This window comes from Labrus mixtus, chromosome 1, assembly GCF_963584025.1.
Source record: "Labrus mixtus chromosome 1, fLabMix1.1, whole genome shotgun sequence".
Taxonomy (NCBI): domain Eukaryota; kingdom Metazoa; phylum Chordata; class Actinopteri; order Labriformes; family Labridae; genus Labrus; species Labrus mixtus.
The window spans coordinates 18,975,735-19,119,913 of record NC_083612.1 but is presented as its reverse complement, the minus strand read 5'-3'; the positions used below and the strand labels follow the sequence as shown (position 1 = coordinate 19,119,913).

The 144,179-nt window shown below is 38.7% G+C and overlaps 6 protein-coding genes and 1 long non-coding RNA gene across 8 annotated transcripts in view; 4 read left to right on the top strand and 3 right to left on the bottom strand.

Moving 5' to 3' along the window:
* gas2b (growth arrest-specific 2b) overlaps positions 1–11,352 on the top strand; it is a 15,804-nt gene extending 4,452 nt beyond the window's left edge. The window contains exons 3-8 of the mRNA XM_061036922.1: positions 709–818; positions 1,632–1,773; positions 3,139–3,202; positions 3,799–4,357; positions 4,458–4,565; positions 10,229–11,352. Of these exons, the coding sequence (XP_060892905.1) occupies positions 709–818; positions 1,632–1,773; positions 3,139–3,202; positions 3,799–4,357; positions 4,458–4,565; positions 10,229–10,438 (1,193 nt within the window). The 3' untranslated portion in view covers positions 10,439–11,352. The remainder of the gene's footprint in view (positions 1–708; positions 819–1,631; positions 1,774–3,138; positions 3,203–3,798; positions 4,358–4,457; positions 4,566–10,228) is intronic.
* Positions 11,353–11,445: 93 nt separating this feature from the next.
* Positions 11,446–23,367, bottom strand: tmem276b (transmembrane protein 276b). The gene is made up of 5 exons (XM_061036936.1): positions 22,700–23,367; positions 18,314–18,427; positions 15,788–15,925; positions 13,652–15,581; positions 11,446–13,569 (listed from the first exon to the last, which is right to left on the bottom strand). Exons 1-4 carry the CDS (start codon positions 23,094–23,096, stop codon positions 15,334–15,336), a joined length of 897 nt encoding a protein of 298 aa, XP_060892919.1. The 5' UTR covers positions 23,097–23,367; the 3' UTR covers positions 11,446–13,569; positions 13,652–15,333.
* Positions 23,368–26,064: 2,697 nt separating this feature from the next.
* On the bottom strand, positions 26,065–44,554 carry slc39a13 (solute carrier family 39 member 13). Its single transcript, XM_061036907.1, has 10 exons — positions 44,334–44,554; positions 42,954–43,319; positions 40,493–40,610; positions 39,173–39,311; positions 35,210–35,326; positions 33,898–33,987; positions 28,094–28,144; positions 27,837–27,969; positions 27,633–27,732; positions 26,065–26,905 (listed from the first exon to the last, which is right to left on the bottom strand). The coding sequence occupies exons 2-10, from the start codon at positions 43,279–43,281 to the stop codon at positions 26,824–26,826; spliced, it is 1,158 nt and encodes a 385-aa protein (XP_060892890.1). The 5' UTR covers positions 43,282–43,319; positions 44,334–44,554; the 3' UTR covers positions 26,065–26,823.
* Positions 44,555–53,920: 9,366 nt separating this feature from the next.
* On the top strand, positions 53,921–56,463 carry LOC132973431 (uncharacterized). Its single transcript, XR_009673001.1, has 2 exons — positions 53,921–54,160; positions 54,745–56,463. It is a non-coding gene; the product is annotated as an uncharacterized LOC132973431 (long non-coding RNA).
* Positions 56,464–62,096: 5,633 nt separating this feature from the next.
* spi1b (Spi-1 proto-oncogene b) lies at positions 62,097–69,591 on the top strand. 2 transcript variants are annotated; one of them, XM_061036882.1, is made up of 5 exons: positions 62,097–62,518; positions 62,958–63,048; positions 64,182–64,411; positions 66,226–66,373; positions 67,798–69,591. In XM_061036882.1, the coding sequence occupies exons 1-5, from the start codon at positions 62,477–62,479 to the stop codon at positions 68,109–68,111; spliced, it is 825 nt and encodes a 274-aa protein (XP_060892865.1). In that variant the 5' UTR covers positions 62,097–62,476; the 3' UTR covers positions 68,112–69,591. The 2 variants fall into 2 exon arrangements, with proteins under 2 accessions (XP_060892865.1, XP_060892872.1); XM_061036889.1 differs by having other exon boundaries at positions 62,122–62,518; positions 64,215–64,411.
* Positions 69,592–72,299: 2,708 nt separating this feature from the next.
* On the top strand, positions 72,300–103,518 carry mybpc3 (myosin binding protein C3). Its single transcript, XM_061036872.1, has 31 exons — positions 72,300–72,395; positions 75,639–75,908; positions 77,426–77,563; positions 78,108–78,185; positions 78,366–78,514; positions 79,029–79,146; positions 79,273–79,321; positions 82,653–82,712; positions 83,847–83,873; positions 84,832–84,995; positions 85,100–85,232; positions 85,399–85,401; positions 85,555–85,679; positions 85,780–85,885; positions 87,532–87,698; positions 89,827–89,992; positions 90,081–90,187; positions 90,277–90,306; positions 90,392–90,531; positions 92,620–92,779; positions 92,886–92,990; positions 93,120–93,308; positions 97,491–97,625; positions 97,748–97,915; positions 98,103–98,191; positions 99,074–99,269; positions 99,408–99,547; positions 100,610–100,769; positions 100,922–101,058; positions 101,197–101,383; positions 103,011–103,518. The coding sequence occupies exons 1-31, from the start codon at positions 72,371–72,373 to the stop codon at positions 103,049–103,051; spliced, it is 3,762 nt and encodes a 1,253-aa protein (XP_060892855.1). The 5' UTR covers positions 72,300–72,370; the 3' UTR covers positions 103,052–103,518.
* Positions 103,519–105,135: 1,617 nt separating this feature from the next.
* On the bottom strand, positions 105,136–134,416 carry lgr4 (leucine-rich repeat containing G protein-coupled receptor 4). The gene is made up of 18 exons (XM_061036856.1): positions 133,669–134,416; positions 123,935–124,006; positions 119,751–119,822; positions 118,675–118,746; positions 116,112–116,327; positions 114,568–114,639; positions 113,263–113,331; positions 112,543–112,614; positions 112,235–112,306; positions 112,081–112,149; positions 111,920–111,991; positions 111,422–111,487; positions 111,200–111,271; positions 110,988–111,059; positions 110,738–110,863; positions 109,989–110,086; positions 109,377–109,430; positions 105,136–109,230 (listed from the first exon to the last, which is right to left on the bottom strand). The coding sequence occupies exons 1-18, from the start codon at positions 133,845–133,847 to the stop codon at positions 107,834–107,836; spliced, it is 2,922 nt and encodes a 973-aa protein (XP_060892839.1). The 5' UTR covers positions 133,848–134,416; the 3' UTR covers positions 105,136–107,833.
* Between the last annotated feature and the right edge of the window lie 9,763 nt (positions 134,417–144,179).

Genomic DNA, 144,179 nt, shown 5'->3' with positions numbered 1-144,179 from the left:
GTTATTTCTCCCAATTATCTACTGAGTAAACATTGATAGCTGAAAAGCCCCCTGATACGCAGGGGCTTTCGTTTTATAAAAAGAGTCAAAAAGCTGCTGTCACATTAAACACGGAGGCACATTAACCTACTTATTATCGGAAATCCTTGAAATAACTCTCTGTGAGGAGAGCTAGGGCTGGGACTCCAGGGAAAGAGATGTCGTTTTTAACTTTACTGCTTTGTAGAAAGCTCTGTGCTTGCTGCAACATGTTGAAAGATGTCTGGAAGTGAAGTGACAAATACTTCTGCAGGAATGTAAATGATTATCAGCATATAAAACACAGATTTACTCTTTCAAGATGACTCGATACAGTAGTACGGCAATGAGGCTATTTATTATCCGATATCTGAAAATTGGATTAAACAATGCTTGGAAAATATGGGCGTAAGCTGCCAGTGCTGCTTTACAATGCTAATCTGTGTTATTCTTTCCTCACCTTAACAATCTGTTTTTACAGAAAACCGCATTGGGCAGTGTGTCTCTTACTTATTCTGTAAAGAGCTATTTGGGTTATTGGGGTATTTAATTTGTTTTAAGATAACTTCTAAAGTAGACCTTAAAAAGATCTAGTTCTTTGTTCAATATATATTAAAAAAAACATGAAACAAACTTGTAGTAGTAACTATGAATAAGTGTGAATTATTCAGTGTTTGTTTGTGTCTTTAGGTGTGGACCTCACAGCCGACAGTCTGATGGAGAGGTTGGATAACGGCGTTTTCCTCTGTCAGCTGGCACAGCTGCTGCAGGAGCAAATGCGCCACACCAACAATGGCAAGGTGCCACAAAGTCATGCACACAAACAAACACAGACACACACAGAAGAAAGGATTTTCACAGTCACAAAAAACACAATGCAGGCACTTTTTTTTATATATTTTTATTTTTTAAGTTACTTGATGCAACAAACTGACTTTACACATCAGGAGTGTTTCTGAACTTACTCATTTGCCTTCAATGATCACCTCAAGTCTAGATGAGGATCTCCAACTTAAAGCCCACAGAGGCTTAAATCAGCCAAACCGGATCTGGTCGGAATTTGGCAATGTCAGTATATGGTGGTGCATTCAGACGTTGTCCATGTCTGTTCATGTTTCGGATTAGGTAGCCTTACCTTGATGAAGATGGCGCACCTGATTGGTTTTACACACGAAACATTTTATTTAAGACACAAGCAAGAGGAAGTCACCTCTGTCTCTTCACATGCTGTAATATCAAAGGTATAACCATGAACAAACATTGAGTATATTCATTTACTAGGGACAATGTAGTCTATTATAGTTTCAATACAGAGCATGAAACCAATGTGCTGCACAGAGAGTTTATTATTTATTTATTGCTAATTTCTAACTCTTGCCACTAGTTGGGCCTTTAAGTAAACAAAAAAATACATATAAAACAATATGATAATACAAAATTCTATAAACTAAATAAAATTACATATTTAAGATAGAATTTAAAAACCATGAACACATTGATTTTTTCAGTTTTTGCTAAATGTTTCCACTTCAATCTCAATGCCAGTATGTGTATTTTTGTGTGCACTAATATGTGTGTGTGTGTCTGTGTGTGTGTGTTGAAAATAATCATAGCCCTTCATGAGGAGAGTGATCCACTGGCGAGCCGATGCAACCTCAGGATCGTTTTTCGCCCGAGACAACGTCGCCAACTTTCTCTACTGGTGTCGAAAGATCGGGGTTGATGAAGCTTATCTCTTTGAGTCAGAGGATTTGGGTGAGTTAAGACCGGAGATTGCACTTTACATTATGGAGTAAAAAAACCCTCTCCTTTCATTAATCAATAAAGGGCCTTATGTGAACATATAAAGCATCTCTTGTACAATGTGATTAGAGTAATGACATTTTTGAGAGCTTGCTCTAATGAGGTCAAACTAAAAGAAAAAGCTGTGACAACCTTTTTCAGACAGTGTGAGAACATCATGTCCCTTTTATTTCCACTTCACTCTTTCCATTCCTCCTCAGTCTCTTCAGTACTGTCGTGTTGGTGACAAGCCTTTTCACCCTCTAGCTATGTTTGAATGGTTGAAATTAGTCAAACTCATCATGATATGTCTTTTATGTGTCCAAAGAAATTACATTTTCATCTTTTTTTTATTTCACAAAATAAAATAGTGTATCCTTTTTTATTTGCTTGGACCATTACAAAAAAATGTAAATAGTCGTCGTAATTAGAAGCTGCCTTTGTTGCACAACTCCCCCCCCCAAAAAAAACATGAACATGTATCAGTCAAAAGAAAAACAAAAGGAAATATGGGAAGTTCTGATTTCAAGATGCTTCATTTTCAGGGGAGTCTAAAGATGTTTGAGACTCCCTGTATTATTTCTAACACACACCCCTGAATGTTAAAGGCAGATCAACATGCTAACAATGTTTGCAATCATTAAAAGTACACTTTCTTTGATTTGCACTTCTGTGTCAGGCATGTCTACGCAAGAAAGCTTTTGCATGAGAATGACAATGTGCAGGCAAATCCCCTCTAACACTTAGCCCCCTTTCACAGGCAGACTAATCTACTTCACTTTTACTAATCGAGCGATGGGGAGAGTGAACTTACTCCACTTACTTACACGCTTCAGCTTTCTGCCTCACTGACATGAAGACACAGATGACAGTTCTTTTTCTTTCTCTCTTCTCCTTTTCCTGCTGCAGACATGATGTGATGGTGGATGTCAAATACAGGTGAATGACATACAGTTTGATTTATTTTCATGCATGCTCAACAGCGTCTGAAAACATGTACTGATTCATAGATCTACAGTGCTGATTTTTTTTTTTTTTCTGATACAAATTGAGTGCACTAACCCTCTATTTCATGTATTGAAAGAGTAGTGGAGGTATGAGGGTGACTTTGCTTTTTGCCCTCATGCCCTCATGCCCTCACCTGCACATCCAGAGCCCACACGAATTCCTGCTCAGCTTTGAAAACAGAGATGCACAATGGCGTGCCCTCTCTGTTCAGCCTGCCGCACCTCTAGACCTCTGACGACTGTATCTCAAGAAGCATCTTTATTTACAGATGAGTAACTTCTTTATTTCTGCCCCTCCACCCTCTTTGTGTATGACTTGTGCTGTCTGAAGTCCTCCACAAGCAGCCTCGGGAGGTGTGCCTGTGCCTGATGGAGCTGGGACGGATTGCAGCCAGGTAACTAGAAAACAAGATAGCAATTAGCTAGCTTTATTTACCAATTACCTTATTTACTTTTTGACCATTTCCACTTTTAGCTCACCATTGTATGCATTAGCAACATTTAGTTAACTTAGGTGAGAATGTATCCTCAACTAACTAATTGTACTGTTTATCTACATGACCATTAATTACCTACCTTTATTTTGGACGATTTCAACATGACTTTTAGCTCACTCTTTAAACATTTATAACTTTTAGCAACCTAAGCTAGCTGCTTTTACTGCTTATATATAACTTAACGGAATAACGGATAAAGGATATATTCTTCTTCTTATAGCTACCTATATTAGCTCATTCTTTTACGATAATTATTTAAACCATTTGTCCATTACTTTGACAACATATTTCACAACTACTTCCACTACTTTAAGCCAATTATTCAACCCCTTCATCCATTGGTGTTATCTAACTGTTTAAAATAATCTGTACTTTTTTATTTCTGTTTTTACTGTTTACAAATTAGCTACCTCGTTGAGCCATTTAATTCACATTTTTTATGTCTTTATTATTTTTACTCTAGCTTTATCTATTTTTTAAAACCTCTCTTTCAGATATGGAATTGAGCCTCCAGGGTTGGTAAAGTTGGAGAGAGAGATAGAAAGGGAGGAGGCTGGGTGTCTATCTCCGTCATCCCCTCTGCCCTTCTCCTTCTTTCCTCCTACATCATTGTATTCACCGTCACAGTCATCCCTGCCCGAAGCCCCCTCTCCTCCCCCTCCTTCTCCCCCTCCTCCCCCTCCTCCCCCTCCTCCACCTGCGCCCCTCACTCCAAGCACAACCTGTGTGTCTGAAACCCTACTTGGCTGCCTCGCGTCTGATCTTCCATCAGCCACAACAAACCAAGCACCTCCATGTTTACCCCCTCCTCTGTCCTCTAACCCGTGTACAACCACAGCCTCAACACAAACACCTTTGTTCTCTTTATCCTGCACCAACAACACATCTGTTCCAACTTCACCGTCAGTGCCCTCACCAGGCCAGACACTGAACCATCACACTCCAACAGCTAAAATCCCCATCGCCTCCCCACCTGCAACCAAGACTCCTCGCTCCTCCAGCAAATCTTCGAGGTGGAAGAGCACGGGAACCCCCGACATTTTGGACGATATTGTGCGTATTTTACTATCAGTCAAATTGAATGTATTTGATCTTACAGATGTTAAAAGTGTATTTTGTATGTTTATACTGGATTTTCTCTCCCTCTGTCCAGGTGAGAAACATTATTGAGAATCCCCCCTGCAGCTGTCCCACCAGGTTCCTTGTTCAGAAGCAACCTAAAGGCTGCTATCGTGTTGGAGACAAAGTTCTGTATATACGGGTGAGTGGTTGAGGAGACCCTATCCAGCCAATAAGTTAATATGGTACTCATTTGCAACAGGCATGCACCAAGGTGACAAGATGTTGTATTTGTTTGCTTCATTTATTGCAACCAAAGCATGGTTAAGCTTTATGATTTTCTGATGATTTTTAGGCACTTATACACTTGAGTAAGATTGGACAAATGTGCAAGCCTTCAATTTATATAAAAGGGCCAGACTCAAAGTGCAAGACAGGCTGTGTGTACTTAACTTTAACCTGTCCTTCCCAGCATTATCCAAAATTCTTCAGTTGACTTACATCACAACACACAGGAGTCAGGTTGTAAACCACATTCTCCTGTGCCGGAGCCCTGTAATTTGTACGTCCATAATCCCACCTGACCTAGTTCCAATGGGTGCATTCCAAAAAAAGAAGTGTAACAATATGTAAATAAAAAATCAAGTGCTTTCTATGCTTGTTTAAACCTTGCTACTACACACAATCCATTCAACAAGTTAGTTTCATATCAAAATGCAACTTGTAAAATAATCAAACTTATTTTAAAGAACACAAGCCTTGGTCACGCCCACTCCCTCCTCTGGTTTATGCTGTTTTATGTGGTATGAAGGTAGTGAAACAGAACACATGAAAGCTACAAATACAAAACATGTACTTTATCAACCAAATCTAATGACCCAATGAAGATGCGTCATTGAAGGTAACACATAATAAAATGTGAGGTGTGAAGGCAGTCTGGTTATTAATCAATAGCTGAATCAGCAAGTGCAGAATGTCAGAGGGACCGGTTTGCAATCATTTGCGATGGAGACGTAGGAGCCTTTCAGCCTCCCGGAGTCGTGCACCACCCGTGTGTGTCTGTACAAAGGCTTGAGAATGGCCTTCTGGGAGGTAGGGTTGCTTGGCAACCAATGGTCAGGATAAGCTCAGGCTGACAATGATTTTATTCAGTACATAGACCTTCAGCAAAGAGTTTGAACCTGAGGGAGAAACATGTTTCTTTCAGCAGGATTTTGTAGATAAGACCCGTGGTGTGCAGTTCAAATGGCAGCCCACTCGGGAGTCCTGGTGCACTTATGTGGGAAGGGTTTGAACACAAAGAAAGTTTTCTATCCATATAAATGAATATAATAACAGCTTCAGTGTAGATTTAATGCACACTGTAAGAAGTATGTTGTTTAAAAAAATACATTATACATGCAGTAGGTTTATCCATTTGTACGTTCAGACTGTAAATAAATAAATGAAAATAATTTATTTTCTAATTCCATCCTATTGGTAGTCTGGAGCTTCAAAGAGCCAACATATCACAATGTATATCTCTATGGTTTAACAGAGGCACACTGAGGTGTGTCACAGCTTTAGTGGCTAATTAGGAACTTGTTAAAATCCATTTATTGTTCGTTAATCGTATTGACCATGCACTCTCTAAACGTGTACTCAATCATCTGTCAGTTTGCTTACAGCAGAATTGCAGCTCCATTTTGACGTGCTGACAGAAACGTATTTTTACTGACCATTTAGAAGATAATACTCGCCCTCAGCCATAGAACAGCTGTCTCTCCGCAACAGTCCTGTCAATCACACAGGAGCACACGTTTGAAAAGCACATCAAAGAAAGGCAGTAAAGATGAAATAACCAAAGCTGGTGGTTAAGTTATGCTCGGTCACAAGAGAGAAAAGATAGAATACCTTTATTGTCATTGCACAGTGTACAAGGAAATGTGTTGAGCATCACCTAAAACTTGAATAATGTTTAATACATGTATGACCATGTATTCAACCACACACACATACACTTATATTGCAGTCGTAAAAAAAATAGATTGAAAGTAGTAATAAAACAGCGCATCCTGTTCAGTCTATATGGCTTTTTTTTTTCTTTCTTTTTTACATTATTTCACATTATAAACATGTTATTGCACATTCAATGTTATTAGGTCATTGAATGTTGAGACATAACTGCACTTTTTGTTATTGTGTAAAAAGTTTGAACTCTTGTCAGGCATATTCTTAAGACAATAAATTGTAGAAAGAATGAAGGTTCTTTTTTTTTTTTTTACTTTCTTGACCGTTAACCTTTTTTGCTCATCTTGTCTGTACAACCTTGCAGAGACTATTCCTCACCATAACTCTGTGTCCATTTGTCAGTTTGAAATCATAATTACTAGTTTTTAGACTTGCACTGCCGCCTTCCCTTTTCACCCCTTTCTGACAAGAAGCTGTATGAGCAGGGAGCTGCAGCCCGTTGACCCTGACTCCATCCATTACCTTAAAGCACACAGCTACCTACACGTGTGCAGGGGAACGTGCTGTAATCCTCAATTACCATATACCATGATAACCTCTGTGCAGCTCCTAGGAGAGCATGCCATTCAGTGTGTACAGACCTTTTTAAAGAGCAGATAGTATTGATTACTGAGACAGAGTCATTAGTGAGGGGTTTAATCAGACAGCTTGTTAATGAGCGACTGAGCATGACCGCCCCTCCGCTCGTGTAAACCCCCCCCCCCCCCCCCCCCCCCCCTTCTATTCCCTCTGGAGGCTATTCAAACACACCGGCCCTGGAGTGCTCTGCCATTCTTTGGTGTTAAAAAAGAGGATGGCTTTTCTTTCTTCTCTACGTCCAATTAGGCTCTCCTCCAGCTTTGTGGCAGGGACGCTGTCTGACTGTGTGAATGGAAGGAAAAGACATTCAAACACCTCACTATATCATGCTGCATTTATCCTGTGTTTATTATGCTTTCTGAATGAAAGATGAGCCTGAAAAGAAAATGAAAGCATCTTATTTTGAAAGTGAGTGATAGCTGAGCAAAATCAGGACCAAGATGAGGATGATAAAAAAAAAACTTTTTCAAGTGTCGTTAAACAAAACCTTGACTCCAGAGGCTCCAGGCTTTTTGTTCTGTTAGTAACCCAGACCTTTGACCTCACAAAAACATAGGAAACTGGGAAAATTAGAAGAATGGTTATAACGCTTACACATAAATGCTCATTAGTTTATCATGTTTACCACTTTCCCCCCTGTCTTAGTGAGGTGAACACATGCTAAGTCATGCTAATTGGCACTGAGCATATATTATAGCTAGATCTGCAATGCATGTTTTCAGGCTTGCAGGTATTTTTTGTGACTTGAGATCATTTTCTAAACTGTTACTTTACATCTGAAAAAGGAATATGATCTCTGCTCATGATAACATGCCATTCTAAATGTGTGAACCTGCTAATGGCGCTGCTGAAGGAAAAGTCAGCAGCTCAACAAGGTGTAAAGGATGTAATTTCTGAAAACCAGGAATATCTGCACCAATTTCTTTACCACTCCATCCAATAGTTTCAGAGAAATATGTAAACCCTGTGAATAACAAAAAGATGTATGAGGACAAAAGTGGTGCACTGCTTGACCAACATGGCCACATCGTCTCCTCTGCATTTTCTCACGTCAATCATCTACACTGTCCAAAAATCAAAACAAAACAAATAACCCAGGGATCATTTACCACTGTAGACTCTTTTGATTGACTACAGCCTGATCTTTTTATTGTCTCAAACATAAATAATCTAGGATTTATAAAGAAACAGAAGCCATACCAGAATAAACACATGCTCCTGCATCAGCTCATACACTGTAGTGCTGCTTGGTGTAAATCTGTACTGTACATTTAGGGAGGACCGACTGTACTCCCAAACTAACATCAAAAGCAGAGGATGTGGCTCAAGCCTGCCTCCTACTGGCAGGTGTTTGAATGACACCTCCTCTCTGACTGAGTATGCTCATGCATCTTTCAACAGGAAGGAAAAGATGGAATCAATGGAGCTGCCAGGGAGGACACAGGGGAATCTAGACGCTGGTTTATGTGCTCCAGACATAGCACACTTTGTACAGAGAGACCAGGGGGGTGTAGAGACAGAAATAAAGCAGTCTGCCTGACAATGAGGGCTTGTATTGAACAGTACAGAACAGAAAGAGAAGCCGACTATGTTAAATCATCAGTTTAGTGTATTGGTTTGTACCACGCTGTATGTCCCTCTTTAGAATAAATATGATTTATAACATTCAATGAGAAAAAATAGAAGTACAATCAGTGTATTAGATTTGTTTGAAGTCAAACACAAAAGCAAAATAACCAGTGATCAAGTGACACAGAGGATTCATAAAACTATTGTACGACTAATACAGGCGCTCATATCTCCCATTCTAATAGCTCATTTAAGAGCTGCATACAATTAAGTATTAACACCATAAGCATGGTATAGATAGGAGAAATGAAGTACATGCGTTCATCTAATATAGATAGAAAAAATAATGTTCATAAAAATGTTTAAATGATGGATAAAGAAGGCAAGATAAGATAGGCGTTATTGATACCCAAAGGGGAAATTCACTTGTTAAAGTAGCACATAAAAGAGAAAATAACAAGCGACCAAATGGAAACATGCAGGGGTCAACAAGGATTAAAAAATATAAATATAACTAGTGTACACACCAATCAACACTGTTACTTAAACTGCCCAATGTTGCTGGACTTACTTATACTTTATTTCTTTAGAAAAAAGATTATTGATGCCGAGTAATTCTTTGAGAAATGAATACAGAATTGCATTCCCTCTGTGTCTGACAGGAAAGTGGTTTATTCAGGATGTCAGACTTGACCTCTGTCAGCCTTGACATTTTAATCTGCAGCATGACAGCTGAGGTGGACCACGTCTGGGCTTTCCCTTTATCGCTGGCTGTGTGTAAACCTGCCTGTGTGTGCGCCTGTGTCTGTGCATGTACCATTGATTTTCTCATCCCACACATGTGACACACACCTCCCCACACAAAAAAAAGAGGGGATCTGCTTGTATTATCACACCCTTAATGGCTTCGTAATGAAGGGTTTTTTGGCGATAAGGCAAGAGGGGGGCGGGGCTGGTGCTGACAGGACAACGGATGGCTTTGCAAGGCCTCCTGGGAATTTTAATGTCTGCTGGGAGTTGAGGGTCTGAGGGCTGAACTCATCTCAATTTCTCCTTTCATTTTTTTTTTTTCTCATCCAGGATTTATATTGTGCTTGTTGTTGCCATGGCAGCCGTTGGAGGGCTGTCAGTGAAGGATGTGTTGATTCAGACAGAACTGACCTCTGCAAAGAAACACATAGAGCCACTATGACGAGTTGATGATTTAAAATAAACTGTTTATTAGGTGTTTTGTTTTGCAGATCTGTGTGGGTGTGCCTTTGTGCGTCAATGCATGTGTATGTGTTAATGCTCACATGTGTAGTAGTCCTGTGTGTGTGTGTGTGTGTGTGTGTGTGTGTGTGTGTGTGTGTGTGTGTGTGTGTGTGTGTGTGCTCAGCTGGTACCACGAGGTGTTGTTTCATTTGGTTTAATGAGATTTTGACAAAGCTATCCGAGAGATCATTTGCCTTTCATAGCCAGACCTACACATGCTGGAGAAGCTTGTGAATATTAGATTGGTGCTTGTGTGTGTGCTTGTGTGTGTGTGTGTGTGTGTGTGTGTGTGTGTGTGTGTGTGTGTATGTGTATGCGTGTGTAGGGGGGGTGAGGGAAGCTGCTTTTCATGTAATTGAGAATTCATAAACATCCAGGCAATATATCAACCATAAAATACATGCACACTTTATTTCCCAGCATCCTCATCTTGACTGTACTCTTTGTGTGCAGATGCTGAACGAGCGTCATGTTATGGTGCGTGTAGGCGGCGGCTGGGAGACCTTCATCAGTTACCTGCACAAACACGACCCCTGCAGGGGAGGAGCAGCAGGTGGGCGATCTGAGGTCAGGGTCTGCAGGAACAAAGTGAAGCCGCCCAGTCCGAACATGTCACCTGACAGCTACATGGTAGTGGGTGCCCATTACCGCAGCAAGAAGTAGAGTCTGACAACGGCTCGTTTTTTTTCTTCTTACAAGTGAACATTTCACTTAATCAGACCAAACTGTACAAGGTACAGGCTTTCATGCAGTATTTTCAACTCTACTTTAAGATCTCTGACCTGATTGTGATCTGTATGAAAGCTCCAACCTACTCTGAATATGTTTCATGACTGTATATATTCAACATTTAGTGACTCGATGACGTAACATTTCTTGCTTTTGTAAAATAAAACAAGCATCATGAATACAATAATAGGAACTAAAAGGAACTATTACAGGAATATGTAATTATTTTCTGACTTTTTTTTTACAGACTATAAATGCTTTCCTTAAGCATAATGAAATAACATTTTCTAGGAAGATTCTGTGTGGTATAGATTTCAATAAAGTAGCTTAATTTGTTCTTATATATATATCTTATGTATGGATGTATCTTTGTGTATTCAAACTGATCAAACTGTCATGTTTTCATGGAGAGTAAAGTAGTTCAAAAAGGTTTGGTGAATGCAGTTTTATAGACTTATACTAGAGGAAAGTGTTGTTGTTTTTTTACATTATAATTTCATGAAATAATTGGATCATATTTGATCATTTATTAAATGATGGATGCAAAAACCTCCTGTGTGTTTCTTGTTTTTCCTGTACTTTTACATTACAGGCCTGTAGCCGAGATTTCATCACCTTATCCTTAAAAAGGTGAAGCCACCAAACATGGAGTCCTCCCTCTAGATGGCACCATGTCCTCAGTGACCAAAGGCCTACTTCTCCATGCTTGATTGGAGGAGGGGGCTGTCAACAATTATCATATATGATTGTGTCTTTACACACATTCATCTTTTAGTTTGACCCTTTGAATTCCATAAACCTGAAACCAACAAGAGCACAAAACACAAAGCTGTCTCCATGTGTTGCTGAGTGACATTTTAAACATATTTAGGATAAGTGCTTCTTTTTCCATATTTGGAGAGGAAGAACTCACATCTGGTAACACTAAAAGCAACAAGACATTAGTAATTACGTATTTTTATTTCATTAAAATAAATAAATTAAAAATGGACACAAGTTTTTATATATTGAAAGAAACTAACTGTAATGAGATCATGCAAGACAGTAATGTCTTTATAGTCCCCACATAACATCTGCAGTGGATTGAACCAGTATAAATGACTTGTAGAAAATAATAGCTGTGCTACTGAAACATGTGCCACTTGAAATGGTGGCATTTTTTCACTGGGCACCTCTCATTGCACAGGGTACATTTCTAAGCTCCTCGTGTAACACGGGAAGTCGCCACTTGTGGGGGATTTTACAGCAATTGAAAATACATGGTTACACTGTGTTGACCTCAGTTGATTTGTAAAATACATTATTCTTAACGGTCTGTAAATCCTGCTACTGTGTGCTACTGTGCTTCTCTAGTGGAACTCAATTCAATCAATCAATAACAAATCTTAGTTCAGAATTCTTCTCCTGTTGTTGGTTTGGAGTATTTGAGATATGGGGTTGGAAATATGTGCTTTTTAAATTTTTGCTTGTAATACTTTCCGTGGTGGCACAACAGTACTGGAAAAAGTCAGACTTTCCCTCCTATGATACACAAAACACTTGTAATAGTTGTGTAGAATTGTGCCCCCAGTCCTAACAACAAAGAATATTTGCACCATGTACTTACACATTACAGCTTCCTGCATCAGTAGTACTTATATTACTGTGCATCAGTTTGGGTTTTAAACTTAAAACTTCATCAAACTAAAACACCACACAGCATTCTGTGATTCTCAGGACATCAGAGAACACATCGACTCAGAGTCTGTGAACTAACCATAGATATAAATAATATTATATTTATGGTATGTCCTTGATCCTGGCATAAATATTTTCACAAAATGAGCCGAGGCCGACTTTCCCTAAACACACAACATAGTATTGACCCAAACCGTTTGTAAAAGACACAACTGGGTGCTTATTACATGCTCTGGTCATCTTTTGCTCCCCTTTAGTGACCTTACAAACGTAAAATGTAAAACTTCACCTGCTCAAACTTCAGGTTCACAGACTTTTATGAGACCCAGCAAAGTGCAAAGATTCAACAAGACACTGAAGATACAGTTTTCAATCATGCCTCAGGTATTTTCCTCGACTTCTGTAAAGTGGTAAACCTCCTGAGGAGGTCGATGGTGATGGTGAAAAGACTGAACATCACACACAGTGTTGTCAATACATATTATAACACCTTTTTTTTTGTAAAGAAATTATACGACGTAGCTGATAGAATATCTCATGACTCATCTCCAGCATTGACATTTATAAAAACGTTTTTTTCACACATGGCTGTTATATTCTTTGATCATGAAATTGTAGTTAGCTTTAAAATTGAAAAACTAAATGTATTGATGAGTGGGAGGAACTAACAGAAAATTGGCTGATGCAAGTTATTTTCATCCTTAAGTGTAACCACATGAATCATTTCTCTTTTTCTATCAATTAAACCACTGTCATACCAGCTACACTCTGATTGGACACGACCCATTCGGACACAACAACTTATGTTTCTACACATTTCAAGGAGTGTTTCACACATGGATCCAGCGCTGATTTAAAATTGAGCTTCTAATTTTATATCACAAATGTACTTCTGAGAAATAAGTAGTGTATTTTAATTCACTATTTTGTTGTTTCTCAAAATATAAATGCAATAATGTTTGCACATTACTGTCCAACACAGGTTAGATCCTACTGAAGTAAACTTTCCATTGTCACTCCCCTCATATTAACACACGACAATCAAAGTCAAAGGGAAATGGAAAATGCCCTTTTTTAACCCTTTAAGATCACATCATATTGTGCAGGTTTTCCACATTGAAAGGCCAAATCTATCCCAAAAAAATGCATTTCTTTGTAATCTCAAATCAAAATCCATCATGTATTCTTCTTCTTTTACAGCAAACAAATGTGTGCTTACTGAATCTTAAACCACCTAATTTCCACCTTCGATATCATGACATCCACTGATCAGTCAGAGCTCAAAATAATTAGTTTGCAAGTTAGCGATAGCACAGGTTGCCAAGAAGTCCTCAGGGAATTTGACCAACTTTATAGTAAAATGTAAATCCTCTCAACATTTAGGCTGCCTTCTATGCTGTGACAGATATATGTCAAGATACGGAAGCTAGAAATTAATTAAATATAATTTCATCTCGACTTCAAAGACACAAATTTTTAATACACTGTTTTCAAGAACCTCTCAAAACAACTATTTGTGCTTGTTCCACATCAGATTTTGAGGTATTTTTAATCATATGATTGAATAAGAGAAAATTTGAATAATTCCCATGGTCCTATCTCATAATACTCCCTATTCCTCTATGTGGGAATTAAGTAACCAGTACTTAACTACTGGTCAAGAGATGACACAACATCTGTTGCACACGTCAATGAAACTGTGGATTTGGGATGCCACATTCTTAATATTCAACTTTTAAATCAAGAATGTTAAATGTTTTCAGCTCATTTTTAACTTTTTAACAATTTTGCACCATTACACAAACATCCATCTTCATTTGAAACACTCATAAGAGAGAAAGGCTTCTCGACATACATTGAAGGACAATGATCTCAATGATGTAAATCATCCCCCAAATTCTGCCACTTTTATTTTGTCAGTAGCTCTCTAATCCAGATTTAAATTGAGACCTCATGACCCTTTGGTCGTTGTTCCTTTTCTGCAGATGAGGATTTGGACCTCAGCTTGTGCTTTTCTTTTCAGTGAGGTTGCTTTTTTCTTTTCTTTTAAAAATTGCTTAACCCGCTTCTTTTCAGAATATTACACTAAAAAAGGCAGACCCCATAAGGATAAAAAGGGAGCAAATGAAATCCTTCTCCACAGTTTGATTTGTGCTATTTCGCTCTTGTCAGATTATGATTTAGTTGTCAGCAAACACCCGCATCAGCTCTATCAGATTGGTGCCACAAAATACCTTCATGTTGCTGAACCCAGTAATGGATTCATGCTGCTAGCATCATCCTATAACTATTTCCTCTCCACACTTTCAGCCATCCTCACCTCTGAACAAACAGAAAACAAACATTCTTATTCAAAATCTACTTCACACAAACAATGATCTGGATCTACACAGAGATGCATTTATACATATAGAATCTTTAAAGAAGGTTTTGCTTTTCAATGCAAATTGACTTTGTATTTTATCGTATACTGACCACGCTGCTTGATGCACTTGGTGCTCTGCAGAGGTTGCAGACGATCCCCCCGGGGCTCATATTTCACATCAGTTAGTGTGCTACACACAAGATAGCAACGGGCTGTCAATGCCAGATTTTTTTTTTCATCAGGAACAATAACACAGCACACATCACTTGACTGAAAGAGGAATGCTGACAAGATGCTCTGGCCTGATGTTTTGTGTGTTTGCTTCTTTTGGAGGATTGCTCCCATGATTCATTCAGAGTAATTGAGCATGTCTGGAAAAGCATTTGCTAGTGTGTGTGTTTGTGTGTGTGTTTTTGTGTGTGTGTTTAAGAGAGCACCATTTTAAGACAAATTCTCTTCAGAGAAAACAGTCACATCAAGATCGCCATAAAGTCAGCCTGTCAAACATCTGAACCCCACCCCCCAAAAAAGTCTTATTTGTGCTATAAGAGCATTACTGCAGGTGTCACTCTATGTGTTCCCGAAGGTCCAAGATCAGGTGTGTGAAGTTTGTTGTTGCTCTGTTGCTCTTCTCCTCCTCAGGCACACTGAACACTGAAGGGGGGATGGCGATGTCTAGGGTAATGTGAAGTGGTGATCAGACATAAAACTGTTTCAAAGTCAAACATCAAGGTTGGAAGGGTGTGCTTTGTGCGTTCTGTGGGTCAGTCGCTTCCCCACGCCTCTGTCACACGGTTCCATTCTCCTGCCTGGGCTTGTGGGTTGTCGTGCGAGCAGGTGTGCTCAAAGAGGGCGCCAAGGTGCAGAGGAAGCCGGCCAGCAACGTGAGGCCCAGGCCTCCCCAGGCACAAAACATGGACCAGCCATAGCCATGGCTAATGTCCTCAGGTAGGCCATACATGTAGCGGGGGTAGCGCGATAACTCAAAGTTGATTCCTGCCACACATGTGCACAGGGAGATGATGCAGCATGTTCCTGTGTGAACGGAGGAGACAAACAGTGACTTAAAATGATAAATTTATGAAGTTCCAATATGTAATGTGTGTCTTGCAGGACAGGAATCTACTACTCTCATGCCAAAACGAAGATGCTCTTAGTTGTTACCAAATGAACACAGAGATTTTATAAAATTGGCTGATGTCTGCATGTTTGTGTGTGCATGTGTCCTGCTCTCACAGTACCTCCCATGAGAAAGAGTAGCCCAGCTACATATTGCATGAGGTCATGCTGCTGGCAGCATCCCAGCACTCCGATGATCCAGCCGAAGAGAATGATGGACACGGCCATTCCCACGAAGCCGGCCGTCATTCTTCTTAGATCTGCAGGCAGAGACAAAATCCTCACCAAGTAAAATGTACCCCATATCAACAGAACATGACTGTTGTGTTAATTGTTTTTTTTAACATTAAAAATGTAACAATTATTTAAGAATGAGGTAAAGCCAGAATCTGCATCTCCATTATCCACCATGCATACTGTAGATGTTCTTGACTAACAAGTCAATCTTAAGTGTTTCATATTTTTTTTGTCTTGTCAAAGAGAAGCCACGTAATCCAACCAAGCAGCAACCTCCGGTCTTCAAAAATGAAGCCAATGCAGGACTTCAAAACCCTGTAGTTTGTCAGGTGTCCGCCTAAGGCTGGATCCAGGATTCACATACACACAACAGGCAAAAAGACAGTTTTTACAGCATGAATTAAAATGTTTACAGCCTGGTACAAAAAACGTAATAGGTCTGATTAGTTATTGTCATCATGGGGCACACACTGTACATTTTTTAAACGGCTCTGTTTTGATTTTATGAACAATACGTGTTATCCATAGTTAGGTGCGTAGCTGACATGAATGACAGGCGGGTGCAGCATAATGGTTTGTCATAAGGCTTAAAACCCGCCTCAGCTCCAGCTCTCAGCCTGTCATTAGGTTGACTGAAAGTAAGGCTGAGACAACATTTCCAACATGGCAGCTGCTGCCGATGAGCCTCCGGAGCCCCCTGCAGTAACAGATGGCTGACTTCACTCAGGCTTTGTCCATTAATATTTACAGTCTATGGATCCAACAAAGTAACCAATTACCCAACTTAAGACATTTTCATACTTTTGAACTCTTCTGAAAGGGAAAGGCAAAGGAAAATAGAAAGATTTATAGGAACATATCTTAACCAAAACCTTCACTTAAACCCAAATATTTGTAAGTTATTTTACTATGAAGCTTATTATTTTTATTATAATACAAATGTACATATATTAGTCAGTAAGTTGATAACAGATGTTACTCTGTTTTTCCACAGTTAGCATAATTCCATAGTTCTTTCACAGAAACATCCTTACATTTTTAAGAAAAAAACCTCCTCTAATAAAACCGTAAAATATAACGATATATATTATGATATGATATAATGACTAGTTATAGCATAAACAGATCTAGAACTGAAGAGAAATCAAGATTATATGTTAGAGGTGTGGATAAATAATAACAATAGCATTTACATTCATCTTACAGCCTGTCTTAAACAGAAAATATCAGCAGATTCACAACAACACTTTATTTACGAATAAAAAGGAAGTTCAGAAACTGATCATCACTTCTGATGCAATCTAAGGTCAAACAACGCCTTCATTCTATCTTTTTTAATCTGTCTAAGCAAGGACATAGAGTAAGAAATACAAGTCTGACCTAATGTGCCCAGTTAAGCTCATCTAAAGCCAGCGGCTCCCTAATAGTGATGACCTGATGAAAACCTCTCCTCACGAGTTTAGACGGAGGAGAGAGGGGCTTATGAGGTCAGTGATAAATTCAGGCGCGACAGGCAGATGTGCCTTAAAAATGCTAAGTGCATTCTTTCAAGAAATTTAGACACTTACATGCAGTCATTATGGTAAAATGCACCAGTGTGGAAAAACTGTAGATCAAGTACTGACTTAGAGATGATGAATGAAATGGAACTTTTGTTTTTTAGCTATACCTAAATTTCCAAGAGGACTATAGAATGCCTGGGATAGTTATGTTTCTGAATAATATGACCAGGAAGAAAAACACAATGGAAATAAGATAGGACCTAAAACAGTGCCCTGGGGATTGCCAAACCTCACACTTACGTTTAGATCAAGTAAACAGAGTTTGACAAAGCTTCTCTAATTCAAAATGTTGACTGAACAAGGTGAATTCAGTATTGACATTAATCAGATGGTATATCATTTATTTTTCAAACTAAAAGTCTGTTTATTATGTTATTATTTATAGCTTAAGGCTGCTGTTAGGAACCTTCGGTTTGTGTCGTTTATGGCAACCCCTGTGAAAAAAGCTTCAGTCTTATCTCACTGCTGATTTTGTCTGAAAATGTTAGTTATGTTTTTAAGAAAAAATGTCATCCTTCTGTCTTTTAACAGTCAAATGTATCACTCCCTTTGAATATTCTCTGTAGAAAATGTAATAAAAAGGCCTTTTCAGCAGCATTCAGTTAATCACTTGGTTTTCTTTATTCTGATTGTCGTTTGCTTTTGAAGGTCATAAAAATGCATCAGTATTAATTTAAGTCTATTTCATAACCAGCTAGAACTGTGAACAGCAGCTTTTAATTGTTTAAATAAGTAGCACATTGAGCGAAAATAAAAGTGGATGAACACAACAGAAGCAAGCGACAGATACTCAGTGACAAACCAACAAGTTCAATCAACTCTAAGAAGACAGAAACACTTGAAACTTACGGAGTGCGTGCCACTCATCCTGTCGTATGGTCTTTGTGATGTTGACGGGTAAATTTTTCGGTAGGATGGAGGAAGAGTAGTGGTACTTGACTGGGGTACATCTTTGAATGATACCTGGCAGGAAAAATAGAGACGGAGAAAATTACAAGAGGTATTAAATAAGAAATGTAGGTGAGCCATTGACCCACTCTTGAGCTTATAAAACAATATACATTGTAGAAAAGTTTCATATTCATTTCACATCCTAACTGAGTTCTATTTGCTGAGATGACCTTATTAACCTCATGTTTCCAACCACTTCTACAGTGTTATTAAGAGGGATTAGAAAATGATATGTAATATGGATTTTTCTACCAAAGGCTAAGCAAACAGCACTAATCTCCTATTAAAAGTAAATCCCTTCATATTAACGTGATGGTCAGTGCAATACAACTACATTAAAAATGTGTTTCCTGTCCAATACGGCAAGAGTTTAACAACTTTGGGAGCACAAACAGGCAGGCAATAAACTCTGACTTCATGTCACAGCAAGTAAATCATCATTGTACTTATCTCATATTTTAGGGAGCTGGGCTTTTTCTACAGTACTTCATATTTGTAACAAAATGCTACAATCATGGCACACATTTCTCTTTGTTATCTGAGTTCAGTGGTTTGATAATATGATTATCAAACTTTTGTCGGATTTGTTAAACACTGATTTTCAGACTCATTCTCTTTGAGAGCAGGGTTTGTGATCTTTAAAGCTTTGATCTGAATGCGCTTTGTGGAAGCGTCCATTGCAATTAAAGAAGAAAGATGTTTATAGCTGAGTGCCATTTCAGACCAAATATTTCATGTTTTCAAGACGGACTTATTAATAAAGCATTGCTGATTTAATAGGAGGTTTTTTTCCCCAAACAAAGCTGTTTTGAACACAAAACAAGCTGAAAGTAGAACAACTTTTTTATTACTTAAGCTGACAAAATGCTGGCTATCTAGCAGTAGATCTTATACTCGCTACAGGTTTGGTAGATCCAGATTCTAGGTTATTATCTCTGCGAAGGAGGTCATGTTCTTAGAAGTATTTATTTATCTTCAGGTTAAGTAATTTTCAAACTTGGTGGAAGGTATAAACATGTGCCAAGAAAGAACCCATTATATGTTTGATCAGACTCCACTCAAACTAGCTCTAAGCTTGACAATATTATAACACCAGAGTCTAAACAATAGCTCATTCCCACTGACAAGTATTCCTTTCTTTCTAATGACACACACAATTTCAAAAATGTAAATGGTTTTCACTTGATGCAATTGATACATTAATGTACAAATTTGTTTTTGGTTTTGACAAATGCGTGTTAAGTACAACGGCATGGTGCAGCTCTATCACTGCACAGAAACCAGGTTCCTGCCCCGGCTGCAGTCTAAAGAAACAAACTTAGGTAGTGTCATGTAGTGTCATCCAGGTGATTGATCCGTGATTAAATGACAACCATCCTCTGCCAAATCTGCTTCGGTCCCCTGCGACCCTCTAAGAGTGAACAGTTTAGATGATGGATGGATGTTATAGTGAAATATTTCTAGAAGAAGGGACCTACAGGATATATTCAAAGAAGAGATGATGACGCTCCAGCAAAGTGAACGCATGTTTTGACAGAATTCTTGAAATTTTGTAAATAAATCCAGATGTAGGCTACGCTATCAGCCTTGGCCTGAGTCCAGCTTTACAAGTGTCCTTTAATTACTTCTAAGTACAATAAGTATGGCGAGTTTAAATCATCCCCAGTATATATCCCCTCCCCTTTTAATGTAAGCAGAGGTCTAATCAACCAAAAAAAGTGAAACCCCTATGTGGCTTTGAAAATATACATTTAAATATCAGATTTTCGGTGCTTACCTGCATGGTGTATTATTATGTTTTTAGGAACACATGATGCCAAAACTATCATGTGAAAAATGTGAACATTTTACAACACATTGTAAAAAGCTATTTATAGATCATCATTTAGTGAAACTTGCTGTGTATATCTGGAGCATGTGATCAAAACTCTGAATTGGACACATCAACTCAGAATTGGTATCACATATTTTTATCGATTCCAGGATTTCCGATACCTTCACAACAATTACTGACATACTGTTAGAGTAAAAAACAACCCAAAACATCCTGTCAGCGATTGACTTTTGGTCTCTCTCATGTTGCAAAACGTGATCACCCTGCTTCAATACTCAAGACTCACTCACAATCACTTCAGTAGCCAACAATGGGCATGCACCATTACAGCTCTGATATAAGCTTTTTCACTACTGCTATGCTGCCCAATTGGGTCCATTTTAGTTTGTATAAGATGTCCCCCTCACTTTGGAAAGTACCCAGCTCAAGTTATGTGCAATTTTTATCTTCTATATACCTCATTTGATATGACAGAAGACAGCACAAGACAAAAACAGTTCTAGGTCCATTTTCCCAAGCTGATAAACTATTACAATGTTTTTGTAATAATAATCAAAGTCCTTTCCAAAAACACGTCTTTAAGACAAGTTTTCTTTTAAACTATATGTGCATGTGACATAAACAAATGATATCAAATTGCTGTGATACAAACAAAAATATTGCACCTAAACTTAACTGTCAAATGGAATAAATATGAACTTAAAAGTCAGACAAGCCACTTTCAGGTCACTTCAAATTCTGCAAAATGTAATGGCAAATAAATGCAATTATACTTAAAGGCAGGGTTGGTAACTTTGGTAACTTTCGATAACTAGCATGATTTTGAAAAGTAGCATTCCCTCAGTGCTCTGTCAACAACCACCCCCCTCCCCTCTGGGTGCTCATTCAGCGTTTCAAGTAAACATTACACTTTATCATAATACAAGTTTCTTTTTAAAAACGTGACTATTTTACTACTGAGAACGTCCAATGACAAACTCCCAGTATAAACTCTGTCATCAGTGACGAGCTTTGAGTGTGGGCAAATCCATGAAAGGGGTAGAGAACGAGCAGTGAAACAGGGAGGCATGATTGGTTCATCAAATTGGTCCCTCGTGGCAGACATTGGTCCAAGTTTTTACATGTTTACAACTGCTACAGATGACAGATTTTCTTAATTCCTTTTTCAGAGCACATGAGTTTTGAATTTCTGTCAGGACCTAAAGACAATTTCAACCAAAATCTTAAAAAGGGTATCTGGAGAAAATGACCAACCCTGCCTATAAATGAGCCCATATTCAAAGTCTGCACCTTTTGACTATTCAGAGCTCATTATGATGGAGTGGAAAAAGCACAACACACTCTGACAGTAGTTAAAAACATGTTGGTCATATGACCATAATATTATTCTAGAGACATCTATCCATGTAAAGGCTTGAGTACAAGGTGTGGATAAGCACACACATGAAGCATGTTCCACATGTTTACATGAGACAATGCCAAGTGATGCTAAGAAAACATAAAGCTCATAAAGCTGTTGCAGAGGCATTACATTGTGTTCAAATCTGGAAGTCTAGTCAAAAACACAACCCTGTTGTCGTTCTGCCTACTGTCAGTGTGAACATTAACAGATTTTTATACGTCTGTACACTGTTTGATATTTGAAAAGCAGAAATGAAACATTTGTACTGTTGCTTACTGTTGGAGAGTAGACCTTTGTTTATTTCAAATAGATATCGCCCAGTAGTTGCTGATTTCAGAGGTTGAACTTAAAAAAGTAGCACCATTCATTATTCTAGCTGTATTCAGAGCAGGTGTAGGGCAGAGAAAAATGTCAAACACTGGCCTTTGTTTTTCCCAGCTACACTGGTGTATAATAAGGCTCATCTTATTCTACTTTGACATTAAATAAACAACTCGATAAACCAGTGTTTTGTGCACAGGGTGTTTCCCCTCTTTGTGTATGTGCTCAGTTTTAGGACCTCAGTGTGGACCAGGTGATGCATAAATGAGTGAGGCCTGGAATATGGCTTCTCCTTGTTGTTGAAAGAGCAGCCCCTTCCATGGGGCTTGGCCCAAAAATAAATCCAACTATATCTATCGGGTCTGCATGTTGAGAAAAATGAAATAATTCCATAAGACACGAATCATTTCCAGATGTTGTTAAAACTGTTATAGCCTGGAGTGGATACAAAAGCAGACCGGCCATTATCTCAGAGAGGGACTCAGAAGAGATTGATTCAGGACCATGGACAGCAAAACCCATAAAACCCATAAGCACTAAGCGTGTAAAACGCATCTCGATCTCGTGACAAAACCTTAAAATATAAAACGCAAATCAGTATGAGACTGTGGCCCTGTGTGTGTGTGTTTTTTTTTGTTTTTTTTTTGTCAGGATAGGTGTGAGCTCATCGATGAGCATCACGGCCTGCTGCACACAACAAGGCGTCAGACAGACTGCTCGTGGTTACCTTTATAAATAAGGTCCTCGGTCTCCAGGTCGAAGCCCTCTCGGTGACATTTCCTCCACAGCCCGGAGATGGTGGAGTTAAACTGTCGGTTGCAGTGAGACTCCATGGCGGACGCTGCAGCCAGGAAGTGCCGCTTCCCCCGGATGAGAGCCACAGCATCTGGGCCGTTACCTTTCCTCTCCAGGCTCTTTGGAGGCATCTGGAGGGGCAGGTTGTGGTTCGAAATGTATATGTAACCCGGGTCGTTCCGCTTGTTGGCATAGTTTTTACATCTCTCTCGGTGCCTCCTCGCGTCGGTCTCGTACCAATAATCGGTGCAAATCGCCATGGCGAGCAGCCCCAGAGCACAGAACGCCAAGCAGAGCCCTGTGCCTGTTAATATTTTCATAGCGGCCATCTTCCCCCGCTCGATGGAGAGCCCAAACAGTCGCAAGAAGGTTCCTCCGTGGCCGTGGTGTTGGTGGTACCGCGTGAAATGAATCACGACGGCACTCAATGCCGCGCGCAGTCCTGCACGAGGAGCATGATGGTACAAGGCCAGGGGTGTCCGGACTGGATGCTGTGGTCTATTGTTGTGGTGCCCGGTGGATGCTATGTTGTTCTCACCATCTGTTATGGTACAGGAGGAGAGGGGATGGATGGCGACCAACGCTGTGAGGAGGAGGAGGAGGAGGAGGAGGAGGAGGAGGAGGGGAAGAGGCAGGGATGTAGTTGCGCGCTCTCTCCTCCAGGTTGTTTTAGGATGGAGAGGACCAGAATGTGCTGCCCTGTGCGGATTTGTTCTGCTTGAATGGCCAAAATTTGGGTTTGGTAAACACGAAAAACAATGGTGCACCAGAGGGAGAAACGTATTCAATTCAACTATTAAATCGATTTTTATTTTTTACTTTACTTTGAAATCTGAGGAAAAAGCTTTTCAGTTGTTCTGATATCACAGGTAAGACTATATTGCAGATTCTATGACTTAAAGCTCCCGTGATGAGTTTGAGGTTGGTAAATGAAATATAGACGAAATTTCTAAAAAAAAAAAAAAAAAAAAAGTGACCAACCTAAGCGAGAGAAAAAAAAGACCAGGAGCAACAAGATTCATTTTTAAAGCTTTCAACCACTGCTGTAGGTCTCAGAGAGTTTATCACTGCACACTGCAGAAACACTCTGTTGGCATTTCCAACAGCAAAGATTCAGTGAGTGATAAATTGTTACAAGAAATTACTAAAAAATAAAATAAAAAAATGTTTAAGAAAACACATTTGCTCATGTAGAGGACCAGATCAATAAAGAGATAAGAGGTAGCGCTTTGTCCACAAGGGGCGCCACATTTGTCACACTGAAATATGGAAGCTTCCTCACTGAAGCTGGAAATCTATGACACATTTGTTAAATGTGTTCAAAAATCATTTTAGGTATTAAATAAATTACTCATGTAATGCAAAATCTGAATACAAACATATTCTAACCTTTTGCAAGTTAAAAATTGTTCATCTACTTTTTCATAAAGGGGGCACTTAACCCTTTGACTTCCACACTAAGAAATGACATTTGCAAAAAAAAAAATTGTTGGTAAAATTGTGTTCCTGCCTCTTCATTAAGCAACATTTCAGGTTTTATTTTTCAGATTACCCAATCAGGAAGCAGATATGCAGGTCAACCAGCTGGTTGACTTGCCTGTTTAGGGTTACTTTGGGCATGAATGGATTTCTTTAATTTCTGCCACAAAATGTTTAGTTTTTTCATATATAAACATCACAGAGAGTAGAACTTGTTAAAATAACCTGTAATTTATTTAACAAACTGAATGAGTAGCAATGGTTAGAAATTTAAAAAAAAATGCAAAAAATAAGAAATTAGCGACTTGAGCCAGGCCGTTTGCGTACACTGGCAACTCAACCGAGCGGTTGACCATGTTTTCTGAGGAATCGTAGATATATATTTTATTTCCTTCAACTAAAATATGATTGTTAGAGGGTCTATAAATGATATGTGAAAAGATTTTTTTTTTTATTAACCTTTTTATTATTATTGAGAATCACATCAATAAAGTAAATCTAATGTTACTAGGCTTATTTTTCACAAACACGTTTACCTTAAATTCCCTCTGTTCTAATGGATTCACACCTAAAAGGAACTCAGCTACTGTGAATGATAGACCATCTGTTACCAAGAATATTGGAACCGTTTCCTGATGGCCCCGGACCATTTCACAACACAAAACACTGATACGACCTGATTCTTTTCCTGAGATTATAACTAGTGGAGTCAAGTTTGAGACCGTCATTTTCACATGTGTAGCCCTGCTTTGAATTTGGCTTCAGCATTGGAAGAAAAAAAGAAGAAGCAAATTACAAAATTTTAGGATCATCAGGATGCTATCATCTAGCGGGCAGGGTTTATATTTTTCATCATAAAGTATGAAGTTTTGGATTGTCAGCTGAGTATCAATGAAATAGTTATCACTCCACCACAGTGCACATAGTGGTTGTTTGTTGTCCTTCTGTGCTGTGACTGAGGAAGGCTCCCACAGACAATAGGCGGCTCACAGGCTGATGACTAAGGAAGGCAACCCGCGGTGGAGTCGTTATGGCAACAGAAGCTTGCCAACAGACTGTGTTGAAAAGTGAGAGCCTACAATCAATACACCAACCCAACCTACTTCCACCTCCTCCCCCACTACCATATGACATTTAAGGCATCGGATCTTTGCAGTAAAAAAAATGGTCACAATGGAAATATTATGGTGCAGGGAGGGCAGTTATAGAGTATGTACTGAGCAGTCTCAGGCCTTAAACACAGCTCTCCCAATCAATCCCAGGTCATCTTAAACCCACTGAGATTATAATAATGTTAGTGTTAGAACTCTACTTTTGCCTTTTTGTCATAAAGTTGATAAGGAAACTAAAGCTGCAATGATTACTGAATAAGTGTATTAGTCAATTCAAAGAACATTGCTAACCATTTTGATTGTACGCTGATAATTTATATCGAAGAAAGTAGGTCAAAATTTTTTTGGTTTCTTAAATGCAAGAACTTCTACTTATCTTCGTCTTTTATTTAATTTTATTTAATAAAAAATCTTTGGCTTGTAGGTTGGAAAAAAGCAGCTGAAGATGTGACATTAGCATGCAGAATATGGTAATGACCAATTTTGACATTTTACAAACTAAAGATTAATCCTGAATATAATCTGCTAATTCATCTTTAATGTCCGTTATCAATTTATTTTTTATTAAGATGGCTGAAGAGTTTTTATTTATTTCCTCGGGTTGGGAAACTTTAAGAAAAGAGATGAATCAACATAACAGTGACGTGAATAGTTATTGTCTCTCCCTAATCTCACAAAACTCTTGGTAAGTAAGTATAACTCCATATTAATAGTATCAATCTCTTTCAATTTATTAGAAACACTTTAAAACACTTAGTCAGGCTGACTTCTTTGTGAGCACCAACTTGGAAAAGGTGCAGACTGTTCTGTGTGAATACGATACAAACAAACAAAAAGTACTTTGGTTTAGTCCTGACACTCGTGTAACAGACCATCCTGACTTCCTCTTAACAAGACAAAAGGATGAAGTGTTGGTGAAGGGCGCTGATAAAGCTGTATCTCGCTTGTCTAACTTTAAATAAATATGCAGCATCTACAAGGGAAACAGAAGACAACAGTAACAATACATACAATGGTTAAAGAATTTAGGATTAAACACTTTAAAGAGGAGGTTCTTTGAAGGGGTCCTATAATACCTTTGTGTAGATCAGGTACATCAGGCGAACCTGTGTAAATGTATGTGCAAAATAACATGATTGTCCAACCAACAATTTAAGACAATTTGGTAACAGAAATCCATACAAACCCTCTGAATCCCCTCGGTTGTTTATGTATGGCACATCTTAAAGTGTTCACACAAATGTCCCGTCAGCAGATCACTCATCCATCCATAAAGTGCGGGTCTTTTGTCCCATGTTTGCTCTGTTGTGACATGATGGCAATGATGTCACACAGGTGTCTGATCGCTGAAGCAAGACACATTTTTCTGAATGAGAGGGACCAGGTTTGCAGGGGAAGAACAGGATTTCATCTCATGCTGGGTACAAGTATTTGCTAAGGCGAGAGAGTTTTTGGTGCTGTTCCTCTATGTGCAGTCAACGATGGCAGAGAGCAGAGCCATGACAGCCACACCACAGAAGATGAGCAGGATCTGCAGGAGGGAGTGCCTGCATAGGAGAGGTAACAGGATCAAACAGGTTCAAGGGTGTTAGAGAAATCTTTTTTTTTTGCCATCCACCAAACTATTTTGATCAGCTCCAAAAAGTATTTAATCAGGAACTTCAAAGTTCTGTCTCCAGTAGAGCATCTTCTTACATTTTTTAAGTGGTTTTAACTCATTTAAAGAACAGCTAAATGTGCTATGTGAGGTGTTTGTCCACGATTAATAATAATAAAAAAGTGTAATAAAATGTCAAACAGCAGGTCTTTGGTTACTGCTGTTATCAAGTGAGAAAAAGAGTTGTGCGTAATCTGCATAAAAAGAGCTGAGTACAGCAACTCCATTAGGTAGCATGTAAACAAACAAACATAAATACATGGGAGTGAAGGAGTGACTCTGGAGTAACTTAAGTTGTGCTATGAATCTGTATTGTAGAAGTGCTGCTGGTTTCATTCCATCCAAGCTGATGGTATTAACATATTCTTGCAAAGCGGTGCATCAACAGAGGCAGATATTAAGAAAATAGCAAGACAGTAAAAAAGAGAAGTACTCATTAAAGGGAAGTTGAAAGGAGTTTAAAAAAAGTTTTTCAAAGTCTCATGAGGAATGACAATAATTAAACATGTCATGTATAACATGAGAAATGTGTATAATAAATAACACATTTTTGAAAAAACAAATACCTCCACAGGACATCACTAACATCATATGTATGAACAACCTCCAAAACCTACTTCAAACTGGACTCCTCCAGCAGGTCTGGCACCACGTTCACCAAGGCGATGTAGAGGAAACCTCCAGAAGTGAAAGGTAATATCCACGCGGTGGCGTTTTCTAGAAACAGTAAGAGAGACTCATGACTTATTCTTGCAATCTTAAAACAGTCTTCAGTTAACAATGGTGTGTTTTATGTACACTGAGAATCTGTCTTCTCTAACCTGTGCCTTGTGGTGACTGAGCACACAGAGCAAAGCAAGCTCCCAGGACCCCGACCAGGGCTGTGGCCAGCTGCATGCGAGCAGCACTCCAGCGGTCAAACCCGGCCCTCAGCAGAATGGCAAAGTCTCCCACCTGCAAACAATCATGTTTGTCACAGTCGCTGTAACAGTTTGATTCTTCCCACGGCTTTGTTAACTTCTAAACAAACATTTAGAGACTATATTGTACAGTTTAACCAAGAATTCTGTTATCTCACCTCGTGGGGGATTTCATGGAGCAGGATGGCAAATGTTGTGAGGAATCCAACCTGTGAGAGAAGTCTCATTAGCACTTTGTTTTACTCAGTGAATAAATGTGTGTTGTACTTCCAAATGGAAAATGTGCCACACATTTGCCTTTGGAGGGTCAAAAGCAACAAGAAACACTCTATATGTTAATCAATGCATTGCATACACTATGAAGTCATCTAAAGAGTTAAGTAAAAACTTAAAAAGCTGCTTATAGAACAATACATCTTAAAGGGTTAATCTGGTATTTCCAAATCTGGGCTCTATTTTTATCTATATATATATATTATCGGGTCTTAATGATAGAGATTTTCCAGTCCCATTTTTTCCTTCCTTGTACTGATTCCAGTTCCTACACTTGAATAATTTCTGGTACCAAGTGGCCCTCTGACACTAATACAATCAAACACGTATACTCTGCTCCCTGACTTTTTTTTAACCTGCTTGAATTTAGTTCACCTTCAATTTAAAAAAAGATCAAGCCATCAGACGAGTGATTTTACTTAATTCAAAACAGAACTTGTTTGCTATTGTCACGTGATCATTTGGTGTGCACCTGGGTGTCTTTGGCAGCCATAGTAAATATTATTGCTCTCCTATGTAAGGATGGCGCCGGAGACACCGCGGAAAGCGAGCAGGAGCGCTCGTCAAACTGAGGCAGCGGGGATTACGCAGTGCACTCCCGTCAATTCACTTGGCGGATGTCCGCTCTAGCTAAAACGGACGAGATGCTGCTCCTAAACACAAGGAACTTGGACTTTTGCAGATCCGCCGCCGTATGTTTCACTAAAACCTGGCTCAGTGAACACGTCCCGGACAGCTCTCTACACCTCCCGGACTTTCAGCTCCTCAGGGCGGACCGCGTAAAGGAGCTTACTGGGAAGACGCGGGGAGGCGGAATATGCTTCTACATTAACAAAGGTTGGTGTACAGATGTCACAGTGTTGAAGAAGTCGTGCAGCCCTAATCTGGAGAGTTTTTTCCTAAACTGTAAACCTTTTTATTCACCGCGGGGGTTCTCCTCCTTTGTTCTGGTCGGCGTCTACATACCACCTCAGGCCTGTGTAACAGAGGCGTTACAGCACCTGGCTGACCAGATTACAGACGTGGAGAAAAAACTTCCTGACTCTCTGCTCATCATTCTTGGTGATTTTAACAGAGCAAATCTGACCCACGAACTTCCAAAATACAGACAACATATTAAGTGTCCCACCAGAGGAGCTAACACACTGGACCACTGCTACACAGTAATAAAGGACTCATATCGCTCTGTTTCCCGTGCAGCTCTAGGACTCTCTGACCACTGTCTGATTCACCTCATCCCGACCTACAAGCAGAAGTTAAAAACTGCTAAGCCTATAGTAAGGACTGTTAAGAACTGGACAGAGGAGTCAAAGCAGGAGTTACAGGCCTGTTTTGATTGCACTGATTGGAGTGTTTTTGAAGCTGCATCAGCAGACCTCAATGAACTCACTGACACTATGACATCTTACATCAGCTTCTGTGAGGACATGTGTGTGCAGACCAGGACCTTCTGCACATACAACAACAACAACAACAACAACAAGCCCTGGTTTACACCTCAACTTAGGAAGCTGCGTCAGGCCAAGGAGGAGGCCTACAGGAGTGGGGACCGGGACCTGTTCAAGCAGGCCAGGAACAAGCTGACAAGGGGGATCAGGGTAGCTAAGAGGAGCAACACTGAGAAGCTGAGGAAAAATTTCTCAGCTAACGATCCTTCGGCGGTTTGGAGAGGCCTGCGAGAAGTCACAAGCTACAGGAGACCCACCCCCCACCCTGAAACCTAACAATAGACTGGCTGAAGACCTGAACAGCTTCTATTGCAGGTTTTCACAACCATCACCCAGCCCATTAACACCACCCCGACACTCAGACTATGATCTTCTTGCAATCAACACTGGCGCCCCCCAGGGGTGTGTTCTCTCCCCACTGCTCTTCTCTCTCTACACCAATGACTGCACCTCAGAGAACCCTTCTGTGAAACTCCTGAAATTTGCAGACGACACCACCATCATCGGTCTCATCGAGGACGGAGACGAGTCTGCTTACAGACGGGAGGTGGAACAGCTGGCTCTCTGGTGCAGTCAGAACAATGTGGAGATGACAGTGGACTTCAGGAGAAGCCCCCCTTCACCCCCCCCCCCCCCCACAGCACAGTGTCTACTGTGGACTCCTTCAGGTTCCTTGGATCCACAATCTCTCGAGACCTGAAGTGGACCTCCCACATAGACACAATCAGAAAGAAGGCACAGCAGAGGATGTACTTCCTGCGTCAGCTCAGGAAGTTCAACCTGCCCCAGGAGTTGCTGATAGTGTTTTACACCGCCATCATCCAGTCTGTTCTCTGCACCTCCATCACTGTCTGGTTTGGATCTGCAACCAAACTGGACAGACACAGACTGCAACGAACTATAAGTACTGCAGAAAAAATCATTGGTGTCAACCTGCCCCCCCATCCAGGACTTATACCAGTCCCGGGCCAGGAAACGGGCAGGTAGTATCACTGCAGACTCCTCACACCCCGGACACAAACTTTTCAAACTCCTCCCCTCTGGCAGGCGTTACAGAACACTGTACGCAAAAACAACTCGTCAAGAACAGTGTCTTCCCCCAGGCTGTCACTCTGATGAACGCTAAACAGTCACAGAGTGTCAGACCTGTTGCGGTGAAATGACTCTAAACCAACCGTCACTGTGAATATACATATATGTATATATATATTATTTAATTTAAATGATCAATATACGCACACTTATTTATGTAAATACTGTAATTGACATCTTAATTGACCCATCTGTCACATAACTGCATTTTACTTATCATCATGTTACTTCAGCATCTTTTGCACTATTCACCACTGCACTGTTTCATGTTTAGTCATGTAAATAGTAGTCTTTTCTTATTATGTTTATTGTTGATATTTAATGTTGTACCTGTACATAAGAGAGCACAGTTCACCGAAAATAAATTCCTTGTGTGTGTAAGCATACCTGGCCAATAAATCTGATTCTGATTCTGGGGGTGTAGGTTTCAGGACTGGAGAATGACAAACAAGTCCATCTTTTTTGGGAGCTGATGAATAATTGAATCGTGAATACTGACCGAAATGTGATACTACATTTTAGGCTACATGGGAGGCGTTTCCAACACTCGTACCCGTATAGAACGGTCACAAAAACTTTGGGAATAGATCAGCTCAGCTAAAAAGCCTATAATAATGTACTGGCCTCTAATGGCTGCAATGAAATCCTTTAGGGGGAAATATGTTCAAGAAAGTCCTTACTGAAGAGCATAATGCAGCCTGACAATTGTGCTTGAGTCAATTTAGGAGTGTTGTTTATCTTCACAAATCAGCCAAAATGCATCTCAAACTTTTTAGAGTGAGCTGATTACATTACCAACCAACTATCCATCACAGCTGCTATACTTCATTGAAGAACAAAAGGAGGAAAAAATGCCCCCAAAATGCTGTGAGGCATGACGTTGTTTACTGACACTTTACCCTTAAAGAAAAGAAAAAAGACCTAATAAAATTTAAATAAGAAAGTTCAAAATACTGTATCTGAGACAACAGCTTAGTAATTGTAACTGAAAAATATGCACACGTGTTAGTGCCTGCTAATCCTGTGGCATCAGAATGAGTTTAAAAAAAGAGCATAACCTAACCCGATGATGTAATCATATCAACTCTCGTCCAAGGAGGAGGGGGAGTAAAAAGCTAAAATGGCCAGCAGTTAAAATATGACCAGTTATTTAAACAGTAAAGTGAGAAAATAACAAAACATAAAACAATAAAGAACATGAATATGACTTCATGTTTAATAAACTCTGTGTTGCAGCATACCGTTTTCATATATCATTATACTGTGATCACATCGTGATAAATGTGCGAGAGAGGAAACAGAAAGCACCGGTGAGATGTCTTGTATGTGTATGTTTGAGACATCAAGTAAACTTCCTCTCTGGCACATTGATCCATAGTTCATGCTGCTAGCCTTATGTCTCTCCAGCTGGACTCTCTCTGTCCCAAAGCCACAAATATACAGTAACCTACTGAAGGGACACAAATCTGTTTTACTGCACTTTAAAGTGCACCTTTGTCAACAAGCCTGACAGAGACTACGATGAGAGGTTTCAAACTGAAAAAGGTAACTGTGTGAAGTGAGGACAGTCCTCTGAGTGGTCCACATTTAAGAACACAACAGGTCTACTCCTCTGCCAGTTTACAGCAAGTTGCCCCACTGTACATAAAAAGGGAACTGTTACACATCCAAATTAGCCCGACACATACCAGCCTTTTTCTATCATTCAGAATAATTCTGCAGGTCTATTTGGAGCTCCCCTGCTTAATTATATTATCTTTAAAGATAATTTTTTAGGCTTTTATGCCTTTATAGGAGAGATAGGACAGTGGATCGAGTCAGAAATTACATGCAGGAAAGGAGCCACAGGTGAGATTCGGACCCGGCCGCACGCATGGTGGACTATAGCCTCTGTACATGGGGCATGCGTACTAACCACTGCGCCACCGTTTTCCGAATCTCTTTCTTTTTAAGGGCAACCAATCAAATATAAAACTGTGTTACAGCAGATATTTACAGTGAAAGGCTGCTTAAACCAGTCTTTATCCAGTTTTAAATATATTTCTTGTTCATTATCTCTTAAAGGTCAGGGTTTGAGTTTTCACTAAAACAACCCTTTGTATCAGTTATTCATCTACAAGTACCTCAAGAGACAATAAGAACTCTCTGTTTTCTAGACTGCTGGTCTACATGCGGTTATAATAACTGGGGTCAAAATAATCCAATCCCTGAAGTTCTATCTTTCTTAAGTATCTAATATCCAACGTGTGACGCTGCCAGAGGCCCCAGTGTCAGTTTATGCATCATATTTATTAGCAATGATTTTCAGTCCATCATTGTGTGCTGATATGGTCTGCAACCCCAGAGGAGCAATTTCACCTGCAATTATCCTAAATGAAAGCCAGAAGGCGGTGTATAAATATGCAATGTGAGGACTTACTGTAAATGTAATCATTTTCTCACACAAGTAATATGCTACACCAGAGCGGTTATATACATAAACAATTTCAGCAAAAAGCCCTCTGCTCTACTGTCGTGCGAGCCGTGTCTTCAAACAGAGCTTTTGTTTTTAGTGCCAGTTGTCGTTAGATGTTTGTGCAATATGCCTTTTGAGCTTCAGACTCAAAGCAGAATAACTACACTAATCAGTTAAGTTGACAATAAATTTGGCATCTATCAGGCGTCTGATATCCTAGTGGTAATGCTGCATGTGTATGGAGGCTTTAGTCCCTGTTGGGTTCAAATCCAACCTCGGCCCTTTGCTGCATGTCATCCCCACCTCTCTCCTTCCAACATTTGTTAGAACCAATGAGCAGGGCCTGTGAGTACATTCTTAAACTCAAGAAAAGGTCTGTTTTTTTTTTTTGGTTCACTTTTAGCTTTGGAGTTAGTGGTTAATGTGACTGATATTCTGACATCTATAATTTCAGAAACTCTATACAATATGAAATTGGCATCTATTAATTTTTATTTTTAAAGAAATCTAATCTATCTTTGTCCAGGAGAAAAAAAATCGAACCAGCAAATTCATCTTCAAACTACATTTATCTTTCTCCATAATGCAGCTAAGGGTGATTGGATGTAGAGTCTCTTATTGACATATTTTTATTCTACACCACATTGGAAGAGAAATAAGTCCCTTAAGGGATAAGATAATCACAACTTCTTACCTTTTTGCTAACGAGGAAACTCCCAGCTACAGCCAGTCCATGGGTGAAGTTGTCAATGCAGTTGGCCAGCAGGTTTAGGTATCCACTGGTCTGTGAGATAAGAAACCACTGTTACTGTTACTCACAATACCCAGGATGAATCAAAACTGGAAGAAGTGTGATCAATAGGGATGTCAGTCTTAAAGTTGTCGGTTCTGATTCACTTCTGGTTAAATCTGATCTGTTGTACCTCTCTTTGAAGAATTTTACCTTTCATAGTTAATCATTTATTCTTCACAGATCTTCTGTCGGCAGCTAAATTTACTTGAAGTTTTGTAGTCTGACCCGATTAACATGATACTGTAAATGATCCGCTCGGAGCAGGAAGCCTGGAGTGTGAGATCAGCGTAAGAGGACAAAGACACGGAAAAAAACAATAAAAAACAATAAAACAAAAATAGTGCTGCTGGTGAAGTGCCAGGAATTTGCAGTCCCAGTTTTAAACCGTTGAATAGTGCAGGGTGAACATGCATCTAGTTCAATGTAATCTGAGAGAGTCTGCAGACTTCAGCTCTCAGAGTTAATGCAAACTAAATGTTATTTATCCTCTTAAACATGTCCTGTTCTCTCTTTAGTCCACTTATTTCAGTCAGGAGATTTTGAACAAGTGTTTGTGTAAAAGTATAAAACATTTGAGCTGTTACGTACATGGTAATGTGGTTTAATCAGTCCTTCTTTAATTTTCTTTAACATTGAATTATTAATCATGTTTTAGTATTCATCTTAGATTTTAGAGAAAGAACAAAATCCTAACTAAGGGGAGATATGGACTCTCTCTCAATTAACTCTCCTACTAGACTGCAATATCACTTCGAACTCTTGTAAAAACAAAAAATACGATAAGATAAAAAAAAAGAGATAAATATGTTAACAAAAATTATTAAAATTATACATATCATGTGTGCTAAATATGCAATGTACAAAACAGTGCTAGGGATTTGCTGAATGAGCAAATCAATGTAGTAGGGGTTATTCAGGTGCCATGTTCTAATGGTGAAGACCATCAGTACTGAAAGTCTTTATATCTTATTAAGAACCTGTTTTATAACATGATGAAATACACACTGTAAAAATGCCACTGAAGTGTGTATAGTTGATCTCTTTGGTTTCTGAGTTCCTTGTTATGACAAACTTCATACATTTGGATTGAAGAAGCACAAAATGCATCTTTCGTAACCAGCCCACATCAAGAGTTTACCCCCAGTGGTGTTCGTTTTCCTTCATCACTCTGTCTTTCATGTTAACTGGGAGATGTTTGTGTTGTCAGTATTACCTTGATTTTCTCTGATCTTTCCTGTTCCTGTTGCTTGGAGGATTTCCATGACTCTGCATGGTGCCCATTTCTGAGTGTTACCGCTGGCTTTCCACTGAGAGCTGCATTAGTCTGTGTCTGAGGAGAGAAACATGACGAGGTGAACTAAGATGAACCTTTTGTCCTGATATACACTGTACATCGTTGTCTTTTCCTGATAGGGTTAATTGGTTAAATTGGAACCAAGACAACCAGCTACCCCTATACTTGTGACTATAATACATTTAGCCAAAACAGCTTTGAAAAACTTAGAAAAAGGCAAAGGTACAAGACCGTGTACATCATTTTTCGTCAAGAGTCAAAGAACTACATGTCCCACAATCCATTTTGAATGATACTGCTTCTTCCTTAATGTAAACGTTTAGTTGTTTTAGAGTTGATATTGTTAATACAAGTGTCGTACTCTCTTGTAGTTTGTGTTGTTGAAAATTGAATATATAAATTACATTCACTGCAATGACAAGGTTATTAGTACATCAAGCGTTAGCTAACTAACCAGCTAGAAAAACCATTAGTTTCCATTTGGCACAGAGGGACAGGAAACATTGCCATGGTAACAGCGAGCTCTACAAATCAGAGACGTCGCTGTGAAACTGTGATTGTAGGTAGTGTAGTTATTTTCTGTGATATTGCGAATAAACCGTTTTTCATAAAACGAGGTTGATATCATACAAACCTGTCTCCTACAGGAGCATATACCAACGTTTCACACACAGGTAGCTCATGGTTAGTCTACCTATGGCTGAACGATATATCGTTTTAAGATTGCAATTGTGGTTTGAATAATTGGCTGAAGGACTTCTAGGAGCTTATAGTGAAGGAACAGCCTCAGCCCTGCAGGGGCTTTATAATGATGACCTTGATGGGCCATGGATACACATCAAAGAATATATAAATAAGAGGAATATAGTTTAAATTAGCTTAAATATGCAATGAATATGTGTTTAAAGAGGCAGAACACCTTGTAAGAAACAGTGATGATGTTTTTCTGTTGTAACATAATCTCTGGCAAAATGTCTTTGTGTTGTTTACTTGTAATGTGGTGTGCTGGGTTGTTTTTGTACTGTTCTTGTATTTTGTCTCTGTCTTCATAATAAAAAAAAAGAATTGTGATGTGCAACAGTCACTTCACAGCACATGCCATGCCAATCATGTGACCCCAAGGCACGTCATGCTGCCTCTTTTCCATTAGTTTGTTCCAAGCCAGTGTTCTTGTTTTCCATGACTTATTAACAAGTCTGTCTGATATCTCCTTTAGTGGTCCCACGTCTGACTCTTGTGCATGCAGAGTGTGAGTCTGTGTTTTGTGTCCCCTGCATGTCAAATGTGGACATAAAGAAGATGCTGCTGCTGCTGGCACATACTTCAGCATGAAGTTAGAGGCAGATGCTCGTTTACGTATGTGAGGCCGATTTAAATTTTAAAGTGAGAATATTAACGCTGCCACATATTGTCCCTACTGAACTTCTGTGTGCGTGTATGGGTAAAGATATAAAATCAGAAAATGACTTTAAGACCCAAACAATAAAAGTATGATTGTTTGCATCTGTAAGAATTGTATTTATTTTGTAAAATATCGCAATTTATTTTTGGCTGCAGGTTCCTAGAGCTCATTCTGAATCTGCTTTTGGCTTTTTTGCACCATTCGCTTGGAAATAACTACAAAACACTTTAAAGATCAAGGCAATGATTTCTTATTGTCATTTTAGATCCTTAATTATTCACTTCTTAACCTCTGATTGCACCTGTCTTAATTGATTTTGATGTTAACATTGCTTATTAATTATATGTCTGTTTTAACTAGTCTTTTTTTTCATGTTTATCTTGCATTCTAATATTTTTGTCTGCTCAGTCATAGAAATCATTGAGAGCATAGCCCTCATTTTCAGAGTTTGAATGAAGACATAATAATTATAATCATCATCATCATAATAATATTAATAATAATAATAATAATGATAGCTTTTCTCCCTGAAAGTAAACTGCCTTATCCACCAGTGTTACCAAAAACAGTGAGTAAATGGTAGCCTGAACTCCACAGTGTAATAAAGAGGCTTTTTATTGTTTCTCCAACTGTGTGTCAAAGGGTCCACCCCCTGCCCGCTGAACAGCTGCTATAAAAAAAGCCCTGATGATTTTTCTAACTCCCAACATATGCTGTAACAAGAAAAAAATGTACCTCTGATTTATTTCTCCAGACAAAACAGATGACTCTGCAATTCCAACACTGGTTAACTTGTTTATATATTTGGAATTTAAAGGAAGACACAGATTTATCTGCGGCTATAGCCTTCTTTTTCCGAGAACAGCCAACTTCCCTTTTCCCTTATTAAGAAAACCACTTAGGTTGCCATTTAGACAGATAGTTAAATTCAATGAGAGGGAAATAGCCTGCTGTCTCAGAGTCGTGGGATAAATATGTAGCTCCGTGACCATTATTGAAGCATAACGAAGCAATAACATTAGAGGAATAAAGCTGTTTGGCCCTAGGTAGTAAAAGCACAACAACGTTGGGTTTTGTTTCACGCAGATTTTTAAAATGATAAAATCTTTCCACACAAAATGCATCCAACAAAAACACTGACCCATTTCAAGTGAAACAATTTCCACATGTTATAGCATAACTACACAGTCCTTCAAAGAAAACAATACATATAACATCCCTTTCTGTCTCTCAAACAAACTGTACAACTCTGTTCTCGTCTATTGTTGCCTGTGTCGATGAGCTGAGTGCTCTCCTGTGGACACTGAAATGGCTAAAGCAGCTGCTTCACCCAGGCACTATAAATAGACAAGAGTAAAGAAGCTGAGCTCCAATCTTTTCCCTCACTGGCAAAACAAAGACAAGAGGAAGGATGAGACGACAACTACAAAACAAACTGCAACCGGCCATTCATTCTCTATAAAGACACCATGTGTCGTTTTGTATAATTAATTGTTTCAAAACAATAAATGTACTGTTAGCATGGATGCTAATTAGGACAAGTTTCTAACTAAAACACTTGAAAAAGCAACAGTAAAATAATTTATACGATCAACTTTTTAGACAAATTAAATAACATCTTATAAGGTTTAGTTTGCTCATTGATAATAACATACATTTCATTTATTATTTTATTATGTAGGAACAGTTTGAATTTTCAAAAAACTAAATGAAATCAATACAATTTAACTTTCTGTATGTTAGCTTAGCATAAAGACTGTCAACAGCATGGATCTGTTAGCTTAGTTTAGCATAAAGACTGGAAACAGCATGGATCTGTTAGCTTAGTTTAGCATCAAGACTGGAAACAGCATGGATCTGTTAGCTTAGTTTAGCATAAAGACTGTCAACAGCATGGATCTGTTAGCTTAGTTTAGCATAAAGACTGTCAACAGCATGGATCTGTTACCTTAGCTTAGCATAAAGACTGGAAACAGCGTGGATCTGCTTGCCTGCACCTCTTTAGTTTACTTGAAATACAAAAACTATTTTTTTTAATCTCTTAAAAAACCAAGGCGTAAAAAAAGACGTGTTGTGGCTGGGTAGGATGTATGTGCTAGAATAATGTTTTGACCAGTCACATTACAGAGTGACTCCCTGCTGCTACAGTAATGATATGACATCAGAGTTGTATTGATCTTGTCAGCTAACTCTGTATAAGAAAGTGACTCACATGTTCTAAATTGTTTAACTATTCCTTTAAACTCTTTACTGTTTGAGGAGATGACATGGGGTGATTGTACAGAAGACCATCTGATGCTACAGTCCCTAAAACACTGATATGACAGAAAAATGCCAACTTAGCACAAACAAGAGGCCCTGCAAGCATACCCATGGAAACACATTTTTTCAAAGGCAGGTATTGACGTGTCTGTGTGCAGTGAGACTCTTTGGACAGCAATGAGAATATCCCTCTAAAAACATACAGCTTAAACACTTACTGGAGTGTTGAAGTTCAGGTCAGACTCTGAAGTGGGATCCTCTTGGCTGTCTTGGTCTGGGAACAACTTCTCCAAGAGAAGGAAAGCCAGCAGGCCAACGATTACCCAGAGGCCCTGGGTCTTGTAGTGGTTTTGTTTACTCGCTGGATTGGAAGCAGAGAGATGTTTCATCAGACTGGGAGAGCAAATACAGCTGGTGAAAACTGAGCTACTACATGGGTGAGAGTTAGCGCAACCAACAACACAGTACAACTCAAACCAAAGTTGCATTAAATAATCATGAATTCAATTAAATATTCACGTTTTGAAAGCAATGTTATGCATTATTAATATATTTTCAATCTGATATCATATCTGAAGAACTACAGTTCCAAGACGAGATTTACTGATGTTACTCTCACTATTAATACAATCAATGACAAACTAATGAGACAATCTGCTATCATACAATTTAGGGATGTTAAATATTAACAGTTCAACCGGTAACCGAAAAAAATGATTTTTGACCGATTAATGCTGTCAGTTAAACAGCTAATTTTTTTTAATTAAAATAAAGGAATTCAGTTATTTCATGTCATCCATTTTTTAGATGAATAAAAGGATAATACAGATACGAAATAAAAAATATGACATTCTATTTTTAGCTAAATAAATGTTGCAGCAAGCAACAATGTCCAGACAGAGCAGGTTGGGCATCCTCATTGAGAGACGAGAAATCCATATTTGCTTACAGTTGAATATAGTACTGTCATTTATTTAATGAAGATATCAGAACTCCAAACCTGCTCTGTGTGTCCGTGAACACGCTGAGAGATGTGCTGCATGTATGAAAGAACCTCGGCCTTGTTCTATTACTGCAAAGTTCATCGCACCTGCACTTCATTTTAACAAGCACTCTCCAGCACTACAGCGTCGCTCACAGTAAATCTGGACTAATATTAAACTTGCTTCAAATGCTAGTTTGCTCACAAAGTGTATGTTAGGAACTCTCACTTTGTTTTTTTTAAGCTGACAGCACTCCACAGTAGCGTTATGTACATGTGTGTACCCTTTTATTTATGCTTTTCTGTACATCTCAAAATACACCCTGTGCTCCAAAAAGAAACCACAATTGTTAATGATGGTGACTTTTAAAGGGTTCATACATGAGTTAATTTAACACATTTTCAATATTGTCGATTAGTGATTAAAAATCGGTTGATGAGGGTCTCAAATACAATTGTATCGCTTTTCATAGATGTTCATGAGGGAAGAATGTACAAAAGAAAAAAAGGTTATAATAAATCGATGGTGATGAGGTATTGGTGGATTGTTGGAGACCCACCTGAAGAGCCTGAAGAGCCTGAGGCCCACGCCTCTGGAAGGAGGTGAAGGAACACGTCGCCGAGGAGACCACCGATAGCAAAGCTCAAGAGCTGCTTCAGCTTCTGGCACCCAGCTAAGAAAACACCCACAACAGAAGAAAAACTAAGAAATGACTGTGGTGATTTTAATTTGCTCTGCTTGCACATGCCCGAATCTGTGCTCTGCTCATATTTGTCCGTGTTCTACGAATGAACATGCTACACGTTAGAACTGGAAAATGAATCGAGTTTGATTTCAATTAAAATCGAGGTTAATCGAGGTTAAATAATTACTTTGTTGCATGCCGTGTTGCGCTTGTTTTGTCCACACAGGTTTTGTCATGTGTGGTAGACGAAATGATTCAAAGTGTTTGAGGTTATATTTTGGCCACAAGAGTACATCACCACTACTTCAAAACCATGGTCAAATCACCGTGCTTGTTTGATTTTCTAAGTGTTCAGAATGTTAAAGGGCACAGTATATACATTCTGCCACCAGGGGGCTCCTAATCAAGACAATAATATAAGATGAAAAGACTAGTAATACTAGACTGGTAATTCTTTCTTTTTTTTAGCATTCCCTAAGTGCTCCGTCTACACCCACCCCCTCCACTCTGAGCTCTCTCAAAAGCCACGCCCCTCACTCATATGCACGGGCGCCGTCGCTCATAAAGCAGACCTCAGCTCATCGCTTGCATTGTGTAGAAACTACGTCGTCTCATGAGTAAACTCACAGTATAAACTCTGTCACAGCTGGCATGCTTTGAGTGTGGGCTAGTGCACGCAAGGGGTAGAGTACGAGCAGGGAGACGTGATTGGCTCATCAAATTGGTACCTTGTGGTTTTTACAAGTTTACAACTGCTACAGATGTAAGATTTTCTTCATTCCTTTTTTAAAGCACATGAATGATTCATTTCTGTCAGGACCTAAAGACAATTTCAAGCAAAATCTTAAAAAGTGTATCTGGAGAAAATTACAAACCCTGCCGTAAAGTCTGTTCAAGTTGAATTAATGCATGTGATGCAAAATCAATGAGAAATCATGTCTAATAATCGTGATCTCAATATCAATCAAATTAATTGGGATTTTTGCCATAATCGATTATTCTGGTTTAGTCTGACATATCAACAGCAATTGTATTTATATGCCATGTATGTTGGAAAATTATGATAAAGAATTGTAAATTGAATGTCAACTATTTTTATTCTGACTTACGATAACAGCCACAAATGCAAATTTCGGGCTCAAAATATGACATATAATCATAAAAGTGATACATATACAACACAGCAATGTTTTTCAAGTGTTCCCCTGATTTTTTTTCAGGCTGAAGGAGTTCCCTTTGGAATGACTAACCTTTGGTTAGTTTGCCACTTAAAACCTACCGCTTAAAATACATCTAGAGTGCCACGTTCCTGAGGGTGTGGCCACTTGAGGCCTCTGGCTGACCTATAATAACTTAGGCCTGGAGAAGAAGCATTTGATCTGTTTTATTCAGGCACAAATAAAAATATGCAGTAATATGTGGACTGAAACACAACTTTGGTACCAGAATACACGTACAGATTAAATGAAACTGTTATGAACATGGACTGCTCAGAAAAGATGTTGTTCCTGTACTGGAATTGTTCAGGGTGCACTACAGACTGCTATAGTGTCTGTGGTGGAAATTCTGGTATTGTTGCTCAGCGGAGGGGAATACCAGACTATTGATAACTTTAGTTTCTATAAGCTATAACAAGTAACTACTGAATGAGCTTTCAGTGAAACTTGGATATTAATAGTCCCAAGATTTTTCATGTCGTAATGATATCTTAACATCAACACCCGTGCTGATAGACAATGTTTCAAAATGACTTTGGTAACCCCTGGATGTTGCTTTTTCGTTTTAAGTTATATGGTTTACTTTGATGGTTTTTAATGGAACAGGGACTCAAGTCCGATCTCCCTTAATGATTTACTGTGATGATGTCAATGAAAATGTTCTGTTTTCCAGGTAGTCAGAATGCCCATTTTGAAAGGATGGAGCAGCTTGGTCTACCACTGACTGTTTGTCACTGACTGGTTCGGTTGGTGGTTGATAGGTGCTTCTATCGAATGAGGAGACATTATTTCAACCTTTCGTTAGTTCATAGCGAAGAAATATTCAGATGTGTTTGAGTTAGGAATACTTAAAAAAAAAAAAAAAAAAAACTTTAAAGAAAAAAGTTATACAATTATTCTGATTAAAAGCCTTTAATAATACAGTAAATTGTAATGGTAATAATTATATTGACATTAAATTGTAATTTTTTCTCTTCAGTTTGACGGATATCATAACATATAATTTAGGGCTGTGTTATCAAATATTATATAGCCCTGATTTATGTTATTCTTCTGAGTTAAATATTCGGTAGTATCATGATTTAACAACTATTTCACAGGCATCATTTCTTACCTTCCGTTTTGAGTGCTGCTCCAGCTTCAATAGGAATGACAAGAAGCGGGAAAATCCCACTGAGGCCTACAGCAACAGAGCCCACCAGGGACAGGAGCCACACATCAGCGTTCTCACTGGATAAGAAGTCTGCTACCGCCCGAAGGCCCGGGAGGTCATCTATCAGGCTGTGGCCTGGTCCTGCAGCCGTTGCTGTTGCATGACCCATCGCTGTTTGTGTCATCTTCTGGCTGCTCAACGCCCCCCTTAAGGTCAGCATCAGCAGTGTAACTGGGATAATCAGAGTAGCTACAGCCCAGCTGGGCTTCCCACAGCTTCCACCTTTCATCCGTCCGACGTTCCAAAAGGCACTGGTAACCAGTAATGCTGCAAGAGGAGCAAACTTCAAACAATCAAGCCTCTCCAACAATATCTAAAAACGACTTTATTGTTAAAAACTGGGTTTGTATGTTTCTTGCCAAATAACTGTCACATTTCCAAAGCAGATACACGGGTGGCGTTGTTGTTTGATCTGGCTGAAAGTCTCGATCCAGAAAATATTCAGTTTGATCAGAAATGACAAAGCAAAGCAGCAAACTCTCCTTCATTTCCTAAGACCTTTGTGAGAAATTGTAACAGTAAATAACCCTTCAATTACTTTTTTAAAGAATTTTGAGAGATTTTTAAGCAACTGAGTTCATTTTACATCTGATTTAAAAATGGACAAACAACAGAACTATCACGGTACTAGTGAGACATTTAACTTAATTCTATTTGGACATTTTAGTAGTGATATTGACTTATTATGTAACAGTAAAACCTTACTAATCCACTTCCTGAAATAGTAACAGACTCCAACTTTAGAAAGTCTGCGCATAACTTTAAATAAGTAAACTACAGCTAAAAGTTACAGTCAACCTCTCTGCAACTTGTTTATATATTATCTATTTATGTATTATCTATTTATGTATTGCGACAGGGGTTGATGTGTATTTATTGTAGCTTGAAGCATCTAAATATTCTGCTCATCATTTTCCTCCCTGCAGCAGCAGAGACTTAGTTAGCAAGTAACTTAGTTGTACTGCGATAACTTTAACTCAAATGTAGGATAAAATGGAAAACGTGCATCTGATAACGACCGACTACACTAGCTCAATCTCTTATATGTGAATGAAAGTTAGCAAGCTAATGTTAGCTGGCAAACATACCCAAAGCTGTGCAGACAGCAGACACTCGCAGCGAGCTAACAAGATTAGCTACGACTACGCAATCACTCAAATCAAACACAAACTAGTGTCAGTAGAGTAAGTTAGCGTTAATATTACGTGTCCCCGGAAACAGCAACACATGACTAAAAGCCATACAAGTTCAGCATGATAGTGGAATTTAACGTTTTAATACCTTGTGATTTGGACAGTCCTTGCACCAGTGTGTCCCTGCCATCCAGGCCGACTTGATGAAGTCAGGCTTGCGCCGCTGAGTTTCCCCCCCTCACTCCCAGCTGCTGCTGCTGCTGCGGGCCGGACAGGGATCCGCTAGCTGCAGCACAGGAGACTGTGGGTCAACATCACGGCTTTCCCAAACAGCCACGTATCAGGATTCCGGAGGGGAGGGGTGCAAACAGGAGAGGATGGATCCCCGCCCCACCAAACATTTCAGGAAGTCCCAACTTCCAAAGCCTTTTCCACATCAAGAAAAGCAGAGAACTCATTCACCAAGTTGTATTTCTTTCAAATAGCTGGTGTGTAAAGACTGAAGATGAACTTTCAAAATAAACTAAATCTACAAATGCATTATACATTTACAGACCAGAGTAAATGAAACCAAAGATTTTAGAAAAATCAAACTTACAAAGAGATCATATTAGTTGAATGTGAGAAGACAACTCAACCAGGAGCTGTTCCAAAAGTGTATATATAGTGCACCCCCTTTAATACACTTCAAACATTTGCACTCACACTCCAAGTTTCTATGTGTATTTTTTTTGCAGACCAGACCTATCTATGCAAATTGGTCAACAGCCTTATCAATTTGACTTTGATGCTAAGCATAAACAATAAACTCAATAGACTAAATAATAAAGGTTAGGCAATATCGTTTTTTATTAACTTGGGGTAAATAGTCTAATTTCCAATTAGATGAATACATTTCTATTCTTTTTCACAGAAAACATTTTTGACATGATTGAAAAACCATGTGTGAAATGAAAACAATTCAAGTTAATGATAGGTTCCAGTCATTCTTTCACTCAGCCTTTGTAGGCTAGTAGAGCCAAATGCAACAGGCTACTGTAATTTAACTGCTGTCTTCTTTCCAGAAAAATAAAGAAAAGGTTCTGTAAAAGTAATACTCTATCTATCTATCTATCTATCTATCTGTCTATCTGTCTGTCTGTCTGTCTGTCTATCTGTCAGTCTGTCTATCTGTCTGTCTGTCTGTCTGTCTGTCTGTCTGTCTGTCTATCTATCTATCTCTCTCTATCTATTTTTATTTCTTCTTTATTTCGAACGATTAAAAAATAGATGAAAATGAATAAACAAATGAAAAAAAATTAAAATCTGTATAAAATAAAAATTTAAAAAAGCCAATTTCAATATAATACACATCTGACTCGTTCGAAAAGGGATAGATAGAAGCCTAGGCTTGTCAAGTCCTACCCGCATTCTTCACCATTAACAAATGCAAAATCCAGTAAAATAAAATAAACGGACAATACAAAAAAATACTCCAATCGAGCTATTAAGAAAAACAGAACAAAACAAAAACAAACAAAAAAAAGAACAAAATGAACAGGCGCCATTAACAGCTGTGAGATTTACATTCGCCTTCCTCATTTCTGTACTTTTCTAAGATATATCTTTTGTACATTTTTTAAAATTGCATTATATTCATACTTTGTTTAATCGTTTCGTCAAGACCATTCCACAAAACCACCCCACAAATGGAAATACACATGTATTGTAAGGTGGTTTTGTAGGTGTTGCCCCATACTTCCACACAGTAATTTAAGTATGGTAACATAAGTGAACTATACAGAATATACAGTGCTCTCTCATTCAAAACGTGCCTTGCTTTCCCCATCACTCCAATGCTCCTTTTGCTCTCACATGTTTTATATAGGGTTTCCAGCAGATTTTGTGATAAAGAATCACACCCAGAAATAACACAAATTTTAAGAGGTTGGACACCCTACATATATCATTAATATACCAAATAAATAATTTCAGACCTAAAATCGAACCCTGTGGGACTCCACAAGTTATATCTAAGCATGTTGATTTGCAATCCCCTATTTGCACAAACTGATGTCTATTACTTGTGTAGCATCTCATCCACTCTAGTACAACCCCTCTGATTCCATACTTTTCCAGTTTTTTGATTAACAAATGATGATCAATTGTGTCGAATGCTTTTTTCAAATCTATAAATACACCCACTGCAAATTTCTTATTGTCTATGGAACTGGTAATGTCTTCAATTAACTCCATTAATGCCATGGATGTAGATCTGTTCGACCTGAATCCATACTGACTCTCAACCAACAATTCGTGCTTCTCAATAAAATTATCCAATCTACTGACATACAGTTTTTCTAATATTGTAGAGAACTGAGAGAGTAAAGACACAGGCCTGTAATTAGTAAATTGATTTTTGTCTCCAGCTTTGTATAGTGGGATGACTTTGGCAGTTTTCATTTTACATGGAAATACACCAGTTTTGAAAGATAAATTACAAATATAAGTTAAGGGTTTTACAATTACACCAATGACTACCTTGATTAAAGCCATATCAATGTCATTCCAGTCTGTAGACCTTTTATTCTTACATTTGCTAACAATGTCAATAATCTCCTTTTCATCAGCTGCTTTCAAAAACGTTGAGTTTGGGTTGCTGTCTAACAAATCCACAACCTTCCTCGCTCCTTCTTCTGACTGTGGATTATCGATTTCTTCTGCCAGTTTTGGTCCCACACTTCCCAAAAAACTGTTATACCCATTAACCACATCATTTATATTGCTTATAGTTGTATCGTTGTCTTTAAAATACTGAGGGTAGTTTATATTCATTGATCCATTCCTGATAATATTATTTAACACATTCCATATGTCCTTGATATTATTTTTATTATCGGTTAATATTTTATTATAATAATCTTTCTTACATTTCCTCATAATACTAGTCAATTTGTTTTTGTATCTTTTGTATTTACTTTCTGGTTCTATAGTTCTGAATTTTATGAATTCTTTATACAATCTATCTACCTACCTACCTACCTGTCTGTCTGTCTGTCTGTCTGTCTCTCTATCTGTCTATCTATCTATCATCTATCTATCTATCTATCTATCTATCTATCTATCTGTCTGTCTGTCTGTCTGTCTATCTCTCTCTCTCTCTCTCTCTCTCTCTCTATCTATATATATATACATATAAGTCTACCTGTCTCTATATAGATTGAGAAACCATAGAATGTAAATATTACACATTATATTATCTAAACTAGTCTTTTCATGTTTTTTTTAATGACGTTTCTGTGACATCAGTGATGATGACCAGCTAAGCTGTTCATTCTTAAAGCTGAATCAATTCAGCAGGTACAAAAGTGGTGTTTGGTGAGGTGAACATAATAAGCTAATGTGCCGCTTTACTTTGGTTGTTACAAAAAAACAACAACAACAAAAAAACGAGGGAGAGTGCAAGATGTTGGTGGTGTCGTGACCATTCAAGTAGGCTAATGCTAATTCCCGTAATGATAATGCCAGCTGTAGCCTATACACTGTGACGCCAAACATGAGGGACAACCAGGAGGATGATGATGAGGAAAAGGAGCTGCATATTGTAAGTCACTCCTCAGTTGAAAGTGAGCTATTTATATTGTGTTGTTTACATCCGGCCAATGTTTATGGAGTTGAGGGCAGCTAGCTGGAAGGTTGTTTGGTACTGTTGCCATAGAAAAACTAGATTGATCTGCTAAAGCCAGTGTTACAGACTTTTTTACTCAGAGCTGAATTAACCTATTAGGTTATGTTTATCCACAGATAGCCTATTTCATTTGATTGTTTGTTGTATTAGTTACATTTTGCTTACAAACTTGAGTTATAGGCTACATTGATTTGTAATCAGGATACAATCTTATTTTTCTTTTATACATTTTTTGTTAGGCCTATTAGTGTTAAGGAGAAGCTGCCATAACCCTCTGCTTTTTAGCTCTCCTTGTACACATTTAGACCTCCTCCTATCTTAAAATTGGTATACTTATTGCATCGTAGTAGGCCAGTTCACTTAAAGCTATTGGGGGGGGGGAACTTTTATTCTGTGTAGATCTCTGTGAGCCGTGTGGACAAAGTGGAACCACTTCTTCTTTTTTATTTTTTTTTAGTGGGACCACTTCTCTCTTTGCTGATGTGGTCCTGATGTGCTAAAGATGTTTAAGATAAAGTTGTAACACTTACAGAAAAATAATAGTGTGTAGTTGAGACTCCATATGTTGTTTGTATTTCCACCACACAGCAAAACGAAAAGAGTTAAACTTTTGGTGTTGGTGAAATTTCAGCAATTGCAGAGTTAATTCTACTCTGGATGGAGTCAAATCCCTGAAACTTTACTCTCAGTTGAAAAAGAGTTAGAGTCAAAATCGAGTGTAAAAACGAAGTGTCAAGTAATCAAATCTGTAAGTGTCACTGCAACATCTTTAACTCTGGATGTGACTCTTAAAGTGTTATTTATCCCTCCCCGCCCCCATAATTGAACACACACCGACAGAAGTCATGAAGACTGCAGACTGTGTTGACCTGTGGATTTAGCCTGACGTTGGCAAAAATAAAGTATAAAGTATTTTCAGTAAACGTTATGTTTTCATATAGATATTGATACTACTCTTCTTGTGTATGGTCTTTTTCAAATATTAGCCACTGTAACACTGTTAGCTCATTTTATGCTGCAATATCTAGCTAGCCATCTTATTCTCCTCATATGTAGCTTACTTACTCAATGATTTCATCTTGCTTCATCTTAAATTTGATGGCAAGGACCATAGCTATGATAAATGTGTCAGAGATGGTGTCCCAATGAACTGTTTATTAAGCTAAGTATGCTAAGTTTGTTGTGTGAGTGTTGGTATGATACCTCCTGTTAGTAAGACTAAAACTAGTATTATGTTTGTTAAACAGCAGAAAGATGTAAGTGAACGGTTTATGTTTGCTAAGCTGCCTTGCTCGTTCACGACTTGTCCGACAGCATGTTGCTACGCTATCTTTATGCAGTTGTGCTATAAGATTATTAACTAAATGTTTTGTGTGTGTGTGTGTGTGTTTTTTTTTTTTACTGTGTCTTTGGTGTGTCTTTTTGTGTATGTGTGTGCATGCATGAGCAGGAACAGATCAGCCAATTCAGGTTGTGTTGCATGGAGACTGAAGACAGTCCATCACAACACCTATGATGGCTTACATGAGCTTCCAGGCCTCATTTCCAGACTGATAAGTAATATTGTAATGAGAGAGCATACATTGTTTCATATTGCTGTATGTTTTATAAAGTGTTTTAAAGGATTACGTGGTGCACATGTTTTAAAATAAACGTTTTTTAATCAAACATGATCTTTTTGAGTGTATTTTTTAAGTAATTCATTAAAGCAATGTTTACACCTCACAGTGTTAATATGGGGGTAACACTTTTAATAGTTAAAAAAGATACTCTGAAAGAGTGAATTTCTAACACTACATTGCAGTGTTGAGCAAAAGTGACACTGGTTAGTGTTACCCGGTGTTACATTTTAACTCCAAAAAGAGTCATTAGTAACACTTAAGCCGTTTTTACATATGCACTCTGGATAATATCTATATATTTACAGGAGGACTTCTCCGGAGATTCTCCCGACCTAGCCGTTCACATATGCTCCTCACAGCGGGGGACTATCCCTGTCAGAGGGGAGGGGGGGCGGGGGATTTCCCGACGTAAGACGTGACGTAAAAAAACAACGCGGAAGTAGCGGCCGTAGCAACAGAGTCCTCTACATGACGTTATAATGAGAATATTTGCCTTTCTATTAATGCTATGTGTAATCCAATGGAATGACAACATCCACAAAAGAGTGGAGAACAACATACTGACGAACAGAAAACATAATGCAGCCATTTATTTACATGCACGGAGATCGTAGTGGTCGCGTGCAGACACTTTAAACAGTCACTGTATATAAACGTCACTCGGGTCCCATTGGCTCGAATTGAAATCTCCGGAGTATATTCGGCCGCGTTTAGACATCAGCTCACTCGGATATTCTGCAGCTAAAATACTAGGGGTCTGGCTGGATATACTCTGGGTAAAGTCCGCGCAAAAAATGCGGCTGTTTGCGTTCACACATAGCCTAAAGAACCTCCGGGTAGCCAAATCTCCGGAGTTTTTCAGGAGATTTCCGTATGTGTGAAAAGGGTTTTAAAAAGTGTTAATATTAACTCTGACAGTGTTAATTTGAGTATGCTGATTTTGCTGTGAGGGATTTTCCCTTTATCATTTTAAAATAGTGATATTTCAATAAACTTAAAAGCTTGATGTGGAAAACATTGTCTTTTCTGCCTCTCTGTCCTATTAATCATAACCCAACATTTGTCCTCACGTATTTTCAGTGTAACGTATCAGATGATAGATGATTAGCCTGTTTTTCTGTGAAATTTTTAGTTTGGCTGATAATACTTCCATAGTTTATAATAGGCAGATTCTGAATGTGAGACTTTTACTTGGAGGTAATGCATTAGTTAAATGTAATTAAAGTACCTTAATAGTTCTTTCATCTTTTGAATTGTCTTTCAAAGAAAAACATTTTAAGAACTGAATCAGGACAGGTATTTTATCTATTAATTATTATATATATTATTATATATATTTGTTTATTATAACAACCATTATAAACATTAGTGCCTTCTTTTCTTTGGGTCCCACGATGTGCAGCACCTCCTCTCCAGATCACCAGTAGAGCCTCCTCAATGTCAAACTCGTTAAATGAGTTCTGACTTAACTGCCTGACCAGCAGGGGGTGCATGTGCAGGAGTCAACTGCTTACTTTGACATTAACATTTGTCCCAACAACATGGAAAAGGGAAAACATACTTTTTTATTGTCACAACATTGAGTCTTCTTCCTAAGCACTATCTGCTTCTCAGACTTTTTTTTGCTCTTGTAACTAGCTGATGGCAAAAAGGTAACACAGCCTGAGTTGAAGTTTTCCTTCCATTTAGGCTCAGCTCTGAAATATATATTTCTCATATACTGAGAGGTTTTAAAGGGAGCTCTGAGTTGTGGAATGGTTCATATGGATCTATGTTTTTGTGTTGCATATACTTATCATTAAATCTCATGTCTTAAATGTCTTAAATATAAGAGCTCAGTATGATAAAGGATCACTGTTGTCATCATATTGTCTGAGCCAAACAAATGGCCATGTTGTTTTAAACATTTAAAGAAGTGTAACCAATGTTTAAGCTCTCAGATTTGTAATAATAGACGGGCTAACTGTGGCTGTGACATGCAGACTTCACAGTGTGAGATATAAAGATAACAAGAAAATAACATGATTAATATCCGCACTGAGTCATCCTTGTCTGACTTGAGCAATAGAGAAAGAGGAACTTGGTTGTTTGGAGGGATGGGGGTGGGAGGAGGGTTGCAAAGCCTTATATGGATGTAAATATGCATGTATTTATGTGTGTTGTTAGTAAACATAGTGAGTTAGGGAGTAAAGATATTCAATACTTTGTACTCAATTGTAATTAAACAGATTGAGAGCATATTAGACTATCGTGTTGCAGTGTGGTACGTGTCATCTTTAAAAAAAAAAAGTAGCTTTCCACTGGTTTTGTGTGTGTGTGTGTGTGTGTGTGTGTGTGTGTGTGTGTGTGTGTGTGTGTGCACGCCTGTCCACGTGCCTTGTGATTCACCCTTGTCTAAGTATACCCACAGTGGAGTCTGATAGTTGACTCTTGTGTAGTCCAGAGAAAAATGAGGAATCAGGAATAAGAAGTGAGAGGGCTGGATGTCCCCTTGCATGCTTGTCAAGCAGCCGTTCTAAGTCATTGTGAAACACACGAAGGCCACTGAAACCTTTGCTGACTATCAACCAGGAAACAAAGGACCATCCACCCAAAGAACTGAAAAATGTGATGGAATATCCTGTTTGTGAATATTTCACAAGAATTGTATTTTAAAGGAAAATGCACATAAGTATAGATCCAGAAACCAGGAACCTCATTTCAGGCCAATACAGTCCTGTGTCGATGCTGGATGGACTGTCAGACTCACTGATGTTAACTCAGATCAGGCTGCACAAAATGGCATTGCATGTCAAAGGAACAATCTCTCTGTGTTGAAAACTTTGCAGCTCACTCTGTCACAAGCCCTGCAAGTGTGTCAAAATATATTCAATTCTCTGACTTGTGTACTTCTCTTTTTTTTTTTTTTACGTTTTATACAATTCACGCTAAAAATCAACTAGTTTAATTGTTTGCTTCTCAAGTCGATGCTGATGTACAAAAAACCTCATCACTTTAGCAAAGGAGGTTTATTATTGTGAGTCAGAGAATGTTCAATCAACTCTGTATATTAAGAAATTTATATTTATGTTCAAACCTGCAGGTTGTACCTATTTGATGGTTTTCCTTTGATATCAGCTGGTGATTGGAAACAGTCTCTGTTTTTTAAACAAGCTCATCTCATTAATTTACCGACAGCACATCAAAACGGATGAGCTGATTTAAATGCTTTTTATTTATTGTGCATGTGGTCAACATCACCGGCACTGCTCTCTCCTGGCTCAAATCATACCTCTCTGACAGATACCAGTTCATCAGCATTAACCACTGCAAATCCCCCACTGCTCCTCTCTCCCAAGGTGTTCCCCAAGGTTCAGTTCTCGGACCCCTCCTCTTCATCCAGTTTCACTGCTTTGCCGACGACATCCAGCTCCACATCGCCACCAAAGCCATCACTCCTGCCACTCACTCAATCCTCACTGATTGCATCACTGAAATAAAATCCTGGCTTCAAACCAACTTTCTCAAACTCAACTGCGACAAATCAGAAGTCATCATCATAGGCCCCAAATCCCTCATCAAATCCACCAACAACTTCTCCCTCACCATCGACAGCTCTACAGTGCTCCCTTCCCCCCACATCCGTAACCTTGGTGTCATCTTTGACCAAACCCTCTCCTACGACAAACACATCAAACACATCACCGAAACAGCCTTTTTCCACCTCAGAAACATTGTCCGCCTCCGCCCATCCCTCTCATTTTCAGCTGCAGAGACTCTCACCCACGCATTCATTACCTCCAGATTAGACTACTGCAACAGTCTCCTCTACGGATCACCATCACATTCACTCAAGAAGCTCCAATACATCCAGAACTCCGCTGCTCGTCTCCTCACACACTCCCGCACCAGAGACCACGACAAACTATCGGTCCTGGGGGGACATGGCCTTCTCCATTGCTGCTCCCACCCTCTGGAACTCACTCCCAAATAACATTCGAGACTCCCCCACACTCACCTCCTTCAAGAAATCCCTCAAAACTCACCTCTTCATCACTACCTACAACCACTAACTCCCCCCTCCCCCCCTACATTACTTCTTCGCTGTACTGTCCTCGTCGTTTTTTGTTTTGTTTTATTGTTTTATGTTTTTGTCAAAGCGTCTCAGAAAAGCACTATATAAAACCAATGTATTATTATTATTATCTGTGCCTTTTCTTTGGTATAAGTGAACATAAAAATGTGTAAGGCACACCTAAATGCATTTCTAGTTTCACAAAAAAACAGATCTCCAAATGCACGCTGGAATACTTTTTTCCATAGGAGGGTACTTTCTTTAAATTAATGGGCTGCTTTCGACATGACAGAATGAACTGAACTCATCATTGCACAGCCTTAAAAAACATGTTTGGTAGGAAGAGTTTGTCATCTTCTCGTTTTAATGGGGAAGAAGAAGAAGAAGAAGAAGAAGAAGAAGAAGAAGAAGAAGAAGCCTTATGTTACCAGCCTAAATTGGTAGAATTAAGGAAGTTTTTAGTTCCCCTGCTAATTCACAGATATATAGAAAGCCTGCATTTTTCAACCACCTTTGGCAATTTGCTTTCAGTAGTTCAACAACTCCTCTGTGGACACCTTTTTAATGTCTGTCTCGGTCTCTGGATGTTGTGTAGAGGACGTCGACAAGACGAAGGCAGATTTGTTCTCTGGGTGAGACTGTGGGCGTATCCTGACTTTCCTTAGAAGAGCGCACTGAAACTAGATTTAAGTATTGTTTGTGTATCGTTGCTATGTTGCTTAAAGGAGCTGATAAATCTGTTAAAATCTGTTATACAAGAAGTATTCACTTATTTTTTATAATTTCTAGAACTTTGTTTTAATATTTGTCCTTTTTTTTTAAATTCAACAATTCATATACGATTAATTGAATGTAACTATTGTTAACTTAAAGCCTGCTTTACTCGAACACACAACAATTGCTATTTTAATTTTGCCTATCAAATGTTTATATTTGTGGTTTAACCATTTTAATGCTTTTGGTTTTAATCTTGTGATGAGACATTTCATGTTTGTTTTTGAGATTGTTCTGTGAGATGTTTTAATTGATTTTGTGTAAAAAAAATCCTACTTAAAATGACATTTTTGCTGTTGTAGATGAGTCATTGCATTTTGTTATGTAGTTAGCATGTTATTTATTTTTTAAGTTCATTCAAAAGTCAGAGAAGTAAAGCCTGCTTTTGGATCATTTTTCTTGAACAAAGACTCTTGTCTTTCTATTGCATTACTCAACATAGCTCAGAAGAAATGGTGAGCGAAGACTCGATTACGAAATCCGAGCGCTACCACAGGAGTTACAGAGTGTGGACATCAAACTGCAGTCATTCTGGTCAAACTGATGTTCTGCTGATGAGGAGTGCAACACTTCCTGTTGCGACGCACCCTGTATCCTGTTTTTTTCCACAGTCAGTGGTCATGTGTGTCATTCCCCCATCTGAGGCTGTGCGGGCACAATCTTGTGACCCTGTGCTAAGACTGATCTAGGGGGACTCCAGATGTCTGAGAAAAACTCTGAATGTCAGCAAAAACTATCCATATAAGAGAATAAATATATCTAAGTCTGTTGAGAAATGACTCTGACTTTAGCCAAGCTTTCTAAAAAGTTGAAGTGACAGATTCCAGTGAACAACAGACATATGTCAAAGCACATTCTTTATGTTTTTAAGTGTAAAGTAAGCTGTAGCAGCACCTGCTTAGAGTGCCATTTTGAATCCATTAGCATGCTTCCTTTACAGTATCACAGCCTCTTAAAATAATGCATACAAAGATAGTTATGAAAACATTGACACCTCTGTACCGCAGGCCCAAAGACTCGAGGGGCCAAACTACGTGACTGTATATTAAGAGGTGCCAGTGTAACTGTTTGCGTGCTTGTGTGTGTTTAAACCATCACAGATATGTATCTTGTGACTGCATTCAGACGGAAAACTGTGAAGTGCCCAGTTACACCCTGTGGTGGGACAAACCAGAAAAGCAGTACTTGGTCAGAGCTGCTGCATGTCACAAGTTTGTTACTTTACAGTGTGACACTTATATAAACAAAGCTGCTAACTTCATTTTATACACTATATATTTAATTTGAACTGTTGATTTTACAGAGTGAGATTAACCTATTTAGATACTGCTGCGGGGACACCATAGTGTGTTAACTTGTTCAGTGCAGCAGAAGTAATTTACAGCAGTAGTGTTCATCCCAAAGTTAGTGTCCTTTGCATTTGGTTATTTGGATTGGTTAGCTAAGTTTAGCACAAGACTAAAACATATGGTACACAGTTAGCCTTGTTTGAGTCACATTTTGATGTTGAATTTTCTTGCTTTTAGTTGCAGCAAGTTTAGTTGATTTCCCAGCTATTTCCAATCTTTGTGTTAAGCTAACCAGTTGTGGCTGTAGCATCAGTTTTCCAAATAGAAACTGGCGTAATATGCATTTCCTCATGTAACTTTGGGCAAAAAGGCAAGGGCTTACAATGAACCTTTGTGTGACAATATCACTCTGTCAAAATAAAAGCACTAAAGCAAGACGCATTGCAGTTGAATTCCGTGTTGTGAGGACTAACGATGTAACAAAGAGAAATATTAAAGTAAAATACCTCATCGCTTTTAACTAGATTTTTTTTTGTTATAATTTTGACCTGTGTTGGTGCGTAAAGCCCCAATATAGATCAACACTCAGATACAGCTATAATGGATGTTGTGAAAGGGTTAAATGTTTAGCATGGCTATTGTTTTGGATGTTATAATAACATACATGTTCTATGGTCAATGGTGTCAGAGAATATTCTGGTGCTTACTTTGCCTTTTTTTTTAAGGTTGACCAACAAATTGAATGCAATCAGACTGATCCAGTATAACTTCTTTACAATGATTGTAATGTACAGGTTATGCTATAGAAGGGTGTACATTTAATATGGGTTGTAGTTTGAGTTGTCGTTGTACTGGGTCGGGACAGAGGGTAAGACAGAAACACCTTCAATTGAATAGTTGTTCAGTTAAACAACACTGCATCCTGAAAATACACACACATGGTGTAATTTACTCTGAATGTCATTTTTAACTTTGTGAAGGTTTGATAGATGGGCGAGCTGTTCTGATTAACAATAATAGTAATATAGTCACTGTAAAATCCCATGCACATCATAGAAGGAAGAACACACATGGCATGTGATCTGTCGTTGTTTTGATGTTTACAGCTTTTTGTCATATTTCAATCTCTCCTGCAAAATGTGAAAAAAAAAAAAAAGCTTCCGGCTTTAATAAACACACACACACACACACACACACACACACACACACACACACACACACACACACACACACACACACACACACACACACACACACACAATGCATAAATAAATAAATTAATAAATATTAAAAAAACATTTTAACAATATCTTTTTAGGTTATTCATGGAAAAACAGTAATAAGGTAAATCAATTTAAATTCCTTTCAACACAGGATGACAACCTAAGTTTAACTACAAAGCAGCACTTGGGCTGGTATGGAGTCAGTGCCTTAATTAAAAATAAAACAGGCTCAACTGATTATTGCTTAAGAAACAATATCAAAGGACTGTGTTACTATAAGGTTGAAGATCAGTGAATTGAACCACTAAGTCTAACATCTTTCACACAAACCCCCCAAAACATTCACCAACAAGGCGACCATCAGCGTTCAGGATCATTCTGACCATATGACACGTAAATGGATTCATTTAAAGGCAACCCTCAAGGAACTGAATCTGAAAGACAAGTTCCCAGTTCCTCTTTCAATAATACGTATGTCACTTTTGGTGCTGCATGTTTGTTTGCTGCGTGTGCTCCATCTCTCAGGTCACGACAAAGACAAAGAGACGTAAGAGAGATACAATTTATGTTTAAAACCTGACATCATGGCAGGTCCTCAAAAGGCATAGGAGCAATAAAGTTGAAATCCGAAATGGACGCGTCACCTTAAAAATGTTACTTTAGTTTGAAACAGCATCAATAAAAGAAGAGCCCATATCTAGTCAAAGGTCTGTCGTCTTGTCTTCTACGATATCAACATCTACAAGTGATACAACAGTATACAGCATGTCTGAATGTATTAGTCAGAATCACTGTCATTATTTGTTTCTGGATCAGATCTGGATCAGCACTAAAACTAAATGGATTCCTCCTTTGCCCTGCCACACCCTTCAACCTTTTCATAAAAATCAGGTCAGTAGTTTTCCACAATCTGGCCGACAAACAATCCACAATCTGACGACTAATAACACTGAACCGATAACCACCTCCTTTTTGAATGAGTCTTACACGCAGGCGCAATAGTAATAATGATCCTTTTTAATTAATTGTTTTTGGTATATCCCTTTAAAGTTTTTAAATTTTCTCACCTCAGTCAAGCTAGGTCAGAATCTAACACACAAATTCAGAACCTCAGTCTCCTTCTGTGTAAAATCATACCCACACAACAGACAGATCTTTAAATAGAAAACATTTTTTTAGTTACATGAAATGTAAATTTTCTTTTTCAGCTACAGCAAAATTCCTGCACTCCAAAATGTCTTAGGGACACTTCATGATGATAAACTCGGACTAAAAGACTTTAAAACACACACTTGTGCCAGTGCTGTTTGCTTACAGGGATAGTTCATTACTTTGTAAGTGGCCTTGTATGAGGGTCAATAATAAGAGTATTACTCACATGCGATGCCAGTCAGCTCGCCCAAGTTATTGAGAAAGCTGATGGGACAGAAGCTAGGCCATACACTGCTGCAGACAGGGCCATTCGCACACATCATTTAAGCTAATTTTAAGAAAAAACAATGTTGATGTAAGTGTACGCTGTAGGCCTATTTGAACATTTTCAACACCACCAACATCTCCTGTGTGTTATACCCAAGACAGAACAGAAGACTCTTTATTCTCCTAGTTAAACCACAACAGTTGTCATAACACTCTGACTCATTGTAGTGTTTACTTTAACAAACTGATTTTACTGATTTAAGGCTCACACTGTAGCCAGGCTGTATAAAAGTGTATAAAAAACTCCCCGAGTGAAATCGGGACGGAGCGTTGACAATTGTTAATAAAGTGTCATTTGAAAACTCCAACAGACGACGGTTGGTGAAAGAGAAGGAAGTGGAACTTGTTGTAGGATATAAACAAGGTGATACAATTGTAGATATATGGATACAAGTTTCAGATAAGTGCTGCACTGATGATCTGTACAGAAAAGTAAAAAAAAAAACCAAAAAACGCTGGGTTGCGTCCTGCCGCTGGTCACCATGACTACAGTCCTCCCTTGTCTCTCGTGATTATATTGTAGTCACACACAACTTCTGTCGGACCTTTTCATGACGTAATCGTCAAGATTTTTTAATTCTACATATCAAACTTGTTAGAAATAAATCGGGGCGTCACCGACGGTCGCCGGGCAGATCGGGGACGTTAAGATTGGATCTTTGTACCACTCACACTACAAGATAATCTGAGCAGATAATCGGGTCCGAGCAGTCTTGAGTCGGGAGCGACCCTGCGATTGTCGGTAAGGAAGAATCGGAGCTCAAATCGGCCCGATTATCCTGCAGTGTGAGCCAGGCTTTAGAAGTGGTGTACATTCTCATTCACTTTACAGCTGGTTCTGATGCAGATTGAGATCATGAATACAAAATATCATCAAAAATAAATTATGTATTTGTCTCAATCTGTACAAGCTGCAACATTAAGCCAACATACACATACACAATCCAATGTTATTCTGACAAGCGCAATTGTCATCATGAGTGCTTTCACTTTGTATCCTTGAAGTGTGTATCTTTGTATTTATACTCCTACATATGGACTTTTTTTAACTTTTAAAAGCAGGATTTTTGTTGTCATGAATATTTAAAGTTAAAACTCCATTTGTTATTTTATTACAAAACTAAAATGACCCTGTGAGATTAATTTCACTCATTATTACATTTACAGTGAAGCATTGAATATCCCACTCAAACAATTTAGTTGTATTTACAGCCAGTTTGCTGGTCAGCAATGACAAAAAGTCCTCTTATAAACATCAGCTAGCTTCACTTTAAGACTTGATTGAAATAGAGCCTACCCTGCTGCAGGTCACTCTGTGTATTAATACTCTTGGAAAAAGCTGCTGTAAATGTGTTGTTAGTTTTCCTCAGCCAGCTGTGATTAAGACGGGGCTCCCCGGACTCTTGTGAATGCAATTCTCCTTAAGCAGACAAAGAAAACAAGGCTTAGAGTGTTAGACGTATTTAGCATATGAAGACAGTGAGATATGATTATTAGCTTAGATTAGGTTACTGTATTTGTGACTGAGTCTGCCTCCTTTCAACACACGCAAAACAGCACAAGGCAGGATAAGTAAGCAAAGTGCCCGTTACTAAAAGGGTAACTCTTAAAGACAATATCAAAATAAACCAGCAGTAGAACAAGGTCAATAAAACAAGACAGGAATGTGTCATCAGTAAAAATAGAGACACCAGAAAAACAAGATCGAATGTGCAGAGATCAGTAAATAGTGAATAAACGATACAGAATTTTGCTTCTCAAAACTGTATCACAATGACTTGTTGATCTCACTGATGCCTGCTGGGACAAAGATTTTTTCCACTGCTTGGTTTAACAGGCTGGTACTTTATTTGACCGCTGATTTATAGATTAGTTTAAGAGCATAATGTGGAGGAATGTATTTTAGTTTCAGTTTTTTTTGGGCACTTTTCCCTTCATTAGATAGGACAGTTGAAGGGAGACAGAGAGAGAGTGGGGGATGACATGCAGCAAAGGGACCAGGGCAGAGTCGGACTCATGGCCGCTGCGATGATGACTTTAGCCTCCAGATATGTGGCGAGCGACATAACCGCGAGGATATCAAGCACTCCGCAGAGAGAAATGTAGCTAAACTGCAAACAGTAACTATCTGTCTATCCAGAATCACTATCTGCTGCACCTTCATTATAACATTCCTGTTTTCTTAATCTTGCAGAAAGTCATTTATGTTGGCATTTTGAACATGAATTGACCATATTCTAAATTGTGGCTAGCATGGCCACCTTAAACATAACCTCAGTATTTTGATCTCACAGAGAATAGTATTTTAAGCATGTGTCCTTTTCACAGAGCTGCAGTGTTCTTCTTAAACAGGCAGCGCTAACAATACACACTCAGATTTGTGCTACTGTGGTTATCGCTTCTTCTGGTTGCATGCAGACACTTCAGTATCAGTTATGATATTTTCAGAAACTGGTAGCCCAACTTATTTTACTCCACCCTAATTGTCCTTGGACACACTTTTCTCCAATTGATTGTTTTTTGTATTTTTTTGTATCACAAGATTTTTTTTTAAAGCACACAAACAGACTTTACGGTTTCTTTGCAACAGAACGACTTATTTCTTCCCTAGAATTGCTCTAACATTATCTCCTGTTCATGATAATTATAATCTGAATTTACCACAGTGTGGTTACAACACAGATACTGTACCTTTATCTTATCTTCCAGCTGTGTGTGCTTGTACTTGTGCCTGTGTGTGGGTGAGTGTGTGTGTGTGTGTGTGTGTGTGTGTGTGTGTGTGTGTGAGTGTGTTGGCAGGTGGTAGCCTGTTCATGTGCCAACATTCTGCTTCAGAAAATTACTGTTTACATCAACAAAATATGTTTAAGTCATTTTGCTACAGACTACACTTTCATTCTGTCTGTTTCAGGTCTGACACCAACTTGTTTAGTATGTGACACCTAGACACACACACACACACACACACACACACACACACACACCCACTAACACACACTTTGCTGACACCTAACAACACAATCCACTGACACAGTAAATTGTTGTGCATGGGGACTGTAAACTCTATTTCATACATATTTATTAAATGACACTTTATACAGACATGTCAAGGCTTCACAGTGTTTTCTGTGTGTGTAAATCCATGAAAAGATCATATTCAGTGTATGCTTGAACAGACATGGCCAATTTAGCCTATTTTAGTTGCAGTTCTTCCGATTACTGTCCCTAAACACAAGATGTGGGACATTTCCAGAACCTTACATGTAACCCTCAAATGAGTACACATAAGAAATACATTTGTTTGTTAATATGCAGTATTTTTCCAAAGATCTAACATCTTTATAACATGATTACATGATTATTTCCATATTGAAATAAATATGTAAATAAAAACAATAACTTGATTTGTAAAGCACCTTTTAAAAACAACATTTAGACAGTGCTTTATATAAAACATAAAACAACAATACAACAGGGATATTATATAATATATAAAAAAAATAAATACATTAATTGTTAATTAATATTTCCCTATACCTGCATACCTGCTTGCTCCATATCAGTGTGTTATTAACCATTATTACCTATTATCAATGCTAAAGCTACCCATTATTCTCTTCATGGCATCAATGCATTTATTCACCAACTTCACTGATGTCAAGACTTAAAAATATAATATGTAGAATCTAGGGGAAACAATGCACAAATATCCAACATCTCTCGGACCCTGTTTATCTCATTTTAATCCGGGGCTAAAAACTGACAGTGAGCGGAGCTCTTGATGATGATTGGCTGTTTAGAGGAGGGGACAGTGTGAAGACCTGATAAATGTGGAGTTTCATGGTCTCCCTTGACAAATCATCAATGGCCAGGAACCTTTAGCAGACACACTCTGCTGCTCCCCACCCACAGACATTTTACAGAAGTCAAAAGTTTCCTTTTTCCATTTAACAGCCAAACAGCGGGCCTTATTTAGTTCACTTTATTCTAACACAGCTACAAGCCTTTCAGTAGTAGCTAAGAGAGGCTATACAATAAGAGAGCAAGAGGCATTTTTAGTTTTGCATTGAGCTAGAGGAAATTTTGAAACATTGTGCAATGGTGCCGCAAAAGTTTTGAAAGGTTGTGAGAGTGTTTTGCCAGCAGAGCATCTGAGAGTCGGACCGTTGGAGAAGACGTCTCCATGTTGCATCCGTACAGAATGGAGAGCTATCTCATCCCGCCTGTAAGTATCATTTATTCTAATATATCCTAACTCTGAGACTCTCCTTACACTTAAAGAATCAAATGGAGTTCAATGAGGAGTTTTTTTTTCTTTTCTTATAAAGGATTTTACAGAAACAGTCTAAAGGGTATATTATTTCAAATTAGACGACTTAGTGTGAGTCTACTTCAATGTGAAAACAGGACACAAACGGAGTCTTTTATACTTAGGGCAACAGGAAAATGAAACTCAAGAGTTCTTGAGAGTTTCAGAACAGTCAGAGCTTGAGACAAAGGCAAATAAAACGTAAAAAAAAGTATGAAAGAAAGATGAGGAGTGTTTAAAAAAATAAGTTGTTTTTTTTAAAAGTTGTTGTCTGCTGCATACACACCATCCAGTAAAAGATTTGTTTTCATCTGTATTTTTTGGGGCTAAAAATACTTTTTTGCACTTCTCGCAGCACTCAGAAGAGATGTACGATCCTGAGATCTACAGACATCAAATTGCAGAATATTATAATCCATATGTCCTAGATGCAGATATCCAGGCAGGTGAGTTTTAACTTCAACATAATCTTTTTAAAGTGTTTTTTTTAATTTAAATCACACATTGTTTTATTAATCATTGAGTTATATTTGACTACCAAAAAAAAGGAATTATTGTTTTCAGGGGAAATGTTGATGTCATTTAGTGAAATGAATTCATTCATGTACTGTAATCTGGTATTAAATTCTGTGCTCAACGTTTATGTGAAAAGAAAACCTTTTTATTTATCCCTCAAATTTGTTCTTTAAATTATTCAATGTGACCTGATGCGGGGACTTTTCTGGTGTGTTGTTCAGAAAAAGCCTGCAGCCGTGCAGCTGGAGCGCACCACATTAGGGTGGATTGAACACAGGAAACAGATGCCATTTCTTTCGGCCGCTACGATTACAGACATAGAACGACTTTCGCCCCATGGGGCTTTGTTTGATACATGAGGGGAGCTTGACTTTCTCTTGTGATCAACAGTTTTGAATATTGCACCAAAACAGTCTAAATAGGAGGGTGGGAGTTATTTCCGGACCTTGTAGGGAAAATGCTATTTATCATAACTTCATCTCATGTCTGGTATCTAAACAGCTCAAACGTATAACCTTATAACCTTAGAAATGTAATATACATTCTACATATACCGATAAAAGATCACATTTGTAGTTTTAGAGAGGATGGCTTTTGAAACACTTTGTCCCTCCCATGTTGCCGTCCCCTTTTCTTCATGGCCACTCTTGAAAAAAATGTAAAGCTTCAAAATTCTAATCTGATTTAAGATGTTCTTGAAGTCATCGGCTGTAGGAGCACTGCCAAGGTGGCAACAAACAGGAAAGAGCTTCATGCTGAATTCTCTCTTATTATCTTAGTTTCACCCGGCTCACGCAAACTCAAACACTATGAGTAAGCAGTTGGTTGTCAAGTTCACTTTAAGTCGAAGATACATCTTCATAGAAATGCATTCTGGCTTTTCTCATGAGTCATCTCTAGCAGTTCAAATGTGTTTTTTTGTTGGTTCAAATCACGACAAATATATGTTCATGAATGCAGCATGGAGATAAATCTGACTGGGGTTAATTTCTGTCTTTTTTTTTTTAGTTCTACACCACAAATGTGTGTCACTGTGATGAAGAGAAACAACTAAAAGCTGTAGAAATGTTTGCTGTTTCTCACCTTCTCTATTTAGATCACTGGGAATACCACACTCACCCGCATGTCCACCCAGTTGAGTTTGAAAACCTCCAAGAGAACAACTTCACAGAGCTGCAGAGTGTGCAGACTCTCCACCCGCCCGGCCTCATCCGGCACGAGGCCATACGATATGAGACTGAAAGCTTGCTCGATCCAAACCTCGGGGGCCATCCACATGTGTTACAACAACCAGTAAGTGTAATTCAAAATAAAATAAAACCTCTATTCATTTAAATCAAACAGACATACAGTATAGACAGACACACACATGGCTGCATGAACCTGCACTAACAGAAACATTTTCAGACATAGTCAGAACTCAAAAGGCAGAAGATTAAAAAGTTATACATTTTAATTTTTTAATTTTTTATAATGCTTAGAAATGTTACGTGCTGTATTATTAGTCAGGGGCTTCACGTGATGCCTGTGGTCAAAGTAAGGATTCCTTGTTGGTGTGTTAATAATCTGACTACATTATTACTGTATTAGACTTCAGGCTCTACATGTTGTTGGTGCTGAGGTGGTCAAATAATACAGTTGGTGTATTTCACACAGAGGCTTTCTAACCTACAATTACTCAAAAGCCTAAAATAACAAATAATCTTCACGGTCACTGCAATAAGAGGGGGCATTCAGGGACACCAAGTCTTTTTTGTGATCCTTTGGAATAAAAAAAATAGGAAGTGAATCTTTGAGTTGCAAGAAAAAGTTCAATGTTAGTTTTTGAAGATACATTTAAAGATCTGATATGAAGATATATTTGTCAGTGTAAATAGGATGTTGTCTTTGAACAGGGTCAGAAGGCTCAGCTCTAACTGCATGTTTCATTCTTCATAGTTTTGAATCTGCAAACTAGAGCAGAGCTGTTTGGTGCTGTTGTGTTGTAAAAAAAAAAAATGGTTTGGCTGTGAGTGAGGAAAGGAAACAACTTGTTTTAGTGGTATTTTTCTTTTTTCTTCTTTTTTAAAAACCTCCCACACATCATATACTCAGATTACACAGTAACAGATTCTGTGAATTTGGTTTTACAAGATAAGATAATCCTTTATTGATCCCCAGTGGAGAAATTCAAGTGTTGCAAGTAAAAGACAAAGAAGAGCATGCAATAAGAGTACAAATAAAATAAGAATATATAGAAATAAAAATAAAGATAAAGATACAATATTTATATTATTGTAAATAATGTAACATAATGAAGCTCCAGAGTCTGGCATACCTAGCTTTTTCTTTTTTACAATACATATCCACCTTGACCTCCATGAACTGTACAAAACCATATTCAAATGTATGATTAGTTTCCAGCCAGGTTAGACTGCAGTGTAGTGTCACTTCAGGGCTAGAACAATACAATTTAAAATTCAAATATAAAAAAGGACATGTGTTTTTTTTTAAATAAAAAGAAAATGTCTTTATAACACAATTTTAATTGAAAAGAAATACAAAAACCTTGTTTAACTTTCAGGTTTCCACCACTGTGTGTTTTTTTCTGTTTAGGGTGTTATAAAGACGTTGACTTGTGTTACCCAGCCAGGCATGCGTCCACACATCACAGCTCATGCAGAGAGTTGTGGCCACACTCCTTTTCACTTACAGTGAGATGATTTTAGATCAAATAGTTCATGTAGTGGAGGAGTAATATGACAGTACAGTACTGTTCGTTTACTTCGTCCTGAATAATGAATGTCATTATATCGAAAGCTCAAGTAAAAGATTTTATTGCCCAGATTGGAGATCAATTGAAATTATGACAAAAGCATATATCAAAGTTTTAAAAAGTTTGCTGTATTTTTCTAGTAAGATACCAAAATTTCCAAACATATCAAGTCAGAAATGGTATTATAATTCCTCTCTTTTTTTCTGTGTGTGTGAGTGTGTGTCTGTGTGTGTGTGTGTGTTTGTGTGTGTTTAGGCAGTGTACTGGATAACACCACTGACAAGCTCTAGGTTCAAATATTGCAAATATATTTGATCTAGGACTCATTCGAAGTTTGACGTGTCTGTTGTAGGTCACGTTCTTCCCTCGGACTGTGTATCCTCCTCATGTGTCCCAGCGCAGTTCTGATGATGAGGAGCATGGAGGACGAAGTCCCCCGTTGGAGGTTTCTGATGAGGAGTGTCTGAGAGATCGAGTCACTTATGTCACAGCAGATCTAGGTATGGAAAACAGATCTAGGTGATTTCATACTGTACTTCATACTGTACTTGGTGTCCAGTGGGGGGGGGGGGCAGTTAACTGAGCAGTTAACACGGACACTTTAAGACACACCAGTTGCGCTGGCCATGTGCAGATTCTCAGCCATCCAGGTCATGGTATATGTAGACGTGATAAGTCACTGGACTTCTTGTAAAGTCTTAAATTATAAGAATCTACAGTAAGTCCAGTAGCTGTCAGTCTGTGGTTATACAGCCTAACAAGAGGGCATGTGCCGCCTCTGATGTGAGCAGTTGAGTTACATGTTAAGTTGTATCGTGTGCTAGGTGGCATTCATAGTTTCCACTCAACCTGTAATAATGAGAGCTGCTGTAATCCTTCCTGGATCAAGGGCAGGCCAGTGTTTTCGTACTCACGATATGATGTATGTTTTGGATTGAAGCATGTCAGCTTCGTGTTCTGCTGACAGTTTAAAATGCACTTTTAGGATGAGCACCTAGTTGCACAATTGCTTCTAAATTTCAGGCCAAGCATCTTCAAAGGAAGTGGTTGTTTCTTTTTGCTTCAAACTTCAATTTCCTAAACTGGATTTGTAGATAAGATTGTGGAATTAATCCTGTAGGTTCAGGATAATCATATACCCAGTAAACACCTGGCAGTCCCTTTGATGAGGTTTCCCCTCTTGTAAGATTTTGATCTTTTAGTACGTCCTGTCCACTCCAACCAACTTGGATTCACAGCGCCACCAGAGTCGCAGGACTCTTAGGTAATTGTAATTTGCTGAAGAACTCCCGTCGGTGTTTTCCCTGGACATTTAGAGTGTGTAGATGCAGATATGAATATAAAGCCGACATAATGTATACGAGTTTATACATTTTACTGTACAGTATGGGAGGTACTCTCTTACTGGTCAGGTAGGGTATATTTACAGGACCATTCATTTTAATCTTGACATGAACAGTGTGTTCAGTGATGATGTCTTCATTTACATTATCTAACGCTGTACTATAAAAAATCGAATATATTATCATCTGTGTTTATCACACAGCACAATGACAATGTGGAAAACACAGTGAGATGACTCATGGTGGAAGTTATCTGCCAGTATTTCTAAGAATTTTACAGAGTTTTCTGAGACATGGTGAATCTTCTTCTCTCTTCGAGTTTTTTTTATTTGAGATGGTAAAACAAGGTCTAAACCTAGTTGTTTTTAAGTCTGCTCTAAAATGTGTATTCCTCGTTCTCGTTTCCAAGATCTCTGTTTCATCAATGATATGGTTAGAGTATCACTATTCTACTTATCAATAGGCTTTCATCCTAGGTCTATCTTTTATTTTGTTTATAATTATATTCAATTTGTACCAAATGAAATACTCATAGTGCACATACCTTAAATAAATTGGCAACCTCTCTGATGTTTTCAAAGGAAATAAAAAGAAGATTCGTCTGTACCAGTTCCTGTTGGACCTTTTAAGGAGCGGTGATATGAAGGACAGTATCTGGTGGATGGACAGAGACAAAGGGACATTCCAGTTTTCTTCCAAACACAAGGAGGCCCTCGCAAACCGCTGGGGAATTCAGAAGGGAAACCGCAAGAAAATGACCTATCAGAAGATGGCGCGTGCCTTGCGCAACTATGGCAAAACAGGAGAGGTGAAAAAGATAAAGAAGAAGCTGACGTACCAGTTCAGTGATGAGGTCCTGGGCAAGAGTCATCTGGAGAGAAAGCCATTCGTGTAGGTCAGAGCCGGTGCTGAAGTGAAGATATTTACACATGTCAAGTGTTGACAATGGAGGCGATTCTGTTTTTTAATGTTTAATGAGCCTGTTCAATCAGGTATCTATCTTATATGAGAATAGTATGATTGCCGTTGTACAGTCAGGTCAGTCCTCTAAAGGTAAAACATAAATCAGCATTAACATGTGAAACAAGTGGCAGAGTCTTCATGCCATATCAATGGTTGTGCAGATATTTGCAAATAAATACTCTGGGATTTGTGAATTTTGTTCCTCCATTAGGTTTCTCCTGAGATAAGGTTAACTCTGCTCAGTATCAGATTGGAGCCACAAGCTGCTCTATAGCGCAACAATTTTATAGTGGCCAAAGTTGGAACTGCAAGTCAAGTAAAGTTCACGTTCAGATCGTAAATTAATAATGATTGTGAATTGAGTTGTGAAACTTCCTTGCTAAGTTTTAATATCTGGATAAACATTCATCTTTGTTCATTTTACCAGGACTGGTTGTAACATGTGTTTGACCCCTCCACTCGTTTTAAAATGTTTTCCTTTTTTTTTTTTTTTTTTAGGCTTTTTTAAATTTAACCTTAAAAGAGAGTCATTTGCAATTTGGAGGTACTTTAACTGCCAAAATATTTAAATGGGTTTCCCTCTTGTGTAAATACAGTAAATATGGCCAGCAGTGGTTTTAACTTAGCTTAGCATTAAGACTGGAAACAGAGAGGAACAGCTTGCCCTGCTCTTACTATAGTTCATTAAATCAATCTTCCAGCAACTCTTAAGCTAGCTGAGAAACACTTTCACGTTTTTTCTTTAATATATGAAAAATGCAAATAGAAAAACAAAAGTTTGCACTTTTCAGGGGAAACATTTGCTGAACTACTTCTGGTCCTGGAGCAGTGACTTCCTGGAGTTTGTCCCCACTGTGAGGTTTGAAGTACCTACAGCAACGACTTTTCTAACTTTACATTTGACTTTTACAATAAAACGTGGTCTGAATCTTCTCATCCAACCCTAAGCAAGCTAATAACTATTCCTTTAACTGCTATTATTGAGAGTAAAGCAAAAGGGGAAATGAGAGTGAGATATTTGAGTTATGTGTAGACCCTGGCTCACTATCATTAAGTACACAGTGACTCATACAAACCAGTATATATTGTTTGTGTTCACGTTTTCAGAGTTAACATACACGCATGTAGTCTTATGACCACTTGTCGTTCTCAGAGACTATATGGTTTGAACTTCACTTCTGTCCCACTGTGTCTGATGCTCTTGTTCCAGACATGCTTTAGTTCTCTTTAATTGTGGGTAATAGTGCTTACTGTACATATGTTGCGATTAAATATTTATAACAGGGTGGAGACACAGAGAGGCCTTTAGGGAGATCATTGGAATTATTTACATGACATGAAAAACTCTGTACATACATGAAAGTCTTTGTTGTGATTGATAATTGCTTGTAAATAAATAAATTGTTCATGAATGTATGCGTTTTTAACTGTAATTTTAGTTGTAATATTACATTTTACGAGACTGAATCAGGACCTATCCACTGAATTTTTCATCCACGGAGATATACTCAAAATGATTTAAACGTTAGCATTTTACAGATGTTTGACACGCAAAGTAGATACACTCTAATTATCAGATGTGGTTAATTAATCATTTTAAATTAAAGTGTGTTTAGTGTGACTGTTGTAGATATTCTTAACTTCTACATCAGCGTGTAAAAACAAGAAGAAGAGATCTTTGTGGAAATTAGAGTATAGTGTTTGGTTAACAGATAAGGACTGACACCTTTCATTAAAGGGAACTATGAGGTTAATAGAATGAAGCAGGAGTGAAGTGCTCTGTCACCCGCTTCTTACATGTATCTGCTTGTGTATCCTGACACTCTGCAGGCGCCGGCTCTCTACTCATAGAGTGTGTAAGCGAAGCACGAGGTCCCCCATCTAATATTTCAGTATAAGTATGCAATGCAGTTGTGTATCCAGTTGTTGTTTTTTACCTGCATTTTATACTAACACTCTTTTTTGCATGGTTTGATAATTCAATTGAAACGTACCTTTTATTCTTTCAGAATTTGTTTACTAGTGCTACTGAATTGTTTCCTTCACAGAGCATAATAGTTTTCAGAAAACCGTGCAAATTCTCAGGGACATGAGAAGTTTGAATATAATCTTGCCTCCTGCTTAACAGAAACAAAGGAAGTAAGAGACTTTTCTTACTACAGTTATTTGACGCATTTACTGATGTAATACAGTTCAATAATATGACATAAAACACCAAGAAAACCCTAAAAACTAAATCATGATCAACAACAGACATATTTAAACCCTGTGAAATGGAGGAGTCCTAACTTGCAGACATGTAACATGAGATGTGTTAGTAGTTGATGTCCAAAGAGCCAACAGCTCCCCTCAATGGTCAAGTTGTAATAGAAGTTATTTACAGGTGAGAAGTTAGAAAGAGTTGTAATTCATGGAATCACAAACAATGCAATTAAAAAGAACTTGCACATGAGTATTATCTGTATCACCAAAACATAAAGTCTATGCTGTATACCCAACCATACATACAAAAGTTTAATTAGAGCCATAGCAAGCAGCTACAATATTCAAGTACTTCTTACACATCAGTTATAAAGGTTTATGAATTATATAAATATATAATATTTAAAGTTAAGGCGATTTTAGCCTTCATTGGATAGGACAGCTGAATAGAGACAGGACATGTTGGGAGGAGAGATTGGGGCATAACCATGGGCAGATCTAGGCAGGGGCAACACTGAGCTTGGTCCCCCTTGTGGCAACCCCTCCAAAAGGAAGGGCCCCCCTAATAACACAAACACAGTATTTGACTCACAATCTAGTATTAAATACTGTTACTGAAACAAATATAAATCTTGGTATTTTATGTTGTGGATGTTGGGCGCTATTATTTGGCATAATACAGTGTATATATATATATTGTTTTTTTTAAAGCTATCATCTTTGTCTATTTTTCACCTTTGTTTAATGTTCCCCACTGACAAAACAACTGGCCCCAGTTTGCCCCCCTCAGTAAAGGTGGTCTAGAACCGCCACTGGGCATAACATGCAGTGAAGGTACAAGGCGGGACTCAAACACACTGCCACTGTGACAAGTACAGCTTCTGTACATGGGGCCTGCGTTGTAAAGTTCAGCCCCCCCCCCCCCCCCCCCCGATTTATGCTATTTTCTAATATAGGTTGTATTCATTTTACAAGTAAAGTACATTTTAAATCGCTTGTAATGAGTGGTTTTTTTCAGAGGGATGAATAGCTTAAGTGCTGCCTTGTCCATCTCTTATACACTGATCATGTTTTGTCTTCAGTTCATTTCTTATTCATGTATCATGTAGAGACAAACTGACGTACAATCTATTAACGTGCAGATGTTGGACACTTGCAAAGACTCCAATATCCCATTAATGTCTGTGCAATAGAGTCTCCAAATGGAGAGGCTGAGATGATATTGGAGACAGCCATACTACCCACAAATCAATCAAAGTGAACGCCCTGACCTTTGCGTAATATCATTTAAATAGATGAGTTACATAAAAAGTTATCCCCAAGTAGTCATGTGTAAAGAAGTGAACTATACAGACCAAAACTGTTTGTGTACCAGACTGTAAAGCTCTTTATTTCAGCTTTTAGAAAAAACTGAATTTCAATATGGGCTCTAATGGGCATTGACTCACTCTTGACTCACCAGATTAAACCTGAACTCCAGTTTGCTAATATTATTCCATAACGCTGACTGTCCTCTCACAGTCATTCTTACATTTTTAAAAGGGTGACCGGGTGCAGCACAGATGTGTGGAGAGCAGAGAGACTTTTTTTAGGATTCAGGTTTCTAAATTTAATCGCTCCCTTACATCCTTTCCCCTCCCTCTCAAGGCCTATCAGTCAACAGAGGTGTTGGAGGAAAGGATGGGTGAAATATAGCTCGGGGTTTGACATGCCGGGAGGTGGGTGGGCTGGGGGACATGTAGCTGCTGGGATAGGATGAGGTTTTAGGAGGGGGGAGAACAAGGGGGCAGTTGTTGTTTTTTTTTGACATTGTGTTGGGCCTTGAGATATAATGGCAGGAGGAATGGGATGGTACATGATAGGGAGTGCTGTGTGGGTGGGTGGGGTGGGGGGGTGGGGGGGTCCACTATTAAAGGCAGGGGGCTGAGATAGACAGCAGACTGTTTAGGATCAGAGAATCACGCTGAGGAGGAGAGGAGATCATTCAGGATGCCTGAGCCAGCCAAAAAAGCAGGTAAGCCTGCTGATTCAACTACTTTATTACAGCTCTTTAACATATGATGTCAATTGTTTCTCAAACTGTAAAACTGTTAATATTAGCAAAGAAGCCCAATGGAAACACATAAGACCATATTTTTAGTCTATCAACATGCTTCTAATGATGATTTAGTGGTATACTGTCTGTACCTTCTTGTGTCAGCTCCATAATCATTGTCCTCTTAGAAACTAGGAAATTAAATTAGACCTGCATTTTTGAGAATATATCTGCTGATGTTTGGCCACACCCCTTTTGGGCAACTCCAAGCCAAAACAAATTCACTCACTTGAGATATGTACATTGTCTTCATATATCTTGTTATTTTTTCTTGAATCACTTGGTAACATCATCCTTTGAATCACAATTGTCATTTTGTCACAGTTATAAAAGGTAATCGTATTCCAGCCTGCCTGACAATACAGGGCATATTGTTTGCTGGTGAACTCTGTAGCTTTCAGCTAAATGTGTGCATCACATCAATGCTTATGTTAATAAATGTGCATTCTCTCTTTTTTGATAAAGGAAATTCAGAGAAACAAATATTCAGTCAGCTATATTTAAATGAATGTAATTTATATGACTTAGGTACTGTATGTCAGAAGAATTGGTTAGGTTCCGGTGGGGAGATAGTTACTGTGAACTCGTTCAGCCTTGTCAGGAACCGAGTCATTGTCACAGGATCCATGTGGAAACATTGTCTGAAGTGAAACACACACGCTCACATTTCCAGCAGCACTGCATTCACAAAATACACCACTGATCCTGAAATGCCAGACAGGATTCCAACCTGACAGATGACTTTCCACAGTTTTTTTTCCCTTCTCGTTGGCCTGAATGGATTTTTGTGTGTGGAGTGTAAAGCTCAACGTATCAAATGTCAACTGACACAGAGCAGCGTGTGTGGGCCAACACGTTTAGTGTCAAGGATTTTCTCAGGACTATGTCAGTTATGATCATCTTGAGCCTGTAGCATAATTATCAATTATTACTAACACCCTGCGATCAACAGGATGTTTACCAGGGTTTAAACACATTTCAACAACTGCTGATAATCACTTTTCAAAGGGGTAAAAGCTATGACCCAAATTAGTAGAATATTCTGATGACATCACAGAGTGTTATCACCTGAGTCAGCAGAGCTCCTTACGTTTACAGCTACAGGTCATTTTATAGATGCCCAATACATGTTTTCACAAGTACTCACCTTTGAAGATTTTAGAGGCTCTGACAGAGCTTTACACATACTATCTGCATTACCTGCTCAAAAACAAAGAAGTGGTTCACCTCTTCCTGATATACCATAAGCCCTGTTTCCATAAAGTGGTCCGGTTAAGTTAGGTTTGGTATGGTTCCCATTTATTGATGTTTCCACCATCAAAAGTTGGAATGGTACCAAAATTAGGTTTTTTTTTATTACTGTGTCTTCTTCTTTGAACTTAATTAATAGCGGGCTACACTGTGTTGGGTTGCTATGATGTCACACTATTTCTTAGCTGACGCAGCTATCTTCATCTGATAAATATGGTATGTACATTCATACATTCCTTTAAAATGAGCAAATAACCCCAAAATAGCTGTATTTTAAAAAACATGGCTGCATGGTCGTCTTTGCAAGCAGCCTATAAAGATCCTTACATACAATAAAAATAAGTTTTAATTCATGAATAAAATCTGGTTTTAAAAGTTAGGTTATAATTAAACAAGCAATGGATAGATCTTGTACCCACTGACATTATGGGACCTTTTGGACATATGCATCTGCTAAAGTTAAAGCAGCATGAATGATTGACAACCAGCAATGTGTTAACAGTCAGGCAGGCTGCAGACAGACTGCGGGGACGTCATTCTTCCTGTGCCTCCAGAGTCATAAAAATAGAGTTGAGTTAATCCCTAGACTATGATACCTGGGCCACTGTTACAGCTGAAACCTGCCACACTCAGTTATTAGTCCAGAACATATGCATACTATATTTAAATCTATAAGGTCACCTGAAACACAACAAGTTTTTTGTGCTATGTGTGGTTTTGTGTTGAACTGTTTAGAATTCAGACATGGCAATAAAATTCATGAGAAATATCTTCCATGGCTCCAGACACCTGCTGTTACTGTGAAACACATGTCTGCTTTCAGGCCAGTGGTTTCACTCACTATTTTAAACATATTTTTTTACAAGTAGTCTTCAGACTGACCGTAGACGTGTTGAAATGCTTCCTGTCCCCGGTTAGGATCATTAGCCTTTTTATTAGAGTTGAATGAATGCTAATTATTAATACAAGTGAATAGACTTTAAAGCATAACCTGATCAGGAGGACACAATGGTCTGATGTCCTGTGATGACTGTCATCAAGCTTTCTGGTACTTGTAGTTTACCTTTTCTAATGCAACTCTGTACTTTCACTTCCTTTCATTTATATTGAAATATTGTACTTTTTCCTTCAACACATTTTTAAGCCAAAGTTTACACTAACATTATATGTAAATATAAAACAGCTGCACGTTCTCATTGTATTATAACTTATACTGTATAAATATATATATATATTTAATTTGCTCCACATGGACCAGAGCTTAAAACTAGATACAGTACATTATGTAAATTGAATCCACATCTGTCTAGGATAGTGGAAGCCTTTTAACACAGTTACTATTTGAATAGACTCCAGAGGCCAAATTATAAACACACAGACACCAGTGTTGATCTGGTCTTCTTGGGAACTCTTTAAAAAGCATCCTAAACTCTGATGAAGATGAGCTTGTTGGTTGTTGTTAAATACATATCTTTATAGACTCTTTCCAAAAAGAATAAACAGACATACAGAAATCAAACTGTATTGATCAGACTTGACTATGCTTTGTAACCATATACAACTATTTGAAAAAACAAGGTAGATCAAGATGTTTTTTCCCGGACAGATGTTAGTGCTTTCAGACTTTCAGTGTGGAATAGGAAAAGACATATTTATTAGTCTTAATTAGCCCCCACAGGTGAGCTGCAGACTCTTCTCTGTACTTCTATAACAACAGTCATAGCTTCATTGTTCTTGTCCATAGTAATGGCTTCTGTTCTTAAATATTATATGTTTTATATTAAAGACATTATTTTTTTTAACAATCTTCAAGAAACGTCACAATTAGAGTACTCTTATTTAACACCCTAAAAGCAGACATAATGAAAAGGCTCATTGATTTTTTTTTTTTTACCCACCTTCCCTATTCAGTTTCAGCATTTTCAAAGAAACCAAAAACTCAGGAGGCAGAGGAGGGGTCTTCTGTGGTCTTTGAAGCAGAGACCGAGAAGCCTGATGCTAAAGTAAAATGGCAATGCAATTCTAAGGACATCACCAGCAGCGACAAATGTGTGATCAAAGCCGACGGAAACAAGCACTCACTCACTATAACAGCCCTTACCAAAGAAGATACCAATGCCTATGCAGTAATTGCTGGGGGGTCAAAGGTCAAGTTCGAGCTGAAGGTCATACCAATGCCAGGTGGGAGTCTTTGATGCTGCAGCTGTGTGTACGAGGTCTCTGCTTACACACCGGCTGAAGCCCAGAACAGAAAAAATAGAGCACTCACTGAGAATGTCACTGAGGCTGTAAACTCTTAATGCACTGCATGTATTTGATGTTTCTGCACATGAACTCACCTTCTGCACTGTCCGACAGTACAGCACATTTCTGACACCACATTTCATGGTCTACCTTAACAAGTGTTTTCTCAAAAAGGAATAAGCTTATGGAAAATACAATGATTAGCTATTGTCAAGTCTGAAGCTAGCAGATCATCAATAAACAATCTGAAAGAAAGAGAATCGATTAGCCTTGGCTGGCTCTGGCCAAAGAACACAAAATCCAGCGAGCAGTACTTCATATTTTACAATTTCACATATGACATCCAAAAGTTTAAAAAAAACATCTTGTTGTTACTCAGGATCCAAATCCTTGTGCACATAATTTTAAGTCCTGTGAATGGAGTTGTAAACAGCTTTAAAATAAAGAAGTTTTCCTACCCGAGCCTTTGAATGCTTTGTACACAACCCTGGAGGAAACCTGGATATAAGCTATAAAACTTTTAGCTTATTTGTTTGTTGGCTAGAACCTTTCATTCAAAGCAATGGGTGCTATGAATGGGTCCCCCAAAAATATCTCAAAATGCAATTTTCTAAATCTCATACTGTCCATTTAATGAGCTGGACATTGGCAATCACTTGCTGGAATGACACTGTACAGCACTATTGTGTATTGTGCTTAGTCTGAGTGCTAAGTGTGTCACAGAACAACATTTTTGCCATAAGTCTGTCGGTCTGACATGCTGAGGTGGTTTGCTTGGATTTGATAAGGTGGAAATAAATCTGAAGGAAAGGAAGCAGACTATTGGGCCCAGTGCACTACACAAGACTGTCTGCGGCTCATATCATTGCAGCCCTTACTCTGTCTGCCTGCCGACCTTGACCCCCACTTGTCCAGCACATTATTTCCTCATGAGTAACCACCACTTGACGGGCTCTTAGGAAAGGCATTAGAGCTAGCTGATAACACATGGAAAACAAGTCAGCCGTCCAAAATGATAAGACATAAGAAATATTTGTACGATAAAAGTTTGTCAAAGAGTATTTCCCTCTGTCAGAGCTGAGTTTCACATAACATCATTAAGATTAAATAGTACAAATGACTTAGTTTTATATAGTTTATGTCCTGGAACATAACGTATTAACTTGTATTTCTTTTAAAAATGTCACTTAAGAAAAGAAACGTCTTGATAGTGGGTTGGCATAGTGGTAAGCTTGGGCTTCCCCTGTACAGAGGCTGTTGTCTTCAGAGAAGGCGGTCCAGGTTTGACTCCGACCTTCAGCTCCTCCACTGCATGTCATTCCCCACTCTCTCTTTTTCCAGGTTTTCTATCGACTGTCTTTTCTGAATAAAGGCATAAAAGCCCATAAACACATAAAAAAAAAAATGTAATCTGTTACTCGTGACTTATTATCTCTGTTGTGATGGTGACACAGAGGCTCCAGTTGAGGCCCCCGCTAATGGACCCACGGAGCCCATTGTAGTACCAGAACAGACCCCTGCTGAGCCGCCTGTAGAAGCCCCCACAGAGGACCATATCTCCGCCCCAGCACCTGATGCTCCATCTGCTGAGGGTGAGTTAGTCAGTCCCTGTATTCATTCATTCCCTTTATTCTGTCATATTTCTGTGAGTTAAGTTCGGACATGCCAAATACATTACAGTTCATAAATACAAAGCTCAGTCGGTGTTAATATGCAGATACATCCCATAATCAGTTCAGTCGTATTCTAAAGTTTTTTCCCTTTTTACTCTTAACTTTACATTCTTAAATAAAGGCCTTTAATTACTTTACTCAAGTTTCATTAATGGGAGATTTCAATTGAATATTTTTACTCCAGCATTCATTATTCATTATTCAACGCTATCATGGAAAGACAGATTCAAGACAATCAAATCACATCCAGTAACTAATGCTAATTTAACTGGAGTCCACTGACTTAATAACCTGATTCCTTAAAATCCCTACAAAATGTCATCACATCCATATTTTCAGTCTAAACAAACATTTCAGATAAAATGCAGGTTTTACCATGTTCAAAAGTTGGATGATTTTTGTATTCTTATTTGTAACTCTCCTCTGTTAAATGAACATGTAATGCTGAAAATGACATTTTCAGAGGCTCAGCCTCCTGACACCAGGCAGGACCTGACTGGCATCTTTTCAGAGAAACCTCAGAGTGGAGACGTCACTGTAGGTGAGAGGCATCAATTCAAACTCAATACATTTGCTGAATTATTTGTGGCTGCAACATTTGTGCGATGATCGGTTCAAGCCTTACCATGGTACAACATGAGTGTAACATGAGTAACAAATGAACAACCATTAAACCAAAGCCACATTAGATATGGCAATAAAACACTATTCTGATGTGCAGGTGAAAACATCACGTTTGTGGCTAAAGTGAATGCTGAATCACTGCTGAAAAAGCCAACCATCAAATGGATCAAAGGGAAGTGGATGGACCTCGCCAGCAAGTCTGGAAAACACCTTCAGCTAAAGGAAACATATGACCGCAACACCAAGGTAGAACTATTTACTAACAAGGGGCGTAGACATTAGCAGAAAATATCATCATATTATGTCTTGAAACATAATGTACGTGATTGTATCCCATAAATCAATGATAGCATAAAAACATCTCTCAAAGATATTTGTTTTTTATTACACATTGTAAAAAATTGCAAAATGACATTTTTTCCTTTGAGGCAACAACAGGGTTTTGCAAACATTGTCATTCTCACCGCCAGTTTTGCAAACTCTTGCCTCACCAACTTTTCCTGATAACACGATGAACCATACATGACCTTAGCGGGAATGTTGAATGGATATTTACTCTAGTGAAAGAGTGAAAGAAGATCTTACAAAGCAAATAAGCTGGAAAAAGCTTGGACACACTCCCAGATCTAAAGCTCCCAAATCTGACATGAGAACATTCTAAATATGAAGCACATACTGTATATCAGAAGGTTTTTTAATCAAAGATGTCAGCCTCACTGTGTACCTCTGCTAACATCTCTCCTCATGTATGTGGTTGCAGGTGTATACATTTGAGATGCAAGTCATCGCAGCCAAGCCTAACTTTGCTGGAGCTTACAGGTGTGAGGTCACATCCAGGGACAAGTTTGACAGTTGTAACTTTGACTTGGCAGTACATGGTGAGCGCTTCTTTGTTTGTGTTGACTTGTTTTAGTATTCTTTTATGTATGTCTGACATTATAGTTTTAGTCAGTGGTGTATATATTGTGTTTTATAATGGCTTTGGACACTGCTGTGCTTTTCAGAGGCTCGTGCTGCTGAAGGTCTGGACATAAGAGCAGCTTTCAGGCGCACGTAAGTTTTACAAGTGGTGATTCATTTCCTTAAAACACTCAATACATTTAGTCTAATTCCAATTAATGACATGCTCGATTAGTTTACTTCTCTTAATATTAGTCTCTGATTAATTGGTTAACTGCTGGTCCTCTGACTCATTTCATCAGTAGTGTCTCACAGATTTAAAAGTCAACCTGTATTTTTTTTCCTACAGGGTTGAACTAAATGTTATGACTCCAGCTCCTGTTTTGCTTTAAATGTATTTTAAAACCACAATAGTGTCCTTTTTTAGTCACTGACAAGTTTTAACGTCCTAGTATCCTTATGAATGAATTACTGAAAACCCTTAGGTAATGTTAAAAAAGTCCCTGGGTTCAAATCCGACCTGTGGCTCCTTTCCCTCTTTCTCTACTCTCCCTGTCCCCGATTTCTGACTCTACCCACTGTCCTATCTCTAAATAAAGACATAACAAGCCCCAAAAAAATTATAATTATAATCTGAAATTGAAACAATTATGCACAGAATAAATTGATGTCTGATCAGGATCTACTAAATGATGTGAATAATACATGAAAAATGATCTATGTTCTGTTCTGCTCAACCAAGTGTTTTATCATTTTGAAAGTAAATTAAAAAAAAAGCCTGCTGAGACTTTTATCATGTGATTAAAAAATGAAATGACACTCTTCACTAGTCACTAAATACATTTGTTCCAAGTCAGGGATACTTAAATAAAAAAAATGTGAATTTTTGACTTTGCAATTTAACAGTCACTCTATAAACAGTAATGGTAATTCCTTATTAGGTTTAAGTAACAAAATAAATCTAAGACTTCACTTGGCATTAGATTGTACGAATGTTTGATATCAATTTGATCAGACGCAAAAGAAAGTAGCATCATTTAGTAATTTTTTAAAGTTTTTAGCCATTTGATTTCAATGTTATTATCTTTTGCTCATCATGATTTAAGATATAAAAACAGGGGGAAAGTATCGACACATTTGCACAAGGTCTGTGTTTAGTAACTTTCAATAACTGTGGAAACCTAACCTATCAGGAGTGAAGCCAGTAAGAAGAAAGGTGGACAACTATCAAGGTAGTAAAGGGGTTTGTTGCAACAATGGAGGCTCCGATTCAAACTCTGAAGACTTCTGGTTGTTATTGAACAGAGAAACCAGGATCACACACTCTTTGTCTCTTGTGTGGCCTGTTTCTTCTCTGCCTTCAAGTCAAACAGAAGCAGTGTTGTGGATGTGAAGCCTCCAATCTGCTGAATTTTGAGAGAATGACAAAGGATCAAAGACCAGAGAGCTGATAGGACCCAGAATCAGACTCCTGGATGTAGTCCCTTACTCCAGTAGTCATTTTGTTAACCTTTGACTCAGGCAGAGCTTGAGTTGTTGAGATGTATTAAACTGTTAAGTGTGATGTTCTGGCTGCAACCTTCAGCTCTCTCTGATCTCCTCCTGGGTCTCAATCAAAACAGCAGAGCCAGCTGCACAAACAGCTCCCCGGCAGAGTGAGATTTGACGGTGGTTTGATCGTGCTGAAAGTGCAGGATGTGCTAAGACACACAGGCTTTTCAGTTGTCGAGCTCTTCCACAGGGTTGCCACACAGAGGAAGCACAGCTTTGGTGTGTTGTAACTTCACCACATAAACCAAAGACTGAGCTTCTAATCCTGCTTTCGGATCAGAGACAGGAGACAAGTGCACAGTCAAACTTCTGCCCTTGTCTTTTTCTTTCATCCCACTGATTAGAGTCAAGCAGACCCTATGGTGACTGTTTTTTTCTTTAACCTTGAGTGTTTTGTATTCTTGCTTGGATGAATGCTGCTGCTCATGGCTCAAAGGAATAGTTTGCTATTTTTAGGGATAATGTGTATTTGCTTTCTTTTCATTGATCAAATGATGAGATTGAGGTCACTCTTAGCTTAGCAAAACAGGACAGGAAGCACCTTGCCTGGCTCTCTTTAAAGCTTAGAAAAACAGGTGGCTCACACCTTAGTGGCTCAGGTTTATGTCAACCCCTCCTCCCAGTTTCATGCATGCCTCATTATGTACATTGGAAATTGATATTAAAATCAAATCAAATACATTCTACAGATAAAAGGTCAGGGATCAGGAATAGTCAGGAATGCTGAGTTGCTGTCTGTGTGTGTTAGCGTCTGTGTTTGACGATAGCAGCCTGAAGGCTAAGCACTGGTTGGTTACATAGGCCTACGTACATTTGTAGCTTACCAAAAACATCCCAACAGTGTTTTGCAGTTAGCTGTGTTATTCACCATATTAGCAGAGCAGCCATTCTCCATCGGTGTCATACTCAACGTCCGATTGCTTTGCTACTTGCATTTCATAAAAATGTAGGAAATCTGACAAATCATTATCTTTTCACTGCTGTTTGATTCATGAGTTACTTCTAGGGAGATACTTGAAAGTGAAAATCAATCAAGGGGCTTTTTACACTATTCAGGTAGGCTAAAGACATCTTTGATAAATCATTAAAAAAAGATAATGCTAGTGATGCTATCAAAGGGTAATGTAAGCTAGCTAAGAGTTAGCTGACTCAAGGTAATGTTATCTAGGATTTGGATGTGCTAACATTAGCTATTGTTACTTTTCTGACTGGCACCTAATAAGTAATACACTATGTCATTTTATTCTGTTCACTATGTTATTATTACTGACTTAAGTAGTTATGCTGGTTAGCCTGTTGGTAGGCTACATAAACCTACATCCTATATAACAACAACTTATCTTTTGTATGCTTTTGTTTCACTTTGTATTCAAAATATAAACAGTGTGTTATTAAGAGTTCCTAGTTGGCTATTCATTTTTTACTTTTTAGAGAGCCAGGCTTATTCAGTTTGCCTTCTGTGTTATGCAAAGCTAACTGACCCCAGCTTTGGTCCCATAGTTAGCTCATAAAATTAAAGAAGTATTGATATTTCCCACGTGTTGAACTGTTCCTTTGAGCATGGCAACACCTATCTCTCCAGCACAACATCTGTCTGTTCATTCACAACTTTTATCATGAGTTCACTATTTCCCTTCAGTCTTTAAAAGTTGTTCCTACTCTATCACCTTTCACTTCTTCTCTGTTTAATCCAAGCCTGAATTTTCTTCCTGAATATTTGTGTTGCATATGTACCCTGTGGTTTTATTGTGAACAAGCATTTTGGAGCAAGAGTTGACATGAAATGAATATTTGCCTCATAGTCTTGAAGTATGGATGTTTTTTATTCTCAACAAGCAATGCCTGTAGTTTTCACTCCTCTTTTTATTGGAAAGTCAGGTATCCCACTGTGATGTGTCTCATGTTTTGCTGCTGATTGATGATATTTCTGCAGTAGTACAGATGGAAAAGAAGACTCCGGAGAGCTGGATTTCAGTACTTTATTAAAAAAGAGGTGAGCAATCATAAAAGATATTCAATGATTTATAGGCTTTCATGAAATAGTACCAACCTTTAATTATGTGAACTCTGTCTCACTCTTGTTTTCTGAACTGTCCTCCGTCTTAAGAGAGTAAGTTACCTTTTGAAAATGAAATGTTGGAATGATCAGCTTTTCACCTAAAGGCTTGCTGCAGACTAATTTACTTACAATACACAATGATAAGCCGGGGCAGGGGTGCTTTCACTCTAAAGTTTCAATTAAAAATAAATCAATTAATTTTTGACATAGGGTCCTAAAAGTCCAGTCCCCTTATCTAATTGCACTTAACAATCAAATCATCCCACTTAGATGAATCATCTGTTCCACCTGAGCAGACTACAACGCAACAGGTCTCTGGTCACAAACATATCAAGGTTTTATGTCTGTTATGGTTCTTTGGTTATCTTAATGTTTTGGATCTCTTGGCAGTTCTTTTGAAATCTCTTTGTAGTTATCCGTTTCCCTTTGTTGCCATCTTAGTTTTGCACATCTTTGTAGTTTTTTTGGTGTGTTTTTCTGGTTGTTCAGAGACTTTAAACAACAAATGTTTACAGCCACCTTAAAGGCTTCTGCGCTTGGAACCACTGATCCCTCAGGGCCCTGGGCCTGTAGACCCAATCGGTATTTCATCCGTACTGATGGAAAATACCTTTTCTGCCCTCTTAAAGGCCCTTCTCACTGACAGCACAACAACAACTACACTTGTTTTATACCTATGAGGCACATTTCCCCTTCTAATGTTATTGATAGTTTTCCCTTACATTTTGAGTAAGGCTTTTAAGATTCTTAATAATTACTTCACCCTATGAGCCCTCTTCCTCTGACCCTTTGTAATTCTTACTTAAAAACACAAGTCACCTCCTCAGCACTTCAAAATCACTTTCGTGCATGTGCATGAGATGTAACACAATGAATGATGTCAGCATGGTTTTCATTGACCTGTTAATAAAGGCCTAAACTAGAAGACTTGCCTCTCTGCTGTTTAACCACTTGAAGTTGATGGATATTGAAATGCTTATTTCTAATATGCTGTTTGCTTTGCTGTTAAAATGTGGTGTTGTAACTTGTCTGGTTTGTTGTGCCTGGTGGGTTCTTCCTCTGATTGAGCAGCAGTTTCTTAAAATCCTCAAATCGGTAAGAAACTGATGACATGCTCTCCTCGTATTGCAGTGAACATTTCTTTGCATGTATATACTGTATATATATATATGTCTCCTCGTTAAACGTATAATAGGATACTGCACTGATTTCCTTATCTCTATAATACATGGTGCACAATGAGTTTGAATGAAGAGTGAAATCTGTTATTTTGATTCTAAGTTTCAAAAGGTCCTTTTTGTTGAAACAAATTCTTCATTATACTTAAGTTATGTCAAGAAATGAAATGTAGCTAACTACGATGGACTATTATATAATGAGTATCTACACTTTAAATACAAATATCAGATATTATATCTCACTTTGGTACAGATTTATGTCTTACTTTATTTGGGTGTTTTGACACTGAGGCATTTCTGTTTTCACTTGAATTCAATACTGTGGGTGTTCTCGGACTCAAAGCCAGCGACTCATAAAAAAGCTACAAATGAACAACAGATAGCAGACACACACACGTGCACACACACATACACGCGTGTGCGCACACACATTAACAACCCTTCAGTTCTTGAAATGTGGTAGTTTATGCTAGACAATGACATTGTACTTGTAAACTCATGATTGATTGGAGATAACTGCAGACTCATGGCTGTTAGGTGATGGGCTGGGGTAAAAGAGTTACTGAGGGCGCCTAGTGGACAGGTGTGGTAAGACACAGACTAATGAGAGTGTGACAGAGGAGGGAGACAGCCATACTGATTCAATTAAAGCAATACTATCACCTTTTAGGCCACACAAAATGAGGGTACTTATTACACTTGTAAACAGCTTTAGTATGGATGGATTAGAAAATCAATAGTGTTCATAATAAACCTACCTTTGTTCAGATGCCAGAAATGAAAAAAACGATATGTCAACCTCTTCTATAACCTACTTCCTGCACACTCTTGTGACTGGTCTAAACAATAGACCGTATGGTTTGAACATCTTGTAGAGCCGTACAGGTGAGCTCAGAACCGGACGTGGACGTGTGGGACATTCTCAGCCGAGCTCCTTCATCAGAATTTGAGAAGATTGCTTTTCAGCATGGCATTACTGACCTGAGAGGCATGCTGAAGAGACTGAAGAAGATGAAGAAAGAAGAGAAGAAAAGTGAAGGTCGGGGCAGCTTTCACAACAGACTGCACTTGATCTAATACTGATAACATTTTGAATTATGGATCTGATATGATTGATTATTCTGCATCTTCTTTGTAACTTAGCTTTCCTCAAAAAGTTGGATCCTGCTTACCAAGTATCAAAGGGACAAAAAATTAAAATGGCCATTGAAGTAGCAAATCCAGACGTAGAGGTGAAATGGCTGAAGAACGGACAAGAAATTCAACCAACGGGAAGGTCAGAATAAACACACTTTACATTACATCATGAAGAATTCAACAAATACAGCACCAGTTATTGTTTAAGTATTGATGTTTTTCTTTATTTCTGTCCGTCTCTCTTGTGCCTCCCTTATTTCATCACTATATGGACAAACTACCTCATCATTTTATGACATTGTTAGCAAGTAAGTGTTCAGCAGCAATAATGGATTGTTGATTCTTCTCGTCTTTTACTAAATTAAATTAGTTATTGCAATTTGATTCTTAAATTTAAAATACAAGCCTTTTGTCATTTAAAGTTTTAGTATGTGTGAAGCTTGCCTTGGTCTTTTTTAAAGGTACATCTTTGAAAGTGTTGGAAACATGCGTTACCTGACCATCAACCACTGCTCCTTGGCTGATGATGCAGCTTACTGCTGTGTGGTAGGAGAGGAGAAATGCACCACTGAGCTCTTTGTCAAAGGTATGTAAGGTTTAGAGGACGTTTACAACATAGCATAGAACATGAATTGTCCGGACTATGAGATGTAGTTCAACCCTTCATTGTTATCTGTTTTGTGTAGAGCCTCCCGTCCTGATTGTGAAGAATCTGGAGGATCAGATGGTGATGAAAGGGGAGCGGGTGGAGCTGGAGTGTGAAGTGTCAGAGGAAGGGGCCAATGTGAAATGGTTAGATGTTCTTCTTCATAAAACAATGATCTTTTTGGATTGATATCATTTATTTCAGTCTAATAATATCCTAAAAGTAAAATAGTTTATTAGGCACTGTGCCAAACTAACTAATAAATCACAACAAAATTTGAGTGTTGTTAAGTGTGAAAATATGAAAAGAAGCTCAGTAATAGCTTCAATAAACTATGGCTGGATTGACAGACAGATGTTGAAAAGTGAAATTTGACTAAATCAAATCAAGACATGAATAATTCAATTCCCCTCAAGTCAGAGATTTCTAACACCTTTTTTTTTGTTAAAGTCTATTTGAAACAACAAAAAAAAATCAGGATTTGGTTGATGATCCAATGTAATCAATGCACCTTAGCAATCAAACATCCATTCAAGCAATCAGCCACTCCAACATAAATTACGTTGGAGAATTTTTACAGCAGTCAGGTGAATCTCTGGTCTTTTTTGGCTCCCTGCAACCCCCCGTGTGATGTAACCTTCTCCATTAGAAGTCAGAGTCCTGGTCCGACCCACTGTAAATAACTGAACGTGTAAACAGTCTGTCTGTCAGGAAGGTCATAACTCACTGATTGTTGTCAAGGAGAAAACCAGTAAAACTTTAACCATAAAAGAGGATCTTTTTTTACCAGAAGTTTTATGTTATCAAGTCTATATACAGTTATCTTTGAGGCCCAGCCCCCCCCCCCAACACTCCTATCAGCTTTACAGTATGAACATTACGTTTGACCTCAAAATGACGTCAGGTCATAACATTAGGCTTGACCAAGTTTGGCAGTGAGATGTATGACGTTCTGCTTCATAAATAGCTATAGCACAGGTGAAACTATGATTTACTTGTAGCATAAAATTAAGTTAAATGTTAAAGATTTTTCCCCCATTATGGTCAGGTAATGAGTGACAGGTGTAAAAAAGTCTAAAACTGGAAGTGGGACTTCTATACTTCTATAGTCTTCTATATATTTCAAGATTATTTGACGTCACTCCTACACAGTGTTCATTACTCACACACCCAGCAGATGGCATTTGAGTTTGTCATGTCCACACAGCAGGCGCTATCTCTGTGACGGACAGAAGCTGTAAATTATCACCTCAAGGAAAAGGTCACATCAGCATTTCATCAAGTCCCGTGTGACCTTTTATCTGAAGGGGAAAGTTGCTGCAAACGCTCATGTGCAAAGCAATTTTCTTGGAACCGAGGGCAAAAAAGATCTATATGTTGGATTGAAAGTCAAACGATTAATAATGAAGCTGAGATAAATTTAACATTGCACAAGTTGAGCGGCGTCATGAGCTCAAGTCTACACAGCTGATTGCACAATATGAGTAATAACTCCAATACACTAACATTCATAAGCCTATCAAGTGCACATCTTCTTTAGGAGAATTCAGTCATATTTCTGGTCCATGTCAGGATGTTTGTTTGTTACATATTTTATAGTAAAGGCCGAGCTCAGGGTCTGTTTACTGGTTACAAAGCTTTTAATCAAATCTGTATTGAGCAAAGAGAGCTAGCTTATATATTAACATGAAAATAAATCAATTACTTTAAAAGCAGGAGGTTGAAACTCTGCTTGTATTATATTAGCTGTTAACTTTTTTATTATAATATTTATGATTTAATTTCCATGCAGGGAGAAGGATGGTGTTGAATTAACAAGAGATGAGTCGTTCAAGTATCGCTTCAAAAAAGATGGCTGCAAACACGTCCTGATCATCAACGAGGCCACAAAGGAGGACTGTGGTCACTACAAGGTTAAAACGAATGGCGGCGAGTCAATGGCTGAGCTCCTGGTGCAGGGTGAGTGCTGAGTACAGTATGAAACATTTTTATCATTGATATACACTCCAAGCACACATTCTCATGCCAAACCAGTAGTCATGTGGCCTTGTCTCTCTTGGCATGCTGTCTATCTTTGGGATCTCTTGCCCACATCATTCTGCCAAGGTTGCCGCAGCGACACAAGTCCACATGCCAGCTAAAGTTAGAAGACATGGACCATATTTCACCTGAAGGGCACGCGTTTGCGCAAGTGTCCCAGTTTCTGTCTTTGGTGTTTCGTTTCATCTGTCATTGTTTTCCCTGTTGTTGTTTTGTTGAACAACAAAACAACAACAGGTGAATTCTTATTTGTCACACTTTTCATTTGATAGTTGCTATAGCATCACCTGCAATCAAAAGGAAAACAAGGCGGGGAATTTAGTTGACAACAACAACAACAAACAACTAAAACAGACTGTGATTCACAGAGATTTTATTTTAAGAATCAGTTTATATTTCATACAAAACTCAAGACTACAGGGAAACAACACTGAAGAATAAAATGTCTACATATACTATAATCTGCAAACCTGTAGAGTATGTTATGTAAGGTGCCAAGCGCATCAGACAAAATCACATTTAATTGTACATTAGTAAATCTAAAGATCATTCGCTTGTTGTCAAAATTAGTTTTGTTAGCATGAGATAAACGAGATGGGTTCCCGTCATATTTACTTTTTTTCCAAAGTTCAGTTTTTGTTTCTAGTACCGTACCACTTAACTACCCTTTTTATATTAATAATAACATATGGTTATTTTGTCTTTCTTCAAAATGTCAATTTCCTGTCCCAGTAACACATACATTTAAGTACCAGTGGAACATGTAAGTACAGGCCATGGTTACTGAATCAAACAGTGAAAGTAGACGGCCTGAAGGAGAGTGTTGTGTTACACAAAGTACCCTACTCTATATTGGAATTTAAACTATATATGCCTGAAACTCTTTTAACAGTTAACATAACTTCCTTTTAGATTTTTTTTTAAAGAAATATTACGTCATGGTTAAAAAATAGATTTGATGTCTAGATGATAGATCTTCAAAAGATGTGACATGTGCCCCTCAGTGTTTTGATGTCAGTAAATTTAACATGTGGCATGTTTTGCAGGTGAACGTTAAGAACTCTTGTAATTTCAATTCACAGGTGTTCTAGAAATGATGGATGGGGACGATTCAAACTCTTTGGCACATGGACGTAGGCAAAAATAAATAGATCAATAAAAAACCCAACTAGCTATATCCCCCTTCTTTCATTCCCCTTTTTTATACCACCCAGTAACCATTTCATCATAGCAACATCAGCTCACAGAGCAATAGGATTCATTATGAACAAAAACAAACCTCATCAATGTGTGCTTCTAATTTGACATTTTCTGTGTTCTGTTGTGTAAGCAATAATTTAGTAGACTTGTAACTATTTGTGATATATAATCATATATATATATATATATATAATATATGATTATATACCTTCACTTTTACATATATTCACGTGTGTCATATGTGTGTGTGTCTCAGGGTCGGTTGTGTAAATTTAAACCTCGTCTTGGCTCCTGCTCTCAGTCCAGTGTAGTTTATCTGGCTGTTAATCGAACACACACCCTGCCAAGAAAACCAGCTGTCGCGTGCAGCAGAGATCAACACCTCACTCCACAGCAGAAACCCCATTATAATACCATTCCCACCTTACTCGCCCACCCAATGAGCTGAGATCAAAATCTCCTGTAACCTTTACAGGGAGCGTGGTGTGAGCTATGGTGCCTGGATTACAGTATATTTTGAGATCATTTTAACAACTCCCCTGTACATTATTTTATTGTCATTTACAGTTTTAGCCTGAAACTCCTGCATCTGCTCTTCATATCCTCCCACTTTATTTTCTACTATAAAACCAATTAGTTATTCCCTTAGTACCTGTTGCTAAGATACAACACACAAAGGACTCCCAAATATGATAATCATCTCATGCCCCAACATATTAGTACCATATTATCCTTGTATTATCATCATCATCATCATCTTATTCCCACCCCTTCAATTGAAGTCTGGAGGCCTCTGTGGTTTTGCTGATCTGCTCTCTGAGACTTTGTTTTTTTTCTCACCGTGCAGAGAAAGAACTGGAGGTGTATCAGAGCATCGCAGACCTCTCCGTAAAGGCAAAGGATGAGGCGGTCTTTAAGTGTGAGGTGTCAGATGAGAACGTGAGGGGGACGTGGTACAAGAATGGTGTGGAAGTAAAGCCAGACGCCAGAATAAATATCACACATATTGGAAGGTGAGAGCAACTTTCGTGCATGTGTAACATGTGCATGTATCCAATTACAGCATGAAGTCAACTTTGAAAAAAATGTCCTCCTCTGCAGAATCCACAAACTGACCATCGATGAGGTCAAACCAGAGGATGAGGGAGACTACACTTTTGTGCCTGATGGCCACGCCTTCAACCTTTCTGCCAAACTCAATTTCTTGGGTATCATTTAACATTTTTACTCTTTACACTTTAAAATGACAAATCTATTACGCCTCAACCACTAAAGCAACCTGTATTTTTTTTCCTAGAGGTGAAGATTGATTACGTCCCACGCCAAGGTACCAACAGCCATCCTCTCCTGTAGCATTCAGACTGAACAAGTGAATCCACTGCTCAGTTTAATGATTTCTGTCACTGTCTAAGATCCACCTAAAATCCACCTGGACTGTATGGGTCGCACTGCTGAGTCAACCATCGTGGTGGTAGCTGGCAACAAACTACGCCTGGACGTCCCGATCACTGGAGACCCGGCTCCCACAGTGGTCTGGACCAAAGCAGAGAAGGTAAAACAGATCAATACCCTTCTGTTGTCAATCAGGCTTCACGTCCATCTTCTGATATATATGACAACCATCCAGAGTGCAGTCGGTAAGGTCTGAGATGTAAGGCTGATTTGCTGTTTAAAAAAGGTTTAAAAGCTTTACTAATGCAGTAAAATTCTGGAAAATGTGTGCAGTTTTAATACGATACAAGCTGAGGAGATTATACTCTTCTCAACTAACATTTAAGCATAAAAAGCATCTTTCAGGCGCACATGTCTGGCTTGGATGCTAAGATGTTTTAACAACATTTTATAGGTACAATAGGTACAATATTGCTTGATTTAATACATCTTACTGGTGTGCTGATATTTAAGTTGAGAAGACAGAGAGGTCAAATTTTGGCCTCTCTCTTCTCTTCGGCTTTTACCGCTTTGCTCTGCTCAAATGTAGGCTAGTTCTGTAATACCTGACGGCGAGGAGAGAGGAGGGTCGACTTCCTCTTGGACCCTGACCAATGGGGACGTAAGTGTGCATGCCTCTTGAAAATGCTGTGTAGCCGTGGCATCATGCTTTTTTAACTTCTCTCAGTTGAACTATCCATCACCTCTTTGTACTTGACACCAAAGAAAGCAACCGAATCATCTGAGGAGTACATGTAGCCAGTGGAGAAGCTGTCATCTTCACACATTTACCCATTTCATGTAAAATCTATTTTATTACCACATGAATGGTCAGAAGACAATGCACGCAGCCATTAAAAAAGAAACAAAAACGATTTTGCAACTCAATGCTGAACAGGTTGTGTTTTTGTATTGATTTCCTGCTTTACAGCCCTTCAGAAAGAACAGGCTGCAGCAGTAACAATTACAAACACATGCAAACCAGTACATGCAAAGCAGCTTCACCAGTGGTTATCCCTTGTATGTTTGGTTTGCTGTTAGTAAGAACAAACCTCTAGGAGCAAGTCAGAAACTGCATGAGTTGTTGTCAGCATTGGGCCGTGTCAATAAGGTAAGAGCATGTTCTGAATCCTCCTCCACACAGAAGCAGCTCAGACAAAACTGGTAGGTAAGTATATCTTTGGATAGTTTCTAATGGTATAATGGGTGAAATTACCTTTGGGGTAGATGCTGAAATAGATCTTTTTACAGCTACATAAAAATGAAAGGGAAAATCAACAGGCATGTTTGGTATGGGTACAGGTAAGTGTCTTCCCTGGAAAGCACACCTAGAGTTCACTTTATTGGGTCAAACCATGGTAAATATTGAAATATTTTTTCTTGCTGAATGTTTCACATGAGGTTGTTCTCGTCATATATATCTGTTCATACAATTTAAACAAAAATGTTCACATGCATAATCATAAAGGAGTCTGAGGAAATGTACATCAACACCTCTGCATTAGGAAGCGACTCCTGGAACTTAATTTCGGACTCCAGCACTAGTCCTACTTTTTGCACGAGGACATCTGAAATTGAGTGTTCAAATATTGTTGGCTTGAACAGCGGAATCTGCATAGTGTTCTTCCTCCGTCTCCACTCTCAATAAGCCGAAAAATTGCTGTGGATGCAATTTTTGTGAAATGCCGTTGTTCTGGATCATGGATTAACCATTTTTTTTGACTTGAAATAAAGAAAAACATGTTCTCTTGAAAGTCTTAAAAATAGATTTCTGTTTTACTGATCACACCAGATTCCATCCTTCATGATCCCCATCAATCCTCAGTATGATGCGTTGATCAGTATCTGGTATTCCTTGATCTCGTATTTTCACCTTGATTAATTTGCTAAAGTTTTTAAAGACACTATCTGCATGCTGGCATGACACTCACTCTCTTACACACTTTATGAAATAATGAGACAAAACTATTGATTTTATTTCTCCTAATAATGACAAAAAAGATTGATGATTACCATATAACATTTGAAAAATCACAGACAAACACGGCTGCTCATCATGTTCATGACATAAATATGACTCTTTTACATGAACTGTATCAGCGTCTCCACTGACAACATGTCAGTCAGTTTAGAAGATAGCAGACTTAGCAGAGGATACTTGACTCAGGAGTAATCCAGTTACTTAATTCTAGTTTTTTTCGTTGAACAGGTGGTCACAGACGGAGATGGCAGGGTCCATGTTGAAACCACTAAAGGACACTGCATCTTCACCATTGAGGGGGCCGAGAGGCAGGATGAGGGGATCTATTCCGTCGTGGTTCGAAACCCGGCTGGAGAGGACACAGCAGATATCAATGTGAAAGTTGTTGGTAAGACAAAAATAAAACAGAGAATACCAAAGCTGCAACTAAAAACGTAAAACATCCCATCATGTAGGTACTAATTCTTAAAACAAATTGATATTTGTCCCTGCAGATGTTCCTGATCCTCCACAGGCTGTGAAAATCCTCAGTGTGGGAGAGGACTCCTGTGTAGTTCAGTGGGATCCCCCTCTGTTTGACGGAGGCAAGCCAATTATTGGTAAGAAAGACCCAAACAACAAATTAAAATTCCTATCTAGTTTAATATATTTAGAAACCTTAGAGGTATCCACCCGTATCATCCTGATAAACTAAACACCTTTTTATTTCATTTGATTTTATCTCTCAGGTTATGTGCTGGAGCGAAAGAAGACAAAGAGCTACAGGTGGATGAGACTTAACTTTGACCCTTATCCTGAAACGACCTTTGAGGCTAAGAGGATGATCGAAGGAGTGCCATACGAGATGCGAGTCTATGCTGTAAACGGTATCGGCATGTCTCGTAACAGTCCGGCCTCGCAGCCTTTCGTGCCAGTTGGTGAGTCTGAAAGCAGCTCCCCATCCCACTCATTGCAATTCAGAATCACTTTAAGACATTTACTCTGCTGCATGTTTCATGAAAGCAGCTGTTTCTATTCAGGAGATCATGAATTTATCATTAGATTAAAAGCTTGGTACACTCCAGTTTTATGATGTTGATAGATGGGTTATCTGGATGAGTGATGGCTGACATGTCATTGTTTATTATTACTCTGGGGTCGTGTCATGCCCGGTCTGGAAGGTTTCGCTGAGGTCATGTCGCCTGGTTGGCTCGTGTTCCTGACAGGTCTGGGGTCATGTTTGGCTGTTTATTTGTTGAAATCCAAGAAGTCTGTGTATTGTAAATCGAATAAAAAAACAGATCTATGGGTCATTTCTTAGTATTGTCAGACATGGGAGTGTATTCAAGTTAATGATCAGTCTTCTTACGCCGAGCAGAGGCCGTTGATCACGGTTAGACAGAGTTTTCTGTCCTGAGAATTCTTTTGCAGTTGTTTTTTCCTCTTTTTGATGTCAGTCTCGAGATGTCTGCGGCAGCTGTTCTTGGGTCGGCCTCTCTTTGGGCCGGCCCCTCCTTCTTGTGCCTTGGTGTGTTCCATCTGAGGTGATACAGCTAAAGTTCTGGCAGTGCAGGTTTTTCCTTGAGCACTATTTTGTTGTACTTATGGACAAAAGTGAAGTCTGATTTTGTTCAATAATGTTTTCTAACTCTCAAAAGGCTCTCGAAAGTATCAAAAGCAAAAAAGCAAAACCAGAGGTGTACAGGTGTGTTATGATAGTACACCACATTTTTACAGATTTTTTCATCCATATCTTTCTATGGTCAAAGGTCAAGTTCCCTGTGACCTCATGTCCGTCACACTGTACTTCTGACAGAAATACAAGTTGAAAGAAACATCTTCAAACAGGCCAAAACATCCACTTGAACTCAAGAATGAACTGATCAGAATTGGCTGTGAGGCTTCTAAACACTTTTTTTAAACATATGTTTAACAGGATAAAACGAAGGTAAAGATCAACATCATAATATTCAAGAAAAAATGATTCCTGTCTTGTTCTTGTGAATGTAACTCGTCTCTGTGTACTGTTTGAGTACCAAAGTTACAGTTTTTATTTTTTAATAAATTAAAATTTCCATTTTGTCCCTCCCCGTTTACAAATCCGAGATCTGCTACTTCACCACCCTGACAGCGTAAAATAATCCAGAGGCTCAGGTTCATATTGTTTCTTAGTTGGCCACTGATATTTTAACTCCCCTCTCATTCTCCACTTGTTGATTTAAGAGGGAGCATCATTGTATCCAGATGGCCAAAAGCTTGTAAGGCATCTGATTAGGAAACAATCTGTGGCATCCCTCTCTATAAATAATGGCCCAGGAGCCCTTGGCTCTGCTGGGACCAGCTGCTGAACACAGGGGGGTTCATGCTACTGTTGAGGCTGCTGCAGAGGAAGCATTGTTGACACTTCAGCGAAGAAGAGAACAAGAGCCTGTAAGTGTGTTCAAAGACAGAATGAGAGGTTAGAGCAGAGTTCGGAAGAAGAGAGGGACACAAAGACCAGCTTCACTCAGCACCAGGAGAGAGAAACACCGAGGGAGAATGACGAAGCCTAAACTTCCCAAGACGGCGGAGAAGAAACCAGCAGAGGAGACGCCAGCTGACGCTCCAGTGGAGGTGGAAACTAGCAAGACTGACGCAGAGGCGCCTCTATCTCCTCCTGAGTCAGAAGCTGACAGTAAACCAGCTCCAGAAGTCCCTGCAGAGGCCGCCCCAGGTGGGGATGATGGAGCCCCAGCTGAGAGTGAGACACCACCTGCAGAAGAAGGTGTCCCCCCAACAGAAAATGTTCCCCCTGCAGAGGAGACCCCTGTTGAGCCTGTTCCTGCTGCTGAACCAGAACCAGAGCCTGAGCCTGAGCCTGAACCTCCTGCTAGTAGGCATTCCTCTTTGAGAGATTTTTATTATGATGTAGGTTTTAAACTCAGAAATAAGGTTAAATTGCCTTCTTATTTCCACCCCCTGATTGTTATTGATGTGAGTTGAAAAGCCCTTTGCTTTTTTAAAACACAACTGAGTAGGATTTACTCTACTTGTCTTTTGAAACAATCTCTGCTGCTGTGACTTCTACAACAAGACGAAACCATTGACCCCTGACCCCTGACCTATGTTTCTGTCATTTCTCCTGCGGTGTATACTTAGCCGTGTCGTGTGACGTGGAGCCCCGTGGCCTCAGTGACGATGGGGCCACAATTAAAATACAACACCTCTCAGTTTGTCCTCGTAATGTCAGCAGGTTGTTGAAACAACATGTACAATTCATGGTTGACCAAATATTTTCTCAGAGCAGTCAAGAGATGATCTCTGATGTCATTCAAAATAACTTTTCACTAGTACACTTCAGCAGGCACAACCAGTGGTGCCATTCTGTTTATGGTAAACATAGGTTAACCCGAGAGAGAGATAGCTTTAAGTAGGGGTTTGTGAATTTATCACAGAGCTAGCTGCCCGTTATGATCAAAAAGTACTTTTTGTGTGAAAATATTTCATGCTGTGCTTGTTTAAAACCAAACTGCTCGACTATTAAAACTGAAATTGAGCCAAGATCTTTGCAGCAACACTTAAAATAAGAGCTTAGTCATTTCATTATTTCATCATCTAACTGACTCATATTTACTGAGTTTGCCAGCTGAATCATTTGTGACATTTTCAAATGTGTCATCCAAAATAATGTCTTGTAGTTTAAAGTTTAATGAAACTAAACTGATGGTGCAGTCATCCCCACATGGGAGTTTAGTCATCCCTCTTACCCTCCCTGTTTCAAAAAGACACCAGTCGGCTTCTAGATAAGAGAAGTAGAGCTACCGAATCCCAAAGCTGAATACATTTATTATAAAACTGCTCCATCACTTTCCTTTATGATAAAAACACAACTTTTTAGTTTCAGGAAGCTCAAATGTGTTTTGAGATTAATAGTTTGCTTTTGGACTTTCTGTGTTGACATCTGTGGGAAGCAGCTGATGAATCAAAATCTATTAATGTGAGATTAAATCACGTCATTTTAGTCCTGAGAGACAAACAGCACAGCAGACACACTGACTTCCTCCCAGCAGCAGGTCACTCAGACAGCTCATGTTTCCCAGGATGACATCAGCAGGCTTACAGACTGATAGACTGTTTTGATTACTGAAAACACAAACAGAAATATTTGATGTAGAAATAAAGTTATTGAATAAGGACCAGGATTAAGACGTCTTTTGTTCTCATTATATTCTCATTTATATCACCTTAAGTAATTAAAGTGTTCACCTTACATCTTTCTTAATGTTAAACATGTATGTGTTTCACTGTGTTCATTTCAATTCCCAAACTGAAAGTCATTTCCTGTAGGCCACTACTGCACAACTTTGTGTAGACAGAATCCGTCTATGCCAGGCCCTAAAAGCAGCAAGAACAAATGCTAGGTTTGTCAAATAACTATCCTATCCTATTGTCTCAAAAACCAGACAAATCAAATCACTTTCTGCATTAGAACCCTTTTTAACTTACTGTCTCTGTAGGTTCTCAGTCATCCAGTTCATGGAAAATTCAAAGCTGCTTCAAACTTGCTAACTTGACAGCATTTCTGTCCCTCTGAGGCAAGTGAAAGTTAAAAGTCTGTTTTCATGCTGCTCCTTGTGCTCTGTGGTTCTTTATAAGAGATGAATACTGTCTTCAATGTTTCCTTTCTGAGACAGTCATCTGGTCCTCATTAGTAGGAAGAAAGAAACTACAGGTGATACTTTTGTTTAATGATGTAAAAAGCTGTGTTTGCTTATATAAGCATTTCTCAAATCCAAAACTTCTTTTCATTTGTGTTATCTCTTTGTGAAGAGCCCAAGTCAAATGTGTTGTTCTCTTTGAGATTTCCCAAGTCTTAGTCTCAGCCTTTATTTAATGGTGGTTCCTGAATATACTGTATGTAACATCAAGCTAAGATGAGCTGCTTTAGTGAACTAGTAGAAAGCACATTTTAAAAAATATACAAAGCTACAAAGGTTTACAAGGGTTTTTGTTACTCTACACCTTTTGTTGTTTGTAAATCAGGGTTATCCACTTGTTCAGTCCTTCATTGTAAATGTAATTTTCATTAATGCTCTAACTGACTAACAAGCTCATTTATGTGCTCTCTGTCTCACCCTCAGCTCCTACAAGTGAGCCCATCGGACTGTGCGTGGAGGACATCAGCGACACCTCCATCTCTCTGAAGTGGCGTCCGCCTGAGAGGATCGGCTCATCTGAACTCGAGGGTTATGGGGTCGAGTACTGCAAGGAGGGCAGTAAGTGCTGATGCCACTGACCTGCATGCTTTGATAAGGAGGTTTTTTTTTTAATAGCCTATATCGTTAAAAGTTTTTAACCATCGATCATAATTAACCACAGTGTTGTTTCCTGGTCACAGCCGATGAGTGGATTCCAGCCATTCAGGGTCTGACTGATAGGACAGTGATGGTCGTCAGAGGCCTCACTACTGGAGACAAGCTGCAGTTCCGTGTGCGAGCCTACAACATGGCGGGACCCAGTGCTCCCACAACCTTGGCTCAACCTGTCACCATCAGAGAGATAATGCGTCCGTTTTTATTCATTTTATTGTTGATGTCCCTTTACTACTGCTCTCCATCTAGTCCTTAATGAGACATGACAACCCATGAATCTCATTCAACCAAATACATTGAATAAGTCCCCCTTCAATTTTGAGCTGCTTCTATTCGTCGGTCCCTGTCATGCTTCTTTTTTGTGTGTCTTGTCTTTTACAGAACGTCCTAAAATTTGGCTTCCCAGAAACCTCCGGCAGACTCTCATCAAGAAAGTTGGAGACACTGTGAACATCATGATACCTTTCCAGGTGCAGAAAACACAAAGCTGAGTCATTCAGACATCTACAACCTACTCCAAATGATATTTAATTAATCAGAATGTTATGTCTGTTATGTCTTTATACAGAATAAACTCGAGAGTTGGATATGAACTATCCACAAAAAACAAGCTTCTTTTTACTTGCTACTTATTTAAAAACCTAGGAAAGTAGTTAATATGAGAAGGGCTCTGCTTGCAATTATTTTGTATACCCTTATCACACATTGACATTTTTTAATTATCTAAAATGCAACAAAACGGTGTCAGAGAAAAGGCAACACTTCTACCTTGCTTACATAGGAATATATATTGTGTCAAGTTGGCATGTTAATAGCAGCTGAGAGACAGATATCTTTGACATGCAGCTACTGTCCAAACCACAGCATGAGCACAGTTTGATTCACACCACACAGGCGTTACACCAGCCAGAGGTCTCCAACTGAAACAGCTCACACACAAAGGTGTCACAATCGTCAACTGAATTCACACTCTATATCACAGTGAAAATGGACGCAGATATGCATAGTTATTGATTATTGACAACTTGATAAAAGAAACAAATATTGTAATGCCTATTAACACAATTTTGAGCCTTTGCTCTGCGTATCCGTCTCTACATAGAGTGACTGTCCCTTTTGGGTCTCTACAATAGTAATACATTTTTAGAGCTGGGTCAGAGGAGAAATGGGAAGACCGTCAGGTCTTGGAGATTTTTCTGGACCCAGGTATTGTATTGAAAGACTGAACAGAATGCTATAGAAAGTCAGGGGATGTTCCCTTAAAAATAAGTTTTAATGGGTTATGGATTGTCTGTGAATGCTCTTCAACTATAAAAAACTAATCCTTTAAAACTGTCATTTCCGCTCTGCAGGGTAAACCCCGGCCAAAGGTCACATGGAGCAAAGACGGGGAGCCTCTCAGCTCATCCTTTGCCAGTGTGAGAAACAGCGAGGTGGATACGATCCTCTTCATCCGTAAGACAGAAAGGAAGCACTCGGGGAAGTACGACCTCCAGGTGGAGATTGAGAATGTGGAAGACACAGCGAGTATCATGCTGCAGATTGTTGGTAAGCAGGACCGAACACGAGCAGAGCTTCTGTGGGTATTAAGAAGAACAAATATAATCACAGTAAACAGCAATCATCCTATTCACTCTTACCTTAGAGTACTGCCTGCACAGAGCTAATCATATTTCTGCTCTGTAGATCTCCCCGGGCCGCCTGAGGGCCTTAAGATCGTGGATGTCTGGGGTTTTAATGTGGCACTCGAGTGGAAGCCGCCTAAGGACAATGGAAACTGTGAAATATCTGGATACTGCATTCAGAAAGCTGACAAGAAGACCATGGTGAGAAACTACTGAATTAGAGCCTAACAACAATAAATGTGAATGAGACCAAAAGACTGTCAGACTGAGGGTGTGAGTGTTTGCATGTTGCAACACTGCACAGACATTTGACCCCGAGTTTGTCACTCTCTGTGTCGCCTTAATACAGCCATGGGTAGTCCACTGCCATCTGGGTTAACACATAATTAGTCACAGACCCAAGATGTGCAGATCAGTCAGGTCAAGATCCCAATACAAAGAGACACTTACCAACATGACTTGTGAAAAATATGTCATCTCCTCAGAGGAAGGCAGTAGTCTCCATGTCATAATTAAAGCTCATAGTGTCTTGTTCACTGACACAGATTCATTGCATGACTTACATTTTGACCGGAGCTGATCTGAGCCCACATTTTTTAACCTTCCTCTTCTGTCATGATGAACGCGTGTCTGAAAATGTTTGAGGATAAATGCTGCATGGACACAGAGGAACAGTTTAGCCTCGCTCCCTTGTGACTAATATACTACAATCAGCTTCCTCAGCAGCAAAAGTGATGCATTATGGGCTGGTTGGCAAAACCTCCAACTGGCACCATCCTCCAACCGCGAGCTTCCAAATTCGAGCAAGAATGTCCTAATCTTATCCTTGCAGCCGTGACCCGGTGCGGATTGTCTGCGCTGTGACGCAGGGCCATTGTTCTGCGGATGGTTCACGTTACACTGTGGTCATTATTAGATCAAATTAATTGAACTTGCATCTCTATATAGAGAGTGCAGGGATGTTGATCATCATGTTACCAATAGCAATGTTCTGTGTACCTGTGAGATGTCAGACAGCAGATGATAGATATAAAAGTGACAGGGGCACATAATGCTTGAGTCTATACAGATCCTATTTGATTATTCTTTACCTGCACATAAGCTGGCGGTTGTAAAATCAAAAAGTGATATTTCTACATTATTATTGTCGGAAGTTATTTGTCATGTTTCCTCGTCATTTTTCACCGACCTGCAAACATCAACCATTTGTTTTATTGTAAAAGTGAATCTGACATGTTTTTGTGTTGTATCCGTCATCTGAAGGAGTGGTACACAGTCTACGATCAGTACAGGCGAACAAACTGCGTGGCGTCCGACCTCATCATGGGGAATGAGTACGTCTTCAGAGCCTTCGCCATCAACCTGGTGGGTCTCAGCCTGGACCCCTGCGACACTAAGGACAGCGCCTACATCCAGAAAACAGGTGGGCTCTGACTGCACCTTGATAATTGATCAAAGCTGTCGTTCTGGTTTTGTGTCCATGTTTTGTTTTCTCAAGTCTGAGTAGTTGCCATTAATGCAGAATAGCAGAACTGACAAATGAAATGAATATTGTGTGTCTCTGTTTCTCCTCAGGTATGGCTTACAAGCCGCCCTCTCACAAAGATCACGACTTCTCAGAGGCTCCCAAGTTCACACATCCTCTGGTGAGCCGGTCCGTCATCGCAGGATACAACGCCACGCTCAGCTGCTCAGTCAGAGGCATCCCAAAGGTCAGTGAGGTCATAACATTAAGGTGTGCAAAAGATGTTTGTGAACAACTATGTGAATTGAGTTTGATAAGTAAGATATCTTTAGTTTTCAAATACATGCAATAGATGAGTTAAAATACACATGTGATACTCTGTTAGCCTAAAGTGACCTGGTACAAGAACAAGATGGACATCTCGAATGAAGCCAAGTACCGGATGCTCAGTAAGCAGGGTGTCCTGACGCTGGAGATCCGTAAGCCGTGTCTGTTCGATGGAGGAGTTTACATGTGCAAAGCTGTGAACGACAGCGGAGAGGACATAGTGGAGTGTAAACTGGAGGTCCGCCGTAAGTACATACCCTGTTTTCTCTTTTCATGACCTGCTTAGACTCTGCATTGATGTCCCATCATTTTTTTAAATTATTTAAAAATAACACATGTATCATGAGTCCACATCTAACTTTTTCAAAGATATCTATTGATCAACAAATGGCAAATTATTTATTTACAGTTCTCCTGGTTTCCAAGAGTTTCCCCAGATAGATGCATGAATGTATCTTTCTTTTACATGTAGAAACATGCATATTTGAGCCTAGTGGTTAGTGCGTGCCCCATGTACGGAGGCTCTGGTCTTCTAAGTGGGCAACCCGGGTTCAACTCCGGCCTGTGGTCCTTTTCCGCATGTCATTCCCCACTCACTCTCTCTCTCTCCCTGATTTCTGACTCTATCCACTGTCCTATCTCTAAATAACGGCATAAAAAGCCTTAAAATAAACATATTTCAGATTTTAAGTAAGGCAAGAATTACCCTGAATTCAACTGTTTTTACAGTGAATCCATAAAAATGTTGTCAAAAAATCAACTGAACATGGGTTTTCTTTCGCCATTATTTATACCAAAATACAATGTTTTTGGGTATAACTGAGAAATGAAAATCTATAATGTTGAAGAAATACTTTACCATTTAAATATAAAGAATCTACATCATCGTAACGTTACAGCTGTAAGATTAACTAGAAGAAGTATCCATAGTAACAGCAAACAGAAACATGAGCGCATATCGTCATGGTGTTAAAATCACTGCCCTGCATTGTTAACAAGTTTTCATGAATATATTCTCAAGGTTTAAATAGATCTTTAAGTCCTGATCCCTGTGTGTCTCCCTCCCTCTTTTATCTGTTAACCTTTACTGATGATTTTTTGTCTCGTCATGCTTCAAACCAGCCTCTGATCCCGAGCTAACACCCAACTCCACCTCACACACTGATAAATGCTTTACACGGATTTGTCAAATCATCTGAGCTTAAGGACAATTATCTGATGTACACATTAACCACCTCTTTTTTTTCCCTCAACATTTTGTCTCTAGGTCAAATTCTAAGGGCTTAGATGTATGACATCTGAAGGGCTTTAAAAGGAGCTATAAACAATGGATCACATAAATACTTGTGGACTATTAGAGGTGTCACTCATAGTTATGAACCCACACACGATGTAGACCCGACCTTGCTGTTTCCCCTCAAAGCCACTGTTTATCACCTTTAAGCTCTTTGCTTTGTTTTCATCTGATAACTAAACTGTTTTGACCCTCACCACTATCTTAAACTCCCCAAACCATTCTAACACTTCCTGCCAAGTAGAAGATTAAAGGTTGATGTGTTTAGTTTAGTTGTTGGACATAGAGGAGTATTTTAGGAACTTGTCAGACTTTCCCCTGGGAGTTGGTGGACCCAAAAACAGAGGCAAAAAGAAGAGTAAATATTGCTTCATGTCTGCAGTATTTGTGAATAGTTTTGTTGAAATATTTTTAATATCAACTTGAGAAATGTAAATATGTCAATCTGCTGCCTTTAAGTGCATTGGAGGTTTGAATCAAAAAAATATTTTTTACTAAGAAACCATAACTGAAACTGCTGAATAGGATGCAATGGATTGATCAGTTTCTGTGTTTTGTCTTGTGTTTCTGACTTGCAGCTCAAATTGTAAAAGAAGAAAAGAAAGAGGATAAGAAGTAAGAGGTTCCAGCTGCAGACTGAAGAGAAGATGAATGGTCTTCAAAAAAAACAACAACTCCTCACCTGCATCACAAACTGTGTTTAGCCCACATTGTTTTCCTTTTCTTGTTTCTGCACAATTTTCCTCAAATCTCTTCTATTATTTTGCATCATGTCAACCTCACTTCTATGTCAGTATCATGTTGGTGACCGGATTACTGAATATATTGGGGATCATGCTTGAGGTTGCTGTTCTTTAGAAAGGAATCTTTCATATTTATGCGTCATTAAAATGGGAAAAATTCAACCACTATGTTCTGTAGTTAAAGATAATGGATATTGTTGTCCAGGAAAAGCATCAAAGAAAGTGGTAATATTTCTGAAAGTAATGTATGTTTTTTGTCCTATCTCATTCAGGTGATAAAGGAAACTGACTACAGAATGTTGATTCTTCTGTGTGTATAAAAAGTGCTTTAAAAACATCATAATGGGTTTTTTTCTCTTTCTGTTTATATTGTTCAAAGTGCCTTCATGATCGATGTAGTACACGGTTCATTCCTCTGGCTGATTCTCAGAAGTCCAGAGGAATGGATGAGAGGGATTACTTATATTGTGACAAAGCCCCACTAAAGCTAGAGGTGTGAGGCATGCGCCTAATGTGTACACCACAAGGGGATGTGTGTGAGGCGCTGGAATAGCTGGGATGTCCTTTTTAGCACGGAGGACATGTGTCAGTGAAGAGGAACACATGGAGCTGGAGCTGCTGTAACATCACACGACAGTTATGTCTTTGATGCCTGTAATGTAAATATTTTCTCTGCCCTCTCAACGTCCAGCTGCAAAAGATCCAGGCGAGCCTTGTTCTTGTCACTGCACCACTATTAACATACTTGACGAATGTCTCACACCGCCTTCATTTGAGTCAAGTGTTTTGACACTGGGTTTTCACCGAAGTCCACAAATTACACGTGGAAAGGCTGCTGGGTTCAAGCTAGATATCCTTATCATATTTCATGTCTGCTTCTTTATACAATCACAAGTTATTTTTCACTCACCGCTGAGTTAAAGCTCTGAACCTGTGATATGAGCCAGCAGTGGTTAACATGACTCATGGCTGGCGATGAAGGAAACGCAACTAAATGGCACAAGTACTCTTTACAGGTTAGTAGGCTTAGAAAGTGCGGCATTTGAAGTAAAATGTCAAACCTAAAATGATGTTTCCACGGGCAGTTTGTAATAAAAATAGTCTATAATGACTACAGTCTGCAACACAGAGCTTTGTGAAGTTTGGCCTGTTGGCACAGTGGGGCTTTGAACTAAATGCTAACATTAGCAGTGGAAGAAGAAGTAGCCAAAAACACTTTGTAAAGTAAAATCAAACCAGGACAACAACAAAAACAACCTCAACAAGTATGCATTGATGTAAAATTACAACACTGCAGCTGGTGAAGGTGCTGCGAGTGAACAGATCATGACTCATTTGTTCATGATTTATTTTGAGTTAATCTACAAAATAAATGCTGTACTTGAAGGCAACAAATACACTTTAGTGAATTAAAAGAGCAATAACTCTTAAAATGTAGATTAAAAGCTTGGAGCGGTATACAATGGAAATCGTGCATAAAACACTAATTAACATTTACCACAAAGTACCCTAAATGTGAACCTTGTGATAAGCCCAATACAAAAGAGGTCAAAAAGCTCCAGTAACACTTTTAGTTTAAACATCAACTTCATTCTCCATGCACCTCGGTAGTTGATGAAGTTGTGCCAGAAAACGCTTCTCAGGTCGATATAAAAGGTCAGAACAAAACAAAAGGATACAGTGTTGGGTTGTTGACCTCACTGTGGCACCAAGGGATCAGGAGGTCAACAATGTACGAGGATTCATCCTGTGTACCACTCCTGGTAAGATGGATAAGAGCTCATTTTGTTCAGAATAATTGTATCATTAATAGAAATAATCCTTTGACGGACATTGTGATCGAGCAGCATCAACCTGCCATCTGGCATATTGACATGTTTATATTCACAAGTGTGCACTGTCCCTATTTTACATAGAAAATAAAAGCAGCACATTGTTACACAGAAGTAAATCAAAAAGGTTGTGTTCTTCCAATTTTATTCATTCACAATAAACAGATTTATTCCTAACAGATGGACCCCTTGGAAAGATCTCACATGAAAAACTACAAATAAAAATGTAATTTGCAGTGAGATTGGGTTTATAATCTGGATTATTCTGCAAATTTGTATCTATAAAAAAATAAAATAAAATGTAATAGTTTTATTGTTTGGTTTAAAAAAAAAAAAAAAAATCACAGTATACAGTACATAGATTCCTCCCACAATTTGTACTTTTCTTAAATGATGATGTACAACACATTTCAACATAGAGCCCAAAAGCAAAAAAAAAAACAAGATAAAAGAAAAACAGACTTTTCTTTTACAAAGCACTGCTGGCGGCCACTACAGTAGAGGAGGTAGCTTCCTTAGTTAGCATCCCATTCTTGATTACTTTATTCTTTTCAAATAATTTACATTACAATACAAAAACCAACAACCAAACTAATAGAAAAAAAGGTTTGGACATTTTCACCAGATGGGACATCTCAAAACAATCGACAGACATTTTGGATGGTGCAAGAGTTTACACACCCAGTCGAGACAATTCCTAAAAAAATGAAAATAAAAACCCCATAAGATAACATTTCGATGTCGCATTATAAGGAGACATGTTGGTGGCAGAAAACGGTTCCCTATGTTGGCTAAATTCCTGAGCACTCACATGACATGCACTTGTGGATACATGCTCCGAGGGTGTATCCACCTCAATGTGTACAGTCATGCTCCATCACACCAAACATCAGTCAATCTCCCGACACACACAGCTCAGCTCTCAGGGTGAAAAAAGATCTACATTAAATTACAATAAAATAATTTTCAGAGTAATACAGACTAGAATGAACAGACAATGAGTGTTTGAAAGACACGAGGCAGAGGATTAAACACAGGCCTTATTTTCTCTTTTTTGTACCACCATGCCAAATAACATATTTTATAGCACACAGACCGACCGTGTGCTTACAAACTTAAACAAATAATCCTTTAAATGAAAAATACAGTCTACAGGTTCTGTCTCTTTGAATACACAGGACAATAATAATCACCCTGTTTTCATTTACAATGGTCCATTTCATGTCTTTTTTTTTGGCAAAGCATTTTCACTTTCTTGTTGACTCAGCTGGCTGCCAGTCTTGTGCTGCTTTCAAATCATGTTGAAAAATATAATGTTAAGAGTGGGATTATATTCAGGTGTTGAATTTGGACGGTATGTGTGTGTTTAACTTGTCAATCATAAGCTAAATTATGTTCAAAGATAAATGGTAAATCAACTAGAAACATACAGCAGCCATTACTCTTAAACTCAAGTGAAATTGTTGATTTAAATAAACAAATTTGTTTAGGTGTGTTGTGTGTTGGTCATTAAATAGATACTTCAACATTTTTCTATTGACATTTTGAGAAATATCGTACCCAGAGTAAGATAAGGACCTGGGATTGGTAAACTGATCTTATTTTGGTTTGGAAATAGAGTGGAAACAGTGGTAAAGAGTGAGCTTGACTGTGTTATAAAACAGCTCTAAATCTCACTTACTGATACTTTACATTTTGCATGTTTAACTACAATTCTACAGTTCATGTAGCAGACGCTTTTACTCAAAAGCGACGTACATCAGACTTTATTATGACACTTTTGAAAAGATTAAATAGACCAGCTGTTTCCATCTGCTTCCAAACTTTGTGTTCAGCTTGGCTAAGCTAAGATAACCGGTGTTACGAGGTATTATGAGGCTTCCTCCAAAAATAATCCTGTAAATAAAGAAATAAAGTTTGATCCAAATCAAACAAAAAAAAATCTGTAAAAATGAAGGCCCAGATTTAAAAGTAACTGTAATTATCCTTCAAACTAATAAAAATAATGACCTAGACGTGTATGTGTTCTATTGAGGGTTACACAACAAGAGCTGCTGTTGTTTAGGTGAATGCTTGGGTTATATCGTATTCATTATTCAAAGGCCGTCTTTCATACACCTGAAATTGTCGCTCCTGCTCATACAATAAATAACGTCTTTCACCACCACCGAGCATAGCTGTTCATAAAACAGTGACATCTGCTACTTTGATCACATTCTTAGTCTTAAAGCAAAGAAGTGTTTAGAATAGACTGGCATTTACTCAAACCATTCTCAGACGGTAGATTATAGAGGCAAGGTAGGGAAGAAGTTATTGCTGATGTAAGAATATCCCTCTTCCACCTAAAGTTACATTCACACAGAACAGTCTGGGATGATTATTACATGTGCTACATTTATGTAAAAAAAAAAATCAGAGTATAAAATCAACAGTTGCTGTGGAGAAGTAAAATTTTTTGAAAATATGTAAAACGATTAAAAATGAAAAGCTTATGAGATCAGTTCAAACTGATGAATCACAAAATTGTTGACACACATTGAGGCTTGCAACATTGTGATCTCCATTCTAAAGCAAGAGGCAGGCACTGGTGGCAAGATTCTTCTTTGCAAGATCCTTTGTAGACCAGTTTGAATCATGAAGTGCTCAGTTCAGATCATTTACTGAGTTCCCTTTAAAGAGTGATTGCATCTCTGTTTACACAGTAAATACAAACATAAGTGCTCTTTGAGTAGTCTTTAGCAGGGTGATTGGCACATTTTGTCTGTTATAAAAATGTTTACATATCCTTGTAGCATCTAAATTCACATGTGGTGCTCTGAAGCATCCTTAGTCTTTGACTCGAGGTATGTTGTATGAGTAGTGTACCAGAGGGAGTCCTCTGCTCTGACAGAAGCAGGCTCTGCCACAGGCCTGAACCTGGTCCGAGCTGTCCGACACAAATGAGTCCCCCTCGTCTGCATACTCAGACTGAGCAGAGGGTGTGCCGCTGTCTGCCCAGAACCCCTCAGCGCGCTGACAGAGTGCAGCTCCTGCCAGGAGGGTGGGACAGCTATGAGACTTCACCAAGTGTCTACAGACTGAGGGGGAAGAGCAGGCCCTGGCATGCAGTGCTGCCTCGCACTGCTCACACAAACCTGTCTCTCCACAGAGCTGTGTGTACATCCCACAGTCATAGCCCAGGTGGGTAGATGAGCCCCCGTCTGTGAGCTCTGACCCTCCACTGCCATCATCTCCATGGCTTTCAGCACCAGCCTTAAACTCCCTGCTCAAACCTCTGAGTCCACGTAGTCTCAGCCAGTCCTCCCTGAAGGCCGGGCTGAAGAACACGTACAGTACCGGGTTTAGACACGCAGGCAACGGGAAGAAAATGAGGGTGACAGACTTGGCGATCTCCGGGCCCCCGGCTGTGTAGCCAGTCAGGAGAGGGGCAAAGGAGAAAACTGCTACGGGGCAGAAGAAGATGCAGTTGGTGAAGACAAGCCAGGCAACATGTCGCAGGGCTCCTGTCTGCTCTGGATCGACCAGCTCCATCCTGCCCAGATGGCAGTACAGCTGCGTGTACACAGCTGCAGTGAACAGGTAAGCCAGCGCGTTGAGCAGCACAAGAGCGACTGTGGTGCTCAAGGCTGGACTCTCACCACCAGCGAGCGGCAGGCAGAGGGGAGAGGTGGAGTGCTCACTGGAGGTCAGGACTGTTAGGCAGGCTCCAGCAGCAGCCAACAGCCCCAGCAGTCCCGCGGCCAAGCTGAAGCGTCTGTCTCCTCTCAAGCATCCTCGATGGCTGCTGACGTTCCTTCTGGGTGACATAACTTTCCTGAGTATTGTCCGCACTGCCACACTGCGCTCCACTGCAGCCAGTGACAGCAACAAAACTGCCCATTCTGAGGAGAAGACCGCCAAAGCTCCTGTGATCTGACAGCCGGGCCCCATCTCCCACCACACACCAAACTCTGCAAAAGAACCCCAGGTAGCAAAGTCAAGGACGGTCAGCACGCCAACATACAGGCCTGTGAGCAGGTTGGCCAGAGCCAGCAGCCCCATCAGCAACCTGGCTGGAGAGAGGGGCGGGTAGAAGGAGTGGGTGTGGCCTGCAGCTCGATGAGAAGGGGCAAAGGTTACCACCAGCACCAGGCTGTTAAAGACCAGAGACACCAGACAGATGAACCAGACGGTCAGACGGATCATCCAGTTACCCAGCAGGTGCTCACACGGCTTGAAGGCTCCTGAAGGCAGAAACAGTGCGTTAGTTCTGAAGTAATTACTAAAGTTAAAAAGCCATTTTTTAATTGTTTAAAAACTATTGTGAATTCATTGTTAAAAGGCAAAACATAGATACATTTTGAAAGATGTGAAAATGTGTTATGCTCACCTGGTAAAGGAGAGCAATGCACAATAATGGAGATTCTTTCAACATCGTCCCCGCCTAAAATTAAAAAGAAAAAAATGAGCCAATGAAAGCAGTGAAGTGCAACATCCCATGACTACTCAAATTCCTATAATGAATTTTTTCCAAACATTTCAGCATAAAATCACTCAAGTATCTGAAACTCATGTTGTGTTACTATGGCATAAGATTAGAATAGATAACTATTTTAAACAAAAACTGTAAAGACAAATATCAAAATACCAAAAGTTAACCACCAGACCGGACTGAAAGAGATGCTAAATTTGTTTTTTTAATAGCTGGAATTATTATAATCATTAATCTATGTGCTCGGAGATAAAAACATGGAACCAACATTTCATCCATCAACTTTCCACTTTTCAATAAAAGAAGGAAATGTATCAGAGAAATGTGATACCAAAGATATCAAATGCAGGAAATGACTCTGTAAGTGTTCAGTGCACACAGAAAGAATCTTCACTAATCAATCAGGGAAGTCCTGTAGATATTTTCAGATCATTTCTTTGTGAATTAAAAAGAAACAAGAAATTAAGCCAAAATGTCAACTGTTCCAAGGAAACAATAAAGCATTCCCACCTGCAGATTTCTTTACATCATTTGACTCGGAGGAACTCATCATTGAGTCACATCCGACAAACGCACAGCACTGGTACGCATAAGGGACCGAGATGGACCTAAAAACAAACAATTGTTTAGAAAGCTTGTGTGAACATCCTGCTGAAGTCCTGTATTGATAACACAGATGTCCCATGATTTCAATACCACACTGGGAAATGTTCTTTCTGAAATATGAGGCTCTTGGGATTTTTTTCCAATAATATTTGGAAGTTTCCATAGTGTACCTTCAAATTTAGGAGAAAACAGATTAACCTGGTTTTCTCATTATACTAACAGAAAGATGAAGTTTGTGTTTGTAATTCTGCCAGTCTACCCACTGCAGTATACTTACAATCAAAACGGTCACAACAAGGGATGTATAGTGTAATGTCCACTATTTGATTTAGTTGGCAAATTCAGCTTTGGTTACTTCTTTTTCCCCTGAACATCTGCAGTTTTATAGCAAGTGTGTTTGAGATTTAAAAGCACAGCACAATCAGATATTGTTTTGACTTTAGGAATGTTTCGAGTGATGTATTTGACTGTAGAAAATTTGGATCTAATAATTTAAGACAATTACAGAGTAGAAACAATAAACAATTAAATGTATTAGAGTCGGCATATTCTTAAAATTCAAAGTGATGCTTTTTTTTTATTTTTTTTTTACATCCTATCTTTACCACTTGAGTTCACAGAACATGCCAGCAGATCACAAAGTTCTTCCTCACCTGAGTTTGGGCAGGTTTTTTCCAGTCAGCACATTTTTCATTTGTGGGTTTCCTGAGAGTTTCAACTGACTGAGTGCGCTCAGCCCAGTGGTTGGAATCACAGTCAAAGAGTTCATACTCAGGTCTCTGTGGAAAAAAGAAGACATTTTATTCTGAACAGCAGGGGCAGTCAAAGCAGCCTGACATATAACTGGAGTTCTGTGCTCTTAATGGTGAAAGGTGGTGCAAATAACACGCAGGTCATACTCACAGGTTGGTAAGTGTGCTGAGAGTGAGGAAAGCCTCTCTGTGGATAACTCGGATTTTATTTCTACTCAGGTCTCTAAGGAGAATCACAATGAATTGAGGTTACAATCTCAGCTTCAAACATTTGAGTTTAAAGTATCCAAAGTGAGTGTGTCACAGAGGGTGTGTGTGTGTGTGTGTGTGTGTGTGTGTGTGTGTGTGTGTGTGTTCACTTACAGTAAACGGAGAACAGAGAGACCTTGGAAAGTCTCCCTGTCAATCTGTTGAATTTGGTTGTGCTGAAAGCTTCTGCAGATTGAAATAAATACGTTTAACAGTCAACAAGGAAATTGTTGATTCAATTAATTCTGTATTTATAAACACCAGCAGTCTTTTTTTAGCTCTATAATTATTGTCTTAATTGATTTGTGAACAGACATTTAGAGGATTAATACTCACATCTCCTGCAGACGGGAACAGCCCAGGAGAGATGGTAGCTCCTTGATTTCATTGTAGGACAGATCTCTGATGGATGAAATAAACAGCCTTAACAAAGACATTTTCAAATGAAGTTGAGATTGGCCTACAAAAAATTGCTCTTCTTCTTGAACCTCAAATCAGTCTTTAACAGTGTCAAAATCCATATTTGAATCATTAAGCTAAATTTGTTCTATTTCTCCTGTCCCTGTTATTTTTAAGTCACTTCAAATTTTGAGAAGTACTGGGGCACCAGATAGCCACCAGATAGCCTAGTGATTATATCGTGTAGCCCTCGAGGTGGGCAGTCACATGTTATTCCTCCCTCTCTCATCCTAGTTTTAAACTCCATCTACTATCCTCTCTCCAAATGAAGCATTAAAAAGCTCCAAAAAACACTCTAAAAACAAAATAATCAAGGAGTACTACGTTGTGTGTGTGTTTTCAGCACGTCTGCAGGTTACAGGAAAAGTGTCTTACAACGTCCGGAGCAACTTGAGATCCTCACAGAGATCAGCAGGGATGGACGATATCTTGGTTCCTGACAGGGTCCTGAAATGAAAATCATAATCAGTCACTTCTGAGATTAAAAAAAAAAAAAAGTTTTAGCAGGATTAGATGCTGCATCCATGTTCACTCACAGGCTCTCAAGGTTATTAGTGAATGTAAGAATGGGGAAGTCCTGCATCATGCTGGCCCCTCTCACCACCCTGAAACACACATGGTGACGAAAAGTCAAATCATTGTCATCAACATCAAAGTTGTTTTAGATTGAAACAAAACAGCTGGACTTACAGGGAGTGCAGGTCAGACAGATTCTTGAAAGCTGAAGCACCCACGAAGGACAGAGGGTTGTCATAGAGATGTCTGGGAGGAGCAAGAGCAGAGGGGAAGAGTTCAAACCAGCATCAATTACTATGCGAGAATGGCACCATCTCCTGGACATTCGTCTACTGAAGCGTCACACTCACATCAGCACACAGGCATGTGTGCTTGTAAAAAAGACTGACAGTACATTACACATGGGAGCATTTATAAACATATGAATTATCAAGTGTCTTATTTTTGTTTCTGAGTGACTCAGTAGGGGGGTTTGACCTTACATGGTTCTCAGAAACGGGTTGTTATGGAAGGCTCCTTCAGGTATGGAAGCAATATCATTGCTGTGAAATCCACTGCAGGAAAAAGATCAAGGAGACAAAGTACAGACACTTCACTTGACATGTAAGCGGATTTGTTTGGCAAGTTAAGAAGACAAATAAACACGATTACAAAAAGTAATAATACAAAAGACAGTCCCATATCATGAACAAACTAAATTAAACAATTTACTTTCTACATGTGCTTCTTAAATCAAAGGCCTGTCAGTTGATCAAATTAAATAATGTGATATGTAATAAATGTGCTCATCCAGAAAACCAAGAAATTGGACTATTGTGTTTTTAACCTTCAAAATAAAAGCACAGATGCAGAAAATTGTCACAAAAGATTTCAGATATCCTGTATGTATTTCATCATGCCATTCAAGAGATAAAAGATCACATTCATGAAATATAGTTTTTATAATATGTTCATGTGACTCATACATACAATGATTCATACTCACAAATAATGAGTCAAGGCTACAAGTACTTTGTGATTTGAATGTGTTCTAAAGTTCTCTGAATATTTACTCTATAGCATGTTTGTTGGATCACCATTTTATTACAAAACACACTAAAAATAACAGTCCTTCATGCTCTCGACAAGTTCACTTGTGCCTGAACTTAATGTCAGTGTAAAATGTTTCCCACAGTGGTGGACAAACATGACGACATACTCACAGTTCCTTGAGTTTGGGCAGGGCTTGAATTGCTTTAGGAAAAACCATCAGGTTGTTGAAGTTAAGATCTCTAGGATGAGACAGAGAGACAAACAGGAAGTGAATGCTTTTTCTTGCGTTCTAATGTAAGAAATCCATCCCCCTAAAATTAGTAATTAATGATACATTTGATCCAAAGAAATACTACACTATCAAGTGACCGGTAGAAATACTCAACATTAATACATAATCACAATATCAGATTTCCAGTTCTTTAATCTTGACCAGTATTCTTCTTGTCTAACTTCTTGTTAGGTGTAACATTTGTGACACGGGTATAGTGAGTATTAGAAATAAAGACAAATGGTTGCCACTCTGACGTGAAAAATTACATAAATCATATATATATATTTTTTTTTTTACAGATTTCAATTTTGACAAACACATGAGATTAAAGTCAACTTGTGAATAAATACAATGCTTTATTTAAAAATGCAAATACCCTTTCTCCTTACTTTTCTTTATAAATATTGTCCTTGCTTTTTGATTTTGAGATTATATCTCTAGAGGAAGGGACACTGATAAGTGCTTCTGCATCAGCTACTGACGTCAAACAATAGAAGCCAGAAGCAGACAGTGCATCCTGCTGGTTTGAAAAAGAGAATGGCAATATATATTTTTGTCAAATCGATTTAAATTGTCCATATTGGTATTGGATTTGAAATTCATTGAGATGTATTGATACACACCTCAAACAGTAAACCAGCAGATTTAATCATATGGTTTCCTCATTGATTGCGACGGATTCAGTATTTTTAACCTGCTGAATTAAGGTACATGATGTTTTGTAAAGGAGCCATGAACTACTAGATTTAATAACCCCCTACTTGTGGCCAGTTGTCCACTGTGCAGTGTTGTAATGTTGGATATTTAAATACTGGATAAGTCAGTATGTGCAGGCAAATCATTTTCATTGTAACAGATTGGGAAATTGAACAAAAAGTAAAGAAAAGGGAGTCTTTGATATTATTTAAAGCTCTGTCTTTTGTGCAGTAGCTGTTCGCCCATTAGGTATGTCTGTCACTAAATGATTTTTCATGGCTGTGTGGCAGGAGGAAGTGAACAGTGGGAGGGCAGATTTGATAAGCATCGTGTACTTTGCTCTATTTATCCTAGAGCAATTAAAGGCGGAAGTGGACACAATGATGTCTGGAAGACTGGAGCAGAGGTGGGTGGGGGAACTGTTAGTACACACAAACACACTCAAACTGATATGTGCGCACGCACACACACACACACGCCAACTACTGTATGACTGTGAACTTACAAAGTCTCCAGGTTGACGAGACCAGCAAAGCAGTTCTCTCCTATCTCCTTAATTCTGTTATTATGGAGATGCCTGGGAAAGCAAACACACAGTAAGATTTCATACCATGACTGATTAAAAATAATCTTTTAAATTCGTGATGGGTTTTACTCCAGTCCTGTAAAAGGTTTCACAAATAGTTATTTAAACCAGAATCAAACCTGTGAATCAGAGTTCTGCGTTGTATGTGTATATGTACATAGAAGGCCTCCTCGCCTAATAGATTTCAGGTCTTTTCTTCCTGTTTATTCTAATATGTTTATACTTACCCCGCAGAAATACTACTCAATGTGTGGTTGTTCATGAGAGCAGCGAAAAAAAGTCTAAGTTTGGAACAATCCTCCAGATTCTTAATGCGCCACATATTTGTAAAGTTCCTCTTGTGGAACATTTCAGCTTTTCCCATCATGCATAAAACAACAAGATAATCTTGATTTCACATTAATACTCTCAAAGTGTCATTAACATTCAAATTCAAACCCCAATGGCAATTTTCAGCACTGAAGTGCCTGCATGCAAGTGCTCCGCGGGATATGAGCAACAACCTGATTTGTTGACTTATTAACGGTAAGTTGTGGAAATAAATACTACAGTATGTTTGTGTTTGGAACCTGATTTGCTGTCTCTCAGAGGATACAGAGTAGAGCCAGAGGAGAGGCACTTTGCATTAATTTGTGGTGACAGAAAAGTGTTGATGATATATGACTGACAAAAAAGTAGCCTCTTTAATTTAAAGGGGATCCGCAGCAGTACTGACTAGAGGAAAATCAATGCAGCCAGTTAGGGAGATTTCAAATCTGGTTAATCAGAATTTTTTAAACTAAAAAAGTCTATTAATTTACAACAAACCAGGGCTTAGACTAAAGGCACATTAAAGTCACACTGCAGAGAGTTTCAGTGTGTTGGCTTGACACTTGAGTAATATTCTTTCTACCTAACACCCTGTGACTTTTACTTCTTCTGCTTCACCCTCAGGTCATTTCAGTGAACGAGAATGTTCTCAGTCAGTCAGCGGCCTGGTTAATTAAGCTTTTAAAAAAGTATACCAGCAGGTTGTTCCTGCTGACTTCTTCAGTATATGTCTAAGTTAAATTAGCCTGACTATTTTGGTAGTTTCGTCTGAAGGACTCAGAAGAAGTTTATTATATAAAAACTGAGCCTTTTCAATGATGTCTCATCAGAAGTCCAATACCAAAGTATGTAATTGTCTAATAACTATTTGAAGGAATTAATCCAGTTTCATGAGCTGGCATAACACAATGTTTCAGTGTCTGTTCTTTTAAATTTGATTTAGCTGTGTTCTTTAATACAATAATATAGTTGATAAAGAATCATATATATCAATATAACATCAATAGATTTTTATGAACCGATAATGACCAGCGCATATAGCATGAGGGTTGAAACATCACAGAAACAAATAAACTGTAAACATTTGTAGTTCATAAACACTGCAGATTTTCATGCTAAAACCAAAAATAGAACAGTAGTTAAATATATCTTACAGCACAACTAGACTGGTGAGGTTTGCAAAGGAGTTGTCTGGTATGTACGAGATGCGGTTGAGTGCCAACGTAAGAGCCTGAAGGTTTGCCTGGTGTCTCAGAGAACTGATGGGGACCTCAGTCAGGTTATTATCATCCAACCAGAGGTGGCGCAGCTGCTGAAGGCCTTCGAAACTGTCATCTGGGACTGTGGTTATGTGGTTTGCATCCAGGCGACTGCAGGAGAGAGAAATGTAGAAAAGGTATGGGACAATGAAATTATTCGGATCTATTCTTATAATTAGACTAACTTAGAATTTTGACCAGCAAGCAATAACAGCCTGCACCAAAACAATCCTCAACAACCATCATATTTTTTATATACAAGACTATAATTCTATATTCTATCACCGGTATCTAAAAAGCAGAATTCAGCTCATGGCTAACTTTTCTCGTCTTCAGTTCTGAGAAACGTTGAGAAATTTTGGCAGACTCTTTAATCTTCACATGGATTACACACCACATTACTTAAATTGACATAATGAGGATGACATAAATGTCAATCTGGTTGCTATGGTAATTATGATACATAAAGTTAGTTACTTACCAAAATGACAAACTAAAATAGAGCAATACCTTCAAGTTTAAAGCTGTGGAATATCGTACATTCCTTTACTGATGTCAGTCTTCTTGAAATTACTGAAGAGTAGCAACACTACAAAATGATGAGATCATGATCAAAAGCTCATAGTTTGGATGGTAAAAAAGGGAAATATTTTTTATATGAGCCATATTATGAATGCACAAGTGTTCTTTTCACCATCACCACACTGTTTTCTCCCACTATCCTCCCTCACCGAGTGTCTCGCCCTCCCTCAAAATTCCTCAAGTGTCTGGCCTGGAAGAAAAACAGTCTTGATTGACATTTAGCTCTCTAAGGCTTTATACAAACCAAGTCCCTGCTCTGCCAAAGTGTATTACTTCAGCTACAGACCTAAAATCCTCACAGAGAAAAGACATCTGTTAAAAAGAAAGAAGAGGAGCAGAAAAAAAGAGGGGAAACAAGGGACAAGGGGAGGGGTATGAAGGGGTGATAATAGCGGAAAGCTGGATTTTCAGCACGTCTCTGCAGCTGGATTCATTCCTTTATTAGTCCCTGTCAAACTCTGAGGCAGCGTGGTGGAGGAAGGTGGCACAAATAGAGACATGTACATTTAATGGTCTCATGAAACAGACATTCAGCAGTCTGAGGAAAAATACTGTAGTTAAGGGTAAGTGATGCAGGAAATTGCGAGAGGACGAGGGTAATGTGTAAACATGCAGAAACACAAAAATAAAAATGTATAAAGAGAAATGAGCTGCAGATCTGAGCAAGACTGACCTAGATTTGCACTGTGCTTGGTGCACAACAAATACACTGCAGCAGGAGTATCATATGTGATTTAAGTGGGAGAAGCACCTAGCACCTACAATTCAATTGAAAGGTCCTCAATAATAAATAAACGGAGAATTCAAGAGTTATTCTTCACTTGGACAAAGAGTAAAGTCACTCTCATCATATAAGCACCTAACAGAAGTGGCACTTTTAAAATAATGTTATGTCAAATATCAAAAATGTTAATTCAGAAAGCCTCGAAAAAAAGACATTTGCCTGAATTTGGCCTGTTAAAGCTTTCTAAAGCAATATGACCAGTAACACCCCAGGAACCGTGCCGCATGATGATGAGCCTCCGTATGGAGCCGGTGTTTTACAAACCATTACACAAACTTTAAATGTTTATAGCATGAACTCTAAACCTTAATACAAACATGTCATAGATGTGTCAAGAGTCAGATTATAGGGGGGGAAAAACTAATTTGAAGAAGTATTTTTTTTATGCAAATAGGCATTTTTTTTAACCTTGGCTAAGCATCCACAGTCATCCTAACAGCTGTGTGAGGTTACATTTAGCAGAGCAGTGCTTTGAGCTAATACCTAAACTAACATGGCAACAGCCCAGGAAGGTATTCTTCAATCCTACAAAAACCCGAGTGCTCCTCATCGGTCCTTCACACTGAGAAAGCCGTCGCTCCTTACATTGAACTAAACTCCATATCTGCCTTTAGACTCAGTGCTGCTGTTGCTTTTTGTATCATCTTTGTGACTACCTGCCTACAGTTTGGTTGTTAGTTTTGTACAAAGAAAATGATTTTAGAGAGTGGGCTGTGGAAGTTTACCGCATGGTTTCTATTACAACATCACTTAAAACAGCAGTGTGTCTTTTCATCCTGGAATTCAGGAGAAAAAGTGTTTTCATCAACTAAAGATTGATTATTACATTAAAAAGAATAACACACAGGTCTTCCCTGTGAGGCCGTTTTTACAGTTAACAACAGATATAAACTACATCGGTCCCAGACAATATCTGACCTGAAAGACGTCTTGGACTAATAATGATTACAATCTGTGATGTAATCCAATAAGTTTTTCCAAAATAAAATGAATGCATAAAAAAAGGTCAACCTAAAGTTCTAGGTCTCTTTGAACAGAAAATCCACAACACATGCATCGGAGTTCATACATGTGTGATCGTGTGAAACTTACAGAGACTGAAGTGACTGAAGGTTTTTCAGGGCTGCACTGGGCACAGTCTTCAGCTGATTATTCTGGAGCATCCTGAGTGTAAAATGGCAAAATGTTTATTTCAAGTTCATAAACTTTGTTGTACTGTCAATAAAAACGTTCCTAATGTACAGCTTTAATCAACACTCAATGTATGTATGTGTGTGATGTTTTAGTCAATCTACCCTGGCTATACTTTTTCTCTTTAGCACAGGTTTCATGGATTTTTCTTGATTCTTTCTGTCACACAGAGAGATACGTGTCCCACAAACTTCTGCTAAGCTGGTAGGGACATTTAAAACAATGAATTGATACAAAGAAATAATGGCCGCAGACAAGGACTTTAGCGTCTGTACATGGGGCGTCGGTCCTATGTAGTAAAGATATTTAACTGAAGTGGAAAATATATGAAATAATGAGGTGGAGCTTGTCTATTTGGTTTGTGTGTTCAGTAGATTGTTTTTTTTGTCACTTCATTGACACTTGATTTCATGATTTTTATTTTGTTAGAGGCACGTAAAAGCTGTGTATGATTACACAGAATGTATGTTAAATAAAAAAATAACCTAAATCTGATGAAAATAAAGTGTGTGCGATGTGCATTTAGTCAATATACTTCAATTTGTTTTGTAGCAAGTCAAATGTGACTGTATCACTTAATTTTCAGTCCTTGAACAAACACCACACCTGTAGATCAACTGGACTTTGTCATTTTGACCCAGTTCAGAATCGACTAGGGAGCACTCAGTATGCTGGTCAATGTGTTGTCATCTAGGGTGTGATTTGGTTGTTTATTGTGCAGTACTCATTTTAAACAGTGAACATTTTCTGGTCTGGTTTTTCATAGCTGCTGATAGATACCACTTAGGAAGGGATGGAAAAATGCATTTAGTCTTTTTTGATTGAATTTGAGTAGCAAATGAATGACAGCACCACAATGTTACCACTAACTGCAATATTTACTTTCTCCCCCAGTGTGTGGAACAATTCACACTGACACAGCCATGAGTGTGTGTCTGTATGTGTTGATGTTGGTGGCAGGGAGGGTATATACTTACAGGACTTTGAGCTGATGCAGTCCAGACAGGGCTTCAGGGTGGATGAATGACAGGTCATTCCCCGCAAGTCGTCTATGGCAAGAGAAAAGTCACACATGTATTTAGGAAATTTCCCAGATGTTTGAAAGTTGAGGGACACATTCTCTGCATTTAAAGAACAGACTGTTACACGAGACTATATTTAATTTCTGATAGAGGAATGCACAGTGTTGAGAACTTCTTCACACCCAGTGCCTTGGTAGATTAGATTCCAGGATTGGGGCTGAACATGGGGTCGGGGGTGTCAAAGACATGTGTCTGTGCCATGGCCTGTTGTCACTTTGTCTGACACCCACAAGAGATTAGAGCTGTTCCTGGATATCCCCTCCTTACGCCGCTTTCTCAGCCACCCAACCAAGTAAAGTGAAAGACTAATTCACCCCTCTAAAGCTGATATAAGCAGTATAGCCTTGTAACATTAATGTAACATTTATCACCAGAGAGCTACATCAGTCCCTCTATAGCTTATTTAAGGCTCAGGGGTCACCTCCCTTTCCTGTTGGGAACAGGAAGTGGAGGAATTAGGGGTGTAAATAAGCATGGGACATGATGACTGCAACACAGCGCGAGTATGCTATCTGGCCTGAGAGATTAGCGACAGATTTATCACTCTGCAACTTGAGTCATGCAATGCAGAGTTCCCTGCAACAAGAGCTGTTGGGTGTGAGCCTGGGAATGGAGGTTGACTGTGTTCAATCTTCATGTAGACTCAAAACTGCTCTTTCATTAGTATATTAGAAATTCCAATAAATAAAGGAGGTGGTCGATTATGCAAAACTGTACGGTGAGAGGTATAAAGTACTGCGAGCACAATTACTGAGTAATCTGTTGCTTAAGTACACAGTCTGCTGATGGTATGCAAACAGTGGCCTGTTGGCAAAATCTAGCACGCCATCAAAAATATTTACACCCCCCCCTTCTTTGACAGTATAAGTTTCCCCTTCACAGTTTGTATGATAATGGTGTTGTTGTTGTTGTTTTAAATCTACTGTTGATAAGGATGAAAAAAAAAAGGCTTATTAAACACCTCTGAAACATGACACAAATCTTTAACCCACCATGCAGATTATAAGAATCAATTCACTGTTTGTTAAAATGTAATAGTAACAGTTTCTCACTGGAATGGGAAGTTTACATTTTAAATGTACATTTTACATCAATTTAAAAAAGCCCGGTGGTCAAAAACAAAGCTTACAATAACATGTTACTCTGTAGTTTTTGAATAAACAAAGAAAGAATGCAAATTAAAATGCAATCATATTAAATGTGCAACTTCAAAAGCAGGCCCACTTTATTTAAAAAAAATAGCCAATCACAGGGCCTTTTTACTGTTTGATTTGTTGTGGTTAACTGTAGGAACACTCTTTATAACAAGGCTGTTAATTCAGGTTGACTTGGCTTTGAGACAAACCCAATAAATAACTTCAGGAGCTCATCAATGTGAAAAAAGTGCCTCTATTGCGCCACAATTTGTCAGCAAGATATCTTGTGACTTTAATTCCTAATCCGGAATCCTTAATGACAGTCATAACAACCCGAGAAACTGTCACACGCATACAGACGCCTACTAATTAAAAATGGCACGAATCATGTCTATAGCTGTTGAGTCATACTTTCCGACAGATAGTGACCAATAAGGCTTATTCAAGACTGAACCCTTAAGGAACTCACACAACTCACAACCTGCAGACACTGTCAAGCTGCTAAAATCAGATTATCACATGGTTTGACGAATCATTCAGATATTCTTCAGGTATCATGACATAGAGAGAGTTTCTCCTCCTCCACCCTTTAGCCAATTCAGTACATGTCCTCCCCAGGCTTTAACTATGTAAGAAGAATGTGTTAAATCTCATTGAGAAAAGGCTAAATCCTCTTCTTGTGCAACACCACTCCCACAGGTCTACCTTTGTCAACAACACATTCACAGAGAGCCCCGCAGCATACTCTGACAACAGTTAATGGCTGAAGAAATTATTTGCGAAGTTCCTTGAGGAAAAAAACTCAAATTTTGCCAAAATTGTTTGCTTTTCTATTTAGGAAAAGAAAGGCAAAACCAAAACAAGCAACTCTCCCACATAACATGCTTCCATAATTATTTATTTCAGTAACCTGGCAGGTATAGGTAGCTGTCATAAGCAGGGGACTTCAATTCTTTAATTCATATTTGCGATAGATGCGATAAATACAGCTGTGAATTGGGAGGGATACAGCTATACTTAGGCTTGGGTAGCCGTGAAAAGATTAACAACCAAGCTTAATTTTCAAACAAGTAGTTTTTTGATTAAAAATAAATATGCAGATATGAGTCTGTGTTCATACAAACATTTGGGAGGAACTTAACAACGAATCTCAAAGAGCACTTGAACAGGAAGCATCCTGACCAAGTAGGAAGCTACAAAACAATAAAATTGATGCTATTGAGAAAACATATCTTACATTCTGCAGTTTAACACAGTTTATTGCGCTCTAGGTTTGAATGCTGGCACAGCTGATTCCATCTCGCCCTGTAACCCCTGTTACTACCTCTGAAGACAGTACAGATGTAGGATCACTTTTTCATTCATATTGAAGATGAAACATCACAGGGACATCACTATTTTGCCTTGAAACGGCAGTCTAAATTAGGGCTTTTATAAAAACTGAATGTAGCACAATAATCAGGAGGCAGTGGGTTCACTACCAAAATTGAAAAAGGGGCCAGGACCTGCTTTAATTTATGAAGTTACTGTTAAATTATTCTTATCAAGGGTACAGTGTAAGGCATTTCACATCAATAGATGTTCATTATTATCATTAGTTTTATCAAAATGTATAAATTTAAAATAAAATAAATAAAGTATTAACAAAATGTAAAATATAGACAACAGACTCACCCAGCAGTCAATACCACAACTAACTGTAGAACTAAAGAGTGACTACGGTCACAGCTTATCATCAGAAATAAAAACAAACTGCTAAGAAGACAGAAAGGACCTGTCATCACTTCTGCTGAGCTTTTGGCAGGAGAGAAAAGTGAGCAGAGGAGATTGCGTGACTATGAAGGAGGGAATATTCCTCCCTCGTCTTTACTCCTGTCCTGCATGAAGATGGCCTGCTCTCTTGTCTCTTCCTGATCTCTTCTTCTGTCAACTCTTCCTCTCCCTGTCTTTGCCCTCAGGGCCCACGCTCTGGTTCACTGACAACGCTGCAGCCCTACAGCAAAAAAGTCATCCACCAAAGTCCACTGAAGACAAGCCTGCAGATTTGTTCCCAGAAAAAAAGGTTAAACAAACACACATATGAACTATGAGTATATGTCAATCAAAGCACCTTCTGTCAAAAAACTGACACCCCAACGACAGTCCATCCATTATGAAGATTTAAGATCTTGCAGCTAGACTGGGTGGGTGTCTCAGCCTTGTTGCCATAGAAACTATTGTTTTGCCCTCTTCCTTCCTGCCTTGCATTCCTCCACACAATGTGATGAAAAGTAAATTGCCTTTTTTGACAAAGCAGATTGGAGTGGTGTAGGGAAAAGAAGGGGGTGAAGATGCGGCTAGCTGAAAGATGTACGAGAGCCGGGAAAAAAAATGCATGCAAAGGCTAAGTGGAGCTCAAAACGCTGGAGTGTGTTCACTCACTGGTCATTTTGTTTTCTCAGGGCTGCATGTTACCTGATATAAGGTAGACAGATTTTATCTTTGACTCCCCAGCAGTGCTGAGCCAGACAGCAGAGTATTTAAAGAGAGAAGAAATAACAAACACCCACTAAGATTAGATGTACACCACTCAACAAAAGCCCCAGAGCAGAGATGTGCTGTTGCCACCCTGATAATCCCTTAAAAGCAAAAATCCTCACAGGATGTCACATGACTGTAGCTTCAATACAAGTTGTCTCACCTCACCTTTTTAATTTAGCTTTACTGCACCTTTTATAACTGCCCTAGTTCAATTCATGAACGGTGAGTGATTTGTGACCTCATGTAATGCAGAGCTTATCTTCTTCAACTAAGGAGAAGGGCCTGTTGTGTGCACCTATGCTGTGTGTTTTGCAGTACAAACTTAAACAACCAGGTGCATATCATGAAGCCCGGCCCTCATGTCAACATTGCACAGAGTAAATACATCATTAACGAGAAGAAAAAAGTTGGGCATGTACTCACAGTTCCTCCAGATAGTGGAAGTTCTTGAAGACATATGCTGGAAGCTCAGTGATGTTGTTCATGCTCAGGTCACTGTGAAAAAGAAAACATTCAGCTTAGTTGGGGGCAGACTGTTTCATGTGCAATGTTTATTAGACTGATCAAATTATATTAGTTTGATTCATTTTAATAAATTAATTCACAGCCTATAAAGACTTACATGTTTTAGCTGTTTCTAACAACAGATCACGTGTACACTTTGAAACAAGGCCTTTTTGACCAACTACACTACTCAATAGCAAAAAAAAACAAGCTTTCAAGATAATAATACTTATTTTATTCTTCATACACAAACAATTATGTAGTTGTAACACCCATCATATATTCCACTGTGCCTGCGTAAGTATAAGCTCAACAAAAAAAAAGCCTTGGAAAAAGCCCTCTTCTTTAGCCCCAGGGATCTTCATTTTTCAAACCAACTACAAGAAAAGATAGGCAAGTAGCAGCATGACAAATATGCACACAGGACTTGATCTGCTTCCCCACAAAAGCTAATATGAGTTAATGTGTTTACGTCTTCATCATGCTAATCAAAAAATAACACGCTGATATGGTTATGCCAACTACTGAAAGTGTTTTAACACTTCATGCTTGAGGAAAACATGAAATGTTTTCAACTGACTCTACAAAAAATAAGGGACTGTCACAGTAAGAGGGGACAAAGAGTACTGAATAGACCTTAACAACTCTGATCTCTAATCAAGATAAGGAATCTACTAAGATGCTTCAAAGAAAAGCCCAGTAGATGCTAAAATCAAGATTGAAAAAACATCCGGGATTCACAAATGAAGCGACCCCCTGTCGCCCCCTCTCCGTTTTCACTCTCCAAATGGCCATCTTGAATTTCACTGCCAGATCTCTGTCGGACCTTGTGTGTGGGCCCCTGAATCCTACAAGGATCATATTGCCCTTCCTCTGCAGTCCCAAATACACACACAGACACTCATACAAACACACAGATGCACAGAGGCCTTAAAAGGGCCCTGACAGAACCCTCATCATCCCTGAGACCTGCGTCCCATCTCCACTTACCTGGTTATCCAATTACCATATACACTGTGCAACTACAACAGAACTTCCATCAACACCCACCCACTCCCGATCATTCTCTCATAGCCAGACAACATCTCTGCTGGTGTTCAGCAGATCTGCCACCACAGGTGGTCAGATGGATACATCCCTAACCACATTTTGACTCAATCTTATGCAGACTGTTGACTGGTCTGAACCACATGCAGGTTTTGGGAGTATGGGAGGCCTGCGTGACTATATCACACTTCCTCCCTCCCTCTGTGTCTGGCTGCTTTACTCATCAAGGTCCTGTCGTGTCCTTGCTAAGACAGATTGAAGGAGACACTAAAAATGCAGCTGTGATAAACGGTGACAAGCCTAACTGCTTCTACAAGCAGGTATCAGTAAATTTCTATCCCATGTGTTATTTGGCTTCATTTTAGCAGAGAGGAAGCAAAGAATCTGAGACAAGTAGCAGGCTTCTTCAAGAAAAGGAAAAGGTGGTTAAGTAAATAGTTTTCAAATTTAACCAAAAGGTTATAATATTAAATCTTTTGCTGTAAAACAGTTCTGTTGTTATTGAAAATTGGATGAAATTATAAATGGACTCTACTTCCATTCTAGTCGTCTGACCACTCAAAGCGCTTTTACACTACATGTTGCATTCACCCATTCACACTACATTCACACACTTATGTGAGACGATGCCCATAAGTAATAACTAATCTATTACATTTCACACACTGATGTTAATGCCACAGTGTGCAGTTCAGTGTCTTTCCCAAGGACACTTCGACCTGTAGACTGTAAGAGCTGTGATCAAACAAAAACAAAGTCAGTTCCATGTCACATCAACATAGGACAAATTCCAAATGTCACACAGGCCCTTTTAATAACAACCTGCTGCACAATGTAAATAAGTACATGAACAATGACATCATAACGAACTATGGTTTGTTAAATAAAAAAATAATGACATTTAATAAAATGTTCCTTAAAATAAATGTAATAAAATGTTCCTTTCCTTCATGTGAAATTAATATACAGCTGTATATTTTTGTCATGCAGGGGTTTGAGTTTTGCTCGGAGAGGGAGAGAGATGGAGTAGAGGGAAGAGGGACAGACAGAGGAAAGGGAAGAGAAGAAAAACAGGCAAACTATCGGCTGTACAGAGGAAACGTATAAGGTTATTGTCACGCAACATCAACTATATTGGTCAAATCAAGCGGAGTTGACACTCACCCTTTAAAATCCCACATGCCAAATATCCTCCATTTAAGCGATATATCAAAGCACAATGCCAAGAGGAAACTGGACACAGCTACTGTATCAAGTCATCTCACACCATGTTGAAAACTAAAGCCATCCATCATTTCAGATGTATAAATCATTTTGACTGAGTGAAAGATAGATTGCCAGATGTATTTTTAACTGGAGGCTTAAAAAAATCACATCCATTACTATTCAATTTAGTGCTATTAAAAATTAGAAATTACTCTTGACAAAAACTTGCATTTTTAGTTATTTTCTGAACATTCGGCTGATTATAGAAGCTGTTCTTTGGTTTGGTGTTCACCTCATGTAGTTAAACTGACACTGAAGCATACAGGACATGTTGCCTTCAATGCCTATTGACACCAGTCAGTGGTCTGTTTTTTTCTTATAATATTCAGAGGAATTTCAGGCTTGTCAGCAGTTAAATATAAAATATTACTAGACAACACTTTGAATTTACAATGTTGTAAAGCTCTTATAAAAGAGTTGGCGGGGCATACAGTGCACACACACTCCATGAAATAACCATGCAATCCATAACACACGGCTCTTAATGAAAAATGTAGACGGCAACTATATGCACCTTTAATTAATAACGTTATTTGAATTGAGGTCAATTAATTCACTGGTAACATTTAAATCTGAAAAATATTACAAACTTTATTTCAAGTAGAACGGATGTGTTGTAATAATTTACACATGAGAAAACATATAATAAGAGAAATATCCATTACACATTCAATTTAATTGTGGTAACAGAAAAAAAGCTAATTCATGTAAACTATTTGACATACAAAGACTATATGACACAATTTGGCGAGCACAACAAGTCTGATGATCTCTCTGTCCATATGATGGATTAATTGGTTTCCTCTGTAAAATGTGAGGGAAAAAAAAATATATATATATATATGTACACAACATATATTTGTTTTAGCCCATTTCTTCATTTATCTATAATGAAAAAGAAAAGACTAAAACAAGTTTTGCTTTTATTTTATCAATCCAGTTTAACAAAAGCCAACTGGTTTTCCCGTTGAGGATGATTAAAGTAACCTGAATTTCGGGTTAAAATGCAAGTTGTAAAATTGTCTTTAAAAGTGCACTGTACCCTGAAAAGTGCTGTTTCAGGGTACAGCAAAAGTACCGATGAGGCAGAGTAAGTTCAGCAAAATACATGGAGCCACCTAGCCACTCTGTAGGAAGTAAACGAGGGGGGAGGATGGGAACTACAAGGAGCCCAAGGGGAGCATCAGAGTTAAAGTTAAAGAGAAAATCTTGATTTTCATTTTTGAAAATCTTGATTTTCCACAAACCTGATTTAATGATAAAATGTATATATCGCCCAGCCCTACTGCCACTATGATGGTTCCTTTGTCCCCCCCCAAAAAACTATCCATGTCTACTACTCACAAATGCAGCACTGTAACTTTAGAGATTTATGTTTAACCAAGAAGTTTTGGAAGTAGACCAGTGGTTGTCTATCAGTGGCACCATGCTACGTTAGTCAAGCAAATTAAGAACTGTAAGTGTCCTAAGTGTGCCTACATCGTTGAGTTGTTGAGAATGACTGTGGAAACACTCTTTAAATGTAATTTATTATGGCGTCACCTCAATGTATTAATCAGTAGACAAAAAAAAGACTGGAGGTTGAGTCCTTTTACCAACAGCATTCAGCCAGCCACTGCTGATTTAGATTGTGCCCAAGTAAAATATTATGCTACACAATGTTAATCACTAGAGAAGTACATTATTATTTTCAATTGATTTTGGTATTGATATGCAGACTAACTAGTGGTACCAAAACAACTGTGGTCACCAATTCTTGATGTGCTCTAATTACCTGCAAAGAACATTTGCCATGTTTCAGACTTTCCTCCAAACATCGCACCATCATTTGTAAAAATTGAATTCTCCTAAGCTGCCATTAACCCATCTTAATTGATCTATCTTCAGAGTCCCTGCAGGTATTACTGTCTTAGCTTTTCGGAAATGAAATGAATATTAAGCAAACCAATTCTACTTAACACAGAAAATACTTTTCAAAATATTTACATCAATGCATTGCATTTCAATCATGAATAGTATTTAATATTTGAATATACGCAGTCAGGTCTAATTTGTTAATAAAGTTGATCTTCGTACTACAAGTGTTGCTGGAGCATTTTGACCTCAGTATACGCAGTTTGAAAATTTGTGATAGGGGGATGGGAATAGTGGAATAAGTGGAGGATGGGATAAAGGAGGGACAGAAAGCGTTAATATTCAACCATCCACAAGTCATCCTGTTTGGGCCCAAGAACCACTGACTGGCTCCTTTCACCTCTGCTGACCAAGAACAAAAGTATCATTCAGTTAAAAATGGATTGAGGGCACCAATGGTGAAACCGGCAAGCTCCACCAGCAGAGTGCAAGACCCCTGACGCCACCCCTCCTTCTTCCCTAAGTCTCAACCTTGTTCACGCTATGAAAGAACCAACACAACTGATATGTAGGCTGTAAAAACTCCTTCTTGCCCCCTTAAAATGCACAAGAGTTCACGCATAAACTATATTAAACACCTACGCAAGGCTCAGTGGCAGGTAAACTACATACCCTCTGAAGGAGTGTTTGCTTTGTTACTGGCTGAGGGGCCTCATTTTTTTCCTCATCTGTTTTTCTGTGACAGGGCTGTTTCCACTACTGATGCCAAAACTCAAGCCCCTGTGGGCTGTAGGTAAGAGACCACTCCAATGTTGTCATTTGATTTACTGCAAAATGTGTGGTCTTCCAGTAAAATAAGTTATTTCTTACATAAATCAAGAGTGGATAGATAACAATAGACAAACAATTGTAGTGAGATTCTCCTGACCTTTGGGCACCACTAAACCAAGAAACACTCCCTTAAATATGCCTTTTCCTGGAGCACTGGTTTACCTCAGTCTGTAAAGCAGGCGCCCCTATACAGAGGCCATAGTCCTCAATGCGTCGGTCGCAGGTTTGACTGCAGGCCTTGACACTTGGATACTTGTCTACCCCACTCTCACTTCCCCACATTTCCAGTCTCTCTTAGGCTGTGCTATCAATTAAGTTAGAAATAATCTTATTGTCTCTTTCCACAATTTCTCAGTTTGGGATCAATAAAGTAATTCTATTCTATTCTATTCTATTCTATTAAAATAAAAATCTGCCCTTTTCTGCTACTAACTGTGTAAATATGCCTGTTATAATCTTTAAATTTTCATACCTACCTGTTGGTAATGATTAGACCTAATTTCTTTCTGTGTCTCTATCTTGGTATACTGATTTTAGAGACATGATTACCCGCAAACAGAATTGTACAAGTGCGGTACAAATACAGCAATAACAAAACACTAATATGTGACATTTTTCCTTCACACATCAGCAGTCTATTGTGTATGCATTAGTCCTGAGAAGAGGGAGCCCTTGCAGCTGCAATATGTCTCACTAATCCATCATGATCCCTAACCCCAGTGCTCCACATACAAAAGACGGAGGGAGTGGGAGAGGACAACTTAAGTTCAAGAGACCAGGAGAACAAATGAGAGCAGGACAGAGAGAGGGACAAGCAACCTTTCACATACTTTTAAGAGTTTGAAGAGAATACATTAGGGCAGTTTAGTGTTTAAAGGCTGTCACAGTGCATTTAGATAACTATGTGCAGAGCAGGCAGCGAGACAAGTAGATAGCACAATCTGGAGAACAACATTTTTTCAATTTTTGCATTAAATAGGAAAACAGAGTGACAGTACGATAATATGGTATTACTTTCTGAAAACACTACTTCATGTTGTGATTGAGGTGAGAGACAGCCTGTAATGGATTTCAGTATGTTTTACCCACATTTGAAAAGGTATACTTAGAGTTTCAGCTGTGAGCAATCTGCCTAGTGTGACATGTCTTGACAGCTTGGCATATGAATCTACTTCCTCTGTTTACCTTACCCAACACTTTCTTAACAATAGGGATTTCAAGAGGCACCCAGATTGGTTCCTGTACAAGTAGGCTTTGGCCACAACTCTTGCAATTTCTAAAGTGGCAACACAACACAAATGTTTCCAAAAAAACAACACCATTGATTTACACTTTTAGCAAAGTGACAGATACAGATTATTTAAGTGCTGTGAAAACTCACAGTTATTTCTGATTTTCCTTTTCTAAAAGGTGCACTGTTATACCAAAGCTCACTATTAATTGCTGTTTTCAATGCTGTTGCAGAGGTGGTTACTTAAGTTTATGATTAACTTGGAGGTTGTGAAACAAACCGAGGAGTTTCTTCATAGGGCAATCATCAACTGTAAATGAACCAATGTGTAAAGATCTAACCTTACTTGGTGCCCTCACCTAAAGCAGTAACACTCTCAACGAGACTTGTAATGAAAACAGGATAATACACTTTATAGCTTGAAGAGGTCATATTATGCCCTTTTTGGGGTTTGTATATTTAATCTATGTACCTACTAAAGTATGTTCACAATAGCTAAAGTTTGAAAAAAGAAAAAAGTGTCTGTTTTCATGTACTGCCGCTCCATGCACCGGCTCGCTTCTGACTCTCTCTCTAAGGCTATGAAGTGCCCACGTTCAGAGTCCCCACGTGTGCCAAGTCTGATCTGATTGGTCGGCCTGTCGGCTTTGCCATAATTGGTCAGTCGCTCAGCACGGTTCTCGGAAATGTCACGCCCCTTTTACCATATTGGGAATGCAGCCACTTTGGCTCCGAAGGGAGCAAAAACATTAGCACCTTAGCACTACTGTGCTACCGCAGGCTACGGCATATCGTGGGCGTGCTACAGAAGTTAATGGGCGTGCAACATGAGCTGTTGGGCTTGCCACAACGAGCCAATGGGCTAGGATCAGTGATATCACACTGACAAGACGTCACACTGGCAAATTTTTTTCGAGGGGGGCTTGAACCGAGCGTTACATGCAGCTAACAGGAGGACATAGGAGAAGCTGCGTTTCCGCAGACTTTGAATTTTTGCACATAGATGTGCCTAAACATGCACAGGACACTTGGAAAACACACTAAAGAGCATATAATCCCGAATTTCCCCTCTGGGGATCAATAAAGTATTATCCTATCCTATATAAAACCAGAAAAAGCATAATATGACCCCTTTAACTCCTAGTTATGCTGTATTAAGCGTACATCACTGGGAACAAAGCACTGCTGGCTACAACCCATGGAGCGTACCTTAATTAAATCAGGCACAATTTGTGACCTCAGCAGCACTGTGGACATAACTTTGTTTGCAGTAACGTTGAACTTGATACTCAACTCTAAGAGGGAAATCAAAGGTATTTTTGTGATAAAAGAAACAAGTTCTGTTTGCCCATTTAAAAAATGTCATGTTATCAGGGGCTACACATTTGTTTTGGATCTAGTAATCACACTGAATGCACTTCGGCTAAGGAAGCAGCTTGTGCAGGAAACACATGGGATGGGGATGGGGGGGATTGATTCACTTAAGTATCAGGATATTTTATTTGCATATTTTAAAATGAGTTTTTTTTGTTTTCCTGTGATCGATAATCTGTGACTTCATATCTTACAAAAAAACAGCAAGCATGACCCAAGATCAGCCAAAAGAGAAAAAAGAAAAGAGAAACTCATTGCATTTCAGACAACAAGTACATTGTCTACAATGTACTTGTTGTCTGAAATGCAATGAGTCTGAAAGGTTAAAGCTAGAACTCTGTGTCCCTCTAACTGAACCGGCTAATGAAGATTTCTTAATTGGTAAATAAGCCATCTCTTGTTCCATCCTAACTGAAAGAAGATAACCAGTGGCGAGATGTTGTTGCAATGTCTGTATGGATTCAGTTTCATACTAACTGTCTCACCTCTGTGAGCTAATAATATTAACATTTAGTTTTTTAAGACCCCTAGTATTTTTTCAGCAGCAAGTCGGAGTGGGTTAATGTGAGAACGCAGCAGGATATTATCTGGAGAATTCACCTAGGGCCAGCTGGAGAGGGTGGTGACGTATATAACCTGTGACTGGAGTCAGTGCGTAGACTGTATGCATGCGACCGCTACGATCTACACATGTAATTAAATTGCTGCATTATGTTTTCTGTTCGCCAGTGTGTTCTTCTCCACGCCACACTGTTGATATTTTGATTCCGTCAAACTACACGTAGCATAATGATACAGGCAATTATTCTCATTATAGCTTTGTATAGTGGACTCTGTGGCCTTGTCCACTACTTCCACGTCTCCTGCTGTGAGGTGCATATGTGAACAGCCAGGTCGGGAGAATATCGGGAGCAGTCCTCCTGAAATGATCTAGATATTTTCAGGAGTGCATGAGAAAAACGGCTTTAGATTTACAATACAAATCCAATTGGCACCCAAGAATTGTGTTCAAATTTAATTGGGTTAAAGCCGTATCAACTCAGTCCTAAAAGGGCTAAGATTAAGGAATATCAAATTTTAATATACTTACAGTCTAAATGAGGTAACAGATTTGATAATTATTCTCATTTAATATAAATCTCCAGTTTAAATTTGATATAAGATATTCATTACTTCCATCACAAACTAAGTCTAAGATGAAAAACTAAAATTTTCTATCCGAGAAGGCAACAGAATCAAAATCCCAAACTACCACTTAACCATCACCCACGGCAAAGAGCTTAATCTGCATATGTGACAAACTGAAAGCTATTACCAAAGTAGTTATAATGGTTAATCCGATTGATTTAGGATGATCACTACAAAAAAGAAAGTGCTAACGTAATCATACAATCATACTATTTCAAATTGAGTAAAACCCCTGAGTTGTTCTAATGTTGTTCCAGGTAGAATTGCAATTATCGTTCAACTAGTTGTCAACAATTATCGACTCAATCAACAACTACACTGATGATCAATAAATCAGTGAGTCATTTTTTTTTTTTAAACAGAAAAAAAGTCCAGATTTTTTGGCTATTTGTAACAACTCTATAACACTAAACTGAATATTTTTGTGTTGGCAACAAATCAAGAAATTTGTGAATATCATCTTGAGCTTGATTGACTGATTGACATTATCGGTTTCATCATTTTCTGACACAATTAATTGAGTAAACCAGGGAAATTAATGATAGTTCATAGCCTTAACCCTAGTTTGGGGGAAATGTTTAACTCTTGTTGGTGATAAGTTGTTGTCAAGCTGTTGCTGAAGATCCTTGACAGCAAAAAAAAAGTAAGACTTACTGACCATGGGATTCTCCATTAGGACTACATCTTCACTTGGACATCTGTCTTGAATAAGTAATTGGTAGAAAGTTTGCCCTTATAATAGTGTATCTAATATTCCCTCTAGATGTAAACACAGCAATGCCCCCAAACTAAGGCCTTTGCAGGGACCCATTTGAGAATAAATAAGCATGCCTGGTTGTATTTCGGTATGGATGTTACTTACAGATAGTAGGTGAAAGCACTGAGCCCGGTTGGGACGCTGGTCAGTCCTCTCCCGGAGCAGTCTGCACCCCCATCTTCATCGCAGCTGCATGAGGGTACACACACCGTCGACTGCCCTTGACCGGTGGCACCAGGGCGAAGGAAACACCACAAACACATCCAAAACAAGTCCACACGCATTTTCCTTCTCTTCGGTTCAGGTGAAAGAGATAAAAACGAGCCGGTGGGGGTTGCGGTGGGGGGGGGCCTTGTTTTGCGGTTGAACCTATTCCGGACGTCGACTTCTCATGTGGTCGGTTGAGGCATGAAGAGATTGCGCCTTACCGTCGCTTTTCGTAATAACAATTTAATGTTCATTCACGCAGCGGACACCAAAAAATATCAATGCTAACGCACGGCTAATGTCAAAACACTAACATTATCTTCCAAGACGAGCGGATAACCTCACCGTGAAACATTTCTCAACCCTCCTCTGTGTCGTATTAGTCCATGAAAATAAAGTAGCAGGTCTGGCGGCGACAGGAGAAGTAGCCTACCTTGCGGTTTTTTGCGTTTTCGGTGTCCCATTAAATAACCACGTACACAAAAACGGTGCCTGTGTGTTAATGCGTCGCTTACCGACTGATACCGAGGCGGCTAAGTCTTGAGTTAGAAGTACGCTCTGGTTTGTTTCCTACAACAGGATATCACCCTCAGTTTTCAGCCATTCCTCACGTTCCCCTCCTCTCTCTGCTCCTGACATCAACAGCATGCTGCTTGTAGCTCGGCAGGCACCCTACCGGACAACCTGCGGCACTGGGCCCGGCCTGTGCACAACACTTACAAACCTGCACCACAACGTCAGAGAGAGCCAACTTCTGCCACTCACCACAGAGTGACTTACAAAAAACCAATCAGGTAAAAGTGTTCACACAAGTATGGAGGACCAGCATGGATAATCATTATCTAACTCCATATAAAATAACTAATTGCTATGTTGGAGTTTAGCTGAGTGAAGTGGGTTTTAAGTTCAAATCTGACACATATGTAGACTAGGCCAGAGGGTTCCCAAACTTTTAAAATAAGGGTGCAAGAGTCTGGGGAACCCCACTGCCCCATGTAAGGTATATATTGTAGTGCCACGCAAGTGCACAAGAATACATTCAATTGTCTCTATCACTTAATAAAGACACTCAGGTAAATCATGCCTCTATCTTTCTTTGGGGAAAAATCATTTTTATTCGTTTTTTAGAAGGTATCTCATGACCCCCCTCTTGGTGTTTCGCGGTGGTGTAAATATTGCTATTGGAAATCCATGAATCCTTTACCCTTTATAGTCTCTTATGAACGCAACTTAATAGGCCTTTTTTTTTTTTACTAGGGCATTGTCCTCAATAACTATGACATGAGGTTAAATGTTCATGAACCTGGTGCTTTTAGGGTATGGTATTCCAGCCCTGTTCATACAGGTTCACATACACTTTAATCTACTTTCAATTACATTTGTCAGAGCATGAAATATTCATCTTCTTGGGTAAAGTCACAATAGAAAATGTGATTAGTTGTTGTGAGTGCTGAATTGGGAATTATTAGCATGTTGTAAGCAGCACTTTAGTATAGAATGTGAAATATTTAATAAAAGTACTTAAGCAGTTTTGGTAACACAATATCTAAAGAGTCTAAATGTGTTGGGTGATGAAAGAAGATTATAGGATGTCATTACTGCTATGTCTGTCTCCTCTATGGGCCTACAATATGGTCTTTTTTCAGTTTTTGTAAGTAAAAGGCAACACAAACACATAATTCAAAACATCAAGAAAACTAAAAAGGACAGGTTAGGGTTGGTATGTATGTGTTATGAAGTTTTAAAAAAGTGGAAATACCTAAGTGCAGTACAAGTCCTTTTACAGTACCTCTGACTGTATCATTCGACTGTTTACTCATCTGATATGGTGGATTATAGTTTGAGTGGATATTGAAAAAGAAGATTCTGAATATACAGAGTTCTGTGGAGATACATCTAGTATGAATGTAGATTCCCTACATGCTGTATGAAAAATAAAAGAATAAAATACTACTTGTGAATAGTTGTAAAGCACATTTCACATTAGCGTCATTTAACAATAACTTATTTCTAATATTCACAATTAAAACGTGTTTTTGTTATGACTATGAGAAAAGTTCACAGAATTTGTTTCACCTTTAGAAAGGCGATTAAGGTAAAGGGTAAACTAGATTGAGGAATGCAAAGAATAACAAAACACTTTCTGCCACGAGAGGACTCTGTATTGTTGTTTTTAGGGTTACACATTACCTCCTCGTCTGTTTAACCCACAATTGGCAGGAAGAGCTGAATAAATTGACAGCCACAGTCAAAGACCAGCAGTGTGGTGCGGTGTAATCTGTTCACATGTGTTTAGAGTTCAGTGTTTGTCTTCTTTAATCAGGGGTCAACTCACCATAAGCTTGCTGTAAACAAGTAATCAGGTAGCCAATAGCAGTGCAAGCTAGTGCATTTTTACTACTTTGTGAGTCAGGCAATTTTGAAATATTCTGTATGTCCATGTACAACTTTCCATCTATAGTATGACAGTCACAGAGACTATTTGTACTCGTCAAAGTAGCATAAAGATGACTTAATCAGACAACTAGGCTAATCACTGTCTATGCCGACATTACGCATAGTGATCATATTAAATCATACCCTTGAATCTACGCTACTGTGATTGGCTGAATGGGAAGGAGACATCTGATTGGCTACAGACAATTCCCTGTTAAAATAATGCATTTGTGAATCAAACCACGGCAGGTGAGTCTCAAAAATCACACACACAAATGAGTGAGGTTGACACATGACAAACAGTTTGTAAATGCAGATTGAACAGTTCATATTTAATGTAACAAGATCCAAATGTGTTTTTGATGCAAACTGAATATACTTTTAAATATGCAGTATGTGTATATCATATACTTGTGGATTTCTCTAAAACAATAAATATTTGTGTGAATCAGAAATACGTTTGTAAACCTTATTCTTTTATTTGTAGATTCTTTTTTACACATACAATGATAAATATTTGTGTGTGCATTGAAAAATATTTTTGTGGATAGAGTCCTTTATATATAAATCGCAAAATTCATTTGTGAATCCTTCTGTGTGCATTCATGAATATTGAGACTGATCTAACTCCATAGGGTCCGTCCTGGAGCGAGTAAATCCTTACTGAGCCCATTGTTAAAATGTTTAGCTTTTTTAGCCTGGAGTTAAAAAAAAGAAACAAGCTTTAATGACTCATCTTCCAACTCATCATATAATGGATATCATTTTTTAAATTAAACAAATAAAAGACTAAAGTTATGCATAGTTAAGGTCATTACAGATGGGCAAGCTGTCTAATCAATCTTTAAATCATTTTTTGGGGGAGGTGAAATATGTAGCTAGTAACTAATTTGAAAGTATAGCATATTGTTGTCGGCGCTGACTTACATTCATAGCTTTTTTGATTCTATAATTATAACTTAAGTTTTATAACCCTCGTCTTCTACTTTTTGTATAATGCTACCTCAGTATTACTAGGCGCCATATTACACTATAGCATATTGAAAAGTTCTTAACTGTAACTTTAAAGGTCACATATTATATTAGTTTTTAACAAGTTAAAATAATTCTCAGAGGTACCCAAAACATGTCTTCAAAGTTTCTTGCTTAAGATCCACTCTGATCCTGTATATTATCTTGCATTTGAACCTCTTTATTTCAGCCCTGCTCAGAACAGGCTGTTTCTGTGTCTGTAGCTTTAAATGAGAGTTAGCTGTGTCTGACCACGCCCTTCCCTGTAAGGGGATGGGCCTCGGGCTTTCTTGCACCATGCCCAGTTGTTTACAGTGGAAAAGCAGACACTGATGGCAGAACAAACATCTAGCTGTGAAAGTGTCACCAACTGGGGGAGGGGGTGACTGCCCTTTGTGATGTCATGAAGGGAAAATCTCCAAACGGCCTCTTTCAGCACACATTGTATGAAAAGTGGAGCAGGCAAAAGACGGAGAGGATGGACTTTTCTCTTTACTGGGGGGTTTGATGACAGGACACATATTAGTGTTAGAAAACCATGGTGACTTGTATTTTGCATAATGTGTGACCTTTAACTGGCAAGCAAATTATAGCAAACTCACATGTTTGCAGATACTTTTGTAAAGATTTCATCATGTTTGATGGTTCTTCTCACTGCCTGCCTTAATAGTGTGTACCAGATAGCCAGCTAGTCAGGAAGACTTTATTCTGCATGCTGCTTTTATTGTTCATTCCCATACTATGCTTCATGCACACCTCCAAACATGCTCACTCATTTTCCTGCTTATCTCATCAGCCTCAGATGACGTCATCAGCCAACACCTCCACGACGGGTGGATAGATCTTGCTGCCGCTCAGGGCAGACATCGTCGATCACCCTATCTCTCTGCAGAGGTCAAGCGCTAACAATTCTCTGACAATAATTAAATATCACAAATAAATATTTAATAATAAAATACATATAAATCAAGAAAAATAAACCAAAAGTGGCTCATTGAAAATAACTTTACTGTATTTAATTGTGAGCGAACAATGCGTTTTGCCTGTAGATTCCTCAGGTTAGCCAAGCACCCAAATATAAATCGATCTTTAGGTGGCTTGTGTTAAAATTGACGAGGCTCATATTTTCAACATTTTTGGCTCTACAGCAGCGTGTGAGCAGCATGATGAGCACTGTGAAGGCTCCAGTCTTTTAACATGCATGCGAACAGTAATTATTAAGTCCTGTGACCGACACTCACTGCAGGCAAGCAGGCACTGTGAATCTGCAGTAAGTGCTAAATGCAAGGGTTAAGAAACTACACTGTTAGCAGAGAAACAAAATGTGTTATACGTCAACAAAAAACTGCTTTTCTTAACACACCATGAAAAAAAATCCCTTGCCTACAGCACCTGACACTCATAGCATCTCCACCCTTCAAGTTATGAGATAACCAATGGTGCATGGGGGAAAGGTTAGTCAACCAGGCAAGGCACAAGGTGCACAGGGTGTGGTGACTATGTTTGGTATTCCAGTAGCCAGAGGCAGACGGTGCAGACGGTGCACCTGCAGCACATGTGGAAACTGGGATGGGATTACAGGCCGTGCATTATCAGCGGGGGTTGTTTACAACACTTCATCAATCACTCAAATGAGCCCTGCTCATTCACCTTAGAAGTACTGTTTGCAATATTCCATACACATTTCCATACACAGTGGCTTATCCCAACCAATGCATGTGATGAAAAATTTGTGAAAACACAAAAAGATAAGTAAATGAAATCAGCATGTACTTAATTAGTAAAAAAAACACTGAGATGTAGAGCATGTTTTACTGACACACACAGCTCCTTTAAAATCCTGGTGCCAGCTGTCCTAACTGCTGTACTACGGATTCAGGGCAGTTCTGCATGTTTTGGGGACTACCTTTCTAACTAACAACATAAACTGAAGACCCTGGAGCAATTTAAATGCTTGTTTTTTAATGAAAATTATTCAAAGTTTATTATCCCCCCCTAAAGATGTAAGCAAGACTAAAAACACCTTAGACCCACAAAGATGAAGTTTATTTCAATGTCTCGTTGAACAGTGGTAAGATGAAAAAGAAGTGAGTGAGTGGTGAAATAGCATGTCATTACTTTGACCGACATTTGGCCTCACCAAATAAGATGAATTATAGTTTGTAAATTAAGTATAAATATTGGTCTAGACTGATTTCATACATAACCTAACCTATAACAGACAAGTTTAGTGGAAACTTTCCTCTTTATTTAAATGACTCCCCTATCACTGATAGAGTCAATCCCGGTCTGTACAATTCTGTGTGTCTGTTTGCATGGATAGAAACACGCACTGAGGGGCAGTGTCTCTTGAAACCTATCTCTACACTAGTAATAACCCCCTGGATGTTTTATAAATATATGTTTAGTTGTCTATAATTGATCAATTTAGTATCAACAATTTGTGGTATTTTCCTGGATTCCTAAAGTGTTATGTATTTTAGAGGATACACAAACAAACACAAAGTTGAGCGCTTATCCTTTCATTCAATTTCAATTCAAATTCAAATAACTTTATTTATCCGTTAGGAACTTCATTTGTGTAAAAGAGCATCAGTGTGCATACAGCTAGACACAAAAACAACAACAGAAACACACACATGCAAGTGCTTTCATGAGGCATCTTGTGTTTATTTCAAATGGTCTTTATAGGTCTGCTAATGAGACTGAATATGACAAAATACTAAGAACCATTAAATTAATTAATCTACTTAAAGTTTTGAACAGTGAAACTCATTTTGGCACAGTATTTCTACTCAGAAGTACATGTTCAAGGTTCAAATTGAGTTGTAGAAGAAATGTCTCTCTCTGTCTTTAAAGTGACGGTAGATGTCATAAAATCTCTGCTCATGCACACCAATATGCCACAAATACACATTCGTGTTTCTAATAGTTTCTCTCTTAGCTCAGCTATGGGTGTAGTCGTGTTCTTATGAAGAGAAACACTACCCCACAGTGGTTAGATTTTTCCAGTGCTCCATACAATTCTCCATTCACATTCAATGCTCATGAAATTTACCCCCAAGAAGAGCACGCTCCACTGAAACCGTTTATGTTGAAAGGAAAACTGTATAATAATGAATATATAGTATATACTGAATAACACAAATGTGACAGCAGAGTTTGATTAAAGTATGATGGGTAACAAATGTATTCTCTGTGATCTGACGGTACTCTGTCTGTCTTCAAAAAGACAGAAAGAGTGAAATACCAAGAGAGAATAGAAGATGTTAATAAGAATAGAATTGAGGACAAGTATAAATGAATGGTGGGATGTAATGACGTTTATTAACTAAAGTATTGTAGTGGTCTACTTAGAGGCCTACACACTTGTGATGCTTATGGCGCTTATGTTAAATCTCTTTGTATAATAACCATATGCTTCTTTATATTCCTCCTATATGGGACTGGTTGTACTTTTGAATATATTCAGAACTTTTTTTGGACATCTTTTGACACATGTTAAGTATACTATATGAGCTCCACCTCAAACAAGCTGTAACATTTTACATATTAAAGCTCAGTATAACCCAACTTCAGAAAAGTTATCTCCAGACTCTTCTTTTCCCCTCAGCTCTACGGAGATCTGTAGCTTCTTTTAGCCAAACGTTAAGGTGCCCAGCCATCAGCTTTAATGTTTGGATTTATTCCCGTCACTTTAATTTTGCCTTCGGTAGCTTTCATTACTGCCAGGTTGGGTCATCATGAGGTCAGTGAGATGGTTTCTAAAAGAAAAAAAAAGGGAAAAAAACACTGTTATTTATTTATTTAAAACATGGGGTCTGTTAGTTAGAGACGTCTACTTCAGAGCTGCTGTGGATTTTTACCTTTGTAAAATGGAGAGGACAAGAGATTGAGGTCTAAAAGACATTTAATAAAATACAGCCAGTAAGGATTGTCGTATCCACACTAAGCTGACAATGAAAAGGCTCAGTCTATATACAGTTGAAAAAACACTTTTTAATGGTGACCTACCAGCCTTAAACCTTTGCCTTGCCCCATCTTCAGGCCAAAGTACACACGTTCAGTCCCACAAGTGTTCTCAATCTAATAGCAAAGCTGACTCAATTTTTCTAGCTCTCCAATGATAGTGCTAATGGCCACAGTTATTATGGTTTGAATGGATGCGATGCATCATACACATATCATTTCCTGTATTTGCTTCAATATGACTCATACTGCTCTGACTTCCTGTTAATGCAGAACACAACTTTGACTTGCACATTGGCTGATATTCTTCTGCCGAGGTCAGGTTGGACTTTTATGTCCTGAAATTCGTAGCTCCTGTGCACATACTGTGAAAATGTCATGTTATTGTCGCTTTTTGTTTCCATCTTCTCGGCTGTTCCTTTTGGCAAGACCTGAGGGACAATTTGATCCTAAGGCTTGAACAGTTATTTGAAAATAAGGGCCAGAGTGACCATAACACCAGATGACGCTATCTCTCTGTCCTCAGAGGCGTGTCAGTGGTCACAATGATCACCTTCTTCCACAGCAGCTTTGGATGTCTGATGTTTGTCACTGCGGGAGTAGTATAAAGCTTCTTTTGTTAGATGACCATAGATGACACAAATAAGGAGCATCTCAGGCAAAAAAAAAAAAAAAGAGCGAAGAAAACAGACCAGGCTGTGAAGTGAACGAATGAAAATAAAGTCTTCATTGGAGTTTCAAGGTAATGAAGCACTTGTCATTTTGTTCAGACAGTATTATATAAATAACCTTGGGACATTGCTGTGTTTTGGAGCCTGTGAAAGGAGGCTTTGAGGACATGCACAGTTGCAGCCATTCAAGTATAAATGTGTTGTTGTCACTCATGAGTGTCATTTACACCAATTTTACTTCCCCCAACCCAGATCTACAAAATTCACTAAACTTGTGTTCATGGCACTAAAAAGTAACGGGATCGGGCTGTGCCGACTTAGATAGATGAGGCTTGCGGACATGGTGACCTAGAAATGTTAACTATTGAGGCCTAAAGCTAACATTCTTATATTAAAGGTTACTCATGGATATAATTTCTCAGCAGGAATGGAGGACACATTTCTCTAAAGAAGACTTTAAGTCTTAAGGCCTAAAGCTATCACTCTCATTAAAAGGTACCCATGGATATAATGCCTTGTGAGTGAAAAGAGGGCAAATCGTTTCAGTTTTTTTAAAAGATTTTTTTAATAAAATAACAATTTCTAGTACTTAATGACAACTTTATACGTTAGCGTGAATGTTTTGGTTGTCATTCTTTTAAAGGCTTCGAGTTATCGAACACTGTGGCAAAAATGGTCTATAAATTAAGAAATTTCATCCCCAAATTGCCCTTTAAAACCTGGCAGAATGCCTTTCCTGTAATTGCATTCTTTCATGATCAGCCTATGTGGTCCTGTCATTCATCCTTGCGGTCTGTATAAATGCTCATTGTGACACTTTCCCCCGCAAGCTATATTCTCATATCTGCGCGTGCTGGCATCAATACAGTGCTCACTGTTGTGTCTCATAAGTTGGTGACGATGAATAAGATGGGTCTGCATCAGACAGACTTCTTTTAAGGCTTAGATCTGACAACACAGTCCTTTGTGACGCTTACTGTCCATATCCTGACCCTGAAGGCGTTAAAGTTTTTAGTGTCAATCCTGTTTCTTATCATTTTAATTGGTGACATTGGTGGATACATATCAGAAAAAACTATGCGGATAAAATAATGCTGTATTATTTGATAGATAAATCATTTTGCTCATTGTATATCAGAAAATTTGGAAAATAGCCGTCACAACAATGAAAAAAAAGACTGCGTTGTCATAAAGTATGCAAATGTGCAGTTCTTTTTAAAAATGTTTTTGTAAAAAAAAAAGAAAAAAATTCAGTTGTCAATCCAATCAACCAATCAAAATGAACTTATTGTTCTTCATTAACGACATCATGAATCGTGATTTGAGATGCAGTTTCAAGATAAATCTTAAGTCTCAAATATTTCCCTTTCAGCACATTCCCTGAAGTTGATTTCTGTAGTAAAAAAAATATATATATATCATATAAAGCAAGATTGAAAAAAAATCAGTGGTAATCAAAATGTAAATTATTATTATTTTTTTTTTTTTACAACTTCATTTGTCAATATTACATATTTTCACATCACAGTCAGATGAACATTCACTGCAAAAATTATTGCCCCCAATCCCACCCCCCAACTCCTCCAGGTGGCGTCCCCTCATAAATATAAAAAAATTCAGACAACAAGGTATAAATACATTGAGGGTGTATCAACACACACATAAGCACTCACTTTAACCCTTTTCACACATACGGAAATCTCCTGAAAAACTCTGGAGATTTGGCCCCCTAGTATTTTTTCCGCAGAAAATCCGAGTGAGCTGATGTCTGAACGCGGCAGCATATACTCCGGAGATTTAAACTCCAGCCAATAGAAAGAGAATGACGTTCATATACAGTAACCGGTTAAAGTGTCTGCACGCGACCACTACGATCTCTGTGCACGTAATTAAACGGCTGCATTATGTTTTCTGTTCGTCAGTATGTTGTTCTCCACTCTTTTGTGGACGCTGTCATTCCATTGGATTACACATAGCATTAATATAAAGGCAAATATTCTCATTATAACGTCATGTAGAGGACTCTGTTGCTTCGGCCGCTACTTTGCGGTGTTTATTTACGTCACGTCTTACCTCAGGAAATCCCCCGCCCCCCTCCCCTCTGACAGGGATAGTCCCCTGCTGTGAGGAGCATATGTGAACGACTAGGTCGGGAGAATCTCCGGAGAAGTCCTCCTGTAAATATCTAGATATTATCCCGGAGTGCATATGTGAAAACGGCTATATAGAACAATATTTAGATATTGGTCCTCTTATTAATAGTATAGTATATGTTGAAAATGTAAACCTTTTTAGCCACAAGGAGTGAGTCAGTGTGAATTT

Bases quoted from the DNA above. Each gene is read 5' to 3' on its own strand.
- lgr4 (XM_061036856.1), bottom strand. From the start codon at position 133,847: ATGCGTGTGGACTTGTTTTGGATGTGTTTGTGGTGTTTCCTTCGCCCT. The intron at 112,150-112,234 runs GTAAGTCCAGCT...TGTGTGTTTCAG, and splicing joins CTGTCTGACCTGCACTCCCT to GGTGGTGAGAGGGGCCAGCA. The intron at 110,087-110,737 runs GTGAGGAAGAAC...GTTTGTTTTTAG, and splicing joins AAAAACCTGCCCAAACTCAG to GTCCATCTCGGTCCCTTATG.
- slc39a13 (XM_061036907.1), bottom strand. From the start codon at position 43,281: ATGAAAGGTGGAAGCTGTGGGAAGCCCAGCTGGGCTGTAGCTACTCTG. The intron at 39,312-40,492 runs GTCTCCAACAAT...CAATCCAGCGAG, and splicing joins TCTTCAGGCTCTTCAGGTGG to TAAACAAAACCACTACAAGA. The intron at 35,327-39,172 runs GTAAGTGTTTAA...TTCTCTCCTCAG, and splicing joins ACCTGAACTTCAACACTCCA to ACACAGACTAATGCAGCTCT.
- mybpc3 (XM_061036872.1), top strand. From the start codon at position 72,371: ATGCCTGAGCCAGCCAAAAAAGCAG. The intron at 78,515-79,028 runs GTAGAACTATTT...ATGTGGTTGCAG, and splicing joins CATATGACCGCAACACCAAG to GTGTATACATTTGAGATGCA. The intron at 92,780-92,885 runs GTAAGACAAAAA...TTGTCCCTGCAG, and splicing joins TATCAATGTGAAAGTTGTTG to ATGTTCCTGATCCTCCACAG.
- spi1b (XM_061036882.1), top strand. From the start codon at position 62,477: ATGTTGCATCCGTACAGAATGGAGAGCTATCTCATCCCGCCT. The intron at 64,412-66,225 runs GTAAGTGTAATT...TGTCTGTTGTAG, and splicing joins CACATGTGTTACAACAACCA to GTCACGTTCTTCCCTCGGAC. The intron at 66,374-67,797 runs GTATGGAAAACA...ATGTTTTCAAAG, and splicing joins TTATGTCACAGCAGATCTAG to GAAATAAAAAGAAGATTCGT.
- tmem276b (XM_061036936.1), bottom strand. From the start codon at position 23,096: ATGGCCGCTATGAAAATATTAACAGGCACAGGGCTCTGCTTGGCGTTC. The intron at 15,926-18,313 runs GTAAGTTTCAAG...CTCTGCCTGCAG, and splicing joins GGATGAGTGGCACGCACTCC to ATCTAAGAAGAATGACGGCC. The intron at 15,582-15,787 runs GTACTGTGAGAG...CCGTTCACACAG, and splicing joins GCTACTCTTTCTCATGGGAG to GAACATGCTGCATCATCTCC.